Genomic DNA, 121896 nt, shown 5'->3' on the forward strand with positions numbered 1-121896 from the left:
CCAATAAACAGATTGTTTACGTACTACTGGGTCAAGCTGAATGAAAGCATTTCTTTATTCCGATTCCAAACTCTTCCAAATGGAAGTCAGTTGTATTTACATTGCTGGAGACTCCGTCACTCATAAAACAGTTTAGCCATTGTACTATTTTGCAAAAGTAATAAAGAACTCAGAAGAAAAAATTAGAATACCATCTCATTCTCTTGAACCCAAAAAAATATTTTTAAAACTCAGTGATTCACCACTGACAAAAGGAGAACCTAGTGGTGTAAATGTAGCAGTTATGGAATAAAAACATTTGTTTTCCACACATTGTGAGTCAGTTAATTGATGGAGTGGTTATTGCTAGGTACAGTACTTTCTGTCCAATAGATAAGAAGGCGGAGTGAGGAAGAAAAGGCACCAACTAACCTTGCTGAAATCCTGCTGCAGTACTTTCTTTTTTATTCCAGCAGGCCAGTCAATTGGCAGCAAATGTGTGATTCAATTGTTGAAACGGAGACACAGTTCTACAGCTGGGCCTTTATTGCAGCACCTCCCCACTGAGAGCTGGTGTGTGGTGAGTGTTCTGGCGCACTATGGCTGGGGCTGCACATTGGTGGTGGTGCAGGGGAGTCCCCATTACCTGTAAAGCGCTTTGAGTGGAGTGTCCAGAAAAGCGCTATATAAGTGTAAGCAATTATTATTATTATTATTATTATTATTATTATTATTATTATTATTATTATTATTATTATTATTATTATTATTATTATTACTACTACTATGAAAGAGGAGCTCCAGGACACAACATCAGGATGTGAGCCAACAGCCCTTCCATCTAGAGCTGCACTCTTACACTCCTGTCCAACAGCCTACTGAAACCAAGTCACCTCTAGCTGCTCAATCACCCTATACCTCCGCAGGCCCTGCTGAGGAGGAGGTAGACGAAGCAAGGCCGAGACCACCCAGAGAGAGCTCAGCCTGGCTATGGGCCAGGGCGTACAGGGGATGGTCAGGGTACAGAGCAGAGATGTTTGACACGGGGGACACATCTCTCCTTCAGCTTCCCCTTGTGATTCTATGCGATTAGCATGGTGCATTTGGATGCAGTTGGTTTATAGGAGATGGCAATAACCTCCTCTCTGCATGTTAAATTAAAGAGCTGTCAGATGAACAACAGTATCGCATGAATGCAATTATGTAAGTAAGTATGGTCTACGCACCTCCTTTAGAAGTAAGAAAATCAATTCCATGTGTCCAAAGACACAGTATAAGGTTTTTTTTTACAATCCATTTTTATCCTGGTTTCAGAGGCTTATGTAGGGCAGTGACAATCAGAAACTAGGTAAAAATGATACAAAGATAAAACATTTGGTTCTTAGAATGTACAGTATAAGCCACCCACTTTTGCAATCACTGGGAGGTTTTCCTTCACATTTAGCTAAATTTTGGCAATGAATTCGAAGTATCCTGATGACAAAAATGTGGAACTTTTATACGAATGAATGTCCCAATACAATCCTGACAAGCAAAAGGTGTCATGGGACCTCAAAATCCGTCGACATGTGGACTTAAAATGTCCAGGGTTTGTATTTCGTGGAGAATCTTCAGCCACAAATCGGCCATTGCCTCCACCTTCTGAACTCCGGCGGCATGTCGTTAACCGTGTGTTAAGGTGAGGGTGACGTGTCCCACAATCTCTGGGTCTAATGGGGTGTGACCTGCAGAGCTCCGGACACTGAGGAGGTCTGTGCCCCTGCTCCAGCACGCCGTATTCCGACTCGCTCTGGGTGTCCAGGGATCTCGGGCCTGACTGAAAGCAGCAAACCTGGGATTCACAAACAATTAGCGGCTCCAGCCTTAAACAAACTTCATTCCAGATAGAGAGGAGTGACCTCCCATGGTGTTACCGGCTCTATTCATCACTGCCACCTTTTCAAAGAGACAGAGATATGGCAGCTCGAGATCATTAACCAGGAATGGCTGCTTTGCATTAATGACCCAACGAAACACTAGGTGAGGCTAAGCAGGTTTATAAGGCAGACATTCTTCTGCAAGCAGAACCCCTTCCCTCAGGAGTCTCACGTCATTCGTCATGGTATGAACAGGCAGCCCGAGTGTAATAATTGGAAAAGAATTCTGAGACGACTGAGGCTGAAATGCTGACAGTGCATACACAGAGGGAATTCGCTTTCTGATGCGTGACATTCTGCCATCCAGTACCACAGACAAGACAAAGCAGAGTTTTAGAAATGAGTGCCTTGGTCTGAAAGATATGAGCACAAGGCGATGGGCGAAATGGGTATAATTTATACACCAGTTACTTGGTTTTGGTCATGTGTATTATCTCTGTATAGATAAGCTCGTGGAAAGATTTCTTGGCAGTGAGACCGAGGTGGATATTTTGGTCATGCAGTTGCCTTCTTCAGTTGTCATTTTAGGCTGGTGTTGCATTGATTTGATTCCCCCACAACACTTCCTGGTGTTTTACTTCACGTGCAGGGCTCCTGTTTGAATAAGACGTTTGCCTTGTAAGTGCTGCAATAATTTGTTCAGAAATAACAGCTGCTACACTGCAGTGGGGTAGCCAGGGCTTTAGATTTATAACTGAAGATAATTGGTTCAAATTCTACATGGAGCCATGCTGTAGTATCTTTGAGGAAGCAGTATCCTTCTACATTCTGAGTGCTCCAGGAAAACAGCCCTCTGTATAAAGGGGTTTGGGCGGCCCAGTGGTTTGCATTGCTGGGGCTCTGTGTTCAATTCCAGCACAGGTGCCGTTTGTGTGAACTCCCTGCATTTGTGTTTTTTTCTGGGTGCTCTGGTTTCCTCCTACAGTTCAAAAGACATGGCGGTGGGTTGTAAAGGAACAGGTAGTGGTTTATTCTATGCTAAAAAGAAAAGAGATGCACTGTTTCGGCTGTGGAGCTTTCTTCAGGTGAAGGAGGCACACCTGAAGGCTTCTCAGCCAAAACATTCTCTTTTCTTTTCCTTTCGGCATGGAATAAGCCTTTACTTGTTTCTTTGCAGTCTACTCATGCTGATGCAGCCACCTACTTGATAATGGTGGGTTAATTGGCCCTGGTGTGATGGACTGGTGTCCCGTCTGGGGTGTATCCTGCCTTGTGCCTGTTGCTTGCTGGGATAGACTCTGGCTCCTCTACAAGCCCATACCTGATAAAGCTGTTAGATGGGCGTGTAAGTGGATGCATATTCATGTTGCTTTAGCAACCAAAGAAATTTGTAATAACTGCTAAATCATACATCGAATCAGGGCAGAGAGAACTGAAGTGAGCAAGAGGAAAATGCAGACAGTACAAACAACTCCTTCAGGTATTTCTTGCTGTTATTTCCGATGGGGAAAGATGTAGAAGATGAAGCACATTTTTTTTTCAAAACATCCAGCACCAAAAAAGACTTTTCTTCACTCAAGATCCATAGCTTTCCTGACTCGATAATGCTGTATTGTAGGAAGCAATGCCCTGTAGGCCCTTTGAGGAACCTTTTCACTGTTTGTGCTCCTCTGCGCACCTGCTTACCCCAGTGTGTTTATCAGCAGCTCCGCGGCCTTTGCCCTCAGAGCAGGCTGAGGCTCTGCAGCTCGCTGGCCCTGCTGAGGCCCCCGAGCTGCCAGGCTCTGGGCAGCAGGCCTGAGCCCCTTTCTTACATGCTAACAGGGCCCCCAGCAGCCCCACCAAGCGCAGAGTTCTCTCGTCAACTCTCACTTACACAATTTAATCAGAAGTGATATAACACCGTGAAAGGTGCCTTTGTTTTGATGTACTTAAGTGTTTTATACATGAGACTAACAATCCTAGTGCATGTTATGAGAACATGTATTTTGCAAAGAAAAAGATCCAATCGTTGTCGTTTCACCTCTGTCTCTCCTGCACACTTCTGAATTTCATCTTTCCATTTTCTACGAGCTCTCTCTTTTCTTGTGCCTTGAGATCCTGTGAAGAACTTTTTTCTTTCAATGTTTTAATCATGCTTCTGTGTCCAACCAACTGCCTTTAAACATCTTCTTTAGTCCATTAATACCACAAATTAATGTCCATTCCTTTTTATTAGTGCTGGCCTGTTATTCCAACTATACACCTGGGCAGGTTGCTTTTCATTGTTTAAAAGTTTCTGAATGGTTCTTGCATTCAGATTCCTGGGTTCATTAGCTACACTGCTGAATAATGAGTGAGTTCACTTTACACGCCTCCATAAATCATGCAATGTTAGAGATTAGTACAGTTGCCTATACAATGTAGCAGCCAATACGTCAGGATACTAATTTATGCACGCTTAGGTAGTAGGTTTTTCATAATGTTAATAAAAGTACACAGCATAGAATCAGAATATCTGATGCAAACTCAATTTGCAAGTAAAAGCACCATTTGCTTTTCAGAAGGGTGCCCATTCCTGCACTGAATGTTTTTTCATTGAGCCTTGCTCCTTAATGCCACCCTGTGTTCACAGAATGAGTTTCAGAGGCATCATCAGATGAGTCGCCAGAACCCAGATGAGTTGAAACAGACATCCGATCCTCCTCTTTTCTCCTGTTTCCCTGGGTACTGTTGAATGAAACCTCGCTGTGCTCGGCAAGCTCAGTGAATTCAGCTTGTACTGAGCAGCTGCAGTGCCTGGAACCACAGGTCCTGTGCTTCTGGTGTTAATGAGTTAACGAAACCTTATTTGTAGATAACTGGTCAAATGGTCCATTTTGAAGAGGTGTGAATCGGTGGCTAACTGAAAGATCTGTGCATTAGCCTGCAGGATCAGAACTGCCCTGAGCCCTGAAATTTTTTGCTGTAGCCACAAGAGAAAGTGTTGGTTACTTTGTGATACAGTTCACCATAATCGCCCACTACAGCTAAATAATTCCGGACCACATTCAGTACTTTCACACTTACACTTTGGCGTATAAGCCAAAGGCTAAGGCTGGTACAACATTCTTCTCTTCTAACATTCCGAGGTCCCAGCAGTGGAAAAAGAAACAAAGGAGCGAAGGGAAAAAAAGCAGAGCATCTGGGCTGAGCTCCACACTGTGGATTCTGACCTTGAAAAGAATGAATTTGAGTGTTGCCATATCATCTGGAAAAAAAACGTCAAAGAGTTTCTTTAAAAAAAAAAGAGAAAAAAGAAAAATCAATATTCCAGAGTCCATTATTAGCCTGCCTTTTGTGCCTTTTATCAAGCCCATGTGAAACAAACAATTGACCCCAGGAAAAGTTAATATCTAACTTCTTTATCGCATTTTTACAGCCAAGGGGTTGTACCCTAATCAATATATGATCCACAAATATTTCAGTGCTCAGTGTTCTGGCCAGAGAGCAACTGCAGGAGCATGACATTCTCCCTGCATTTCTGTGGGTATGAGCCATACTTTTTTGAAAAGTCCTTGGCATATTCCAAAAAGAGAGGCTGGAAATTTACTGTCCGGCAGAAATTCCATTTGGAGTTTCAGGGAGGAATGATATTCTGCAATAGTTAAACATGTTATGTAAATGCTGGGTTCGGTTTTAAACAAATTTCAAGAACCACAGACCACGTTCCGTTAAGAACTGTATTTTAAGATACCTGAATGTTAATGGTTACTAAATATGCCAATATAATCAAGTGAACACTTAACAGAAAGACATTTTTCATTTCTGTCACTGGCGTTATTTTATTTAGCTCCTTGTGACCTGTGAACTTGCCTCCGAACCCTTGAGCTGTAAGACGGGGATATGAAATGAGCTTCCCTTATTAAATTCCAAAGTAAAGCCATCAGAAAAGAATATGCTGACATTGTCTTTACAAATTTTAAATTACTTATAAAATCATCTTGTAAAACTGCACATGATAACAAAGAAAATAAGAAAGTTTACAAACGAGAGGAGGTCCCTCTAGCCAGTCTGGTACTCAGGAGTTGAATGATCTAAAGATCTCTTCCACCTGTCTCTCGAAAGAAGTCAGGGTATCAGCTGCAACAGCATGGCTGGGCAGCGTGTTCCACACTCCCACCACTCTCTGGGTAAATAGTACTACTGCCTGAGACTGCAGGGTCTTTGTACAGTGTACATCCCAGGAAACAGAAGAATCCACTGGCCTCCATCAGCAAACCACATACAGTGTATTTATGTTCAAAAACATTCCACATCTAGGAAAAATTTCCTAAGGCCTCCATGTGAAAACTGCAATCATGTTATTGACGCTGTGATAAGAGTATGGATTATGTGCCTCGTGGGTTATTGAATCCAACGGGGTTGGGAGGGTTGTGACCTGACTGGCAGACTCATTTCCGGTGTGTCACTCTGTTTGCCTTTTATCATGTTCTCTGGTATGGTAATTAAATTAGGAACATGCAGCCTTTATTCCTGTCTGTCTGTGGAGAAAGCACTGCAGGACCAAGTGCTTAGAAAAGTTGCAGGTAGTGCAGAATTCTCAGATGCTCACCGAGTTTTTAAGTACACAAACTGACACTTTGGAAAGCAAATTGCCTTCTTCGCTGCTAAATGAAATCTTTTTATGATAATATTAGGTCATAACGTTACAGAAGGCTGCTTACTCCAAGTGACTGACAGACGGGTCATTTTGGAATTCAAATCATTCAGCTTTCAAGTCCTGTAACGTGTGAACTGGAGAAGCGTTGTTCTAAGCTTCCCCAAGCTGCTCTTTACAGAGAAACCAGCCGTCAAGTGAGGTATTTTTGCATGTTCTGCATTAAGGTGCATGTTCAATAAGAAATACTACAGTATAAAGAAGTTTTTATAGAAAAATAAACTTCTTTATAAACTTCACTGAATACATTTCGTTGAACAAAATGTGTAACAAGCATTCATACTCTATAATCTAACGGTACAGTATCAGTCTGTACTGTCACATGTGTGATACTACAGGTATATGCACATGTAGCAAAGCTGAAATCTCTGAATTAAAAACAGGAGGACTATTTTACTGCCAAGCAAAGGTTGAGCTCAGAGAGGTTTATAGAATTATTAAATAAGCAATTATGATAACCAGCAGTTTTAAAGATAATAAGAAGATAAGATTCTGCAATAATGACTGTATCTTTCAATAAACTATTTTTTTTCCAATTTTAACTAGAAGGTAGGTCAACTCCAGCAAAAAAAAAAATCAATAAGGTGTTTAACAGAGAGATTTGCGTGCGCTCCTGACAGATGTGCTTGGCGTACAGGTTTCATTTCCACCCTTGGGCTTGTTTGTGCAATGCATACACGAACTGTAAAACGAACGGCAACAGTTTGTAATGACCCTGCTTAGCAAGTGGCATTTTTATCAAACCTCATAAACCTTGAATGACTATATATTGATAAAGCCTGTTTAAAGTGTCATCTGAATGATAACATTTGCACTGTAAATTTGGCCTGCAGGCTCCAGTCTGATGTTCAGAACTGCAATCATGGTATTGGAGCCGTGATAAGGAAACTGGATTATGTGCCGCTTGGGTTATTGAATCCAACCAGATTCTGACTTGCAGACTAATTTTAAGTCCCGAAGCTCTCTCTATGAAGCCCTGGAACAGTTTAGAAATACAACCAGAGAGTCAAAATAAACATGTGGCAGGAGTTCGTAGAGAACAAATCATTGTCTTTGTATAGAGCTCCACGGCTCCATGGCCGAAACGTTGTGTTCTCTTTCTTCTTTTTTTCCAGCATGGAATAAACCTATTAATTGTCTTTGTATGTTTTAGATGTGGCATCACTTTCTTGATAGGAATTAAGTTTCCGACGAGCCCCAAGTCCGAAGTGGTATGAGCTACATGGCACATTCAGGTCCGGTACCCAGTGTAAGGCATTAATAGCTGGTATGTCCATTAGCTTAAACGCAGGCCTGCTCATAGCATGACACAGACAGTAAATCAAGTTCACATGGATGGGTTTTCATTTAAAATGTAAAGCAAATCAGTGAAGTTATTTGGCGTGGCAGATGTGGGTGTTTGCATCTGCACACTTTCCAGTGGAGAGGTGCATTTGGACTAATATCTGGAGAGAAAGGGGGCAAGTGCAGAACTCGAATCTCACTTTGAAGCTGGATGTCATGAATGGCTCTACCCCCATGTAGAGACAAGACCTATTCTACAGAATGAAACACTGATGTTGTTGGTGTAGCTGATATGCGAAGTGAAGCACCCTGCAGCTCACTGCTGGCACTGCCGCTCAGCAGGTGTGAGCCTGGCCAGTACCTGGAGGGGAGACCTCCTGGGGAAACACCAAGGTTGCTTCTGGTAGAGGTGTTAGTGAGACCAGCAGGGGGCGCTCACCCTGCGGTCTGTGTGGGTCCTAATGTGCCAGTATAGTGACAGGGACACCATACTGTAAAAAAGTCCATTGCTCTGATAAGTAAAGTAAAACCAAGGTTCTGACTCTCTGTGGGCATTACAAATTCCAGGGTGTTTCAAAATGAGGAGGGGTGTTAGCCGAGTGTCCTGACCAAATTTCCCCCTGGCCTTTACCAATCATGGCCTCCTAATAACTAATAATCTCTGAACTGGCTTCGTCACTCCTCTCCACTGAGAGCTGATGTGTGGTGAGCGTTCTGGCGCACTATGGCTGCCGTCGCATCATCCAGGTGGGGCTGCACACTGGTGGTGGTGGAGGGGATCCCCATTACCTGTAAAGCGCTTTGAGTGGAGTGTCCAGAAAAGCGCTATATAAGTGTAAGCAATTATTAATTATTATTAGATGCCATCAGCTTAATCATGTAAAGTGAGATTATGATCAACAACTTGACACCAACACCTAAAGATGGTGTGAATAGCTTCACCTACTCCATTGTGCGACCAGAAAAATTCTGTTGTTCCTTTATTCAGATCTCATTGAGCTTTTCATTGGTTTCCATAACGTTTTTATGCTTTACCATCACCAAAGGGAACACAGAGTCAGGACTTATCCCAACCTTTCACCAACACTGGGGGTTGTCATCCTTGCAAATGCTTTATATTCCTACTTGTGTAGCCGATGTCCTTATCCAGAGAGATTTACTACAGTGTTCACAAGGTTTTATGTTAAGCAGTGGCACCAAGGAAACAACAGACAACAGTTACAAACAAGTACAATAAAAGTAATTAGGTAAAATTGCAATAAAGGCAAGTACAAGAACGCTGGAACAACAGCATACAGTGCAATTAGTCAACTGTGATGGACTGGCATCCCGTCTGGGGTGTATCCTGCCTGTTTCTTCCTGGGACAGGCTCGGACTCCCCTGCGAGCCTAAATTGGGTAAAGCAGTTGGAAAATTAAGGATGTACAATTAGTCTGGATACAAAGCAGTAAGGTAGACACCACTGCCATGTGCTTTTCCGGTGAATGGGAATTGCGTTACTCAGCGAAGTGTTAAAAACTCCTCGGTGCAACAGGAGTGTCTGAGCCGCAGCTGAGGACTGAGAGGTCACGGGTGAGGGAGTGTCAGGAGGAGGCCAGGGGCCAGTGGGCAGGTCACTGCGCTCCTGCGGTCCGGCCGACGCTGTGGGTCCGTCGTGATGCCCACTCATGCTCGTGGCCACAGCCGCCGCAGCGTTCAAGCGGTCCCTCTGGTGGTCTCTACTCGTCCGACGATTTTGTCGTTGGGACGCCACACAGGGCTGTTGGGTCCGGCCAGCTGGTTGTGCTGCGAGGGGGGCAGGGATGGAGGCTGGATGGACAGTGACCGCCCTCGTGTCCTCATGTTGGGATGATCTTGCACTTCTGCTTTCTCTTTCACTGATTAAAGCCAGTGGAACCGTTTGCCTTGTATGTGGCAGTAACAAGTCTCCCAGGGTCAAACGACTGTCGATGTCCCTTCCCGCGCCACTGAAGTGACTTTGAATTCCCTCTGGCAGGTAACTGTATCTTTGGTATCCTGGGTTGGGTCGTGGGTCAGAAATAGCACTTGTGTATGAAATGCGCGCAGGGGAAGAATTACACTGTGGTGTCATCTGATAAAGGCCATGACACACACTGCAGGCACCTGACAGCTGAAGTTTAACACAGCGCAGGGTTTTCCATGCAGTTAGCAACAGCAAACTAAGTGTTTCCCATTTTGTATTGAGTAAGAAGCAGCTGCTTAAGTTGAAAAATCATTTACATGTTGTAGTCAATGTGGGTTAGCAATTGAAAAGGCAAACAGTGGTGGGATACAATATATAGCTAAAAGTGCAGAATTTAAGTCAAGGGATATTTGTGAAAATTGTATGATGGGTTAGTCAGGCCTCATTTTGAATAGTCAACTTACTCAATGGTTAGGGTCAGGGTGGAGTGTGGGCACTGTGGCTCAGGATCTGCGCCTGTGGCTGGAAGGTTGCTGGTTCGTATCCCGCGGCCGGCAGAGGAATCCTACTCTGTTGGGCCCCTGAGCAAGGCCCTCAACCCCAACTACTCCAGGGGCGCCGTATAAATGGCTGACCCTGCGCTCTGACCCCCAGCTTCTCTCCCTGTCTGTGTGTCTCATGGAGAGCAAACTGGGGTATGTGAAAAGACAAATTCCTAACGCAAGAAATTGTATATGGCCAATAAAGTGATTTGCTTCTGTTTTGAGTAGCAAGTCAAGCCAAATACGCAAATCGTCAAATTTTGCTGTATACCTCATACAAAAACCCCCAGACTCTTATGGTGACTCAAGGTAAAAACAGTGAATTCAAGTAAATAAAAGTAGTTAAGATGTCTGTATAGGCTCACTAACTACCTTCCCTAAGCTAGTGCTTGATGCATTATCCAGAAAATAGAGCATTTACACAATATTTTTTATTTTCCGGGGCCGACTGCGTAAAGCTGCGAGTCGACAGTATTGTGGACAATTTTGCTTGAGCCATTAGACAGAAGCTATTGCTGTGGTCACTAAGAGCAGACGGAAGGAAGCCCAAGCCCACAGGAGTCCGAGGGCAGGGAGGAAGACTAATCCACGCTGCCGGCCGGCTCGCTCTGATGTGGCACTTCGAGGGCCACTGCCGCCCCTCTCACCCCCCTGTTGTCTTGGTCCACTGCGGCTGTGCAGGAGCTGAACGGATCCTCTCTTCCCGCCGTCTTTCTGGAGCGAGTACGGAGGAAACCTGGAGAACCTGTCATCTTTCCCTGTGAGCAACCAGCCAGGGGATGCCTCAGAGAACATTGCTTTCACGATTGTTTTAATTGTTTATCATTCTCCACGTGTCCTTTGGAGCTGATCCAGCATTGTCAGACAACTCAATATTGACTACCTGGAAGTATGCGTCTGTGTATGCATCCTTATTGACAGCCTGGCTCCAGATTATTTTACAGAATGAAAAGGGAATGTGCAGAGCTAGAGGGGCAGGTGTTTGACAGAAGAGTGGAACTGTGTTCGTGTGCAAGTCTGTAGTGCTGTTGTCACATCCTTGAGCTAGGCGCTTCACTCAGATCATCCCAGTAAATTCCCTTTTGTACACCTGGGTCTCCAGACCATCACCAAAAATGAAAACTTCTCAATTAGCATCATCAACGAAGCAAGAAGCCTCAAATGCAGAATCCTGCATAAAATGAAATTTTAAAAACATTTACATTTACTGAGATGTTTTGCAAGTATAATGAAGAATCATTTTTAGTGTAAACCTGTAATTTGGGTTAAAGGAGTTTCTGTGGAAGTACTATCAGACCCTGGTACTGTAAAGGTAGAAAGCAGGTCTTTCTGAACTCAAACTGGATGAAACCGTGCCGTTTTGCTTAAAGCTACATTTTGCTTAAAAACCTGCAAGTAATTTTCTTTTACCTTTAAATATGCATGTTCTCCTGTAATAGAACCCAAACACAGAGCTATCCTTTACTGCCAAAGAGCCTACATGGGGTTCCACTAGGAAGAGAAATGGTTGCAATTAATAATTCAGAATAGTCTGTTCCATTTAAAGGTGGTAATAAATTGCAATTATAATACAATTCTGAGTTTGGTACTTATTTTAATTCATTTATAGTACAATGTGTGCAATGTTTAAAATAAATATTATTTACCTGCTTAAGGTAATCACATTTATCTTGGGTTTCCCAGTCAGCTTTATAAAAAGTTGCAGATTTAGAGTTTGTACTGTGTATGAAAAATAATTGTATTTATCCTGGAAATGGAGTGTAATCATTTCAAGAGATCTTTTCTGTCTTCAAGACACTATATACAATCCAGCTGTTCACAGCGATCACATCTAGGCAGTGAATAAATATGCTGTAGTGTACGGCTATTACATTCTTATTTCAGATATGGCATATTTCTCTCCTAATTTTCATTGGAATATTCTGTATAAACATTTCAAAAGAATCATCATCAGAGAAGGTACTGTTAAAAAAACAACAATGAATAATTTCCTCGTAATACCCACAGTTAAAAGCATTCAAATATTTATTTATCCACCCTGGGACGTGGATGGGTTTGAACTGAGTGAGATAGGAAAGGTCTGAGGTGGTATTTAAAGGTTCCCTTAATATTTTCAGAGATGTAGTACTCTAGTTAATAAAAAATAGGAATGCATTCATTCGGAATCATACAGCAGAGACTCTCTACTCTGGTTATTACCTTCTGCGTGAAATGCGCTTTTCTTTTCTCACTGGAGCCAGTAGGAAGGAGGCAGCTGAAACTTTGTCCCGATCAATACTAATAAAACAATCTCCGTATCAGGACAATGCAAAATGAAGTGCAGGAGAAAAGAGTGCCAAGTTAGTACTTTACTGAGGGGCGGCTCAACTTTCAGGCAAACTCAGCACAGTTCTCTCTTCTCCAGAGGAGCCTGTTATTTGCCGACAGCTGCTATAAAGCGGTGCACTTCAGAGCACTTGTATTGGTTGGCTACAATGTTCCCCGACCAACACATAGGGGTCTTAAAACATGCAAATTCAACAACTCCGGCCGGAAGGAGACCTGGTACCAGGTGGCAGTCTGGAGTCTTCCATCACACCACGTCTGAAACCCTCTTTGACCGAACCCAATACTGAAAATTCATCATGTACATCATTGGATTTTTTAAAAACCTTTTGCTTGCCGCTCTCTAGATTCTGACAAAAGAGCACCCTGAAGCTGATTTATGGGGGGCTACAATGTACTTCTCTGTGGTCTGCAAGAGGTTGTTGCTCAAGCCAGACACCCACGCGCCAGTTTCTGGAAGCGGCACAGGTCTGCAGAAATGCCACACTACCACCTTGTGGAGCTGGGAAATCTGCACACCTGCCCCGTGTCCCCCCGGCCCTCTGTTTAAAGTTCAACATAAATCATTAAATGCACTTTCTTATCAAATAATTCTCTGTTGGCTATTTCCAGTCATTTTAGTCGTTTGAAAAAGCAATTCAGCATACCATTACCATCACACTACAGTATCTCTGTACAGAACTGGAGTGATCTACAGTGTTACACAGATGTGACTACAATAATCCAAGAAGCAATAATTCTGTAATTCAAATCCATTTGATTGTTTTCTTTCTTTTGCCCTCTTGTGGCGTAACAGACCCGAGAACAACGGAATTTAAGTGCATACATCATCCCAGTAACTTCGTTTTAAAATAATGAAGCAAATTCTATCAAAGGTATTTGATTTAAGATTCTAATTAATGTTTCAAACACCTCCCTGAATACAAATTTCACAAAATGGAGCACTATTTAGTGTTGTAACATTAATATTTATAAATTCAGTAGTAAAGGCAGGGTAATCCCCAGGAGTGCATGACTATAGTATGCATGATGTCAGTCACACTTGGCAAAGTCTTAATGTGAAGCCGGCAGTCGTGTCCCCTGGACTGATCTTTAATCAAGATGTCTGAAAAGGCTTTTTTCGGCTGAGGAGGCTGTTTGTTTATGCAAAGGCGACTAATTACCCAGGTGAATAGAACAAGTGGTATTGAGGAGAGTTTTGCCTACGTTAATTAGTCTGTTAAACAAAAGTGTTCAAACATGGATTACTTGAGTACAGAGCACTTTGAAACATTACAGTATGCCAAGATGACTCTAAACTATTTGAAATGGTCCGTGAGATATGCAATACTCTTCATTTGTATCGGATGTATTTGTCCCATTACATAATCGAACAGGAAGAACTGATCAAATTTGACACTTTGTAAAGAAAAAAATGCTCCTCCAAAATGATCTTATATATGAAATATTTTCAAGGAGTTTTAAATACTTGTCCCATGATGATTGCTGCATTAATACATTTTTAACCGAAGTCCAACCACGTATCGCCACAGCTTACACTCCCAAACTATCTGACAACAAACCCAACGCACGTCGGTGCGGAACTTTCCTGAAAGAAAACGTTAAAGAAAACCGTTGCTTCTGTAGCTGGGCGAGGCAGAATAGTAAACTTGACCCTCACCCGCTCTCGGGAGCAGGGAGGGGAGACACATGGTGATCTCCGCGGCTCAAAGCCACTGTCCTGGGGTCCTGCGGTGACCCAGCCCCCAGAGCTCCATCCATCTCAGTCACAGCAGACTGCCACCATCCAAGGGCTTCTGCACAGCGGGGCTCCCGAGCAGTTAATTGACTATTGAAATCTAGAGCTACACTGGTGTAACGACCTGAGCTGCACAGAAAACAAACACAGGCAGCCTCACGGGGCTTTAAGAAGATAGTGTTGTCTCCAGCACCAAATGATGGCAGCCTGCCATCTCGCATGATGAACGACGGCCCTACTCCGCAGCCTGCTGCAAGACAGAAACAAGGCTTTGCTCGATCGCATTGTCACGTCAAAAGGCACGCTTTTGGGGAGCACATTTCTACAAGACACCATTCCTTGAGCTGTTCATTAAAAGCTGGGAACAGCTCTCAAATTTTGCATCCGATAACTCTGGGAGAAAACGGAGAGGGGTGGGCAATAAGGATTGAGATAAGATCAGATCACGTTATTAGCCATATACCATTTCTTGTATTAGGAATGTCTTTTCGCATATCCCTGCGTGCTCTCCATGAGACACACAGACAGGGAGAGAAGCTTGGGGTCAGAGCTCAGCACCCCGTGAGCAGTTGGGGTTAAGGGCCTTGCTCAGGGGCCCAGTGGAGTAGGATTCCTCTGCCGGCCGCGGGACACGAACCGGCAACCTTCCAGCCACAGGTCTAGATCCTGAGCCACAGAGCCACCGCTCTGCCCCAATTCGGGATTAACTGTCCCGAAAAAGAGGGTTTTTGCATATTCCCATGGCTGCGGTTCTTAATCTGGGGGAAAACCCCGAAAAGCCAAGATTATAAATGCTGGGGTTGATAAATCTCAGCCAGAACGTAGTTCATTATGAAAGATGAGACGATTCACAAATAGATTTTTTCAGTACTTCTTCAGCCACTTTTCACACAGGTGAACCCGCATCACTCTGTAGGTGATTGCAGGTACGTATGACCCAGCTGATTTAGTCACGCTTGTGTCAGCAGGATGAAGGACGAAGCTCCTGCTGTTACCTGTGTGGATAAAGACACATTCTCCTCACTAGGATGCACGAGACCACAGGGGTAAGAACATGAAACCTAAGACAATCTGACTCTTTTTATCCAGACGTGAGGACAACCTGCAGGATGTACGGTGCAGAACTGCAAACAGAGTGAAACACAAAGGCAGAAATGAGGCAACATGATGTTTATTCCCAAAGCTTTAAGTTCATAAGACCGATTCGTATCAACAAGGTGTTTCTCGATCACTCAGTAACACAAAGTGAAATAGACAGCTTTCATGTTACACGTTCTCTCACGTTACAAACGTTCCTGCCCCCCCTCCCCCCCAAACAAAAATAACAAAAGCTGTTAAAACCTTCCAGTTACAAGACCGCAAAAAAGCGTTTTCGGAAAACAAAACAACCTAATAGTTGCAACAAAATAAAAATACATTACTACCAGTAAAGTACATTAGTGCATCTAGCTTAAACGTTAAGAGAACACTTTGAAATAAAAAAAAATATCTGCAAGTGAAAGCAAAAGCGGATTTTTAAAAACTAAATCTATTTGCACTGAAAGCCTCTGACACCATGCTTTTTTTCTAACAAGACCGCAGAACTATGCTGCACTTCTTAAAAACAAGCGAAACGGCTGGCTCATAAGTGACAGAGTAAAACTCCTCTCTGATGTGTTTCTACTGAGTATCCTGATCCGAAAGACACTTTCGATTGGTTACCTCTCCGTGACACATTCTCGTATTCAATGCAATACGATGGATCTACTCAAGTCCTTTCTTACGTAGCGAGATCACACCAGGCTTAAATACATCACACCTGTAGACAAGCCCCAAAACAAGTCTTTAAAAACTTTAAAATGCCTGGATTTTTAGTGTTTTAAATGCATACTTTTTTCTGAACTATTGCATGAACCACACTTTTTGTTAAAGAATCTGAGAGCTTAGCGCCCACAGTCAAAACAGCTACATTTAACTAAGCCCTTACTTCCAGAAAGCAGCAATACCTACAGTCTTAATGAGAGCAGCAATGCGAAAGGAAAAGCTTTCCAGGGGTAAGTCTTAGCATTTTCAGACGACCCGCTGTACTTGACAGCCCCCTTAGAATGAAATGTTTTTTCATTCAGAGATCAGCAGCCAGTTAGGATAAGCATCCACACGTGTAGATGGACACATGGAGGAAACCGAGCAGAACGATCCTCCAATGTTTTAAAGCGAAGCACACATGTAGCTTCTCACATTACAGCCTAGGACTGCAAAGAACAGCAAGTTATCACAGCTGCTTGCAAGAAGCGGTGCTCTACTTCATAGCAAATATTTTACATTTGTACCAATGTAAAAGTCACATTGTACAAAAATTGTAAATTTAAGACTTTTTTTTTACAGTTAATTGCCTACATTTTTGGCAGCACAAAAATGCTTAAATACAAACTGTGCTCTAGATCGGCCTGCTATAAAAACATGAAAAGCGCACTGAGTACTTAGGTCAACAATGTATAACATGTTCAGAAAATATGCTGCTTTCAGAAGAGGCCGTCACATCTGTACCTTATCTCTGTTTAACGTACTTAAAGTACTTTTACATGACCGAAGCCCTTAAAGATCAATTAATTCCATGCTTGCTTGGAAAGAGAACACTCCAATCCCTTGCTCTGTATAAACTGCCTTACACTTTTATATCAAAGGAAAGATCATCCTTTCAAGTGCATGTTTCACATTTGTACTTTAATATCGGACTGCACACAAGAGTCAGCACCTTCTGCCATCATGCCAGCTTCCTGACTGCCAGTGGCACTGTGACATTGTTATCCCAACCATGATGTTGCATGTTCAGGCTCAGCGATGCTACACTGGGGTTGCAAACCCAGCACATTACTTGAGATACATGAAACTGTCTTCGTTAAGCAAAGCCAGGACCTTTGGAAAACCTCTTGGTGCTCGTTCTCAGACGCATATCTCCGGAAACACCAGTTCGGAAAGTGAGACACTCTCTGTGCCACTTAGTCTAATTTCAGATCTGGGATCTAGAGACACTCATGCAACATCCAGTGGAGGAAACATAAGAAATACAAAGCTTTCTCGACAGAAAGTCAGATAACATATTTATTAATGTTATTTTGAGTATTAAAGAAACATGGCAGTTAAACACAGCCAGAACCGGCACCATCCCCTTTAAAAAACGAAACATTGAACCTTCAATGTAACTTGCATACATGAAAGGGGCACAGATTTTTACAACATTTTGGCCTTTTATTATTTTTCCTGCTGCTATCCTACAAATTCACCCTTTACACGGTTCACAAAGCAAAAAGCCCTTCAGGTGGTCAAGTTCAGATGGATCGGGTTAGAAGTGAAGTTTCTTCAAACATGCTATGAGCTGAAGGACTGAGCTGACCGTGTTCTTACTGTCTGCTCAGACATGGTATGCAGCATTGCTTTGAGAACCAGCTGGGAATTCTGGAGGGGAAATGCAGGTACTGAGAGGTGCTGCAGGCTCAAAGCAGCAGCATGGGTCTGAGCTCAGTTCTCTCAGTGTCAAGAGTGCTTTTCCACAATGTGTGGGAGCAAATAGCAGGAGGTTCCAGGGCATCAGACTAAATTTGCTCTAGAAAAGAAAACAGGAAAACTAGGTGGGGGTGGCTGGTAAGACTGTAAGCATGGTTAAAGTCTGTGCAACATGCCCTTAAGTTAGTTGTTCTGTAAAGTTACCATCCTGACAGAATATCTACAGTGACAGACACTGGGCGAGTGAATCCTGCCACAGGGAAAGCAATTGCCTACAGCTAAATGTGTACATTGCAAAAAGATGATAAAGCAGACGCATTTTACAAAACATTCTGTACATCCGTCCATTAAATCAAACCACCGCAATTAACCAATTCCCCCACCAATCGAGAAGAGAACAGTCACGAACTCCACCTTCACTTGCTCAACAGCCCCCTCTCCTGGGCACCACGGGATGTCCAGCTTAGTCTTGTACAGAGCACTCACACTTTCACAAGGGGTCAGAGCCAAGCGTCTCGCTCAACCCCCTCAACCCCCTGTAAAAACCCCGGGACGACGCTACAGTCACGAGGAGAAAGGTCACTTGACAAGGGAAGCCCCACGTGCACTTGGTTAAAAGCTCCGGAGCAACTGAAAAGAGCAAGCAAGCCGTCGGGAGGGGATACACGGCGCACAGGGGCTGCTGGGATTGAAGAAGGCTCTCCGCTCTTGTTCCGGGACTCTTTTCACGCTCCGACCTTGTTGACAGACTGAACACTGGATTGGTCTTTGAATGAAACTGAACGAAAACACACACACGCACAAGAAAGAGAGCGGGCGAGCAGGCAGGCGGGCGGGCGGGCAGGCGGGCGGCCGGCCGGGGGTCTAGTACAGGAGGATGCGCCGCTCGATGGCCTTGCGGCAGATGGGGCACTCGCTCATCCGGTCTCCGCACAGCTGGCACGTGCCGTGGCCACACATGAAGATCATGTTCTTCAGGCGGTCCAAGCACACCGGGCACATTGTCTGGGAAGAGCAGACACACCCACCCCTTCAGACAGTCTCTCGGCAAACCACTTCCTGTCACTTAAGTGCACAGATCCTCTCTGTCTTAACGGGTACTTCAGCTGCAGGCCAGATCCTGGAACGGTGCTAGGGAACTCTAGCTATGTGTCTCCGCTCCGCTGCAAGCCGCCCAAGATCAATACATTCAAAACTGCTTGTACCAATGACTGTAACAGATGGCAAATGATAAGGCTCCCTTCCCTCAGGCAGTTTAGAGGTATACAAACTGTGCAATACTGTAGTACAGTATGTGAGACTACTGTTACAATATTCTATATCATGGGAGTGCAAAACAGGACCCGAAAACTGAAACTGACAAAGTGATTCATGGATGTTTTGTATTATATACATGAAGGAAAGCAGTTATGAGTGGACTGCATTTGCGAAAGGGAAATTAATTCAATGCCGAGTTCGAAACACTGCTTGCCTTCTGAATGGAGTGACTCAGCTCTGTCCTTTCTTCTGAGAAGGGACAGGATACGTACTGATGTGAATTTGTGATTGGCTCCGACGGGCGTCGGGCTGCGTGTTCCTGTGTCCTAGGGAGGAGTGTGGCGTGGGGGGGTCCCGGGAAAGACGGGGGCAGAGTGGCGCCGGCCCCTGAGCTGATGAAAAGCACATGCCTGCAGGTCGTCAGCGGCCACATCCAGGCACTTGAGCTCCTACCTGCTCCTTGATGTCCTGCAGCTGCTGCTGAAGCTTCTGCACGTCTGCGTTGACATTTGTGTTGTCCTTGTCCCTCTGCAGAGCGGGGATGTTTCCACTGGCTACAACGGGCAGAAAAACACATTACAGTCGGGCCAGCGAGATGGAGACCCCTGAAAACCCTGCAAAGTGTCCGTTATCAGTGGTATTTCAAACAACTCTCCGTTTCGCTACACTCTTCTCCATTCCTGTATCAAGAGAGGCTGCTGCCTGCAGTAACTTTGACACCATCTTAAAACATCTTAATGATAAACATTAAAAAGCAATTAAACAGCTAATATTTTGTTCCAGACAGGCAGTGCTGACCACATCTGACAGCTGTCACAGTTCAGGATTACAATGTGACAGGTATTTAAACCATATTGGAATTCCCTCAGCAGATTATGAGATTTCTGCAGTGAAGATGAAAACAGATGGTACTCAGAGTACTAGCTAACAGAACTGAGTAACATGGTGTAAGCTAGGACATACTGTATACTGTACAAATCTAGAGGGGGGAAATCACAGAGTGTCAATGTGTTTGAGGTCCACGGGATTGTAACTTTATTAATCATGTTTGACAAGACATGTCAGTTTGGTTCTCTGAGTAATGCCATGTTACTGGTAGTAACATCCAACATGTCTGGTCAAAAACATCCTTACTAAAAAACCTCTGGACGTCTAATCTCACGTAAGGAGCGATCTAAGATGCAACTTCCACAATTCTAGGACACGTTTTTGTAAAGCACAAATATAACATTGTCAGTCTTCATTGGATTCAAGTATAAAATGTGAAGGATTAGTTTATTTCCCAAGCAAACTTTATCACCTTGTAATGTACCAGTTTATCACTGATCCACTTGTGCAACTCATTGTCATCTGCTGCTTCCGTCTCTTCCTTTCCAGAGAAACTCTTGTGCACTTTAACACTCTAAAAGAAACCTGACTCCCATTTTTCTGTAACTTTCTATACTTTGGAAAATATCCAGGACAAGCTATGTTTTCTATCCAGATCTAAGTCATTCAATGAATGAAGCCCTGCATAAAATCTGCATTTACAAAAAAGTTGTTTTTACAAACCAAAAATTCCTTATTAATTTCTCATAAGTGAAATCTCTCCAGAGAAAACAAGCAGTGTCAACACGCAATCCACAAAACGTAAAAGCCCTGGCAAGTCGGAACTGTTGTTACCTTCCAAAAACCCCAGTGCCTTCAGAACCTTTTGTATCTTAGGGGGTTGAAACTGCATTCTGAGGTGGATGAAATCTAGCAGGGAGTAGACACTGTTTTTAACACTGCTAACATTAGGATAAACACGGTTATACAGTGACTCCAGACTGCCTGGAGCTTAGTTTGATTTTGGTATGCCTGTTCATCACAGAAATGTGTCCCAACGTACTATGTAAGAATCTTCAAACTGTGCATCACCCCCTGGTGACTCATAGTACCTCACCAGGCCCACTGAGCCAGAAATGAAAAGCATGTGGGAGAGCCTGGACCAGAACCTTCTCTGCACAGAAAGCCTCAGTCGTCAAACATGACATAAAGGAGATAACCTTTCACAGCTCACATTCCAAAGGCATCTGTTGGTTTATGAGTGCTGGTAGCTTATTTCCTACCCATGCATGTTTAAAGCTGTGTTTCCAAGAGATCTGGTCTAATTAAGCCATGGGCTACAGAACCTACACTAAATCTTCATTGGAAATGGTATTCCCGAACCGCCAAGTTCAGTGAAGTGAATCCGCAAGTTTCCCTTTTAAAAGGAAAAAAAAACAACTAAAATGGCCAAAAAATGCAAAAATGATCTAACTCAAGAAAAACTGTCAAATGGTGACCTTTCAAAAAAACATCCCAAAAATAAAGAGAGATGAATGAACACATTTGCCCCAGTGTATCTTGACATTGTTTTCTATATTCTTTGAAGAATAAAGAAAGTCAGCTGCCCTGCAAAAAAATAATTAAATGAAGCAAAAGTTAAGTCAAAAACTTACCTTTCAATCCAGATTAAATGTCTGGAGTAAACTAGAGAAGTGAACTGAGGCCGTAAGGGACTCATTATATTGCAGATTAAAGATTACATGCTAATCACCTTTCTTACAAATCACTACTGTAAAAAACAAAGGGTCATATTAGTCAGTCAGACCTGCCACTGCAAGGCTGCTTTTAGAAGCGTGACACCAAAGCACGTTTCCGGCTGGGAACAACACCCGCGTCAACACCACTTCACCCCCCGCGAGAACAACGCCACAGGTGGAGAAAAACCAAAGTCAAAACCGAGAGCAAACAAAACATGGCAAAGCAAACAAGGAATGAAAAGGGAACGTGTGGAAGATTCACTCACTAAGATCTTCAGCAGAATCCTCCATACCTTTCCCGCCACAGCACATAATGAAAGGCGTTCGGCGCTCCACCACGGCCCGGCACTGCACACACTTCTTCATCAGGCTGGCGCAGTCTGGGGGCACAAGAGCACAGGCACGCCGCGTCAGCGCTCGCGGCCTCAGGGCATGGACTCCATAGCCCACCCGCTTTCTAGCCGCATCCCCCAATTCAGGGTGGCGGGGGAGCCCTGTCTCGGCGAGCTCCAGGCACAAGCAGGGGTACACCCTGGACAGGACCGCCAGTCCATCGCAGGAGACACGCAGGGGGGGACACACACTCACACTCCCAGCGCGTCTCTGGACTGGTGGGAGGAAACCCATTCAAACACAGGGGAACATGCAGACTCCACACAGACAGCACCCCGGGTCCAGATTTCAACCCAGGGCCCCAGCGCTGCGAGCCAGCAGTGCTGGCCACCACGCCACTGTGCCGCCTGCCTTTCTATTCCAAAGGCGGAATTCATCTGAACACTTGTGCACAAGACTGTTCCTGAAGAACAGAACCTGATACACATGTGAGTGAGGTGAGCCCTGAAATAACTGTGAAAAGTGATCCTGAAACAGAACCAACAAATCATTTATTTGGAACCCGCAGTGCCACAGCACGCTAAGACAAGAGCCTGGAGCTGTGAAAAACCCATCGCTGTCATTAATTGTTGTAAACTATAAGCAGCTGAGATTATGACTAGAAAAAAGGGAACGTAAGGGAAATAGTCATCTCTAAAACCTGCAATTGGACCGGAGTGTGCAATTTATATAATATCAAAAACGAAAGCTAGAAAGAGAGAATTATAAAATCCTTTGTGCTGATAAAATTCATGTTTTATCAGTGGCATCCAGCCATCTTTCAATGTTCTAGTAAAAAGTTTTTTTCTCTGCGTCTCATAATATTCAGTGAACAAGCACATCTGGTCACATTTTGAGATCATGCCGCCTAGAGCATATTGTTCTGAATGTGGGCATGGTGGCACAGGATTACAATCATACCGAGCATAATCCATGATCAGTCAAATAACTTTATAGTTTCAAGTTAAAGCATTGCTTTAAAACCAAGAGATGCGGCTCCTGATTTCCACCTGCTTGATCACCAGCCCAGCAGATGTAAACCTGATTTTCTATTGAGGTGAGGATTCTCATTGGAGGTAGTGACACCGTTCCGGCTTTTACAGACACAGAAAATGTGCTACACAAAGAGGGGATTTCACGAAAGGCAAAGGTGGGGGGAATGAAGCACAAAAAAAAAAGGAAGGAAAGGGACACTGAACAACAGAAATGGGCAACGAGAGGCCCCCGAGCCACTCAGCCAGTAAAGGCTCCTGCAGTGCAGGTTGCAGAGGTGTGCAGACATCGCTCCCGGAGAGAGAGTCCCCTCGCGCTGCCGCACAGCCTGGCTCAGAACCAACGGGACCACATGAGCCGCAGCCAGCTGGGAGCAGCAGAATTCAAGACAGGTTACACATCTAGTCAGGGGTGGCTTGCACAAGTTAAGACCAGAGGATGCCACCCGCTATTTCTCTGAAGTAGCCAGGATTATCCGTTTCAACATCATGGCCGGGTAGCTCAGCCACATGCCTCCACAACCCTTTGTGTCAAGAAGTGCCTCCTGTTCTTGGTTTTACTTCCAAACAGTACCCACTTTGTGTGTCACGGCCTGTTCTGAAGAGGTCTACAGGGAGGATGCAGTTGGTGCCCTTGAGGATTCTGCACTCTTTTGTTACCTCTGTCTTCTCTATTCAGGACTAAAAGGTTCAGTTGTTTCAGCCTGTCAGTGTAGGACTGTCCCTTACTCCCTTAATGTATCCTGTCGCTTTCCTGTGGACGGATTCCAAAACAGCAATATCGATACCTCAATACGAGGTGACCACAATATTAGTCATTCAGAATATTAGTTCACAATATTCTAAATGAGGCCTTTTAGCACATTGCCCAATATGAACATAATATCGCTTGATTTAAATCATGATCTAGAGAGGATGTAAGTTATGTCAACATGAACTTTCTGTTGGCATAAGTAGTCTCTTCAAGCTATTTCCCATTATTCCTGTCAGCCTGCCACCCAAAAACACCTCCTGTGCCCCGGAAATTGCCTGTCAGTGTGGTGCGGGGTCAGTGGTTGGTCCAATCAGCCCTAAACCCCCTGAAACCCATGGTAGTGCCAGGAGTGCCAAGGAGAGAGACACAGACCCTCTCTAAGGCACCACGCAGCACAGGGGTCCTACCGACCTGCTGAACCGATTGCCAATTAGCGATTCCAAACTGGTTGGGTATAAAATGAGAATCAAACAAGTTTTTAAATGAAAAGTGGCTGACACAACCACTTCCCTTTACGATCTGAGTACAATAACAGGTAAAAAAAAAAGACCAGAGCTTCCACTGACTCAAAGCTAATATTTGTAATTTAATTATGAAGGCTTGTTGAGAATCTCAGTTATTTAAAACAGACTAATTTGTTCAGCTAAGACATAACCTTCATCCTCCCATCTCTAATGTGCCTGTGGATTTTTATTAGAGACTTCAACTGACCGTAAAATGACTATCAGTTTCTCTTAGTGATTTAGGTATGCATGCGCGGATAATAAACTGTCCTAAAGACTGCAATTAATTTGGGGAAATGATGAGAATACAGCCACCTCTCTCACCGATGCAAAAGCTCATGAATTCCAGAGCCGGTACTGCGCAGAGCACATGGGAGATCATACACAATGGGAAGAACACAAAGCAGAAAACTGCACAAGCAGCAGGTGCCCTAACCGTCAAGAATTTTATGTTTCATTGGTATCCGGCATGAAAGCGACTCATACATTGACTTTGGTAAAACATCATCTTAATTTCCTCTATTAAAACTTTTTCTGCACGAACGCAAGTTGCAAGACTCCCTTATCTGTAAAAGAACATTGCGAGTAAAGCCCAGAGGTGACAGCTCACAGTTTTACCTCATCGCTGACCGCCCCAGTCACAGGCTCACTGTGCTGCGAGGGTTAATCGTGCCTCCAGAAGGAGAGAGACTCGTTATTCACTTACTCTCACAGGCACACATGTGGCCACAAGGCTGGAAGAGCACAGCTGCCTTCTTGTCCGAGCATACCACACATTCTTCGATCTGTGGGAAGAAAATTGCCAAGGCAAGACCGTTTTAATAATATGCAGGGGAATTTCCACACACGTACATGACCTTGGGCGGAGAAAATTCTCCTGCGGCTCTAAAACCATCTCATTATTTGAACTGATGCTCCGATATTTATGAGCGACAGTCGGTCGCGAAAAGATGATTGAAGCATAATAACTTAATTAGGCTCAAATACCCATCGAGTGCACAAAACAACCTTAGTCATCAACTGAAAAAAAAAAACACCTTAGATTTTAAGCGAAATTTAAAGTGAATCATAAATCTTAAATTCACCCAAGATCCAAGGAAGTGCACTGACAAAAATCTCAACTACCGTCTGCAGGGCAAGACTCTGCTGGCTGACGCACATTCCTTGCAGACCAGGTTGTGCTTGGATGAACCGCTGTTTGTCCTGTGACGGGGTGAAATGGGAACAGCGGCAGCAGCTGCCCAGAAAGAGGCTAGCGGCGCCCGGGGCTCGGTTACCTTGGTTCTGGACTGGACCTGATCCTTGCAGATGAGACACTTCTTGACCCGCGGGGAGCAGAGCGAGCAGGTGGCGATGTGCCCGCAGGGCCCGAACAGGGTGTCCCTCTTCATGTCGGAGCAGACCATGCACTCCTCCAGGGTCTCCGAGCTGTTGCTGATGAGGGAGGGACTGCGGGAGCCCACCTGCCCGCTGCAGAGAGACAGAAGCATGCTCAGGCAAGGGCCCGCCCTCGCCAGCCGAGAGCAGCGGGCACCTCACACAGCCTGCAGAGGCACACGGCCTCACTGCTTGCACCCGGTGCAAGGCAAACCAGCCACAATCACAGATCGTGAGACAATGCGGGAGAGGTGGAGTGGAGTCAAAAAAAAAAATAGACCAGCTAAGTCCGACACAATCGCTGATCTTTCCTTTTGGACTGCACTCCACCGGTCCTGCACTGTTTCAAAAGGTTCTGAAAAGAGAAGTCAAGTCTGGCGTCATTTGCTAATGGAAAAAGATTCCTCACTTGATATATTTTCCCCTTTAATGTAATTCTTAACACTCAACTGCTGCCAACTTCCTCCGCAGACACAGTTAACGCAAAAGCCGCAGAAATTATTCTGCTCATCTATTACCGTGAACAGCCAGAGGCTCCTTCAGAACAGACCCTGAAATCAACAGCTGCTCAAGGCGGCTGTCGCGTTCAGGCGCAGCTGCGAGACTTCCACTGCGGCGGTGAACGCACCTGGTCTTCTCCTTGTGGCACTTGGCCAGGGCCTTGCAGAGGCTGGGGTCGGGGCAGAGGTCGAGGGGAGACTGGCCCTTCTTGTTCCGGACGGTGAGGTCCGCGCCGTTGGCGGCCAGGAAGCAGGCGATGGAGGCGGCACTCTTCTTCTCGGCGCCCTGAGTTCCCAGTCCCATGATCAGCTGCAGGAAAGGGAACGGTACAGCACGTGACAGACTGCCAGACCCCCAGCGCCCGCCGGACTTCAGGGGGTCTCAGCGGGATAAAAGCGTGTAGCAGAGTGTGCGCGCACATGCACAAGACTGGAGGCCCATGCTAAAAGCTGTGCTTGCACGCAAGCAGCCCGTCACGACAGTTCATGTGTTCGATGCCCTTTGTTCCCACAAGTGAGAGATCTGCTTTGAAGCACCACCCAGAACGTACCACGCTGGAAAATATTGAATTATAACAGCCTGTTTGCTCCGACATCAGCTCTGCAAAGGCTTTGGCAGGGGTCTTTTGAGACCTCCTCACAACATATGTGTTTTCATTCATTTAGTCCTCTTCGAAGCAGAAGCAGGAAAAGAGTGCTCGCTCCCAAGCGAAAAAACTTTGGAAATCCATTCTACACAAAGGACGAGTGATTAAGCTTTACATATTTTTCATGGTTTTGTTTTTGCAATGAAGAGAATATTGCTTGCGTCTTGTGTTTGTTCAGCTTTGACGGGACCGAATGAGGGAGGAAAAGACAGCCCACCTTCAAGTCATTGCAGACAAAGGCTGAACGGTCACTGAAACAATTTTACATTTATGGATGTTAGCACTGTGTGCCAAATTTCAAAACTGCTTCCGTTCTTAACCTCCTGCGTCAACCCTCAGCTCAGAGGTCAGAGGTTAAATCATAGCGACCTCCCCTGACATCTGAAGGGATCAGCAGGACTCTGCCTCAGCTGAACAGACAGAAACAAGTTTACAACATTCGCTCCAGGGCATTGAACTGTCTGTATGGTGCGTTCCTGGAGGTGGCACGACCCGTCTGTGCTGGCTAAATAATGAATCAGAGGCTTCAGTGCTGTGCAGAGCACTGCACATCTTTACACAAACAAGCACGAACAGCACTAAAACAACATCATAAAATCCACCACAATTCTCACACAAAGGAGCAGAAGACAAATATTTTTAAAAAAATTCTGTTGTAAACTTAAAATCCGATTTAAATCGCCTAACTCCATTTTAATTTAATTTAGATAAATACTGACCCAGATTTTTGGCCATATAGGTTTCAGAGTGCTCCCCTGTTTTGTAAGCAGACAATAATAATAATAATAATAATAATAATAATAATAATAATAATAAATAATTGCTTACACTTATATAGCACTTCTCTGGACACTCCACACAAAGCGCTTCACAAGTAATGGGGATGTTTACAGTGTAGTGTCCCCGTCACTATACTGGGGCATTCGGACCCACACAGACTGCAGGGTGAGTGCCCCCTGCTGGCCCCACTAACACCTCTTCCAGCAGAACCCTTAGTTTTTCCCAGGAGTCTCCCATCCAGGTACTGACCAGGCTCACACCTGCTGAGCTTCAGTGGGCTGCCAGTTGTGAGATGCAGGGTGATATGGCTGCTAGTAATGCACGATACACTTCCAAAGCTTTTAAAAGGAGACACCAACATTTGTTTTTTGCACAACGGGAAGCTAAAGGCTTGATCCGCACCCACCCAGTTTCCCCTACACCTGCCCTGGTCATCGCCTGAGCCTGGGCTAGCTCCAGTCTCAAAGCAGAGACGAGAATCTGCTGAATACAGACACAATGAAGGACTGAAACACTACGCTGCAGACATGCTTATGGAAACTATACCACCTTGAGTCTGGCACAGTCCACTGTTTCACACTCTCAATAGTGCTGACGTTTCAAATGGCTCAGGTCTCGCTCTCCTGGTTTTCTACCGTCAGCAGAGCCTCCGAAGCAAATTGCTTGCTTGTATTTCACTAAAAGGCATTAAGATATGGGGCATGTTCTAAAATATGAGTGACAGACTGCAAAGCAGACAAAAACTGCTCTCCCCCGAAAAAGGACATTTTGAAAGAAATCCACGCGAGTCAGTTGTCACTGCAGTCACGTCTGAAGTCACAGGGCCATTAAAATGAAGTTTTTTGCCGCTATCTACCTGGTATTTAACTTTTTGTGTGATAACAGCTGACGCAAGTCATAGTCTTCAGTATCCCTAAATTTGCTTTGCAGTGCAGTTTGAGAGAAATGGATTTACTCGGTTTCTCCTCAGGCAAGGCATATCCATGTTAAGTAATTTCCTGACTTCCCACAGAAAATATTTTTATGTTGGTAAGGATGGGACAATCATGCAGTACAGTTAATTTGTGCCTGGTGGCCACATTTGTTTTGGATAGCTCCTATGGGATATCTCGGCTAACCACGATTAGATTTGTCCGGGTCTTGGACAGAAATCTAACAGTAAGATTGATGAAAGCGTTTATTGGTACAGATGACCACTAGGTGCCACTCTTTTGCTCTGGCATTATGTGTGGAGAGAGGTGACAAAGGCTTTGTAATCTGGATATGAAGGTGACAATTTGTTTTTTCTAAGAACTGGGATGCAAAGCTATTTTTGCTCAATCACGTGTGAACAAATCTGTCCTCCCTACCACGGATGACATTCAAAAATGAAGAGACCTTCTCTCTCACTTTGCTGTTGCTGATGTGCAAAGATGGAATTCCCACAGCGGCATCTTTCACAAAGCGCTGCTCAACTCGTGCGCTGACCACGTTTCACCAGCAGACCTCGTGCGCAAAGGAAAGGCCCAAGGGAGGAGAGGACGCCGGGGCTCTCTGCACGGACTGGCACATCGGCGCGAGAGCGAAGCCGGTGCTTACCGTGTTCTTGGAGGGCTCCCAGGGGCTGTCCACCTTGCCCACGTCCTGCATGTCCTGCAGCTGCCGCAGCTGGGACAGGGTGTGGTGCCGCAGGGCCTCATGGAGGGGCGTGTCCCCGTCCTTGTCCTGCACGTCCAGCTTGGCTTCGGCACGGACCAGCAGCTGCAGGGCGGCAGCAGGGGCGCGGTTATCGACATTGGGAGGCAAAGCCGGACAGAGGGCAGCGCGTTTCTCTCCCGCGCACAACTCTCGAAACCTTTCGCGATACCCAGAGAGAAAATTCCCATAGTGCAAGTTGGACGCCACTCCAGCCTTGCAGTGCTCCATGGGAATGAAGACAAGCGCAGTTGTCCACAGTCACTGGTCATCACTTAAACAGCAAAAGGCCTCAGCTCCGACTGCAATCTGTTTATTAGCTTTAATAAGGCAAACACAAAGCTCCTCCAGGAGACAAACATCTTGGCATTGATATTCAGGATCAGGGGCTATTTAGCTCTGCGCTCTTCAGGCCTTTAGGACATGCTTTGATAACTTCATAAAACAACAAAATATCAATAAACAGGACAGGACTAAAGAGCACTCAAGTATTCTAAAGAAGTCTCATTACATAGTGATGCACAATGAAAGCACAGCAGTTTTAAGTTTTACATCAGTAGCTCACTCAGCACATGCACATGTTAATTGCAATTCAAATTGTGAAAAGGTAGATTTATGGAGTAATTTCCCCTGGGCCAACAAAACACTGAGCCCACACAAGGTACTCAGTGGTGGGTTTTGAGCTAAAAGTGCTGAAATCAGTTGACTAAGAATCTGTATGAACAGTCATACAAAAAGAAGATTATATTTAAAAGAAGAACAGCAAAGTGAATAAGATATTCTGCCTCAACAATCAGCAGACTATTCCTCCGAAACCAGCTCTGTGAGAGACAGGAGATCCATCTGGATAACTGTTCTCATACTGCAGAATGTACAGCACAAGAAACTCCAGAAAGAGATGACCCGTGCTTCATCAGAATGACTGTCGCCTGCCACAAAAGTGATCAGCATGGCTGGAGGCTGTTCAGAGTAACACACTGACAGCTGAGAGAGAAAATCAATCGCCATCTCCCATGGACAGAACACATCAGAGGGAGTGACAGGTATTCATTTGTTTTCGAACTGCTTACTCCTGGGCAGCGTCGTGGTGTAACAGGCAGAGCAGGGCAGACCTGACTTCCCCTTTCCCCTGAAACAGCCTGCAGCTCCTCCTATGGGATTCCCAGGAGCTCACAGGCCGCCGAGTTCCTCACCCTGTTGTAAAGAGCAAGGCAAGCAGCCCTGCACAGACACCTCATTTCAGCCGTTTTTCCCCCACAACCTCGTTCCCTCAGTCACTGCCCAGAGCGCGTGACCTTAGGTGAGGATGGGGACACACAGGGGCCTGAAATACAAGAGCTCTGGTCCTGCTCAACCACCACAGTGTGGCACACTGTCTGCTTTACTGTAGCCGCTGCACTGCAATCTGCAGGTCAATCCCACGATCCCCTCCACCCTTGTCCTGAACAAGACCCCGAGGTACTGAACCCCCTCCACCTGGGGCAGCTGTCCCCTCACCTGGAGAGAGCCAGCCACAGTGGAGTATTGTAGTCACTGATAATGCCCTTTTGCCTTGGACAGGCTTGACTGAAGAGTGTGGGGATGTTGTGCTCAGTGTGCTCGCTTTGAATAAGCTGCTTGCAACCAGGTCAGCAGCATTCAAGAGCTGGGTGCTGCTATACAATCGGAGTGTGGCAGAACATCCCACAGCATTCTGTACACAGGCTGATCAGGTCTGTGCATCACCACTGCCAGGATTATGCTAACGCCAAGTGATGCCATACCTAAAAATGACAGGACTACTAATTACCAAGCAAGTGAGACAAGCTGAATGGCCTCCTCTTGTTTATAATCTTTCTTACGAAATGAGAGGGGTAATAGCTACTGAGAGGACGGACAATTTTAATGCTGCACCAAACCCATGAAATGGGGAGAGAGAGCACATAGTATAACTGGTATATTAGATTTTTTAGATGGTAAAAGGCAGGCATTAGGCATGCAGGGAAATGAATGCATTGGATTAAGAATTGGTTAGTGAATTCAAGGTTAGAATTAGGATAATCAAACCTTTGTTATGAGGAACTCCTAGCTAAAGTCAAAAATGTTTGTGTCGTCATAAGATTTTTGGGCATTTAATTTAAACTGTGTTAGTTATGCATTATTATTTTTGCTCTTTAAAGGCCCGATGAAATTCAAGGAAAAAAACCTCAAGCTGTCAGTTAAGGATCTCCAATAAAGCACAGAATAATAAAGAAAATGTATGTTTTACAATTGATGCATTTTTAGGTAAACCATAGCTACAGCAGTTTGACAGTTACTTTAGAAAAAAGAAAATAATTTCTAAAGAAAATGGACAACAAAGGAAACAAAGAAGCCCGAGTCAGATCTGATATAAGTGTTTGGCTGTGTTGCTGAAGACAGACAGCTGTTTGGTGCACAGGCATTTCATGCAACTGCCAAGCTGAGTTTAGCTTTATTAACGTCATGTCAGCATCAGATACAGGATTCTCACAATGTTGTATCAGTTTTCTGTGGATCAAGAGCAAACTAGAGCTCAAACAGACATGGAACATTAAATACAATCAACTTGACAACCTCATCAGCGGCAGGAAAAGGCTCTTGAAAGCATGAGGAAGGCTCCACAGATAGGTCGTGTTTTTTCCCTTCTTTATACTTTTCAGCATGGAATCAGCTGCACCTGCTCCTTTGCAACTCACACACTGACACAGCCCCACATTCTAACTCGGATCTCTAACTAGAAGCTTGTCTTCTCTATGGAAACAGAGCTGTCAGGTGCAAAACAACTATTTTAATTCTGAAATGCACCTCAAAGCATTCGTACAAACTTGCTATTTTGCCAAAAGTCTTACCTCAAATATACTATCCGTTTTCTGCACAAGTGGTTTGCAGTTCTCATAAAGGAAGTTTTTCTAGGACAGTGTTTCCAGTAAAATGAAAATCAAGCTACTGCATTGTGGACTGCTTTATTCTCTCAGTCCCTTATCTGCTTACTTATACACAGAGGAGATGCATCACAAAATCGTCACTCCTTGTGATGGAAAGCATCTACATAAGTAAAGATAAGCAATGTAAGTTAAAGAGAACAAGAATATTCCAGATGTACCCATTATCTAATCTGTTTTTTGTTTCTGGAGTGATTTGATTGACAGTTCGAGTTTGGGAGAGACAACCAGATCCTTGGAACATTCCTGTGATTAAGCAGGCTTCCCCCTGACAAAGGAATGGGAAAAGCCTTCTCTTGCCATGCGTTACTCACATGTTGTTCTCAGACCACGGTGCTGCTCCTAAACTGGGTGTAACTGGAATTAGACATTCGCTATGAGACAAAATTATTCCTCCCCACACACTAGATCTACAACATAATTCATCCAAACTTTAAACTGCACTGACTTCCTTCCTATGTTCTAAATGGATTCAACTGATACAGGAGAATTACACTCCAGTCTGCAGCACAGATGTTCAAGCTGAAAGGCTATTCCCGCTCGGTCACAGTGCTAGGATCATTACCACAGCTGCTAATTGAGCACAAAATCTTAATGGCCCTTTTGGTTTCGGTTCTTAATGTGATTACGTTTCAATTAGTTAGGCCTGTACTTTTCCCTCTTCGTTCTTTTAAAATTATTCCACAGTTGAGAAAAGGGGGGACGAATCCAGATCCAAACATTTTAAACCAAACCACAGTTCTGGGAGGGACGGACTAGTATAGGGGGGGGTCAGCCTTGGGGCTCGTAATTGAGAGATTGTGGGTTTGAGCCCCTGCTGCAGAAAGTGCTGTTATACCTTGATGGAGATGCTTCACTCCACTTGCTGTAGTCCACCCAGCTGTAAAAGCGAGGACCAGAATTTCTGGGGGTGCTCCCCGTGACAGACCTATGTCTAAGAAGAAGAATTATAATAATAATTATAATAATAATAATTGCCTGCACTTATATAGCGCTTTTCTGGACACTCCACTCAGAGCTCTTTACAGGTCATGGGGATCCCCTCCACCACCACCAGTGTGCAGCCCCACCTGGGTGATGCACCAGTCCGCTCCCCACACACCAGCTCTCAGTGGGGAGGAGAGCAGAGCGATGAAGCCAGTTCAGAGAGGGGGATTATTAGGAGGTCATGATTGGTAAGGGCCAATGGGAAATCTGGCCAGGACGCCGTGCGCTTTAATCATGTGCGCTCTAGTCCGCTTATCAGCAGTCCAAGACCCAGGAGGAGCTCTGTGCTGATGGGCCCCTGTGGCCCTGGCCTGGGCTCGCTCTCCTTCTAGAGCGGTGCCCCAAAGCCTCTGAGCCTCCCTGCAGCAGGTCGACAGGAGCGAGCTGCTCCGACTCGTCTGCCTTCATCTGCTGGTCTAGGTCTCAAAGACACACAGTGCCAATATCCAAAGTAAATAAAGAAGCACAATACTGCAAGATGACAGATGAGAAAGTGAGAATATTCGCATCTGCTGCTCGCATCAGAACTTCAGTCTCTTGTTACCTCACCGGTACAGACAGACAGCTATGAATCTAGTTCTTAGAATGGCTTTGGCAGCTTAAGTGATCATTTTATTTTAGCCTTTAATTGAATCATTTTTAAAAAGTGATACAAATCCTAGAATGCATATTTTTATTAGGCCGGTGTTGAAGTAAGTATCAGTAAGGGGTTCTCATGCTAAGAAATTGGATTTGCCTATTTCATTCATCACTGTTTGGTGAGATTAGCCCTGTAAATCTGCATAAATTTATACCAGCGACTTCTTCCCTATCTCCAGGACTAGAATATCAAACTGTACAAATGTACTTACTGTATATCATATCTATACCACTTGTAAATGATTACAAATACTGTCAGGTCAGTGGTGGTCGGCTGAGATAAAGTAGAAGGATTATTCAAAAATATGCTTCTCCAACGCTGGGAATGTAACTTTGCAAGGTTACGTTGTTTGTACTGGAAAATGCTTGAATGTCTGGCATATTAACAGGCTGCTGAGCTGTGTTTTAAGCTGTATTTGTTTTGATCCAGCGGAAAGAAAGCTCTATTAAAAATCCTTACATCAAACTGGTTGACCATGAAGCCCGATACCCACCTCCTGAAACTGACTTCTGATCTTTTTTGGTACTGAACTTATCAAAGCAGAGAGTCCTGTAGCTGCAGCAGGAGTTTTCAGAGACAGACGGGTGTCCCTGTGACTGATCTAGCAGTCTCAGCTGCCAGGAATTAAAAGGAACTTGAACCAAGTATACAGAAAACAGCCCATTAGCCCTCCTGACCAGGAACACACTGCAGTATCCTCACTCTCCCTGGGCTTAATTCCCAAACCATGAACCAAAGTGAAACACTCAAGGGACAACAAGGCACTTGTAAACATATGAAACGCTAATGTTCATAAAAACACATCTAGATTAAGTATCTGGATAATTCAATTCGTAGTGTGCACTAACAACCAATTCTTTCAGAATAGAACCCTTTGCAAGTGCAGTAATTACACTGAAACACCTAAAAGCCCGGGGAATATTACTTGTAATTCTCAGTTTACCCATACACACAACATGTAACAAGATTCATTTCAGCATAACTGTTCCAGCTTCTCTAGTTTCTAGCAATATCCTCACACTCAACCAGGTGTCATTTACAGAAAGGGTGTTCCATTTATATCCACAAGATGGTGCTGTTTTGGTAACTTGTTCATTTTTCTTTCACAGATAGCTTTTTCATTGGCACTGCATCAATTTTATCCAAGGCTAAATTCCCACTGCAGAACCAACTGCAAATTTAAATGAACTTTTCTGCCACTTTGATTTTGAGAAAGAGATGAATAGTTATGTCCGATAGGATCTTCAATGAAGAGGAAGCTACTTACCCTGACGATCTGGGTATGCTGGCGTTCCACTGCCAAGTGCAGAGCCGTCTGCTGGTTCACATTCTGAATGTCCAGATTGGCACTGCCCTGCAGGAGCAACACACACACACACATCAGGCATGGGTGTGCTCGCAGTACCTCGCAACGTCCCATGCAGTCCCCCCTTTTGTGAAATTAAAAACGATACACCTCCATGAGCAAAAGACGTCTAAGGGAGAGAGAAGATATGGGAAACGTCCGCAAAAGCTGGAGAGAAACAAACTGGTACACACAGACGTGGTGCGGTTGGCCAGAGCCCTCTCAAGCTGCTTGGGGTCCAGCAGCTTCCAAGCCTGTCCACAGATTTTCAATAGGATTCAAGTGGGGACTCTGGCCCATGCAAGGACATCACACTCTGTCATTCTTAAGCCACTGCAGTGCAGCTCTGGCCTTGAGCTTTGGATCACTGTCCTGTTGAAAGGGGTTTTGACAGTTTTAGGTCTGAAGCAGGTTTTCCTCTAGGACTTGCCAGTACTTTGCTCCATCTATATTCCCACCAAGTCTTACCAAGCCCCCCCAGTACCTGCTGGTGAGGAGCAGAGCTATAACATACTGTAGTGCTGCTGGACAGCAGGGATGGGGCTGACTGAGCGATGCACCACGACGGGTTTGTGTTAAATTGAAGACTATGCATTGAGACGAAGAAGTTCCAGTTTTGCCTTGTGTGACATTACAGTGAAAAACTCATATGGGTATACAAAAACCCATCAGATTAGGGAGGACTTAATTTTCTCTTCCCATCACCTTCACAGAAGAGATCGACTTCCACAGGCACGAGAAACGCCACTCGAAAACTACTGAAGCTAAATAATAAAACAAAACAACATGACGGCATGAAAACCATCATAATTAAGCTTTGTTTGAGTTTAAATTTTCACAATGTAAAGGACCGAGCACAACCAGGTTAACTTGATCAAAGATATTACACAGGTTTGAAAAACTCACTTCTCCTGCACTAATGCCAGAAACCAATGTATTCTTTCAGAATGATTCAAGAACCGAGATTTTTTTTATTGAGTACTTTGCCACGGTTTTTCCTTTCTTATTGCTATCAAAAGGCACATCTGGAGCAGAGATGTACCATTTCCATACTTCTAAGCTTTACCAAAGATTCACCAAAATCACACCCATAGCAAAAAAAAAGAATATTTTCTGCAATGGAAATGTTGAGGGTGCCTATCAAATAATGACCATGTACAAGGTTTCCTTGCAACTGACCATGATACAGAAGCAGACCAGGAAAACCATCAGCTCCCCTTACACAAAAGCCTTTTGGACTATATGAGTATGTGTGCAATGGAACTACGAAATAAAAATTTAATTTACTTCTCATTTCAACAGCAGATGTGCTGAAAAACTGAACATATTAATCAGTGTTGTAATTAAGTGCATATGAGCCAGCCCCTGTGGTCCTGGTCAGACCCTAAAGAAGACCCAGCTGAGTGCCGCAACACCTCTCCCTTCTTCACACTGCTAGACTGCCTCAGCCCCCACCAACCCCACAAATTACGGCTTTTATGATACCGCCTGCATTCAAAATAAGCACATTCATATTTAATTACAAGAACAACTCTGCTGAGGAGCTCAGGTGGGAAAGAGACAGAGAAGACTCCTGGGTTATGTTTCCTTGCATTTATATAGCACTTTTCATCCCTGAAGGTAACGTGTTTTGCATATACAGGAGGCGACCCACTTCATTCCCCACACCCACATGGGTGACACATGGCAGCCAGTAGCAGCCAGTATCTTTTAGAAGCCTCCTTAAACAGCAGAGCAGGTGAAGAATCACTTCACCAGCTCAGTTAAGGGGAAACCTTGGGCTAGTGCAGATATTACAGAGTGGAATTTAGCCAGGACACAGGGGTTAACACTAACAGCACTGATCCTTCAAACAGGACTACGGGCTCTTCAATGGCCAAGGAGCAAGAACATTGATTCAAACACGGTTAGATGCCGCATGACACTGATGGCATCACCGACCTCCTAGATTCTGGTAAAAGCAGACGTATAGCCTATTTGAAACTCAAGAGCACAATCCCACAGTTCTGTGGAAATAGTTCATAGCAATTTCTCTTCTTAAAAAAATCATCGGAATACTCAGGCACGCAGATGCAGTGCTATTTGAGTCTCTAGATTAACAACCCTTGCCAGGTCTCTCCGGTGAAGCAATTCAGAATTGAAGAGGTGTAAGAGGAATGCAGGTAGCTTACTGTAGGAACACTGTCTTCCCGTACAGCTGGTAGAAATCAGTGATGGGGCTAGTTAAAGACACTTTCCATGCCTTTTGCAAACCTGTCTTTTAGACAGGAAGGAAGGAAGAGGACATGAGCTTTCCCCCACAATGCAGCTGAATTTCAAATTAGGGGCTCAACACCTCAGGCAGCACAGTGGCTCTGTAGTCAACACTGCTGCTTCACAGCACTGGAGCCCTGGGTTCGGTTCCTGGGGTGCTGTCTGTGTGGAGTTTGTATGTTCTCCCCAAGTTCATGGGGGTTCCTCTGGGTGCTCTAGTTTCCTCACACAGTCTAAAAACACTGGTACTGTAGGTTAATAGGCTTCTGGGAAAACTGACCCTAGTGTGAGTGTGTGTGCTTGTGTGCCCTGCAATTGACTGGGTTCCTGTCCAGACGCGTCCTGCTTGCTGGGACAGGCTTTATCTTCTCGCAACCCTGTACTGGATAAAGCACTTAGAAAATGGGTGGATGGGTGTGATACCTTTCCCCAGATGACCAGGGAGAGTGACAGGCCTCTAGCGCTGGGACCGAGGTCTTACCTGGTGCACCAGGAGCTCTGCCACCTCCACGTGATTGTTGAGGGCAGCTAAGTGCAGGGCAGTGTAGCCATCGTCCTTCTTCTCATCCACAATCCAGGGCCTCGGCAGCTTCGAGAGCAGGACTCGCATGGCACTGCGGGGACACAACAGCATTGTGAGAACTGACTGGCACTGCAGGAAGATACCAGCATTGTGAGAGATCACCCTGGCACCGCAGGGACACAACAACACTGTGTGAGAACAGTCTGCCACCACAGGGACACGACAACACTGCGTGAGAACAGCCTGGCACCACAGGGACACGACAACACTGCGTGAGAACAGCCTGGCACCGCAGGGACACGACAACACTGCGTGAGAACAGCCTGGCACCGCAGGGACACGACAACACTGCGTGAGAACAGCCTGGCACCGCAGGGACACAACAACACTGCGTGAGAACAGCCTGGCACTGCAGGGACACCCAGCACTGTAAGAGAACAGCCTGGCACATCAGGGACACACCAGCACAGCGTGACAACAGCCTGGCACTGCAGAGACACACCAGCACTGCGTGACAACAGCCTGGCACTGCAGAGACACACCAGCACTGCGTGACAACAGCCTGGCACTGCAGAGACACACCAGCACTGCGTGACAACAGCCTGGCACTGCAGAGACACCCAGCACTGCGTGAGAACAGCCTGGCACTGCAGAGACACACCAGCACTGCGTGACAACAGCCTGGCACTGCAGAGACACCCAGCACTGCGTGAGAACAGCCTGGCACTGCAGAGACACACCAGCACTGCGTGACAACAGCCTGGCACTGCAGAGACACACCAGCACTGCGTGACAACAGCCTGGCACTGCAGAGACACCCAGCACTGCGTGACAACAGCCTGGCACTGCAGAGACACCCAGCACTGCGTGACAACAGCCTGGCACTGCAGAGACACCCAGCACTGCGTGACAACAGTCTGGCACTGCAGAGACACCCAGCACTGCCTGGGACGCAAACAGATGCTAGACAGGGGCATGCATTGGTACATCAGAATGCAGTACAGGCAGGAAAGTAAAAATCAAAAGAACTAATCGCCATGACACAGGTAAACTTCATTAAGGAAGAGCAGCAAATTCCCAGAAACCAGAGAACAAGTTAAAAAAAATGGTCATGTGAACACCACACAAAAACACAAGAACAACATTCTCAGTAGTCAATTTGAATGGAAGATTTTTTTTTCCCCGAGTTGGTGTTTCTCTCCACCCAGCAAGTCTCCAAATGCTTAAGTTTAATTAAAACAATAAATCTCCCCTAGGTGATCTATTAAGCTGGCATGCATGCATAAAAAAAAAACTTATTATGCTAGTTTTCTGCATGAGAAGGACTACAAAATATCTTAAAAATCATATGGATTGCAGACAGTGTATAAAACAACCGATGCCGTTCTTTTCCTATGAGAGTGACACAATCCAGTTTTCTGAGGCGCGGTGCTCCGGAGACCTCCCTGCTGTGCAGGTTTGGTTCCGCGGCCAGGCGCGGAGCTCTGCTGAGCGTCGGGGAGACCGGTACCTCGAGAAGGGGCCCACACCCGGCCACAGGCCCACCTCGCACTCCCAGCCATGTGGCACCGACACCCACCCCGCGCAGCCCCGAGACAACAAAAACTTCCTCACTTTCTAAAATATATTTTTTTTGTCTGAGATTCGAATTGATCTCAAGCCCTCTTGTTGCTGTACTGGTCTCTATACCGTATGACCACATGATGTCTAGGTGGTGCTAAGAGGATCGCTGCAGAATTCATTTCGCACAGAAAGTGCATGAGAGCGCACTCAAGGGATCGCTCTCAGGAGACCCTATCGATCCCAGCAAACTGGACTGAACCCACATGTCATCCCACGAGCAGGGAGAACAGGTCACACATGGCCGTTGAGTTGCAGCTGTGACTGAGATGAGACTAAACTTCACTTAACAGGCAGCAGAGAGCAGAGAAGCGCAGAAGCATGGGCTTGCAGATTAAAGACAACACACAAAATCCAAGGACAGCTTTCAAAGTGGCTGACCCCTACTCAGAATCCGCTCCATTATTACAGACAAATGCTTCACACAAAAGAATTTATTTAAATAACAAGTAGCTCTCTAATTTCTGTTATGGCAAAAGTAGAGATGAAGCAGTGCTGCGTACATTATGGAAAGCAAACTCCGCCTCCCACGAAAGGACTACTTTGTTTAGATTTGAAAAAATCAGCACGTTTTCTGTGGATGGAACTACGAATGCTGACAAAAAACCAACACCTTCTGTGCTGTTACCAGCAGTCGGTAATATAATGCTTCTGCTAAAAAAACAACAGATTCAAGATTCAAGCTGGCATTGGAAGTCAGGCATAGCTTTGGAGATTGAGGATGGGGGACTTGGAGAACTCCTCACTGACTCGGTGAGCATGAAGACGTATTATATACTGTATATGGACACCAATGTTTCCACCTTGTAAGCCTGCTCTCTCAAACTCTTAGTCGCTAAGCAGGGCTGGGACTGGCCAGTACTGGGATGGGAGATCACTGGGTTGCAGCTGCACGTACTGTTTGTGGACCAACAGGTGGCACTCCTCCCTCTGAACCAGACTCTGCGATCCAGCTCCCCCAGTACGGCGACTGAGGACAATGTGCTGCTCGATGTTGTGTCTTTCAGATGAGACACAAAGCAATGTTCAAAGGAGTGGGGGATGTTTACCCCTGTGACTCGGGTAAATCCCACTCCTGGATGACAGATTCCAGCCTCCCTTAAGTTCCTCCTGCAAGGAATTGTGAAGCAGTCTACTGTGTAGTGGGTCTGCTGGTACACAGCTCTTTTCACACCCTTTGGAATGAAGAACGCTACATAAATGCAATTATTTTGACAATCACATGTGTACCCTGAAATATAGTAGCATTTGCATACCACCAGTGCAGAACAATAATTGTCTGGCATTAGGTTAGAGGACTCGAGCTCTAGGACCTTTTAATGCTCAGCATTACATTTCTCTGTCCTCTTGTCCCTAAAAAACATCTCCTGGCATCTGCTGGTTCACATCCCAACCTCGGAGAACACACGCCGTCCCCCTTCTCAGATCCTCCCCCCCCGAACTCCACACCAGACTCCTCTCTGCCTCTCACTGGGGATAACCTATCTAAATAATTTTTTTAAATTAAATAGATATGGATTGATAGTCTCTATACATACACAGCGAATGGCTGAACATAAATATTAATGCAGATTACCGATGGTGCTGCAATGCAGTTTGCCGCTTGCCAGAAAAGCAAAAAGGAGAACCTTCTCTCTATTATTTAAAAATAAATTCTATCAGGCTTGAATCAAATCGGTCCATTATGGAGGGGCCCCTGTAAGCATTTTCGGGTATTAAATTATTGACTTGCGCCAGGCGTCAGCAGAATGACACCAGGGTTCCTGGCGCAGTAAGCGGGGTGTTTCACCTTGCGAGAACGCTCCAACACAGGAGGCACAGCCCCATTTAACCGGCTCATCCAGTGATGCACTGGGCTCCCGCGGGAATCCAGCGCAAGCCGAGGCTCCGGCCGGACGTCGGGGAGAAGGCGGAGCCCCCAGTCCCTCGCTCCGGCCGGACGGGCCTGCTGGGCAGCAGCAGCGCTCGGGCTCCGGACTGCGGCGGCAGCAGGCAGGCCTGACGAGAGGCAAGGCCGCCCGCCCCCCTCGGCGACCACCGCACGTCCAAAACGAGCCAAACTCGCGGGAACTTCCCTGGGTCCGTCTGGGCCTGCTGTCTGCTTTTTTCTCCTTCCTAAGCAGTTTTACTTTTAAACTCTGGCATTCGCAGCCAGCTGTCTCTTACGCTGTGTGCAAGAGGAAGCCCACATGGAGTTCGACGTAAATGAACAAAAACGGGTTCTGCCACCCAGCCCTTCCTTTCTCCTGTGGTGATCTGTTTCACTTTGATTAAGTTTTTTTTAATTAAACCACCACAGTACAATAACTACACATAAGAACTCAACTCTCAACTCTTTACAAGTTGTAAATATCTAAGCAAATCTGTTCAAGACCCACTTCTTCAATTACACTTAACAGAGACAATCGGTACCGAGAGGACAAAACCACCACTTTGCACATTTCATTGTGTTTTCAGTTTGACCCTATTTCTCCTCAGCCCAACGGCTTAGTGCACTGGCCAACAAGTCGTTTCTTATGAACCGTGCGTGAGGTACTGGAGTCCGGTTTTCATGGCACATTTCATCAAAATCCAGCAGCACGGCGTAAAGTTCCAAAACGGCACGCTGCCCATACAGAATTCATCACTCCTGCAGGTGGGCCTGCAGCCTCATGCGAGAGACAATGCTCACGTTCATGAACGTTGCCCTCATCTCACGGCACCGTGGGCGAAAAACGCGTAGCTCCGCTTTCAAAGACCCCTCTGGCTGGCGAGCTCAGCCAAGACTGCAGATCTGAGCTCCTCTACCCCTAAAATATCTCAAGACACCCTGAAGAGCAAACCACTTAGCATCCCCTTCAGAAGGGGGACACGGGCACTCCTTACAGACCAGATCAGTCCTTCCCTCCTCTCCCTGGCGTCTGTAACGAAATGAGTCCGCAGGCGAGGAGGATGAGCTCTGCAGCAGCAACCCCAATGGCTTGACTCTTGAGAGTTGGCCTGCGGGCTAGCAAGATGACAGCTATTGCTTCCCTCCACAGTGCGGCCGCACGAAATGAAAGATCGGGGGCGCGACAGTCTGGTCTCCAGGAGTGAAAGGAATGGCCTGGCGAGTCTGGGCCGCTACACCAGCCATGCCCAGTATCGCCCCCCAGCTGGTGGGGGCAGACACGCAGGAGGGCGGCGGCACAGCCCGCTGCCAGCTGTTTGACAAGGGAAACAGGAAGAAACGCAAGGGGAACTGCAGCATCTACACACGGCCACGCCGTGTAACTCAACGCTTATTAAAAGCAATGCTGCCAGCATCAAGTGCGGCCAGCACGCTGAGGGAAATCAGACACTCGTTCAGGCAGACAAGCTATCCTGAGGGAAAATGGCTCTTGTCCAGAGACCAGCAGAAAAGGACCACATTCTTACAAAGGCTTCAACCCTTACGTTTCTTTTTAACGCAGATAAGACCTGAAACATGGCTCAGGTACAGCTTACACACATCAATCAGAAGTAGGTAATCATGAGAACGTGCCGGACCCAAGAATCGGCTTAAAGCTTTCATTCAACTTGCACTTTAATACTGAAAACTAAAAAAGTGACGGATATGGATGTGCCTTTTCCATAAGAAAAAATGACAGACAGATTCAGGTCAACACAGTTGGTATTGTAACACTGCACATTTAACAAATACTTTTACATAACATTCATGTAGAACTTATACCTTTGTGTAGTGGGAGTGTCTTTAAGAAGCTCAAAGCCTGACAAAAACATTTTTGTTTGAAGTTTTCAATATGCTGGCCGAGAGGCAACAGTGAAAAACTGAGATGGTTTGCCCATTGGATCTTAAGAATTACAACAGTAATAATTAAAACTGCACAGAGCAGCTTGAGCTGAGTTTACTAAAATGGTTTTCCCAGCATTTCAAACCACCAGTGACTTGGATCATCATTAATGTTGAGCCCTGAGGATAAAAAAAATGATTGTCTGAAATGATTTCAAAAAAGAGAAGACTCCGTGTTTCTTTTCCAGTCGATTTAACTCGGCTCAAAGCAGATGTGGATGCATGTCTACCGCAGAGCTCATGCTCTCTGGGCTCCTCGGGTCTGCTGTGTCCTCCGAACACAGTTCACTGCTACACCGCTTCGGAAATCCCATCTTTAACTGAGGAAGGATTAACATGACAACATGCACCGAGGCCGCCTGTGCAGAAACCCGACAAGGAGATGGGACAGGAGCTCCTCCTGCATGATCATTGCACCAGCCTGCGCTGCCAGGTGAACGTGACGAAAAGAGAAGAAACGAAACTGTCCAATAAGAGCCTTTTCCTGACGCGGTGCGGCCCGAGAAAGCTCTGTCCACAGTGACCTTCGCTGCCTTTCCCTAGTTAGAATTGTGTGCATTTGTGAAGACGAATTTACATAAACTGGAAGCTAGACTGCCACACTTACATGACACTTCATTACCTGCATAAGTGCAGACCTTTATTTACATCTTTGCCAACTGCTACAGAAGCCAAGGGGAAGAGAACACACTTTCACACAGACAGGCTGCATTTTTCATCTTCCGGAAAAGCAGATATTATACTTCACTTCAATTAACCTTAATTTATTTTGCATTATGAAGACTCCCTTTTAATACCAATCAATTAATACAATGGCAGAGAGAGAGAAGGACCCAATGGCACAACATTATTTATATCCCATTACTTCTAGGTGACCTAATTCTTTTCTCTTTCCTTCAGCCATTTTTTTCCAAGAGTAAGAAGAAAGGTTTTCTACAGAAATTAGCCGTGCTAAACTAAAGAACAAGAAGGGAATCTTTGTGGTCTGAAAAATCCTTTAGAAGATGCACTTTTACATAAAACAATGCAAAATAATATACTAAAATATCACAGATATATCACTCAGTCACCACTATCTCAACCACCAGTTTACAATGTTTGACTTTACAGTATTATATAAAGAAAACATAAAGCTATTCTGAACTGTTTCTGTGATGATGTATGAAAAGTCTACCATGAGGCTCGATAGCCACCAGCTGCCAGGGCACATTAAGCAATTATTTTATTTAAGTAGCAAAAGTTTTGGTTAAAGACTGCAGACAGCTTGCACCCTGCACCTCAAGCTGTTGATTTGAACAGAAATATTATAGCTTACTCTGCAATAAGCCCCATAAATCTGCTTAAAAAAAACATTCTCTGTGTGCAAGAAAATGTACACAACGTGAACTTTACTGGGATTTTGAAATGAAAGGTTGGTATTTACTGATGCTTGACTTGTTCAGAACGAGAGAAAACTGTTTTGATGTGAAACCTGCTTATTCTGTGACCATACACAGCACTGCCAAAATCTGAACAGGGTTTCTTCACTGCAGTGCGCTCCTTGCCTCAACAAGGTTGCTTATCTGATTCTGTGTAAATAGTGAAGTCTTATTTAGACTTGAGCTAACCAAGACAGACTACACACACACTGCAGGAGTCAGTCATCTTGACTGATAAACATGCCTTCCCTTATAGATTAATTTACAGCGACTACAGCCTTCTGCTGTGCTCAGGAGAGAAGATGGCAGGTCAGGTTTTATGAAGCACACTACTGAATCAAGAGGTCTTAATGAAAGATGAGCTAAAGGATGCCGAGAACCTCGTTTTAAATCATGGACACAATTTATTTGGCCCTGCCTTCCTGCTGAACGGCTTACACAGTAGAACTGATTATAGGGTGCTTTATTAAGCGTCCCATAAAAGCTGCACAAACTTTAAAAATTGTAGTCTGATGTAAATCTCTGTAAGTACCCTTCACCATAAAATCTCACGCTTTATATATTTTATTTGTAAATTCCCAAGCAGCAGAAGGACACTACCATATAAGGAACAGGCTATTTGACCAAGCCTGCTGCTTATGCTGACTAACGGTTAGTGTTTGGTGTCTTATTAGCCTGACAAACTTATCAGAGGCTCAGAACCACAGTCCCTTAAAGCAAAAGTGTTAAGAAGGGTTTCTTATTGCACACAAGCATGCATTTGTGTGCGGCAGACTCTGAACCAATACAATGGCAGTCATCTGACATGTGTCTGACCTCCACATCTAGGCTGGTTACACACACAGTCTTCCCCCGACCACCAAGGTCCATTTCGGACTTCTCCGATAACACAGCTGGCGCCCCTCTCAGACCCGACTCACTTCCACATGTCAAGTGTCAAGGGCTCGTCAGCATGAGGCAGCCTCTGAAGTACACCTCGTTTCATTATTTCTTAAATGCAGCAAAACTAGGAATGTGATCCCACCGCTACACATTGCTGCACAAAAACCCTTCACAGGCTCTTGACTAATTGCTGAATCTGTGCAGGCTAGGCTAGTCCCTCAGGTTAGACACATCCTGATGCCTTTTCCGTTTTAAATAAGCCTTTTAAACTCCTCTCCAAGCGGAACATGCTAAAAAGATTATTCATGTAACATTACTCATGATACATTTAGTTTACTTGGACAGAACATGTTTATGGCCCGTTTACTGTTTTTCATCTGTGTTTTTGTTCTCAGCGATGTGGTTTTGTTTGGTATGTGTTGTATGTTGCGCTGCTTGCTAATTAAATTGCCCCCACTGGGGATGAATCAAGTATTTTGACTTGAATTCTGATTGTTGCAAACAAATCTATTAACGCTTGGCCTTATAATAAATGTTAAATCCATTTTAATCATGAATGTGACAATCCTAAACTTTGTTCCAGCCAGAAACATATATATATTTTTTACAGTTGCAGACTAAGTATTTAACCCTCAAAGAAAATGGGTAGGATAGCACTGTGCACGTTTTTGTTATGGGAAATGAATTCCAAAATAAAATTAGTAACTTGAAATGGATCTTCATTACTTTACCAATATGAATGATAAAATAAAAAAGGGAAAATAAAAATCCATTTAAAACATCTGCTCTTTGTTGCCTCCATAATCAATAAAATATGCTGTGGGTTGTAAATCACATTTATCTACAGCATTTAGTATTACTACTGCACTAAAGAAAAGTGCTGAGCTTCGGAGTTTGAAGGGGGCATCAAAATTGAATTCAACTCCTTCCACGTTTCGCAGTTCCTGCGATCAGCCACTGCCGAGCCCAGACTATGAGCCACCCCTGCTATACGTAGACTCGCCATTTTCCAAGACCCCCTGCAGCCAGGCTGGGCAGCCCCAGACAACCGGACCGCCAAAGAGCCCCCTCTCACCTGCCTACAGGAGCATCAGTCAGGAGTCCCTGCGCCCCCCTCTCACCTGCCCACAGGACCACAGACACACTGAACCAGCAGGAGCGCGGATGAAACCTCACAGCACGTGGTCGGGGCCGAACGGGGAAACCGCTGATAACCGGAGCCATTCGACGCTCCTCGGCCCCCCGTGAGGCAGCAGGCGGCGAGAGCAGCCGAGCTCTCCGATCACAGCCATGCGGCCCTCTTTGGAAACCACAGCCGCCTGGAGGAAGAGCAGGGATCGAGCCAGTAAGCTCTGCACGGATACCCTGGGAGCAGCCAGGCAAGTCTGGAGGCTAGAGTCGGAATGCCCGAGGGGAGAAGACATTATTCACAATTCTGGTACCAATCCGCAGTAATTCCTTGCATTTGCACAGCGCTTTACACATCAGAGGGAGCCTCAATCAAGCAGCAGCCAACGGCCAGCAGCCCCAGTACACAAGCTATCAGGTCGAGCCGTGAGAAACAGCTACACCAGATGAACCTCAGTAGGGCAGATTATACCAGCAAGGGCGAGAATTTAGCTGCCCCACTGGGGTTAGCACACTTACTTTTAATCACAACGACGTGGATCCTCGGTTTAGTGCTCAAACTAAAGGCAATACCTCCCGCAGCACAGTGTCCCCAGTCCCTTTAGTGGGACAATGGTTATGAGGTCCAGAGGGAAGGTCCACCAACACCACTTACAGGCACCTACAGGTCCACCAACACCACTTACAGCAGCACCACACTTTTACCCAGAGGTCTCACATCCCACTAGTGACCTCTTCACCTTCTGAGAGCTGATGGGTTCTGGTTCCAAGGTGGTAACACTGTGTTACGTCTTTCAGCAGGCCTTCCTGTGTGCCACTGCTGAAGACAACCTCAAGCTTTCCGTCCAATATTTTATAACACGACGAATTACTGAAGTGAAACTAGAAAACATCTTTAACGCCAGAGACCGCTACAAAAGAACAAAAGAACTTGAAATGAAGAGGAAGTGAAGGTAAGGAAAGACAACTGCAATTCATTATGAGGAGGAAGATCTAAAGACAGATCTATAGACAAAAAGCACTCCAAAATTTCCATCTGATTTTATGTCAACTTGTAAGAAGACAGGTGTTTAGACTTCTAATCTTGTCTAGATTCTGCACCCTGAGCTAAAGATAAAGATAACTGCAAAATCTCTGCTGATCTTATAATGAATTAAAGCACTTATCATCCTTGTTATCATTGTCCTGGCACCGTTCATCTGAATTAAATTCTACTCTTGGGCAAATATGCCACCACTACACAACAGCAAACAAGCATCATTCTTTTAAAGAATGAAGAAGTGAAGACAAACGCATATACAGGAATCCCGCTAGCACGCCACTGAGACATAAATCATTTTTAATTTGTGCAGGCACTGAAAGCAGCATTTTATCTTTGAAGTCTTGACACTCAATCCTAAAATCAACATTTAATAAATGATTAAAAAGGCCTTTCCTTCAGAGCTCTTTATCTAGGTAAATACAAACGCAAGCTCTGAGGCAGGAGTACACATATCAAACCAAGTGTCTCCCATGCTGCTTCTGTTGCACCAAAATTTCTTCAGCCGACGCCTTTGTACATAATACATTAACATAACAACCGCGGCTGTGTCCTGAGCACGCTCTCGGCGGTGTTGAGAGATGGCTGGAAGGCGCTGACTGGAACCCTCTCCTCGTGGAAAGAGAGAGTGAAAGAGCCACGCTGCACAGCGGCAATGCATCAGCGGCTGCCTGGAGACACCAGGCCCGGCCACGCTCAATCACGTTCCCACCACCCGCCGCGCAGGGGCCCGACTCTGGATGTGACAGCCTTCGAAAAATAAGAATTAAAAAACCCTCCCAGGCAGGAACCTCCAGTCTGGTCAACGGAAGACGTAAGTCATGCCTTCTGACACGCACAGCGAGAACGGAAAGGCTTGCTTTTGTGCTGAGCCAAGGATTTGCAGCAACACACCACAGAAGTGGCATTTCATTCACGAGTCTGGGTTTTATGATCTCTCCTTGATCGTACGTCCGAAGGCTTTAAATTCCCGAGGACCACAAAAAGTGCACCTGTTGGAAAAAGCTCTTTTATACTCTGTGAGGAGGGGTGTGAGAGGGGCATTGAACCAGCCTCTTTATCCAAGTCAAATGTCAGAAGTGAAAATGCTTAAATTTAAATTACTTACAGAAGAAGGGAAGAAACATTTCACTGGTTCTTTTGCAAACACAACCCAGTGTTTATCTGTGCATCTCCTGGGATGCCCAGTATACTGGCACAGCATGACATCAGGAATATTCAATTTAAATATACCTGAGGAGCAGGAAAGTAAACATGTTTTTTTTTAGAAAATTACAGTGCTTCCACTGACACTAGACGGAAGGTGGTAACAATAGCAATAATGCTTTGCATTTTTATTGTGTTTCTGGCATCCCAAAGGACCCCTTCACAGATGCTACACTCTACAGATAGCAGGGAACCCACTTCATCCATCACTGAGAAGTGTGGCACCTAACTGGGCGAGACACAGCAGCCCTTCTCCACCAGCAACCTCACGACACAGCCCACCAGAGCCAGTGTGCCCCCAAAAACTGGAGTTGAGCCAGAACCCTGGGGCTACCGCCTACTACCAGCGCCATGGGACCTTTACTGACCAAGTACGTAAGACTTCTGGTGCAATGTCTCATGGGAAGGAGGGTATCACCTACAGCTCGTGCCCTCGCCGCTCCACCCCGCCGGTTCATCCTGCGACACGAACCCGGGTCTCCGGCGTAACGCAACAGGGAACCAGCAGCATGAGCTAAAGGAGACCTCCCCCAGAGCCCAGGCGGCTGAGGTCCCCGCTACGCGCAGGGAGGGCAATGACGTCACCGCGCCCAAACTAGCTCCGCTACAATGTCAGTCACCCTACTGTGGCATTCGTTTGGAAATTAGAGGGAAGAGCGCCACCTACTGATCGACCAACACAGCTTGCGGTTGCAATGGGATTTCCCTGGAGGTATCTCACCCAAAAACTGACCAGACTCAGCCTTTCGTAGCTTCTACGATCTCAAGAGATCAGGCTCCGTTTAGATTCTGACTGAGGGGAGCTCAGTCACAAGCCCACAGATGGTGCCTTTGCACCACTGGCTGCTCAGCCAAGGTGACAACACTGCTCTTTGCACTGGTGTTCAGCTGAAGCTCAGTTACACTGAAGGAGCCGCTCTGACAAAAGCGTCATCTTCACCAAAACCGCCCGACACAACCATGCTGGGTGAAAGTATTTTACACGAGTGCAACTGAAAGACAACAAAACATCTGAGCCTCATTGCATTTCCTCATTTTAATCGCAGTGATTTCAGAAAAAATCCCACTTCACCGTAGCAGGCTGCACTCAAACGACTCTCTCTCTTCCGGTAAAAGAAAACAAAAGTTCCCGACAAATATGGAGAAGGAAAAAAAAAAAAGCACTTTCTTCAATTTATTCCATCTTTGCGAGTCTGTATTTCTCAGTTTTATATCTTCTGAATGACATGACTATTAACGGATACCGCCTGCACCAGCTCGGCCTGGCAGACACAAGGACTTGGGGACCCGCCCGACTCTGGATCACAGCTCGGCCAGAACGGGAATCTACGCCGTTAGCAGGGAAAGGCTTGTGGAAGCGGAGCATTCCTTTGCAACCGCGGAGACGCAGCGTGGGAGCAGCAAACTTGGGGAACCAGGAGATGAACATCCTGACGGGGTTCTGAGCTGCAGTACTTTTCCACTAAAAGGCATATAAGAGACCTTTAAAGCGTCAAAGCAATATACCGGTCCCTTCAGAATTACAGCATATGATATCATTAGGATTGTTTCATTAAAGTTCTACACAGCCTCCCTTGAAGGCATTTATAACTGCAGATGTCTCAAGAGCAGTATGCTTCGTTCCTGACAGAACCGAGATGGGTAGATATTACTACTGAGTAGCTCATATCTTTATTGACCTTCTACTGAGGTCCCCGTCGCCCACAGACATTCCCAAGAGCCCGGTCCGTGATCACAAAGCTGTCACGGACCGGGCAGTATGAGGCTTTTCGATACCGGGGGGGGAATGGGGGTGGAGGAATTCTGGAAAACCTCAACTTGCAGAGTAACGGATTCTGCAAATCCTCATGGTTTTTACTCGTCTTCGACCGAACTGCACAGCAGCTAAAAAGCTCTGTAGAAAACGACTCTGTAGAAAAAACATCTAAACAAGAAGTAGAACAGATGAAGGAAGGCTGCGCTGTAGAAGAGACGTTCTGCACCTTGACCGTGGAGACAAAGCTAAACTACGTGTCAGAACTGGGGTGTCCAACTCATTTGCTGTGGAGGGCCAGATCTTAAATGTACTGCAAGAGTGTCATACATAACACAAGCTGCTATCACAATACTAGACAACCATCACACAGTATCATTTATTTGAAGTGTTCTGCGTTCTGGGCTCGATTTTACAACATACCACCCTTCAAGGTGCAATTAGCAGTCACGGCCTCTTCACTAGATGTCGGTTTAGGAAAACTGACTCATTACCCCGATTATGGGATGTTATTTATCACTATTAACTGACACTAAATAGTGGTGTTTGTTGTACACTATGTAAAACACGCTGTTCTGTTGAAAAGAATATTTGTCAGGACAATATATTGTTCAACAAGTGGCAAAAATGCACACCTATATGTAATGTATACACACCCACCCACTACAATCAGTTTGACACTGATTAATCCACTGATTGTAGGACACCTGTGCTTCTAGCACATTACATTTTACTATTAGACTGACCTCTTATAAAAATGAAAACAACACGCCTTTGCAGATCTTTGTCAAAAATGGGACTCCTAGAAATACTGATGAATTTCAATCTTCTGGGCGAGAAGCAGCGCTGCGTCTGTGGAGCTCTAGTTGGGAAGAACTCGATGGAGCCGGCAGCAGCAGAACTGTGAAAGCCTTCATGTGCCCATTCTGTGCTTCACTTGGGGCCTGTTTGAACAGGGTTAACAACCTCATTTGCTGAACTCAAGATGGTTGCAAAACAAAACCAACAATAACACGCCTCCTTGTTTATGCCTAAATAAATCTGCAGCCAATAACATTAAAATGGCCATTTTTCACTGTGTGCAGGGCATTTCGCAATTAAAAAAAGCTGTTTGAAACTTTCACAAAATCATCCACTAGCACCATGCTTATTGTAACAGGCAGTTATTAATGATCTTTGTTGTGCATTCATGCACAATTAAAACTTTTCGAAAGTGCTAATAAACTCGGGTATTAACGCTTATTGGAAACATCCAACGTGATATTTTTTAGTCACCAAGGCATGAAGAAAGACCAAGTACAACAGAAACAGATGTGACGGGTCAGTGATTCATTAGGAAACGGAGGATCACAGATACCACTGCTTTATTATTCCTACCCAACAGCATCTACAAGTCTCTAAAGCAGGCCTTTTAATTTAATTAAACTTCTAAGAATAGCAATTGCTGCCTACTGCAACTGCAAAGAGGAAAAGAGCATGCTTCCTTTAAACGCTTCTAAATAAGTAAGACTACCTTCAGATCGTCAGTATATTTGCAGAAGAAATACATATATAGCCGATGTATTCCTTATAATTGTGGGCATATGAGGTAAATGAATGTTACGCAACAATGAAACACACTTTGCTACACAGAAATGTTTTAATTTGTAGACATTTTATCAATCGATTATCTGCCTCGTTTAACGTATCGAATTAACCATTAATCACGAGGAACTGTAATGCCGAAACGTTTTTGCTACTTCCACTCAGATCCAGAATCTAGGGAGGGCGGTGCTGCTCTGTGAAGAGTGCAGGCCTGCACAGTCCGCTGAAAGCCCCCTCCCTCCAACCCAGAGCTGTTCGGGAACATGCGCCTGTCTGGGCACCTCGGAGAGGAAGCATCGCTGCCACAACCGAGGACACCTGCGGCAGCGTACTGCTCCATCAGGGAATAAACAAATTACCCCCTATATATAAACATGGCTGCCTGACAGAGATAACACATTACCCTTCTAGGTTAGCTAGACATCATCCCAGTGATTTTCAGGACTGCACAAACACAAGTACTTGGGTATATGTACAATCATACTGTATGGCAGAGAACTCCCATACAAGCGGTCAGTAACCTTCCACACCTATTAACTTAGTTCAGACAGACGGTGCCAATACTTCTCTGCAGCTCCATACGCCAGCAGCACTCCGCTCTGAACGTAATTAACTTGCAATTCTTGCTGTTACCGTCCAAGACGACTTGGTACGCAACTCAAGGTGTTACTGAGACCTAAGCAAACAACGTGTATTCGATGAAGAAAATCAGATTGCGCAAATGAAAGACAAGGAAGCTATTAAACGTGTCCACCAACGTAAGTGCATGTACACGTGTTCAAAACGCATGTGAAGACTTCTATTCACTCACAGGAAGGCTGCAGCAGAATAGGGAAGATCAATGTCAGCCGATACGCACAAGGTCGTTGACCTCTGTCCTAAAGAGTGGCGTTCAGATGCCCCCCGGTGAAGCGGTGCCCAGGAGCACTGAGCAGAGACCCCATTCCGCCCCTGCTTGACTGACACCTGCTGGCCGGGGCAGGAATACGCACTGCCGGCCCTCTCACGGTCCAGCGGGGGAACACCTTCTCCATCGCGGTGCCCAGCCAGCACCCGGCCTCCCTCCCGCCGGGGAGACCCCTGGCTCCGGACCCCCACGGGCTAGATTCCCTCTCGCCTGCGCCGCACCAGCGCCCCCGCCTGGGCGAGATGGCCTCGGGGCAGCAGCACACAGACGTGGGGAGGCTAGAACTGCTCCACAATACAACGGCAGCAGCAGGGGCTCAACCAGCCGCTTCACGGCAGGCCTGAGACTTGATTTAACCACAAAGCAGCCACCACGCTTCTTCTTCACCAGCAGCCAACGTGCTGAGCTGCGCAACAGCCCTCAGAGCTGAAACCACCTCACGCCCGTGTTCGGACGGCAACATGGTCTCGGAGCTGAAAGAGATGATCAATTATAAATGAACGGGTCAAAAACATTCGATGATTCCCGCATTGAGAAATCAGAGCTTTTCAGGACTTCCCGGTTCTGAAGGCCCAGTACCTTAAAAATGTTTATGCATCTGCGGTTATGAATCTAACAAGCAAAAAAAACCCACAAAGTTGGACAGTTCTGCGTTCAGTTTTGGCTGGTATCTGAAAAAGCACGAGATCAGAGAACAAGCTTGTGTGCTTGAGACAGTGAATAAACATTGTGTATATTCACAAGAGATGTATGGAGTGAGACAGTACTGCACACAATCTAAAGTGCACTGTATATCTTTATACAGTTGCAATTCTGGTCATTTTATTGGCCAAATAAGATGGAAGGTCAAATTTTAAGCAGACTCATTAGGCTGGAATCCATTAGATACTTGGCAAATAGTCAATTCTTGTAATAGCCAAGAAGATAATGTAATTGAATAGCAATACATTTTAGTGACACCACCACCACTACAATAATTGAATTGCATTTCTAAATCCATTCAGATTTTTTAAAAAACAATGAGCACATGCTTTCTTTTTTTTAAAGAGCCAATTACATTTTATGCCTTTATTTTGATGAGGGTTCAAAGCGGCGCAGCTCCACATTCCAGTGTTTTTCGAATCAGAAGCGAGGTGGCTGATGACCTTATAAGCACACGTTTCCTATATCGCGTTATCAGTCGTAACAAACACAGCTGAGAAAAAGGAGGGCCGCCTTTTGAAAAGTCCAATTTTGTTCTTGAGCTTCACCAGACCTCCAAGATGTCACTCGTGACCACCTACTGCTGTAAACGGGGATAGGAATGTGCCCAGGTCAAAAACTGAGGTAACTTGAATTTTGGAAAGACAGAGGGAGGAACAAGTTTACATCCCTAAGTCTGAAGTATCCTGCAAGGAATGTAAACACTCAAGCTGCAGCACGGAACAATATATCGAGTGCAAAGGAAAACAAAAACTCTACATGTCAGACTTTATGAAAATTGCTCAATTTATACACGGGGGGCTGGCTCTTGCTGACTCCATGCGTCACTTTTGGCAGGGAGGACACAATTTATGCTTTCTTCCTGTGCAAAAAGTGACATCGCAAAGGAAGAACGACAATCCCTGCTCCTCTCGGGTGGCGTCTGGGGGTAATAAAGGCGACATTCTGCACGGGGAGAGTGAAGGAGAGGGACTGAAGGAAGAGCTCAGCTGAGAAAGGGTAGAGCAGTGCGCTCGGGGAGGAGGAAGGGAATCCCCTCAGCGCATGTGTGCTCCGTGCTGGCATTCCCTGCGCTTTGCAGCTATGAGGTAATGGAGTGGAGCAAGAAAACAAGACATGACACAGGCTCCTTCCGCCACGCAGCTCCCCTGTAGCTGTCCCCAGCAGCATCAACACTTGTGGAACGCGCAAGACTGAGGCAAACCTTTGCCCGTTAATGTCTACAACACCCTCTTTCTGGCCAAAGACCGTGTTAGGAAAAACTTGCACAATGCCTAATTTCCCTACCGGCTTGGACCCTGGAAGATCTTACTGTCAGAAGATTCCCTGTATGCAATTTGTTCAGAAGAACGCTGAAAGGACTGGGGGGGGGGGGGGGAAGGTGAAAGCACTCCCGCTGCTTCTTTGCAAACCCAAAGATAGCTGCTAAACAGTATTTGTGGCTTCACTTTGAGCCAATTTGTAATTTCACATCTCCGCACGGTTTTGATTCTGAAGCTGACAAACCAGCTTGTAGGCACTGGACCTCTACTGAATGACAAGGCGGCGTCACAGTAATTCGAGTAGGGGGCTGCGTCAGCATGCGTGGGCTGCAGAGGAGCAAGTTGGGGTTTGCTCCCTGCTGAAAAGAGAAGGAAGGAAACACGCTGTTTCGGCCGTGGAGCCTTCTTTGCTCACACCCGAAGAAGGCTCCACAGCTCCACCGCTGAAACGTCGTGTTTCCTTTCTTCTCTTTTCAGCAGGGAGCAAACCCCGACTTGTTCCTTGTCACAGCAAGCCCAGGGCCTTGGAGAACAGAGGGGTAAGAAGAGGGGCCTTCAGAAAGAACAAGGTACCGCAAGGCAAGCACCTCTGCAGAAGGGTTGAGCATCCAACTGCAGGAGCACAGGACACTGCGTGAAATGTGTACCAGGAGCAAAGAGAGGCTGACCTGGATGGGAGCACTTTTAAACATTTTATGGGGGGGGGGGGGGAGGAGAAGCCAGCAGATGACCCAATGTTGGCATTAGTGAATTCCCTGTCTTACCCTTACATATTCATCACATTTTCAGAAATGTGGGAAAGTAACCCGACCTCTGAGGGGGACAAAACTACTTGACCCAGGGGCCCCATGTGCCCCTCTGACCACACACTGGCCCCAGCGCAGGATCCTGTCAGCTGTCAGGAGAGATCGGGCACTTGTCTTTCTGCAGGCCCCCATGACAGCCTGCTGTGGAATTCCTGCAGCCCAGCCAAGTGACCTCAGGTCAGACCACGGCTTTTACTCCTCGCATTCCTTTTCAATACCCAAGCAAGCCAGCCAATCCTATATTTTGAATATTGGAAGCAGAACACCTACTCAGTGGGGGGGAAAAAAGGTTAAAAGCAAATGCCACTTCAATACAATCACTACAATACATAAAGGAAAAACTCAATTTTATGGTAAGTGCTTTTACCAGCATTTTCCAAATACACAATGATTTACCATGTTCTCTCTGTTTTTACTGTACTGTTTTTTTAAAGGTAAATGTATATGAATCTAAGCGTAACTGACTTTCATGGCCTCAATCAAAACCTAAAGCACAAGAGTTGCTTCCAACACTACAGGAAGAACAAACTTCATTAGCCTTGGGATTTTCTAAATACCGAAGCGCAGTCATTTCAATGAATAATGCTCATATTGGATGCACCTATAATGCTCCTCTCAGTTCAGCTTATAGCACATGGTCATTGGAGAAGAACTCACTCTCATTTTTGTTCTTCTGAATTCCTTAAGTTTTTCTGAATGAAAAAAAACATTGCTTTTTTATGACAAGTTTAAAGACAGATCTGCGCATATTAAGTTTCTGATACAAGATTGAAAGGTGTTTCAGGTCTTCAGGTGTTGTTTTAACAATGCAGGTCTCCTGCATACAAAACACAGCTTAATTCTTATTCGTCCAACAGGTCTTCTGAAAGACAAACGAGCAGCTCCAGCAGTGGAACAGAACCCGCAGTCACAGCAATCGCTGGCATGACAAAGTAGTAAATACTGATGTCAGTCAATTACTTGAATTTGTACGGCTCAGCTGTCGAGAGCAGCCAGACTCCGCGTGGAGTGAAGAAACCTGTGGAATGCAGCAATCTTCCCATTTCATTTCCCAAACACCTCATCCCTCACTGCTTAGCACGACAGCTTTCAGCCTTCTCCACTGTTCCCGCAGCAAGAGCTGCACGAGCGAGCAAACAAAACGTTAATCTCAATCACAAACGCAAAATGTTGGCCTTTGTAAGGGAAAATGAGGAAACGGTTACTGCCCTCGAACCTTCTCTTCCTAGGAAATAAAAAAAAATCTTAGATCAATGTGAGTCTTCGCACAAAGGCACTGTACTGGCTCCATACAGTACTCCTGCATCACTTATCCCTGCTGGGGCTTCCTGGTCGCCCAGGCTCTCATCCAGAACTCCACATTTAGAAAGTCACGCCAACGTTTCTGCTGTCTGTCTTCAGACTCTCTCGGGCCAACGCACGTGTCCTCACACCAGCCCTTGGAAACCGTGTCAAACTGACTTCACCATTATAAAACACTGCCACCAGGACTTGAAGGCCTACATTAACAGCAATCAGCGCAATTCAAGGGGAGAGACGTACAAGCAGGGTGGTGCGTGCATCGGCCTTCTGCCTTCCCCCCGTCATTCGTTCACTGCGAGTATCGGAGTTCTGAGCTTTTGAGAGTCATAAAAACAGATGTCTGATTCCTTACAGTCATTAAACATACTCATGCTGCAATTCCGTCTGCACCATTAAAACTGACTGTAAAGCTCAATCTCATCTACCACCCACATCACAGTAGGACAAGGCCCAATTCCAGGAGGAGGTTTGCAGTCCAAAACCCAACCTGCAATCTGCAGCCAGGCTTCACTCTCAACACCAAAGAGCCCAAATGTGGAGAAAGTGGCCAGTTACTCATGCTGCCTAATTCTATTAAGCTTGTTTGGAAAAGGCTTCCCTCACTCCCCTCAGCTCATGGAAGAAAGCCTCAGTGACAGATCAGACGCGAAGAGAGCCTCTCTCCGTTCCCAGGCCAAGGCAAACCGAGAACAGTGGAGTATTTTTCAAGAGCATGTCGAAAAGTTAACGCTAAACCAACAATGTGTATTTACGTCTCTGTCGGACGTCACCGTAGGGAACCTAGACTCTCTGCAAGCTGAACAGAAAAAGAAGACAAATGAGGCATACCGCCATGCGTTTCAGATGTGGAAATTCACAGCTCTAGCAACTCGCAACAAACTGCACTTCTGCGGAGACCTAAGAATCGGTACGGCATTCTCGCCTGCTGCTCCTGTCTGCCCCCGGGGCTGGATGAGCGGATTGCGCCACTTGGGCTGTGCCCACAGCCCCTCTCTGGGGACCCTGCAGCACAAACTGAGGCACCGGCGGCACCGGACACCTAGGAATTGAACCAGCAAGGTCCACATCCGGAAGACATGCGTCACTAAAAGCGCCCAAACTGCTCTCTTCAAATTCTGAGTGCCTGCCTATCGGGGCAAACTCTTCGCACAGAGACGACGACTCAAGGACACCTCAAACTGCAGCCCCAGCTTCTACTCTCCTGTGGGCATCACCTGAGCCACTCAGTGGTACAGCCGATGCATAATTCAACTGATCAGGTTAATATGCATAAGTTCTGACAGCTCATTGGCCTTGCAGTCTCTCATGAATAATTAACTCAGTATTTGTATGTCAGCTGGCAAGCTACCATTTGTATTTGCATACAGAAAGAGCTCCTTCAATAATGCATTCTTCGCACCTTGAAAGAAATGGGGGAACACAGGGATCAGAAAGTCAACGTTTTTAAAAGTTTTAAAGGGCTTTTTAAAAAATTACAGAAAATTAAGATTTTGAATTAGACATGTGAAAAGACGGCCGCAAAACATAACCCAGAGAGGAGCAAGTCAGTTTGTGGTCTGAGACAATGTCTGCTCACTCACTGTATTGTACTGTGGGGTACTTATACGTACAAGATACAAGCCAATTAGGCTTCTCACCCAGGTTATAGCGAGAATCTAAAATCCACTGGAACCTTAGATGCCCTTGAAAACTCGGGAGAGCTGAAGGAAGCCGCTGCGGAGACCTGAATGACAGTACAGTGCGTTTACTGGCTTCTGCTGCGCTTGACAAAAGCTGAGGCATGGAGCTTTGACAGGACTGAACAGCGCACAATCCCTGTGGAAGCTCCTTCTGTGGACTTTCTGCTCTAATCGAGAGCCGACTGCCACTTCACAGCTCCCTCCCAGATCTAAATCTCACGTCAACCCAACGCTGTTGAAGCTGAAAGCGAACTTCTCATCTGCATGAGGTTTTTCTACCCCACTGCGGACCTCCCTATACATACTGGGTTAATAGAAAACACGAGGTTGCGCACAATCCAATTTGTTCACACTGCCTGAAGGCGGCTCCGCATGGAGGTACACGAGTCCTCCTCTCCCACCACGCGGCCGGCGAGCCGCTCCGCGAAGCGAGGGCACCGCGGACTCCCGCCTAAAGAGCGTGCAGCGCCACCTCCAGCACGTTCAGGGAAGTGCTGCAAGCCTGTGCACCACTTCATCACGAGAAACGAGAGGTCACTGTTTAGAGGTGAAATCTCCATTTCTGGCTTTTCCTTGTATTCCCTGAAGCAGCAATGATACCGAGAAAGAAAAGTCACAGGCTGGTCATTCATGGGGTCTAACTGAAGAACAGACCAGACAGTCCAAAAATGCCCGTGGACCTAAAACCAAAAAAAGCACCATGTCCGCCATTTCACTGGCTGTCTTTGTGGGGCACGCTTTCCTGACAGAAATGGGATATAATTGCACTGGGGAAGGTAGAAAGAACAGCAGCCAGGTTAATCCAAGGAACAAATTACTCGAGATCAGAACGCTGATTAAAACAATCCGCTCTGGAGGTGAGAGACACAAGGGGCTGGAACAGGAGGAACACACCGCAATTCCATCTAATCCCCAAAGAAACCGATAAGGTGTTTCAAAGGAGACAAGCCCGACAGTGAGACTTGGACTAACAGAAGCCAAAGCAGGATGGAGAACAGGAGAATTCAGAGACAGATGGCTTCACTTCCAATCCTGGAGGCTCACATTTGTATCTTTTCAGTGGTCCCTGTAGCAGTACTTCTATTAGCTTGCAACTTGCCAGAAGTAAAACATTTTTAAATCGGCATAAGACAGAATTAAAGGGTCCAGGAAATACAGTAAAACATGAATATACTGGTGGAAAAGAAAAGCTTGATTTTCAGACTATTCTGCAAAAATCTACTTAAAACACCAGTGGCAGAGCAGGAGGAAATGCGCCGACAATTGTTTGTGTTTTTTCACGCTGTGACTTCACCTTGTGTATATTGCTCACTGCGGAGGAAAAAAAAACAGTTCTGTACTACATTCTTCATAGTATGCTGACGGCCCCAATTCACCTTTCCAGAGCTGAACTGGTCAGCTGTCTCGTTTTTCAAACGAAACGTGCAAAGACAGACATATCAATCAATTCCTTTAACCCTTCTGAGCTTGAAAATGCTGTGAAAAGCAAAACTGTCCAGTGTATAACCTAAGTGTCGATCTGCGGAAACACAGAGTGCAAATCATTTTGGCACAGAGGAATATGAAAGGCCTACTCTGTGGGACCATCCAGTTCTTTAAACTTTCCGATAAAGTTACACGGTAGAAGAAGCTTCGGGATCCTTAACTTTCCTTACCTTCCCAAAAACAACACAACCCAGGGGAACCAAGGCCATTCTGGACTGACAAGACATTCGGACATGCTTGTACATCCTGGCTTGGGGACACCCCTCGGATAAGATCACTTTATTGGCCACATGCAATTTCTTGTATTAGGAAATGTCTTCTCACATACCCCAGTTGCTCTCCATGAGACACACAGACAGGGAGAGAGAACCTGGGGGTCAGAGCGCAGGGTCAGCCATTTATATGGCACCCCTGGAGCAGCTGGGGTGAAGGGCCTTACTCGGGGGCCCAACGGAGTAGGATTCCTCTGCCGGCCGCGGGATTCGAACCGGCAACCTACAGCCACAGGCGCAGATCCTGAGCCACAGAGCCACTGCACCGCCCACTCAGTTGACCCCACTCTGCTCCTGCGCAGGCGGTGAGAGGCTGGGGCTCTAGCGCGCCGGACTGTGCCGGTTCTCCTCGCACGCAAGCCCTGCAGCACCAGAAGGGAGGCGACGAGCCATTCCTCTCTCTGAGGCCGCAGCGTGGTGTGCTAAACAAGTCTTGCGCTATGCATGGCGATTCAAAAACTGTATGGAAAACAACTGTCAGCTTGTAAATGTATATTTACAAGGCAAATCAACAACAATAAAATCCAAAGTAAGGTTGTGAAAAAAAAAGTTGTTAATATTATGTACAGGATACATTTTTCATTACCAGGAATTGAACAACCTCCAGTGCCTGCTTTTCTTCTTTGGTCAGTCCATTGTTAAATGGAAAAAAAATTATAGCCTTCACAGCAAAGGCTAATATAACCCAAAAACAAAATGGAAAGATATAAGCCGTGGTAACTTTATGCCTTTTAATATAAAGCACTTAGGAGTGCTGAGCACAAGCTGATATTGCCTAGAAAATGAGGACAAATGCATCGACGACCACTTGGAGCACATGCACAAGTGTGCAGAATATTTTCAGCAGGCAAAGCCCATGTGCTGGATCCCCCGTCTCAAAACAACAGAATCGCACAGCAGGTTAAACGATGCGCTCCGTTAGAAGTCAAGCTGGAGGTCAAGGGCACACGGAGGCTGCAATGACCACACTCCGAAATACGGAGATTTGTAGCACGCGTCCGCTTTGCTGTCCAGGACTTCGGCTAAGGATCCAGCACGTGGACAGAAGCCCGGGACGACACCTGCCTCTTCTCCAGGTGCAGACGAGCAGATTGAACCTCCTCCGCACGTTAAGCGGGCGCTCTGGAGAATGATACACTCCAGCATTCTTCATTCCAGTCAAGGAGAGGTCAAATTAATTTCACATTTTAAACTCTGCGCGTCTAGTTCTGCACGGCAACAGAGGATGTCATGGGAGGAGGGCTCCAGTTTTGGCTTCTGAAGGCCTGTCATTTGGTAAGAGGGCTGTGAGTGGTAGTGCCACTGCACATCTTTGTGAACACGTGGTGGAAAGGAGTTGCTCTCAACGCAGTATGCTAGAATTTGTGGATATTGGAATTGGTTAATTCATAAAGAAACTCCAGAGATTCATTTAAAAGCACGTGTTCTTACATGCTCTAGAGGAAGCAAACAATCTAGCACATTTAGAATGGCTGAGGAACCTATGAATGAACCAGGAATATTTTTTGCAAGCATGGCGTATAAAGACCTGAGGCCTGAGCGCTCGTCTGCCCCCATGGGCTTACTGGGAAAGGAAGCTGCCACACATCTTGCTCACTCAAGGGCAGCAGGACGCCACTCCTCTTGCACTCTCCAGATTTCAGAGGGACGTGACACCACTTCTGTAACTGACACAGCATCAGGCCTGTTACATAAACTTGTACTTAAAATGCCATTTAGACCAAGAAATTAGCATTAAGAAAAAACTGTGGACTTAATTACTCTTAAAATTCTTCCTATTTATGCCGTTTCTGTGCCAGATTAAAAGTGTGAAACCTATAAACCTAGAACATAAATATTAAGTAAATTACTTTTACCAAAACTGATGATAGGAAACTGAGGACAGTAAATCAAGCCCCAAGTTAGAGGCTCTCGGCCGGTGAACAACCTGGGACAGGCCTGTGAGATGTGCTTCAACAAGATCCAAAACGTAAGTCAAAGTATTCTAACCTGATGCTAAAGCAGTATGCCAGTTGACCGTTGTAATACCAATTAAACTCATACAAATCTAACATTGTAACCTGGAACAATAAGATACAATTTTTGTAAACGGGTTAAGAAACCTTCTTGAAAATGAAGCTCCAGTGACGCTTTTTGCCTGTGCAGAGATGTAATCATTCTGTGCAGTCAAGTTCGTCCTCAAAGGACACGGGGATTTCAAAGCCGACTTCAGTGTTGGCCCTGAGGAGTCGGATGACTATCACAGGGTTATTAGCCAAAGCATGGGCGAGGCCGAGAGCTTGACTGATGGGAACTCAACAAACTGCAATCAAACAGAAGGTAAAACCCGCATCCGCCAGGGGCAGGTGAAACATGTCTTCACGAACTGGGGAGCGCAGGAACACAAGCGTTGCTCTTGAGGGTAAAACACACTAAAAGAAGGACACACCAAGCTAACGAAGGAAAGGAGGCCGGCCTAGCCTGTTTGATAGTCAGTGTTAACTGATCCAAGGACCCACTCCAGCCATTTCTTGAAGGAAAGCATCGATAACACCTTGTTCCACATTCCCACAACCCTCAGTGTGAACAAGTGCCTCCTGTTCCCGGTTAATAAAAGCACTTCCACATTTTCCACCTGTGCCCGCGAGTTCGAGGTCCACTGTTCATTCCACTACAGCGTTGCCGTTGTGAAAGCCTTCGAGTCCTGTGAACGGTGGAGCCGGTCTCCTCGCAGGCTTCTCGGTCGGTGCAAGACTGCAAAGGTTCGGTTGCTTCAGCCACTCAGTGTGTTATTTTACTGCCAAATACAAGTCCTTCGCTTTATGTACTGTGTAAATGTCACTTGACCTGAAATTCCAAACTCATTTGATAGTTTCCCTATAGTTATTCTTGTAAAACAATAAGACCCATCTAGCCACATTGTTTTTCCAAAGCTGGTAAGTGAAACTGTCAGGACATCATCTCCAGTGACCTGCGGCGGACCGGTTTTTATTTTTTCTCCCCATGGAGAATCTAATGAAACAGCATGGAAATATTGCTTTAAAAGACACCACAATCTCCTCCGGCAACATAATTATACCAGGAGAGAGTATTGCCACTCGCGCCGCAAAGTGTTTAGCTGAGGACACAACTGTGATTACTGCTTCACAGCCTCATCAAGTCACTGAAGGACGTTCTTAGCAGAACCGCGTTATTTACTTTGAATTTTTTTTATTTCCTAATCAAATATACATTTCAATTTCCATGCTTCAGAAAGCCGGTGCATTCCACGAGGTGCCAGGCGGAAGATTAATGAAGGCGCTGGGAAATGGGGGGGGGGGGCGAGGCATCCCCCCTGGGAAATTCAGGATGACAATTCCTGCGTTTTTGGCCCACGGAAATAAAGGGCAGACAAATACGAGACCGGAAGATCAGCTTTTGTAAAAAGGTGGCAAGGGGGGGCCCAGCCGGAGGAGGAGGGAGCCTCTAGCCCCCCGACAGAAACTCCTGACCTGCAGGCAGCTCGCCCGGAGGAGGGCCGATGCCCATTTATTATTATTCATGGCACTTTTCGGCGATCAAGAAATCAGGTTACAGTCTTCTATCGCAGTACGGGGATATTTACTGCTCTCTAGCCCCCTACAGACTTTGCTCCAGCACTGGCGGTTTCTCTCTCTCCCTCTCTCCCCACTCCGCAGTGTTTCTAAGTATAGTGTCAGCTGCGTCGGACTCTACCATATGCAGTGCAGCTCAGTTTAAAGAACTGGGAGAGGTGGGGAGGGGGGGGGAGCCAGGAAATATAAGTGGAAACATGAGAGACCACTTTATTTGGCTGTGCTAAAAATAGCTGGGCGAATGGCGAGAGGAGGCCGGGGCTCACTGCAGGACGAGCAATCAATAGGCGGAGAGCAGGATGGAGGCTCCCCCACACTCCCGAATCGCCAATTGACAGCTGGAAGCCTATTTTTTGCTATGGTTGACTAAATATGGTCAGGGAGCAGAGAGACACCGGAGAGGCTGCTCTGCCGGCGAGCGCGTGTTTCAGATGCTTAGCTGCCTATAAAGCTCTAACAGTTTTGCTTGTGCCCTCTGAGTGTGAAATGCCAGCCAGCCTCCCTCCCTCCCTCCGCAGCGTGTATGGGACCCCCCCACCCCTGACCTCCGCCCCCAGCAGACGTGACCCCTGCAGAGACTAGGAAGCTGCTGCCTCCTCACAGATGTTCGACTGCGCTGCTGCTGCTGCGTCCCCAAACCGGACTTTTCTTTTTTCTTTCTCAAAAGAGCAGAAAGGCGAAACGGAGCAGGATGAGGAGGAGGAAAAAAAAGAGCCAACTAAAATGACTGCATTTGGCTGAAGAGACGATGCAGTGCAACGCTGAACAAAAAAAAAAAAGGGAAAACTTATGGAACAAGCATAAAACGAAGAGTCCCAGGACCTGCCTCCCTTATTGGTCTACTTTGCAACTTTTTCTTCTCTCCTTCTCTCCTGGCAAGTTTGCGAACGCAGGAAACTTTTCGACCCCCAGCGCATAGCCGAATTTACAAAGAGACGCCAGACAGGATCTCTCCAGCTTTACCGTGTTAGGCCACGTGAGAAACAACAACAACAACAACAACAACAAAAAGCACTGCCTTGCTCTTCCACTTGAACATCGATTTCAGCTCGGCGTCCTTAACAAAAAGCTACTCCCCCAAAACACACAAAAGACGGTGCAGGTTTCCGTCTGTTTATTTTTTCTAAAAAGGATAGAAAACGCCAGGGTCTCAATGGCATGTTTGTGGGAGGACAGCAATGGTCTGCCTTTAGATCGTTTTCTAGGAGTCCTTTACAGAAACTGTATTTTTACCCCCCCCACCAAGGTAAGGCAGAAGCGTGCTTTTCCCCAGCTCCCCACCCCCCCCACCCCCTCTCGCTGCTCAGAGAAGCTGAATCAGCGAGTAGAGTGTGCACTCTGGATGTGATGGCTGCTGCAGATGTAGCTCTCTGTAGGTCATTAGCTCGGTCTCAACTGGAAAGGCTGCAAGATACTAACAGGACAGGTAATATACACTCTTCTGCTTGGGAGGGCCTGCGATTGCCTCGGCTTTTCTTTCTGGAAGCGACTGGTTATTAACTGCATGACTTGCTTGTGTGTATCGTGCGGGGAGGAACGCGCACCCTCCTGCAGCAGCCGACAAGTTACGGTGATCCCTTTTCTCTAGCCGAGGAGGAGAAAAGAGAAACCCGGGGGGTGGTGTTAAAAATGAATTAGAAAGTTACTATAGCCACTCTGAGTAGCCTTTTGTTTCATCCCCGGGGCTGATCAGGCTTGTACTGCGGCAATGAATTGTTTAGCTCATTAGCTGTTGATGTTAAGTCGCTGTCTAATGATAGGCTCATTAACTTTTAAGTTGTCGAATTGTGGAGCGCATTTATTGCCTGTAGTAGAACTGCGATCCTCCAGAGCTCTGTGCGTTGTCTTGGATTACATACGTGGTTATCAGGGTAAACCTACCCATAAGCTTGTGTTTTTTACGGGGTTTTTTTTTTTTTAAGTTGCGCGCCAGTGTAAAGTTTGGACAGAAAAGCCCGACCACTGTTCCAATTCTAGCTGCTCAGAACATGCTATTGGTTTGAGTCCAGATCTAGATGCTGGTGTTTGGGATTCTGTGCCAGGACAAGAGGACAGGACATTAAGGGGAAAAAGCTGAAAAGAACAGCAGCAGTGATGTGGGAATGGGGGAGAGGGGGTGGAGAGCAGCGCTGAGCTGAGTGATCATTCGGGATATGTGTCATATTTAACCCAAACCGCTCAGGCTAGTAACCCAGTTGTGTCTCCACAGTCTGCATGCTGTAATCGTAATGCTGCATTGCTGTTTCTCCCGGTGCTGCTGTGTAATTCTCCAGCTATCCTCTGATTTGTTCTTGATCAGCTGCACCAGCTTTTTATCATGAGCTGCAGGAATTTTACTCTCGCCGCTCTCCCCCTTTCAGCAGCAGACTGTGAAATTTCCTAAACGGGATGTCATACTTTGGACTAATAAAAGACACCCCCCCCCACCACCACCTTCTCACACAACTTAAACATTGTCATTTTTTTTGCCATTTCAAAAACAGATGACCACCCCCAATACAACCCACATCATCATTCATTGTTTCCCCCCTCTCTTCTCACATCGAGTGAGATTTCACACTCGCTGATCGTCAGCTAGGATCTCCACTGCCACCGGGAGCAGGGTGCAGGGAGCAGGGTGCAGGAAACACCCCCCTCCCCCCCCCCCCTTCAGTGTTTCCCCAACACCCATCACAGGTCAGTTTGCAGCCTCTGGGCCAGTGTTGACTTGTGGAATGTGAGGAGAGGGTAAAAATTCATTAGCAACCTGCTGAACATTTCACATTTCTATGCAAATGGGTATTGATCTGTTGCGCCTGGAATAGACTGGTGGCCTAGGAATAAACAGTGGCAGGTGAGTGGCCGGAGAGGGAGGGAGGGCAGGGGGGGGAACCAGCACACCATTCCAGAAGTGCTGAATGGGCATTAGCTCTCACATGTGACCTCTGGCCTGCCTATAGCCTAAATCCTGCTCACAATAGCTTCCTGTTCTAGTTGGATCACCCCTTCTCAAACATCAGCACCGCTCTGACATCCTGCCGGAGAGCTGGTTAAAACCACAGGCTGTGTATCAGATCACAGGCGCAGAGGGAGCGAGAGGGAGAGGGAGAGGGAGAGACGGAAGGGAGGAATGAAGAGAGAGCAAGCCGGGGAGAGGAAGAGGACGGAGGAGGAAATGAAAAGTGAGATCGGGCGCTGCGCAGACGGAGCCGCTCAGCTTGTGGAAGAGCCCCCCTTTATTCCCAGGACACCGCAATCAAGTTTGCGAAGGACAAGGCTGAGAGGAAGGAGCAGGGAGCGAGCCGGCGAACAGGCCGGTCGCAAGAGCAAGAGGGGAGAAACACCGGGGCTCTCTCTTCTTCTCATCAACCCCCTCCCCGTGATGGACTCCGTAGACAAGGACAAGCCAGCCCACCGTTACAAATCCCAGCCTTTCTTCATCTCAGATCATTTCTTTCAGCTCTTTGGAGGACAGATGGGGTCACTGGCTCAGGCTGCACGGTATGGACTGTCACAGATTTAATGTGCACAAGAGACACGGGACATTTAGCCCAGGTGGGTGGGAACGAAAGAACCTTCAAGACTTCTCTTTATTCTGTGTTGGTATGAAGGTGGATTAATTTAGGGAATGTTCAACATCACCTCATGGTAATGTCTCTCATGCTGTTCTTTTTTTAAAGGTTCCTGAAGTCTGGTAGAGAACTGTAATGCAGTGTAGTGTAAACCAGTGTTTATCTGACGGTTTTTCTCAAGCAAAACAAGAGTATACAGCCACTGACAGGATGAGAGTAGCATATAATCAGTACTTTGACTCAGGCTGTCATTTATCCGCCTATCCGGAGTACATACTTCTTTATGTACCCATATGGACATATGAAAGCTATGGAATGTAAAGAAGTATGTATTTTTGATCAGGCACTGAGCGACGAAGCCAGAAGTTTGGATTTCAGGATTTGGGGAATTATCGTCACTGTCAGGAGTGTAACTAGTCGTAACAGTAAGTTCTGTAATTCCTCTGAAGCGGTGTAGTCGAAAAACACACCTGGCTGATAAGAAATGTTGTAAAACGAGCGGCGCACAGCCTTGGGTGTTAACGGTGCAGTCGGTGCTTTTTTAACGTTCTGTCCATTGTTTTACATTGAATCGGACGTCTTCGTAGTAAGTTAGTTAGAAGATCGCACAGTGCACCGGCCCCTGGCCTTGTGGGGGTGTAGGGAGTACGATCAGGATACTGCTGCAGTACAAGAGCCAGGGAAACTAGAGGCTGGAAAATCCGCTCTTGACGGAACAGTAAAACGCCCAACTGCCCTTACTAGGCAACTGAAAACCCTCCTCGTGCTGGGCCACCGACCCTGAAACTGAAATCAATTTACCAGCTCCGAACAAGTGCTTTTCGCATTGCTGGGGGAAAGGAGCCCTTCCAAACAGGCCCTCTTCACTATCTGCCGCTGCACTGCAATGTGCTGGTTTGTTGAACTCAGGCCAACAGTAACTTAACAGCTAGTTTTGTATAAATTGTAGCATGCCGGAGCCGGTCAAAAGATTAACGCCATAATCCTTCCAAAGGTCCACCACTTTTGGCAAAAACAAATGAGAACCCGTTTTACCGAGGGGGGAAAAAAGGAACGACCACAAAATCGACATTTGTACTAATTGCGCAGATCTAATTTGAGGTCTGCGAATCCTCATGCAATCGGATCTCAGAGCTGTAGGACAGCGCCATGAAAAGGGAATGCTAATCTACAGTTCTATACCATATCCCTGCTGTTTTAACCCCTTTCACTCTCTGCTCGCTCTCCTGATCCCACCCTATTGTTCATGTTTGCTACGCTTGCCAAATGCTTTGCTGAAGTGCAGTCAGATTAGCGCATGGAAAAGTGACAATGCAGAGATTTCTGGACCAGGCCTGCCAGTCAGCTGCTTTCCATTGTCGACAGCTTCATAAAAATAAAGGACAGTGATGATGGATTGCTGCCTGCATCCACCGCTCCTCCTCTGGAGCACCGTGCAAAGAACAGGGCAGTTAACTGAACGGAACAATGGAGGTAAATTCCCAAACAGGGATTGTCTGACCTTGGGCTGGTCACTTCAGCTTTATGTGCCTTGATCAGTCCCTGCCCCCCTGCTTCATGGCTACACTGACCCTTTCCCCAGGTGTGCACAAAAATACTGTCCTGACTCTCTAAGAAAAAGGAGGAAAAAAATGTCCTCAGATACACAAGCTGTTGAACTTGGTTTTAACTGCTTAGTGAAAAGAAAAGCGGCCTTTTCTGTCAGGGTGTATTAGTGTAAGCAGCATCACAAAGCCTCAAGCGGAGTTATATTACTTCACATCTCAGCCAGGGCAAGTTGCTGGACGTGGCCCCGGAAGGAGTCTAAACCGGCATCACGCTTCTGAGTTCTTTCAAAAGGCACATGCAGGCAAAACCCAAGCTACCATTAGTGTAATAAATATTACACTATTATTTCTTGAGGCAAAATATACTTTCAACATTCCAAAAAGTTACATATAAAAAAACATGTCCAAGTAAACTTTGGCTAGGAAGAAGGTAACCTGACTGATTAGATACGTTTTAACTAAGCAGCATGGGTCTAGTCCTAACCCATACTGTTGAAATCATATTTTTACCAAGATGGTTCAGAACCATATGCAAGTCAGTTAAACTAAACGTGAAACACGTTGTGTCAATGACTGCAGTGCACTTAACGGCAAAGCACGGAGTGCTACAGTGTTCCTAAGAATATCTAGATGAAGTAGCCCTGGTAAAAAAAAAGCCAAGATCATTCAAGCTGCTACACAGCCTGGCTGAGCAGGCCGAGTCCAAAAAAAGAAATGACAGGGCACATTTTCCCAGCTAAAGGAGCCATCATCAGAGGAGGACAAGTGTCCATCACTGCTCTGCAGTAAACCATCACCCTTCGCAGGCCTGCCCGGATCTCTGAAATAGCAAATCCATCACTGGGATCAGCTGTTCCCTCTGTTTTCTCTCCCTGTTTTTTTTTAAATCTGACAGCACTCCGAGTCTGACCCCTGAGCATGTGCTGACACTGATGTAACTCGGGCATTTCCAAGCGGCTGACTGACACACAGAACAGATGCTGACATTATCAAATACGGCGCTGATTCTTTCCATTGCCTTCTCTTGCCCTGATATGGCCAGCGCGTGAAAGGGAGAAGCCATCCAAAAACGCACTTGAGCAGCTGGACGTGCCCACGAGCCCCAGTATGGAGGGGCAATAAATAGAGCTGGGCTTACAGCCCCCGGCCGCACCTGCTGCGGCCTCCCTCTCCCCTGCCCCTCCCGGGACAGGCCCTGCACACGAGCACGGCCATCGCCCTCCTGAGAGCGGCCCACATCGGGGCTCAGCCCCCACCCCGAAATGCGGCCAGCGTCTCCACGCGCAAAGAGCACAGTAACGTGCTGAGGGCCTTCTCCAACGCTCATGAAACGGCCTTCACCCATATCCCACAATGCATTTATATCGGGATGTCAGGGTCAAAGCGGAACGTCCTTTTAGCGTGGTTACTTGGCACCGAAGTTTCCCCGACAGGGAAAACACGAACAGCTTTAGGTTGATCTGAAAAGCCCGGACAGGACTGAAAAGCAGCGGTGCAGGTGTCCTCGTTTAACCCGTATAAAACCAAGCCAAACCCGGGAATGAGAGATACCAACGATAAGGACCATCATGCAAATGAGTGAAGGAGTCGCCACTGCATGAGCTGCCCTCACTGAAGCCCCCTGTCCGGGGCGCCCCCTCTACCCCGCCGCCCAGAGACCACAACTCTCGGGGCTCTGGCTGTGTGAGCCAGAGACACAGCCGTGTCGGGGACTATCAATCAGGGGCTGGAATTGCTGCACGGTTTGAAGACATTTGGCTCAAGCGTGCGAGGCAGATTACTATTAACAATTTATCAAAGAGCATTACTCTTCTTTTAACAAAATCGTGACGAGGCTCTTTTTCCCCCCCTTTCGGGGGGAAAAACCCCTCTGGAAGAACGTGCATGTGCTTGGTCCTGTGTGCCTGCATACAATGCTGTCTAGGGACCAGTCCGAGCCAAGCTAGGGGAAGAGATCAAACCTGTCCAGAACAAGAGAGTTCTGGGGAAGGATGAAATGACGCCTCTCCAGAGCTTGCAGGGTACTCTCAGCATCGGCAGCGTTCACAGGCCCCACAGAGAAGGGTTCTTACACAGCACAGGAGCTCAAGGCCCACTGCCAATGCTTTGCTAAAGCTGGTAAAATGGAACCAAATCACCTTTTCAATGGATTTGGTCCCCTTCAACCAGCTGTAGCTATGCATTGATGACTACAGGACCAGTTTTTGTTTTTCATTTCTGCACAAAATTAATATGTTGCTCTCTCCATAGTAATACAAAATTGCATCTGTAATTCATCATCTTTTTAGCTAACTTTGCATATGTGCCTCTGAAACTGACAACATATCCGTCTCTAGAGCTAGGTAAGAACTTTCGACAGACCGCTTTAAAACAACATTTCTATATTTGATGGTTCCCGTGCCTGAATGCTATACTTGATCTACAGTGTTTGCTTGATTCAGTGTTCAGTGTTATATGGCTGCTTTACAAATAAATAAGAAAAACAATCAATGCTATTGTCATATTTCCTGCCAAGTGTTTTGTGGAAATGAATATTTTATGCTCTTTATTGGTTAAACAATATCTACAAATACACACTTAGCCCGCACTTGCTACTTCATGCAAACATTTTCTGCATTAAGTGAAAGTGTCTCTATGCATCGACATGTATCTGTACAACTTCAATGCACATTGAATGTAATATGTTGCAGTGGGATAAATATCATAAACCCACAACAAGTTTTCAACATCTAAAGACAGCAAAGTCATCCTGGGAAATGAGACCTGACTGCACTATGGCTGCAGCTGCAGAAGTCTGCAGAAATGACACACGTCTTTGACATTAATTCACACCTTCCACAGCTCGACTTTCTTTCAAACAGCCCCACAGACAGAAGCCAGATGCCCTTTTACCCCGTCCTTCAAGCGCAGATCACTGCCTCCTGCCATTAGCACGAGAGCAGAAACCTCATGTCTCTTGTACACCTCTCAGCTACTAGAGCCCCCCCCCAACCTAAACCCTTCTAAAACCTGACCAAAGAGGACAGCTGTGTCGAAGAAATGACCACATCTGGGAAAATGGAGCACTATCACCATGACTTGTGCCGTGATCACCCTCTAGAACAAAAAAGGAACACCACCTATCCACTCAGTGCCCAAACCCTTCCTGTAAGAACTGCAATCAATATACTTCGTATACGGTGAGCTTGTCCTTTAAATAATTGATTGCTTTTTCTGAAAGGTAGCAGACTGTCGCTCCTTTTCATGTCAACAGCGCACATCAAACATGTCTAAGGGCAACAGGGAAATGAGCAGCAGACATTTCTGCTTGCCTGCACTGCCATTTCGGCAAAAAACAGCGAAGGGGGAAATGAATAAGGCACACTCCAACCACATTACAGTATTTTTAGTTCCTCATCATTTGGACCATTAATTGCCCTTTTAATTAACAATTTTCTCAATCACAGCTCATAATATGTGAAATATCATTAAAGCACTAAGCATACTGTGTACGACTTCATTCAACATTACAACCACTCTTGCTAGGCAAGGCGATTAACTCGGGCAGCACAAGCTATGAAAATGGTTTGATTTTCTTAATTGTTGTGATGGTTATGACGCTGCGGGCGTTCCTGCCTCTTGTGCAAAAAGGGGAATTTCACCTGGGAGCCGGCAGGTTGATTAAAATACAGGTTAACAAACTGTGTGAAAAAGAAATTGCGGGCAAGCTGCTACAGCAAGGCCTGTCCCTGGCATTTCGAAGTCACGGGTAATTAGCCACACTGTTTACATTCCTCTCACTGCCGACTGTTTCAGGGGGAAAACCGTCCACTGAAACAGAATAAGGGAGCAGGCCGTCCTCTGGAAGAAAATCACAGGCAGGGCAAACAGAGAGTCCCCCTGAACACACAGGACTCCCTCTGCCTGCTTCAGCTGGGAGCTTTTCAGAGTCCACAGGTTCAGGGGAAGCCAAAGACATTTGAGGAAATGGGCTTCCCACAGCTCGACACACAAGCATCTGGCTGGAGGTCCGAAAGCTCAGCTCCTCTACCGCACAAGCATGCAGGCCCTGTTCATGAGGTACACATACATGTATGCTCATGCCAAGCTCGCTTCTGCTGACGATTCTGACCCACCCCTTCTACCAGGACTGCAAAGAAACGATCCAGCGACTAGCTCCTGCCCAGACTTCATGCTGTGACACGCCAGGACCCTGGTACCAGCCCTGTCCAGGAGACAGTGGGTCAGTCTGACAGATGGGCAACACCTGCAAGGTACTGATGGACCAGGCCAGTCATCTGATGAATTAAGAGAGGGCTGAAGAGTGAATTAAGAGAAAAGCTTAGTCTGAAATTATCTGTAAGTGACTTAATTGAGCAAATTGCCTGTTCTATAATCTGTAGAAACTGGCAATATAACAGTGACCTAGAATACCAGGAGGATTGGGGCTCTCTAGGTCCTGGGTTGGAGATCCCTGCTATACACGTTTCTCACACAGCAAATGGCTTTGAACACCTATGGCAACCAAACCAAAGTCCTACATCTTAATCAACAGGTACAAGGCAGTATACACCTCGGGTGGGACGCCAGTTCATCACAGGATACACACAGACACACTCACTCACACCAGGGCCAAATTTTCCCAGGAGCCAATTAACCTACCAGCATGTTTTTGGACTGAGGAAACCCACATGAACGCGGAGAGAACATGCAAACCCGCACAGACAGCACCCCGGGTCCAGCACTGAGCCCAGGGCCCCAGCGGTGCGAGGCAGTAATGCTGTCCACTGTGCGGCCTCTACTAAATATCTAGTAAAACGAATCTGGGAGATCAATGGCAGGATTCAAACACCAGAGTCTTGACATAAAAATAAAACCATATGAAAAGGGCAAACGGGCGGAGGCCATTCCGTTCATTACATTCGTTTAGGTCCTAGCAGCTAATTGATCTGAGGAACTTGTCCAAGAACGTATCTTGAACATTAACTGTAAACTCATGCCGTGGCAGCTTGTCCCAGACTCTCACTCCTGCTCCAGGCTTTAAATGTACTCCCATATAGTGTCCACTTGTGTACTCTGGTTTTGTGTTTCATGGTTTATTCTGATTCCAAAGTCCCTAGGATTCACTTTTTCAATCTCGGAGGATTCTGAATACGTGAAGCAGGTCACCTCAGTCCACTCTCTTCACGGTTAGTAAGGTTCAGTTCTTTAGACATGTCAGTGTTGGTCATTCGGGCCAGTCCGCAGCTGGAACTGGCTGCTCTTTTCTGGACCAACTCCAGAGCTGCAGTAATGGTTTTATACTGCGGTGACCACAACTGCGCACAACCTCCTCCTCAGGTATTACCAGTGCAGGCACAATTCTAACAACGCTTGATGTAATTTCTAAACCTTTAATTGGATACCCCACCATTCTTTACCTCTTTCACTCTGGTAGGTGATCTGACAAACTGAGTTACAAAGCAGATGTTATCAATGTCTACCATTTCAGCGTCAGCTATTTACATCCCTATTAATCCTTCCCAATCTCTGTGGACCATTACAACCTTCTATGATTATGTCTTCCTTTACACATTTCCCTTAACTTCCCTCTGTAATACTGCTTAATGCATCCGAAGAAGGCTCCGCAGTCGAAACGTTGTGTTTCCTTTCTTTTCTTTTCAGCGTGGAATAAACCTATTACTTGTTCCTTTGCAGCATACGCATGCTGACGCAGATACTCACCTGATACACTACTGCAGAATACGCCTGAATTCAGTGGTGTGTAACATCATTCTCCAGCCTTCTCAGCTGAACCCTTAAAGGTCTGAGACTTTTGATTCGTCTAGGTTAGGTTCTTGTGCCTGAATGCTATTGTATGTGTAAAGTGCTACTCCTACCCCTCTGTCTTTGTGGTGAAAGACTATAAATACTGTATTCTTCACCACAATGCTGTTAGCCCTGCTTCTGTCTCCAATGACATCACAATCTCATGTAGCTTCCGGGCTCCTAATACTCCTGGCATTTTAGCATGAGCACTTAACTATCTGACCCTCTGCTGGTTTAGCTTTCCTTTGCTGTCCTTTGACACTACTTCCTGCACATCTCCCTCGCAGGTGGTTTCTACTCCTTCCTTTCTAGACCTCCAGTAGAGCTTAAACTTGAGACCCTTCTGTACTCACAGGGAGACCTCTCTGTCTCTCTCTCTCAAACTCAGTGAATGATGAGAGCTGTGGTCCACAGTAAAACACTCATTACCCACAGCCCTGCGGGTTCGATAGATTAATCTGCTGCTCGTCTGTCTTGAAGGTTCTTTGTTTTCTAAATATGTTTGGTTTTCCCTCTCCACCAACCCTGCGAGCCCTTTAACACAAGTCACACGGCGAACAATAATTTAGCTCAGTGGTGCTGCCCACAGCTAGCCATAGATGTCTGAATTAGACATCACAAGTGATGCAAGCACTGTTCAAAAAGCAGCACTACTCACAGACCTGGGGCAAATATACCACAAGTGTCTTATAGTGTAGCGACATCGATTCACCACAGACCCCTATGAATTAAAGAGTGTTTAAGGTGGAGGCAGACGAAATGTAAATTAGATCTGACAACATGTCACAGAGATAGACCTGAAATATCAGAGTATATATGATAAACAGCTGACTTTATAGCATCTTATGGTGGCTATACTGAGTACTGTGCAAAAACTCCAAAAACCACTCTTCATTTATTCCGAAGGCATTTAAAACAACTCAGTCTTCCTAATAATCCACGAAGAGACGGTACATTAAAGACCTGGGATGGCTTAAGAAACAACAATAAAAATAAAAATGAATTTCAGCTCATTTTGTGGTGGTCCTAAGGGGACACTGAAATAAAATGCAGCATTTGAAAACTTCACAAGTCAGCCAAGAAATAAAAAAAAGCTGTGTAAGGATATATATCTAGGGCTTTAGGTGGCCACTGTACAGATCACTGGGGAAAATATGTTTTTATGAGACCGTAATAAATATCGATTATTGTGCTTTTACAATTTCAAACCCAGCAAATATTTCACAGAATTCACAGCAGCTGATCACGTTTTGACTTCTGGGTCTACAGAACTACTGAATAACAGATGGTTTTGCGACTGGGTCAGGCATTATTAATGGCTACACAAAGGCATGGGCAAGACTCAAAATAAAACAAAAAGAAGCCTTTTTTAATTTAAATAAGTCAAGCCCTGTGTGATTTCAGAACAGCTTTATTGCAACTCTTGCCAACTGCCCTGTAACACAATGGAGAGCGGAAAGGTGCATTTGGTGCAATTTATCAGCGACACGTGGGAAAATGGCAATTTCCTTGCTTCTTAGCTATGCTTTCTTAGCTAAAATAGCTAAAAAACAAAACTGCTGACCCCAATATTGTCGAAGTAGCAGTTGTATGATTGTGTCAGTGGCATAACCACTTCAACTCACAGGATCTGAATTTAACACTGAAACAAAACCCGCAAGTAAACCTATACAGAACACTGACAGAAGAAAACTTTGTTTAAAAAGACATTGATGATGACAAACTATGTATTTTGCTAACAGAGTTTTCTCTTTGACATGAATTCGACCAGGATGACGAACAACATTTGTATATTAATTTGTATAGAACCCGTTAGAACACAATAATGACAGAGCTAAGCTGCAGACTAACTGGAAGACAATTGCAATACAGGTTTACCGGATTTAGAATCAACCCAGCCTGCCATTGATCGAGTGCCCTCAATTCAATAAAAGGCACCGTACTGCACACTTCCACCAGTACAGTCCAACTTGTCTGAGACATCACTGGGCTGCGTCCTTGCATCAGCCAGTGCAAACTTCACACAGAACAAACCGACCAAACCTCTGCTTTGGTCCCACAATCGCAAGCAATTCATCACTGCGCACACTCCCAGCAAAGCCATAAATAGCTCTTATCAAGGACGACGAGACCACCTGACTGTTCACCCCATTTCTCAGTCTGTAATAACTAATAGCGATGCCGTGAGCAATGACAAAGAACACAAGGGAGACGGCCCAAAGTTAGCAAGCAGTTCACTCGTGAAGCTGCGCAAAATACACCAGCTTAAAAGGCATTAAGACAGAAAAATTAAAGATTCACAAATAACCTAAAACATGATTCCAAGTTGATTTCAGGCACACGAAGCATGACTGTGGCCAAACACTATTACATCAGCACGAAAAATAACGTATTCAAATTCACATACCAACCCAAAAATAATGCAATAAAAGAATGTACAGTATCTGTAACATGCAGCTCTGATTTGAACTTAAGATGGCCAGTTCACTGATAGTCTCAGAGACCCAGCTCCTGTCTTTATTTAAATGATGAAGCAGTTAAACAAATGAACCACACCAGGCAACAGGTTTCCAATGCTTAAAGGTTTGTACACCGAAAATCACATCCTAATAATAATCACTTACGGAAATTCATCAATCAAGAAAGACCAAGTCGGCCATAAACACAGGATGTTTTACAAAATTACAGCATTAATTAGTTTGGATTCTCTGGGAGCAACACGGGCAGCTAATTCCAGGCAGGGGGTGCCACCTGCAGACCCGGCTCGCGGCCACATGATGACCCCACACCTACACGAGGAAGCCGGGAGTGCCGCCGAGGTCGTTGGAGGTGTTTTGTTGGAAAGCAACACTTTCACCAACGCTCTTCCGGAGAAAACACATCTGTTGCGTTGGTGAGCAGGGTTTATAAATACTAACAGAATATCCCTCTCTCAAACAGCCGTGGGCTGCAGCTGTGCTCCAGCAAACAGTCCAAGCGATAATTCGACACACAAACTTAGAAATACTTTTTGTTGGCGCGCGCCCTCCGAGTCAGCCTTTGATCAACAAACAATCTCCCTGAAACTTCCCAGCTACCGCAGCCAAACGTAAACCAGTACATGGGAACTTGTACAATCATACTTGTGACCAATCGCGAAACGACTAAACAGCAACACACACGCAGGAGGACGGCTGGCAAGCGGGCGGCGCTGCCGGAGCTCGCCCGGGGGAGAGAGCCGCTGTCTTACCTGGGGTTCCCGCGCAGAGAGGCGTGGTGGAGGGCGTTGAAGCCGCTGTTGTTCGTGATGGTGACATCAGCCCCAGCCTCCAAGAGCACGGACAGCATGTCGTCTCGCTTCTTGCTGATGGCGTCGTGGAGAGGGGTGTCTCCTTCCGAGTCCTGTCCGTACACGTGACGGCGTTAAACAGCCCTTCACCGCCTCTCCCAATACCCCCCCCCCTCCCCTCTACGGACCCCGCACTGCCCTTTCTCCCTACAGCAACGTGGCTGGAGTGGGGCAACAGTCTGGGTGAGCTCCCCTACTGGCTCCACTAACACCTCTACCAGCAGCAGCCTCAGCTTTCCCAGGAGTCTCCCCTGCAGGTACTGGCCAGGCTCACACCTGCTGAGCTCCAGTGGGCTGCCAGTGGTGAGCTGCAGGTGACATGGCAGCTGGCTGATCCTATGTGCCTAGGATCTGTATCACTTGCCATTTTTTGCAAAAATATATTAATAAAGCACAATATCCTTCTGAACTCCATAAGTGGTGAAACTAATAACAGGTAATGACAATTAAATGAATTGCAGCATTTAAGCTTGAAATGCAAGTGGCTCCATCTAAAATGTAATATTTCCCAACTTATTCAGCTCATCCATAAGCAAAATGCTTCAGTCAGCAGCTTAAGGCACAGCACATCTATTCAGTTGGCACTATAAGTTTTCTCTCATTCTGCACTAAACTGAGAATCTGCTGTACAGAAACTTGTAGAAGATTAGAACACTTGTTTGATATTTCTAAGCAAAAATGACAAGCAACGCGTGTTACTGGACCAGTAACGACAACTCGATTCATTTCGCACACTGGTTAGCTGGGCAGCTGCCCAGATGGACAAAGTTGTTTTGAGAGAGAGTAACAATCACAGGAGGGAGAAAGGAAGAGGGGGCAGAAAAACTGTTACGGCTGGCTGTTAAAAGAGAATATCTAAAGCAAGCCCACCAAGAGCTGCAGAAAGGAGATAGGAGGGACAGCCTAGAGAAATGAACAATCTTCAAATGCTAACTCTAATAAGTTATAATATCCGGGAGTACTGAACAAAACCATGGTTTTATAAAAAAAAAAGAAGCAAGGCCTAGTCTGTACATTAGTGTCCACATTAATAATAAATCTATCAGGCAACAGGGAAACAAGACATTGAAACTCTCTCCCTTTCAGTCAATAAAATGTGCTCAGACCCTGACTGGATTCCAGAAATACCACGTCAAAAGTAAACGGACACAAACCAACTCGACATCCTGACAAGCTTCTCCAAACAATCACATATCTCTGCTCTACCCTCACTTCTTAATTCTTCTCCTCAAGTCTTGACTGTCTTTCACAAGTAAAGAGCTTGCTAATTTGTTAACTATGAGCCCAGCGCCAGAGTACACAGCTGGGGTAGGACCTGCTCGCGGACGGACAGCACATCTTGACAGCTCTTTAAAAGGGAGCAGAACAAGCAGGAGAAGGAGGCAGTAACCAGAAACCGCAAGCTGTCGCAGTGGTTTACAAGAAAAAAGGGCTCTTCTTAAGAACCAGGCAGAGCACAGGTTTCCCAAACAACATTGCTATAAACCGTACGAAACCGCACATCTGTATTTCGTCAAGCAAAGTTAGAAGAAAGTAATGCAGCTGGTTTCAATCCAGAAGAGCTGTTTGAAGCAGAGCTACAGCGGACTGGAGAGCGATGGGACAGTTTCTAATCCGCAACACGGAAAATCAAAGGTGTCCTTTCTAAGACGCTCTGCACCAAGCCACAAAAGGAAAGGCAGAACGAGAGAAATAAGGCAGTTATAAAAGACTTTTCTGTCTATAATGATGTCTAAAATGATCTATATCCTTACAATCACAGGCACATTCTGTATATGTTATAGATGCATATTATATACAACTATTTAGCAATTTATTCATGGGGGGGGGGGATTACAAACCACCTATGAACTGGAAATGAACCAATTTTTCTATTTTTAACTGCTCGGTGCAGAGAGGTACGCAAGCTGTACAAGATGTATTATTATTAACAAGATGTTTTTATAATCGTTTTCACACTGTCAGAGAGCTGCTCATTCCTGGCAAGGGGCAGAGCAATCCCGAGAATACCTCGGGAGCACAGGGAGTACGGCAGGATGACACCTGGGAAAGAAAGCCAGACCTCCCAGGAGAGAGACCAATTAACCTAGCCAGCGTGAGGCGGCAGATAAACCTAATCACCCGGCACACACACAAGTGAGCTCAACGAGAACATGCATGCTCCACACAGAGGGAGCTCCTCTCCAGTGTCAGATTCAGGACCCAAGAGCTCCGAGGCATTCATTGTAAAAATCGGAAAATAAGAATGAACGACGCTGTGAAAACCTGGGAAAGTCTCCCAGAAAAGAAAGAGACTTGGAATTGACAGCCTTTACTGTACCTGAAGACTGGGATGGCAGCCGAAGTCCAGCAAAGTCTTTACCACCTGCAGGTGCCCTTTATTGACCGCAATGTGCAAGGGGGTCTGTCGGCGCTTGTTTCGAGCATTCAGGTCCGCTCCCCCTCTGTGCAGAACCTCGATGACCGATCCTTCGTCTCCAAAAGAAGCGTGGTGCACAGCCCTGTCTCCGTCTTTGTCCTACAACATGGACACCACTGGTGAACTCCCACTGGCCGGGCTAAACAGCCTCCTCGTCCAGACGTGCAGCACAGGAACAAGCTCGGCACCGCTTATAACATTTCACTAGAGATTTCCGCGTCCACAACAAGGTCAGCAGCAAAAGGTCTTTTGGGTAAAAGTAACATCACTTTTCAGCAGAGGTCTTCATCAGTGGCTCTCTACCACTCTCAGGACAGCGCTAATGGAAAAGCTTGCATTTTATGGTAAGCCCTACAAGAGAGCTCTACAGCTTGGCTTTAATCATGAAACGTAAAAAACAAAACAACCCTGATTGGTTGCCCTGGTGGGCAACTCATTCATTAGAAACAAAGTTCGAAAAGAAAAACGCAAGTTATGCGTCACCTGCATCATAGAATCTGCAACACTGATTCTCTTCAGTGAATCTGTGCGTTGCATAAAGAAAAGGCTTTGAACAAACATAAAAGTAGAATATTCAGTGAGGAGAAAACATCAGACTTGCTTTCATCAGGTGCAGTCTGTGTATTTTATTTCTAGCAATGATCAGAAGCTGTTAATGCTGCAGTGCTTACCTTACCTACACACAAACTGGCATCTTTTATCACTTCTAAGTTGTGTGCATCTAAATCACTTTTAGAGGGAAAAAAAACATCATAACATACTCCTGGTTAAAAGTTTAGTAAATCAAGACTACTATTGAGATTTTTAACAGTCATAGTGCAGATCTCTCATATCTCAGTGGCTTACTTTTAACCAGAGATTCTGCATTACAACTCTAAAACAAATGGGAGAAATGTATAAAATGATCTCCTTCTACTGCCTCACAAAACCTGACTTTTAAGGGAGGCAGTTCCTATAGAACAGCCTATATCCTCATCAGCCATCAACAAGAACTGTCAATAGCAACAGATTTAAAGGTGGTCCAATAGCTTTTTCCCCATGCACAGACACTACACAAGAGCATTACGCCAGAAATACTTAACACTAAACACAGATCTCCTAAAATAAGTGATATGAAGCCATAAATGACATAAAACCTTGGTAATATGTAGTTAAACCTTAAGAAACTTAGTGGGTCAATGAATAATGATGCTCGTTCTCCCAGCAGTGTACTGTTTTTTAAAGTGAATATAAAAAGCTTTTCAGAGCACAGTTGACATGATGCATATTAACAGCCTGTTTCTTTTATGATGCTTTTCACTAAGGTTATGCCATGCATATAAAAATACTTCATTCATGTTAAATTTGTTTCTTTAGTAGAAGCCAACTTAGCTCCACTGCTTTGGAACTTGATCAGTTTTAATTGAACCGATATTTAACAACACTATTATTCTATTACACTGTAGATTACGCATGAGGATGAAAGCCAGCAGTAGATTAGCATATGAATTTCCCGTTTTACAGCATTTTACTTCAACACAGTCGGAGATTAAAATGCTGTGAGGGTACCATGGTTCTCAGGTAGCATGTAAAGAGATGAACATACCTCTGCTTCCAAGTCCACATTATGTTTGAGAAGCAATTTCAGCACATCCACGTGTCCATTCTGACTGGCTGCCTGCATAGCTGTGTGCCCAGCACACTGTCCATTCACCTAAAAAATATTACCAGCAGCAGACAGTGCAAGTTAGAGCTGAACTCCATGTGAAGCACACAACACATGAATATTGATGCACCTCTCAGGATTTATGGTGCGTCGCATTGCCAGTGTTTCTTGAACAAGGAACCATGTCACTTTGCAATTTTTCTTCTGGAAAGCGTGAGGCAGTCTGTCAGGCCGCTGAAAAACTGACAAGGGCCATAAACCCGTGTGAGAGACTAGGCTTCAGGCTATGGTGACCACCATGCCATAAAAAACAGAGCACTGCAAGAAGATAAACAAAAGTACCAATACAGCCGAGGCTTGTGTCTAGGAACTAGGAAAGCTCAGCTGATCCTCCATGACTCTCACCCTCTTCAATCCCATTTCTGACTACTGCCTTCAGGGAGGCAGTTCAGAATGACTGTGGCCAAGAAAAACATCTACAAGACTACTAGTGTTCCCTGTGCAGTCAGCTTATTAATTGCAGCAAAGTGTCTGTTTCCCGTATGAAGCTGTTGGGGTATGATCAGATAACACCAGATCACTTTATTAGCCCTACACAATTTCTTGCATTAGGAACTTGTCTTTTCGCACACCCCAGCTTGCTCTCCATGAGACACACAGACAGGGAGAGAAGCTGGGGGTCAGAGCATTTATATGGCACCCCTGGAGCAGTTGGGGTGAGGGGCCTTGCTCAGGGGCCCAATGGAGTAGTATTCCCCTGCCGGCAGCAGGATTTGAACCTGCAACCGGCGCAGATCCAGACCCACAGTGCCACCGCTCCACACCGTAGTGTAAAATAGTCAAAGTGTGATGTGTGTAAATGCACTGTTGTATGGCTAGGACTGTATATTTTTAATGTGTATTATATGTAGAATGGTGATGCCAAACACAAATTGTCACCCTTTTAGACGAAGAATAAAGTGAAAAGAACACCAATCTATCTTGCTTTGTGCCGGTATTATTTTTCCCCAGTGTCCTGGTCGTTATGGCATGGGGGTGACTGCAGACTGGAAGAAGGGAAAGAACTACCATAAAAGGAAAAGCATGAGGATACATTCAATTTCTTTGTAAATATGTTTTCTCTAAGTAGCACCTGTGGGGAAAAGGAACAACGTTAACGTTTCCAATGACTATCAAACACAGCCCTGGAATCCAGACTTAAGAGAGAGGTTTGGCGAAGACCGGCAGTGGAAGAACATCAATCCTACAGTCCTAACATGTTGACAACCTCCTGCTTCCTTTCAATCACTGCCACACACATCTCTTTGTATGTGTGGATTTCCTCAAATTCGGCTTCACTGCTGCTACAATAGAGTTAATACCAATTCGCTATTGGTATGGCGCTCACAGAAAAGTTCATGAAGCACCTTTATTATTCCTGCACATAACCAAGTTCTGAATATACTGCTGCACACAATTAACAGGGGTTATTAGGCTGTAATAAGTTAACATTTATTAGTCTCCTGCCCCACACTTGAGCTGAAACCATTAAAAATGTCAGTGCAGGGAGCTTTCAATGGAAACAAACTGGGCTTTCAAAGTTGTTTAAACTCGAACTGTGCTTGCAGTGGCCACAAGGTATTATTCTGAACACTGAAGACGCGTTAAGTCAAAAGCTATTACTGAACTAAATTAGAAACTGCAAGTCACAGAGCTGGACAATTTTCTTCTGAGTGAAGAAAAGCACCATATTTGATGACTGTGAACTGAAATTAATCAAAAAATAACGTACAACAACCCCACACTCCATTTAATGAAACTGAAGATAGTATCGTCAAGATGATACCATCAATTCTTTCAGCAGCAGTGTTGTCACAACTAAGTCAGAGTAAAAGGCTTTTGAACTTTGATTTTCTAATCCTCACAAGTCATAAGGCTACCCAGTGTATTCCCTGCTGAAGAGAATGAGGTCCCAGTCTGAACACTTTCAGGATAGGGCGCATCTCGCAGTGGGAAAGATGCCTCCCACCATTCCTCCCCGTCGGTGGTGCAGGCAGCAGCCCAGCTGTACAGCCTGTCCATCTCCCTGCCAGCTGCCTTAGATAAGCACCCTAGTTAAAATGGTAACGTTAAAGACATTTTGCCTGGCTCAATCACAAAACATCACTTTATCAATTTACAGAACAGGAACCGGTTGCCGTGGCTGTCAAGCTTTTGGCTGCTGTGACTAACGGCTCATATTTTTAAGGCCCGGAAAACAATGTTGAAATTGAAAATGTCCACGTTACGATTTTCCCCCCCCATTTTCTTCCTGTATCCAAACGAATAGATACTTCTCAGTCATTAATAAATCTAAGCAAATCTGGCAGAAAATAAGCAGACGGCGCAAAAATAAGTAACAGCGAGAACAGATTTAACAAAGGGTTTTGTACACTTAACAAGCTGTGCAGCTGTCTGTTATTTTTTTTCATATGGTACTTCTCATACTTAAGCCAGGAACCCCAGGATAAAGGAGGGACATCAAACACACCGGGAGAAAGGGCTTTCACACAGGTGTGACTTGTGTTAGGGAAGCAAGTAACACCCCTGCATGCTCAGGGTCATGTATCAAAATGCTGGAGAGGCCTGGTTTCCATAATTATGATGATCATGGCTGCCCGGGGTGACCTCGGTGTCTGTGAAAGAGGGGTGATTGTTGGGGTGAGTTGGGCAGGAACTCCAGTGACCTAGAAAGCTCAACTGCGCGTTTCACAAGCAATGGTATCTAAGGTAAGGTCAACATGGAAAAGCACTACCAGAGAGGGGCATCAGTGGGATGAAGTGCATTTAGTACAAAGTGCCATGATCTATGATCCATAAACAGATTTATATTTTTGAGAAATATTCTACATTACTGTATTCTACACTCTTGAAAAAAGTTTGTTAACCTCGTAAAAAGTAAGCAAATGCAATTGTAATTGCATTTTGAAAAAAAACAACAGCCAATCAACTAGATTACTCTATTCAGGACAAATGCTGTTTATAAACTTCTGAAGTATTTTGGGAAATTTGAAGATTTCTCAGGAACCAGTTCTCATCAGGTACACGTATTTCAGTAGAGCAGCTAAGGATTCAGCTAAATCTTAGGTGTTATCTGGGACACTTTAATACACAAGTGATTTATTACAGTGTGTTATATTAATTGGTTCATATTTTGCAATATGACAAATAGAGCTAGTCTTGACATACAACTACACAGTGAATCACACCTGTGGATGTTTAAAAACAAAAGACATTTGCCATCTGTCCACAGGCAGTCACACACAAGAATAGACTTTCCTGCTTGTGTGGTAATTAACTTAACTTCACTGCTATATCAGAGCAGATCTGCTCTGTGGAACAGTCCTGAAAAAAGAATTGGAATCCACTGACAAAGACATCACTTCTGCTCGACAAATCACAAAACCGATACAAATGTGGATTGTGAAATTGATAACAAGGGCCAGGCCTGTGAGAAACTATGAGATGTTGGGGAAAATACCACACAACCTAACTTTTAACAACTGAAACTCGGCAGCAAAAAGAAAAATAACAGCGCGTGACATTAAAGTTTCAGGAAGTCAGCAGCAGATAGAATGTTAAGGGAATCCTAATGGCCACTTCTCCGAAGAAGCAACGTCCACATTTCCCAGTTAGATCAAGAGCACGCAGGCCCAGGCAGTGATATTTGTGGAATGGGACGCTTGGTGTGCGTGTGGCTGAGGAGATGTGCTGCAGAACACACTGGCAACCCCCTGCTGCAGCACCGAGTCCGGCAACAGCCACGCCTGTCCTCCAGGGGACAGGCCACCTCCCGGGCACGGCGCTGGGAACCGAAGGCTGTTCATGACGCCTCCACAATGAGAAGGGAAAGCAGCAGGAGGGCCGGAAAGCAAGGACCTTGCACACAGAAGAACAGATTCGTGCTCCCACGCTCGCGATGACCTCTCCCTCGTGTATTTACTCTTCTACACGCCACGGGAAGAAAACCTGACACGGGAGGGGAAAGTGAATTTCAAATACTCGCCGACAGATTTTAAAGGTGATGGCTTATGAGCTGTTTTGGCTTACGAAACGGCCCTTTGCCTCCTGAGGACTGCCTCACCAGTCTTCACAACGTTTCCTAGAAATGAGTAGGCCGGTGAAGAAACGTTCCCAAACTTGGCACTCAAAAGTACAGTAAACCCTGTGCACACGCACACAACCTCTAGGAGGTTATCATACTGCCTGCAGTACGGCATACACTTCCTTTAAAGGAAATCCCTAAATCCACGAGCACAGACAAAACAAAATCGTCACTGCTAGCCAATAGCTTAATTTGATAGATAAAAGACTGTGACACGCAGCCCAACTAGTAAAAGTGCTTGAACAGGCCAAGTCCTGATAAACACGTTTCACCCGTTCTGTTTTGGGCTACCAGCCGGCTGGGGCGATGATGGCGCAAGCTACACTGGGGCGATGATGGCGCAAGCTACACTGGGGCGATGATGGCGCAAGCTACACTGGGGCGATGATGGCGCAAGCTACACTGGGGCGATGATGGCGCAAGCTACAACGCATAATCAGATGCGCTCCTGATTATCAGGTGGCCGAGGCATCTCCAGCTTGCTACCTCTGCCCCCTTAGACTGGGCAGATGCCCGCGAGCCTGCAGTGCTGTTAGTAAGAGCCGCGCCCGCTCCTCCAGTCCATGCCAGCTCTGTGTTGTTCAGAGTGACCCACTGCAAGCAGCCCCACCACAGGCCTGTGGGAAGACCACATCCACAGCCCCTCACTACCCTGGACACCAGTGCAATAGCACAGTCCTGAGTACTCCGGCCAGAGACAAAAAAAACATTCACCTGCCCAACAGGAACCCTAACCTTAATGATAATCCTGAAGGCTACTACAATCGATGCTCTTCACAAAGTGTGGAAGTGATAACAGTCACTCACACACACAGCTGGACAAAGAGCTACTCCGCCACATTAAAAAATGATAACCCTTTAGTCGTCGCCAGAGACTTCAAGTCTTAAAACTGCAGATCACAAACCAGGCATCTGATTAAATATGTGAGAAAGCATTGTGTCTAAAATACTAGGTGCAACAAATGTCAGGTGTTCCTAAAGATTAATTAAACACTGATAAATTACTGATGCAACACTCTACTCTAGAAGTGGAAATTGATGCACCTCAATTTGGAGAGTTGGAGTGCTTTAAAAGTTTTCAATTTTTCTTTTGTTGGGCGACAGGTTTTGTTTTCTCTGGTGAATACTATGACATTATTTTCCGTTTTTGCACAGGTGCATTAGGGATCAAATAGGGTGTTTGAAACAATCTCAAGATGAGCAAGAGCAGTACATTCATCTTCAGTCAAGCCTGGATCAGATCACAGAATGCAAAGCCTCAGCCAGCTGCTCTCTGCCTGTACGGCTACTTGCCTGCATGGCCAAGTGCACCTCTGTGGTTTGGAGTCTGAATCCCGCAGTAGGGCTCTAAAGGTCACATTCTGTGCTACACTGCAATAACTGTGAACAAACAAACCCTTCAGGCATAAGGATGAAGCCCATGGTGCCATGAAATGAGGCATTTGTCATTTTTAATAACCTAATTGTTTCCAGAAGTTGAGAACTGCATATAAATAGCCCATTCTCAGATGCAGAGCAAACTCATTTCCCTGAAGTGTGTGACTCAGGCCCATAGCAAGTTGCAAATGGTTCAATAAAACCTCTCCCCCTCAGTCCATGCAGTATCCAGATACCAACATCTCGCAGCCAAAATAAAAGAGCTCGAGAAGTTATTGCTCCCATCAGCTACAGCAAACACTCCCTTTCGGCTTCTGAACGCGGGGCATAAATGGATTCAGGAGGTTGCCTTTTCTGTCTTTTCTACAACTTCTTCTATGCTACGTGATGCAAAACAAAAACAGCCGCGCTCTATCACTGCGCAGTTTTAGTTCTGGCCTCAGTCTGCTGTAACTCCGTGGCTCACCACTATTAATTAACTTCTGTGCTCTTCAACGAGGTCTCGTATCTTATAACATTCCCCAGTAAACAAAACCTAAAAACAGCTCAGTTCTTGCAGGTCGGTGTGGAGACCTGTCAGGCTTTACAAAATCCTGCCTGATTCATGGTATGTCAAGAAGAATCATCATTAAGAGGGGTAACAAGGGAACCTCTGGAGCTGGCCTTGGAGCTCACAGAACAGTGTCAGTAAAACAAGAGCCTTCAGCACAGGTGAGAAATGATGGATGTTCAGACCAAGGGCTCACCACATCAGATCAATATCCTCAAACAACGATTGCATCTCCGCCAAAACCACCCGCAGGGTCCCTCGCCCACGCAGTGCCTTTGCTCGTCCTCCACCTCCGCTCCAAGAAAACCAGCAGCATGTGCAGCCCGCCGTGAAGGGGGTGGGGGAGAAGCCGGGCGCTGGCGAAGGCGACGGGACAGCCCCGTTCCCGGAGGGTCTCCGACACGGCCCAGGCGGAGGACTCACGTCGACGTCGGGCCGCTTCAGGATGTCCTCCACCTTGGCGAGGTCCCCGTTGGCCGCTGCCTTGACCAGCTCTTCGTTAATGTCACCCGACTCCTGGGTCTCGAAGAGCTTCTTCAGGAGCTGGGACAGGCGCTCTGCAGGAAAGCACGTCCGCACATCGTCTTCACCAGCGTAGCGCCCTCCTGTCCTGGTACCCACAAGCCTAACACCACCCACTCCCCGACCGCTTCATCCAGCGCGGGGTCACAGGAGAGCCGGAGCCTATCCCAGCAAGCAACAGGAGCAAGGCAGGGCACACCCTGGACAGGACGCCAGTCCATCGCAGGGCACACACACACACTCACACCAGGGCTGACTTTCCCAGAAAACAATGAACTTACAGTACCAGATTAACCCCAGTCTTGGTACACAATGACCTGACTTGCTGAGGTCACTACGAATAATAGGGCTGGGGAAAACAGCAAACACATTTCAGAAGCGTCTACTCTGGGACTCGTAGCTTAGGGTGCATTTCAATCTCTTTGCGTTACTTACTGCATTTCTAAACATTTGTGCGAGAAAGTACAGAATTGACGTCTCTTCCTTGTTTTGCTTTGTCTTAAGCTGCATCCAGAGCTGGAAGCTACGTCCCCACCAGCGCTCAGCGGGCCCCGCCGACACTGCGGCCTCATTCGCCCCCGCGGGCCCCGCCACCGCGCCCAGCGCCGCCCAGCCCGTACCTCCGGAGGCGTTGGTGACGGCGGAGCCGGCAGGAGCCACCTTGGTGACGGCCGCGGGGTTGTAAGTCCAGGACGTCCCGCACACCTCCACCTTCAGGTCGCTGTCCGAGTAGATCTGCTGGACCCGGCCCACCTTCCCCAGCGTCTGCGGCACACAAAAAGAGCGAGCTGACCCGCCGCGCAGGGACCCTCGGCCCTGGGGAGGGGGCGACCGGCAGCGGCAGGAACGGCCGCGCTTGCAGATCGACCGTTTCTAAAAGTGCGCGACGTCGTTTGCCGGGGAGGTGCTCTGCGTACAACCCGGAGCCAGACCGATCCCGGCACTCCCTTCCACAGGAGCACAGCAGCTCCTCATTCAGGTCTGCCACAGCCCTTCAGAAAGGACCAACGGATAACAAGCCTCCCTCCTGTCACACCACAGATCTCAAATGCAAAAAGGGGGCATTAATGTGCAGTGCCCTCCACAACGTCAATATCCAAGCTGACATTCTGAGGGGGAATGTCTGGACCCAGGTTAATGCCTCTTATCACATGGAAAAAGGCCTGATTACTGAATTTCCAGTGGTCTGTTAAGTTTATCTAGCAGCTGCCAACATACAGAATAACTGGTCACTTTAAAGTGATCCTATGCATCTTATAAGAGGGAACAGATATCCATCCCAACCCCCACAAGCATAATTATGCTCTGGGCTGACAGGAGAATAGAAAAGTATTACAATAAAACCCAAATTTTACTGCATAACTAAAACATATGCTCAGTGCTAATTAATGGGTGAGTATTCATGAGTATCCTAGTGCCCTTACATTACAAAATATTCATGGTTTCTTTGAAAAGTATACAAGGGGCCGTATTTCTGTCTTGCATGCTGATAATACAGGTCCTTCAAGCATCTGAAGGATAACCAGTATATCTTCCCACTGAACATAAGAACTGTTTGTCCTCTAAGCAAAATCCAACAGGGCACTGAAAAGAACCATTCTAAATTCAATAAGGAAGAAAATGATCTTCCTGTTTGAAGCGTAGTCAGAGAATCCAAATGGCATGTCAGACCCAGAAAAAACTAGACTGCAACTCCTCAAATACTCAAACTGAAGGAGGACTGAGAACAGAAGAATAAGATGTTTTTTTGCAGGGCATTTCTTAAAGCATTCATATGAAGGCACCCTGCTGTTTTGCAAAAGTAAATTGATTCTAAAATATGCCTCCGACTCGAATCTAATTCAACAGTGCTATGAAACACTGTGTTGCAATGAACTACCAAACTGCTAGTATAGTAGCAAATGGAGCAAGACACGACATGGAGAAGGTTACCTTACAAGAGTTAAGACGGCTTTCACCTGTCTCTGCTGGGTTTTAAGACTGCTTATGAAGGAGCCCGCCTTCCATGTTTTTCGTTCTGCACATAAAAATGGGCCCTAAAGCACTTCGCCAAACAGAGAGCGGCTTCTGCCCTACAGGAGGCGCTCTCCTCTGCAGCAGAGAGACATAGACACAGACCCGGGGGCTCATCGCCCCCTCTGCAGCAGGACAGAGACCCGGGGGCTCATCGCCCCCTCCCCGTGCCCCCTCTGCGGCAGGACAGAGACCCCGGGGCTCATCGCCCCCTCCCCGTGCCCCCTCTGCAGCAGGACAGAGACCCGGGGGCTCATCGCCCCCTCCCCGTGCCCCCTCTGCAGCAGGACAGAGACCCCGGGGCTCATCGCCCCCTCCCCGTGCCCCCTCTGCAGCAGGACAGAGACCCCAGGGCTCATCGCCCCCTCCCCGTGCCCCCTCTGCAGCAGGACAGAGACCCGGGGGCTCATCGCCCCCTCCCCGTGCCCCCTCTGCGGCAGGACAGAGACCCCGGGGCTCATCGCTCACCGGCAGCATGGCCTCCGCCCACTCCCCGTGCCCCCTCTGCAGCAGCTTGATGCGGTCGATGTCGTAGCAGATCTGCACCAGGTCGCCCACCATGAACTGGGAGGACCCCCCCTCCGCGCCGGCGGCTGCGTCTCCGCTGCGGACCACGTTGGCCTTGGTCAGGACCGCGGGGTTGAACGTCCACCTGCGACACACGGGGGGAAGAAGAGGGGGAAGGTCAGCACGAGCGTCTCCAATGAGACCCCGTCACTATACTGGGGCATTAGGACCTACACAGACCGCAGGGTGAGCGCCCTCTGCTGGCCGCACTAACACCTCTTCCAGCAGCAGCCTCAGCTTTCCCAGGAGTCTCCCCTCCAGGTACTGACCAGGCTCACACCTGCTGAGCTCCAGTGGGCTGCCAGCAGTGAGCCGCAGGGGGACATGGCTGCTGGCTAAGCTAATTCGAGCTCTTTAAGTCAGAAGTCTTAAACTAATTTAAGTCATAAGCAGAGAAAATATGTAATACATTCAAAGAATGAATGCTACAGCACATAGAAGGTTAAAATGTAGTTATGCAGTAATACAAATGAATACTGTACACCCATGTTTGCTAGATAAGGGCGATACAGCTTGCCTGATTCGTGTGTGTCTGAAGTCTTGACTGGCTTTGGAATGAGGCGAGAGCACAATGGAGTTAGACTGAGCACATCAACGTATGGCACGCTGTTTAAAGCACAGCATATCATCTTTGCTACAAATGTAGATAAGGCCATGAAGAGTCAGAGTATTTTTGGAAAACCCCACAGTGCCATTCACAGCACATCTGAAAATAAAGCAATTCAGGAATTCAAAATCCCTGTTGGCAAATCCATGTGGCTTCTAAATGATTTCTATGGAGTACAGTGAAACTTAATATTGAAAAAATCCACGATTCTCTGAGGGACCAAACTACTTGTTGGTTTTGTTGACTTTTTTGTTGAGATTTTGTTCTGTAAATCTGGGAATGGGAGATGTTCCAGAAGAATGTGTGTGCGACACACGTCATGAAGATGCAAATACTGTATTACGTGACAAGCATCGGCACAAACAACAAGTATTAGGAGTATGTTTTGCTATCCAATGCTGGAGCAAACTGCACACCTAAACACTGTGGGCAGAAGCTCCTGGTTTGGATTTGAAACACATTGCAGAAACTGGTCCAGGCATCTAGTGCTTACTGATGCAGCAAAGGCAACTGATATTCCTCTGTGTCTGCGAGTTATTAGGTCAGCATTTTTGCTTCTTTACCTTCTGAGACAGAAATGATTGTGGGATGAATTAAATGCTGGTTACATGACGTGCAACATGATTTTTTCACCATTTGTGTGTCTAAAACAACCATCAGTCCGAGTACAGATGTTTGATCTATGAGTAGAACTCGGGTTTCATTTTAGGTCAACGGCAGAAATTGCTGAAATTGAAATCCAAATGCACAGAAGCTGTATCCATATTCAAGAGGTTCTCAAGTTACACAGCAGAAGCGGTAACTCAAAAATGCCTAAAATTAGAAACCAGTTTCTCATAAGAATGCATAAGGCACATGGAGGGGCACCATGTGCAAACCAGAAGGAGGAGCTACCAAATACAAACAGTCCTGCACACAAGATGTTTCTGTAGGTTTAAAGTTATCTATGCTTGATATTAAATGACAATTTCACGTAAGCTGTGCAGAGCAGACTGGTACTAGAAATGGAATGGAGACATGAATCCTAAGCCTACAGACACGTCTGAATTGCACAGTTATTCTTTGGCCTTTTCCTCTCACTGACCTTTATTTTAAAATTATTCATCTTATAATAAAATCTCTGAATTTGAACTTGATGAATCTTTTTCCTTATTGGGGGTTTTAGCCAATTATTAACTGTACATCGTTCTGTTTAAGTGTTTTAAATTTTAAATGTTAAGGGTGACAGTTTTATTTTCTTTTGTTTTTTTTTAAAAGGATGAGTGATGTTTGATTTACAAATGCCGTGCAGTGATTTCATTTATGATTTTTCCACATCCAGACTAAGACAAGGCCATTTTGTTTGCTTTGCTAAGTGTGAGGGGAGGCAGCCAGTAGCTGGAGACGAGGCTTCTCATCTGCCTGTGTGTCACCTGAGTGATTCTGCCCGCCCCTGCCCACAGTGTGCCCATCTGGGGTACACGGTCTCAAGCGCACACTCACGTCGCCTGTTGCTTGCTGTGACAAAGCGCGTTAAGGTGAGAACTTGTCCTGAATCATCATTCGTCATCATTCATTCATCACTATGAACTGGCTTCATTACTCTGCTCTCCTCCCCACTGAGAGCTGGTGTGTGGTGAGCGTTCTGGCGCACTATGGCTGCTGTCACATCATCAAGGTGGGGCTGCACACTGGTGGTGGTGGAGGGGATCCCCATTACCTGTAAAGCGCTTTGAGTGGAGTGTCCAGAAAAGCGCTATATAAGTGTAAGCAATTATTATTATTATTAAAATAGTCTCTATCCTTACAGTACTTTAAACCCAAAATGTGCAGATTAAGTGCATGTACAGCAACACATGCGTGTGTTGGTAAAATGAGACATTAAACCTGTAATAGGCTGGGTAAATTGGTAAATATAAGTGGCAAAATAATCGGGATTAATCAAATCAACTTAAGCATCCTTTACAAACAGAGGGTGACTAAGAAAGCTAAAAGCATCAGGGAGCGTGTCTCACCCCCTCCATTGTGAATTCACACTTCTCCCATCTGGGAGACGCCTCTGTGCCCCCAGGTGTAAAACCAACAGACTCAGGAAATCTTTCATCCTCACTGCAATCACACTCTTAAACAATGCAAAGTAACTACCTTGTCTCTTGTTTCTTTCTCCTGTAACACTGCTGTATTCTCTTCCCTTTTGCTCATGTGTATTGTCATTGTGTTGTGTTTGACTGTGCCGTAAAACAAATTTCCCCTAGGGGACAATAAAGCTTGAATTGAAGTCCAAACCCCCAGCAGCCAGGAAAACGTGTCGTTGTGAGTATAAGCCAGTCTGAGCCCCAGGACCTCCGTGGTTGTGCTCCACTGGCTCATCACTCCGAATCGCACTCATCCGCCACGCTGAGCCATGGCTCTTAGTTCAGCAGGATCAAGAAACTCCAGGGAACCGATAATAGATGTTCATGTGGTGTGAAAAGCTGTGTGCCGCTTTGTTTTATTCCGCTTTGGCTGGCAAACGTCCCGATTTGTACCCTTTGAGATGGCACCTCCGAGCCGTCGGCACCCTCTCCCTTTCACAGGCCGCTGTGGGCTTGGGGACACCGGTCAGGTCTGGACGATTTCATTCCAGGTGACTTTAGAGCGCAGGTGCTGTACGCAACATGACCCCCAGCTGCAGAAACCTCGCCCACAGCGGTGCCCGCCTCTGCCGAAGGCTCTCCAGCCCCGACAGCCGGAATCCGGCACGCAGGAGCCCCCACGCCACGCCTCCTCCCCTCCACGCGCGCGCGAGCCGACGGCCGCGGGGCAGGGGCGGGACGTGGCGCCCTCACCGGTTGCCGCTGGGGTACTGCACCACGATGTCGTGGTCCTCGTCGATGCCGCACACGGTGCCGGTGGTGGTGAGGGTCTCGAACATGCCGTCGGTCCAGCCGCCGTGGCCGTGCTGCAGGGACTGGACGATCTCCAGGTCCAGGTCGATGTTGACCAGGTCCCCGATCTGCAGGCCCCCCGGGTTCCGGTTGCCGTTCTGCTCTCCTGCGGGGGGGGAAGCAGAGCCGCGCGGCCGCGGCGGCAGAGCCATGAGGGCCTGGAGACCCGCCGGCACCCAGAGACACAGCCCGCCGCCCCGCGCCGCGGCCTGCACTGCGTCACGCTGACTGGCGCAAAGTTGGGGCAACACGACCTGCAGCGGACTGAACGTGAACCCCGCTGCCTAGTGGGGCCTCCCCGGGTCACGACAGATCTCACAGAACATTACTGCTCAAGTGAAAGACGCATTCTGGGGACACCGTGATCTCTCCAGTATTCATTAAAATCCTTAGCCTTTATTCTCATGCGGCACCGTCAGAAAACATTAAGGGCATAAATCTGAAGTGCTTCCCCATGCAAGCAGCACGTTTTAAAATAAATCAAGCAGCTGTTCCACCGCCCCATGACACAGCTCTCTCCTGCAGAGCTAGTATGGACAGATTCAGGCCCGATTACCACGGTCAGACTGCAGTATCAGAGGTGCTGTGCTGCAGTATACAGTGCGTTCAGCTACAGAGCCATGTTCTTCAATTGACAGAACCCACATCACTGCAACAACAGCCTGTCTAGTGACATGGATCAGTGTGGGATTTTACATTATCGCTCTTTCAAAAAGAAAAAACCTATGTCTTAGGAGAAGGAACTGTAGTGCAGTTCAAGCTAAAAGGCAAAACCAGTGTTCACTGCAGGGACTCAAGGAATGCATGCTGGCTAACACTGGCATCTAGTGGCAACATTAAACACAGCAGCCAAGACAGCACTGCGCATCCTTCGTTTCTGAAATTTTCCGCACCTTCCCTACCGGTGCATCTAATTAAAGGGCAGTCTGTGTTTCTTCACTTTGGCAGGCTACCAACAAAGCTTTAGCTAACTGCACATTAAAACAGCTCAGGTAAACTCATGCCAAGCAGGGGGAAGGTTTTAAGTGCTATTTAAAAATAAAACTGCCCGCCTCCCCTCCAAAAAACTGATTCATAGAATTTGAAAATCCACCTTTGCATCTCTTTTCGTGCTTTTAGTCTGTCTGTCTTGCTGGATAGACGGTTGGAAATCAGTTTTAGAAAAATTCTCCCCGCTTTCCCTGAAGCTCAGACAGCTCTGTCCCCACACGAGCAGAGCATGAGACACTCTTGCCAGAGCTTCTTTTCTGCAGGATATCTATCTAGACCACAGATATGAGGGAATTCAGTTTCTCATAACCTCTAGCAGATGAACCAACACTACAGATTAAAAAAATATCAATATAAAATGCCACTAAAATATTCACATTGCTTTTGTATAAAGCTTTACCACTCCAAACACACATATGAGGGGAGACATGGCAGCTACTATGAGTGAGAAATTACTTCACTGGTTGAATTAATTCATTCTTGTAGCCAGTACACCCCCAGTCTTATGTACAGTGCCACTGGACCTTAAAACCCAAACAGGCAGGACCTCAAGTTCCCATCTGATCCAAACAATGCCAGAAATCCAGGTGCAGGTGAAAGGGTAGCACCTACTGGTCCACTAATGCCACTTATAGCAGCAACACATTTCACAGAGGCCTCCCAATACAACCCAGTACTGACCAGGCCCAACATTAATTTGCATTGGAGATCAGACGAGATCAGAATCCAAGGTGTTAATGCAGCTGCTAAAGAAACACTTTGATGTAGCAATACTTCAACAATTCTACACATGAAGTGCAGCTGTTATTTGTTTTAGCACGTGGTAGGCAAGTCTTTATGCTTTGTTGTTCGAACCGACAGTCTAATTTTATACCAGATCTGTGAGAGAACAGAATGAAGAGTGAATTTCCTGAACAAGGTGCAACGTCGACTATACCAATCAACGCCTGTAATAAATACTGACAAGATGGAGCAGAAGCCTCTAACTTTTCCAAAACGGAAAAGAGCTCACACACAATGACACTGGTTCCTCGACTGAGTTTCGGTGTTACTGTCAGCACCGTTGACATGGTCTTGAGACTAGGAATAGGCCGTTCATTCCAAAGGCTGTTTTGGTGGCACGTCAATAACAAGGTTACTTACCCAAGACGGGGCAGTGGTCTCGATAAAAGGAACCCCCCTTGGCATCCTGCACACACTTCAAGTCAGACTAGAGGGGCGAGAATTCACAGTGACGGAGTGAGATTACGCAGGCGGACTAAATGTGTACTCTGCTCCCTAAAACCCATCTATTACTCCTACCGCCAAGACCCAGATAAGACTGGAACATATGAAATTACTCATTAGCAATTAAAGTCTCCTTAATACTGTTTCTGAGAGCACTCCTAACACTGTCGGGTGTTTTTCTTTCCCTTTTTTAATTAGATGAAATGGCAGTCGTTTGAAAATGATAGGCAGACTTTTCATCCTCTGTTGCCTGTGCAGTGTAAATCCCTCTTCAATCAAGCCTGCAGAACAAGTGCAGTTAATTAGAATTAATTGCGCCTCATGTAAAGTAATGAGGAGTCTTCCTTAACGCAAGACAATTCATAAAGAGCCCAGTCCGGGGTTGTTAAATCTATTTAACACAGCTTATTGCTCCAGTTGCATGAAGTCAGCAAAAACAAAGCCAAATGCTATAAAGGCCGAAAGCACAAGGCAATTTAACCGCAGCTTTTCATTAGGACTCCTAATTTTTAACATCATTGGAAAAAAAAACCCACGATCTGGGCTCCGTAACTGCTGTGGTTCGGTCTTTCGAATGCAAGCCAGCGGCCATAGCACTTTCACTCAGCTAGCGCATGGCTGGCTGGCAGGCTTGATTCCCCTTCAACACCCCCTCCCCCCGAGAACGACCAGGACAATCTGTTACTGAACGGAACAAAAACTTTACGACTCGGGTTCAAAAGATGCAGCCTGCCGCTCGGCCAATGAGCTGGCGAGCTCCTGTCCTGCGGCCGCCGCGGGCCCCCCACGCCCCCCCTCCCTTTGTTCCCTCTGAGGCTTTGCTCTGGGGGCAGGGGGCTTCCTTTATCACGGACACGCAGCGCGGTCCGCCCTCCCAGCTGCTCGGCGCACACAGGGAATGCACAAAGGCCCGGGACACCCCCTCCCCTCCCCGCCCCGCTCACCATTCCCTCAAAGCCCACTCGGTACAGGTTCTTGGCTCCGTTGTCCCACAGGACGTAGGCGGCGCTGTGCGGGCTGGCGGCGCTCCAGTCCTGGATCTCCGTCACCTGCACGGGAAGAGGAGCGAGGGCAGGGGGTCAGAAATGGCGCCGCAGGGCTCCAGCCGAGCGCTCGGGAGCCCGCTCGCTGCCGCGAGGCCGCTCAGAAACTCCCCCCAGCCCCCTCCGAGTTCGGATCGGTGCCCAGGCCACCTTACAGCCCTCGAACCCGAGTAGCCGCGGCCCTCCGGGACGACTGCTTTAAGGCCACGATGCCTGGGTGCACGATGGTGAAAGAGGGCGCATCCAGCATTTATTACAAGTGGTGACTACTTCTAGATCGTAGGAATAAAAATCACAAGATGACACTGTTCTACAGTCCCACTGCATTTCTGATATTGCTGGTATATTTCTACGCGCTCGCCAAGAGAAAAGCTCATTAAGAATACAGTAAAACCTTATTTTAATGGAGTACCGGTGGGACACCGCGTCTGTTATTGCTAAATGTCTGTTAAATTTCACTTTTTTTAGCCCAAAAATTAATATATTTACTACATACATATGTGCTTGCTGGATCTATTGACTAATTTTGTAACAATTGTAAGCAACACAGGGAATTAAAATTATTCCTGTCTTTATCATAAATATACAAGCACTTTATTTGATGTGCTGTCCGTGTACCACATAAATTCACTAAAGCACATGAAACTCAGACTCATCGTAAGCAACTGCCCCACTTCAACAGGGCACCACCGGCATTCCTGACTGCTCAGCTTGCGTAGTATTTCATTTGACCTCGTTATTTGTGCATTATTTCCTCTTTACTGCAGGGAAAGTCTGGTGTTTCTGATTTTACAGACAAAATTCCCCTTTTGGTCGTTAAATGGAGAGTTTACTATAACAGCAGAATGTAATGTCTAATGCTGACAGACGCTCACACTGGAACTTGCTATTGTGTGGTTTCCTGTAACAAGGCAAGAGGACAATGAGATCGACGGAACTTCACAAGAACTTGGAAAACACCGGGGCTCAATTCACCCCACCAGCCTAGCACGATAGTTACAGTGCAAGCCAATCAAAGAAAAATTTCACAAGTTTTTGTGACTGACTGATTTGTTCCACCCAGTATGTTTCGATTCTCAGTGGTCTCAGTAGGATAAATGTTTTCCTTGGAATGGAGCAGCTTCCTGTCTTTCTATGAATGTCCCCACAATATCGCTTTACCACGTTGCTATCATGTTGCTTTGACTGGAGGAGTGAAACTCTAGAATACTCCCCAGGAATAACACAAATACAGCTCATTTCAGCCTTGCAGCCATTCCTTCCACTACATCTCCAAGTTCGCCCAAAGCCGCTTATCCACATGGTACACGTTGTCTCAACTTGCCCACAACATTCCAAGAGTTTCCCCGTCCTGAAGCCATGCCGCACTATTCTTCCTCGACTCAAAACAGAGGCTGCACTTTTTTTTTTTAACTCTTCTGCTACTCCTCCTAAATTTTCATCATCTCGGAGTCTTCCCGACTACCATGCATCAACAGGCCTCGGTCACGGATATCGGGATGGCTCATGCTTGCCAAGTGCAGAAAGGACCAAAGTCGGACCGGGTCCGCTGCAGGGCCAGACCCAGAGGAACCCCTGGACTGGCCGCTGGACATCATCCCAGTGTGCTGTGACGCACCTCTTTCTTTCTTATTAATAGCCTTAACAGCAGCAATTCAGCGTTCTTGGGAGCAATAAATCAAAGACTTTGAAATCAAAGAATCAATGGGAAACATAACCAGAACAAGCCCTATAATCTGTAATGATCATCAGTTTAAAAAGCACAAGAGGATAAACATGTGTTTGTTGTTACCGTAAATGGAGCTTGGCATTTCTGCGTGCTCCTGTCATCTGCTTTCATTTGTCCAAGTCACTGGCTGGAAACAGTAATGGGCTGTTAACGCAGACATGCTGTTAGGCTCTATTAGCAGTGCAGCACAGAACAATGCACCAAAACCCACGATACACTGCTATTTTAGAAGACGGCAATTCAGCAGATCTTTCTACCAGCTGCACGCTTCCGACTGTTTTTGCGATACTCCTATGTAGATGCTGGTGACTGTTTTTGAGAGAAGAAGAAAGCAGTTTTTTTGGACAAAAATAAAAACTCAGAACAAGCTCCCCACTTGGGACTCCCCAAGTAAAAAGCACTCCCCACTGACAAAATGGCACAAAGTTTTACTTCAGCTTGAGACAAGCAGAGCTGTGAGCTGTACGTTTCCCCCAAAGGGTAGGAACTCATTCCTTTCTCATCTTTAAATCTCACACAACCTGACAACACTGAAAGCCGAGATGCAAACAGGATGAGCAGAAAAGGATCAAACTCCTACTACAGAGGCACAGGGGAACTTGCCCGTCCACTCCACTGAAGGGACAACCCCCTAACGCAAAACCGAGGCAGCACTACCGCAGAGAAAGAAAGCCGATGTCAGACCACACACCAGGGCCTCTTTTCCCAGAAGCCCACTGACCTACCAGTGTGTTTTTGGACTGTGTGGGAAAACCTGAGCACCCGGAAGAAACCCACGGACACACCAGGGAGAACGTGCAAACTCCACACAGACAGCACCCCAGGAACCGAACCAGGCGCTGTGAGGCACACCATGACAGAAACTGAGAACTTGTTGTAGAAGTAAATTGATATATAACAATTGTTTTTCAGTGCACCAGAGATAATTGAGTAAAAGGCTGATTACTCAGACTTCAGGCTCCCATGGAAGCAGCATGACTATATGACCACATCCTGTTCTTTCTTCAAGGGAAGGATGATTCAAGACCGCCGGAGCCAGAAGAGGAAGAGGTCTGCCTTGTAAACAGCTGGGGGCGCAGGCTGGACCCCCACAGAGGTGGCGGAGGTCACGAGAGGGAGAAAGCGTGGGAAAAGGGGATTCTTCCAAAACAGAACAGAAAACCGCTGGGTAAGCAGAAGCTGGCTGGATAGAAGCCATGTGCCTACAACGCACAAAATAATGAGCTAAATCTGGACCATCAGTTTATAACTGTTATAACATTTTAAATAACAAATGCATCCTGATAATAGCTACAGTATGCACTTTCAGGTTGCGAATATTTAAAAGCTTTCATTTCTGATCTGTTATTATAGCATAAAACGTCCATCAAACTCCAAGTCTCCACCATGCACTGAGGCTACAGGGAAATACTGTTTCCAAACGAACACTGGACTATGCATTACGTTTCTATATCATTACCAAACTGTAAAAACCCACACTAATTCTGCACACTACACATGGTGCCATTGTTAACATTAAACACCTGTTCTGAATTACTTTTTGTAATTGTACTATATACTATAAAGTATATATATAAAATATACTTATTTTATACGTTTTACTTGTAACGTATCAAATGTTTCATGGAGATCAACTCTGACATTTGTTCTGTATTAGTTTTCTAAATGTCTGCATAACTTAAGAAACTGTAAAAAAATGAGTGAATACTTTTCCTATCCATATTTATGGGTGAATATAAAACTTGACAGCCACTGACAATTGTTAACTATCTTAAGTATCTTATGTTATCTAAGTTACATATAATTATGACCACTCCGTGTTTGTATGTTAACTCTCTTTAAAATCCACAACATAAAGAAATAAAGCTTTACGAAAGGAAAGCTTATCAATGCTTAAAACAAATGAGAAAAGATCCATGAGACCATGACAGCTAGTTAGTCATGGTTAATGAAATGCCTCTATTATCTTTAAAGATATGCTAACTTGTTAGCCAGCCCCTGGTGTGAAGATTAAAAGCTAAACACCTTGTAAGAAAAAAAACAAGCATTTTTGTCCTGTTCACTTCGAGGGAGTATTGCAAAACCAACCACCTCACAGCGATGAGAGAAGGCATGTTCTGACTGAAACCAGAATACGGACCCGTCAAGTGCTGCTGACCGAGTGAGTTACCGCTTGCTGTCGAGATACAGATCGTCAACTGAACGGGACAATCAGACCAGAGCGACTCATGATGCATCAGGTGCCAGAGACGCGCTCTTGCTGGGCCTGTATTGACGACTCCCATTGCCTGGTGAATGGAACCCGTATGCCGGTGATCCCCCGAGCTCGTGTACTGGCGCGGCTCTACCGCGGGCCCCGTTCCGGACGAGCCCTGCGTACCTTTCCCCGCCTGCCGTTGCCTCCGTCCTGGTCCTCCCACTGCCAGTCCACGCCCCTGACCACGCGGCCGCCGGCGAAGATCCCCCGGGCCGTGATCTTCTTCGACTTGCGCCGGGACTCCAGCAGGACCCTGCCAGCAGAAAGAAAGAGCTCCACACTTAGCACTACTGTCCTACTGGCACCCGAGATGTCGATCTGAGAAGAGGGAACTGGAGAATTTTTTTTTTTTTTAAACCGTGGCCGCGACCTTCTAAAGTTAATGAAAACAAATCACTTTATAATGTACAATCCCCCCCCCCCAACAGACCTAAAGCCTTGACGTATACTGTTCTAAAACTCTGACAGAGCTTTAACGCCAAACACCAACCAAAGGACTAACACAACAGAGATCAGGTGTCTGCTTCTCCATCTGGGATTAAATCTCTCTGCCTTCTTCGCAATACGTCTATACATTTATTTTTTCAGAGATGTGAGGGTAATATTGGGCACGAGGAGAAAACTCTTGGCATATGCAGTCTACTTGGATCCCATGGTCCACAACAAAACGAGGGATCCTTCTTCACAACCGGGTACGAGCACAGCAGACAGGGGGTGTGGCCTGTATTAAGAGTCGAGCGATGTCAGCTCCGTGGTGGGTGAAAGAAGGAAAAATGGATTTCCTCTTTAAGTGAAAGCTATTTAAAAAGTAACGAAAAATAAAGTCGCGAGCATTAGAAAGTAAAATACAATAGTCACTCAAGGTGCAAGACAGACTCATGGACAAATCTTGTGTGTTTATCCTATGAACAAAACCTCAAATCTGAGCACTTATAAAGGGTCTTTCCAGAGCGAGCTGGGAAGTTTCCGAATTGTGAAGGCCTCACACAAAATTAAACCTGTTTACCTCTAACGGGCAGCATCAGCTCCTGGAAAGAGAACCATTCATTTCCACCGAGATAACACACCGGATAAGTCCTCTTGATTTTATGTGCTCTATAAAAGATTTACATGGAGTTTCAGGGCTTTATGAAATTATTTATTAAAGGAATCATCACAGAGGCAGTAAAGTAAGATATATGAGTGTTTAAGCAACTGAAATCTAAAATGTAAATGAGCACTACTGAAACATAATTAGAATTGCCAGATGCTATCCAGATTTACAGTGTATGAAGAATATCAAGCTTTAAAACATTTACTATTCTATGAATAATAGAAAGGTTAATTAGCATGTAAGTATAAATGTTAGCCTAACTACAGATAATAGGGCTACTCAAAAACCCAAGAAACAGATTTTTACATGCTTTATCATTTTGTTCAAAATCTGAATTTCTATTTTACAGGCTATTCTGTGATGGGGAAAAAAGCAAAAGCAAGCACACATACTCGGATCTTTGAACAACTGAAAATCTGAAGTAAATCTAAGGCAAACTAGGCTCCCATCCCTCTCATTGGATATTATTTTACTATTTTATTTGCTACGTTATACTGCTGACCAAGCAGTTTTTGAACACTTTACCCAAACAGATTTGCCATCCAGGCTTACTGGCTCCGTCTCTTTATAATCATTATAACAAGGCTTATAAACTTTTTAAATGACCAAGAAACGTTTCTGAATGAATGACTCAACAATCGGCAGACGTGTAGGAGCAGGAGTGCTTGATTGCATTTCTAAATCCCTTTTGGCATTTTTACTGCAAACCCAACAGCTCGCTGTAATTAAACTGTGCTGCGTCAGGACCTACAGTGGAGTTGTGACCGGAAGTGCAGCATCTTGTCACTGCGATTCCTTTTAAACTGTCGCACATCGGCCTCTGCTGCTCGGAACAGCAGATCCACAGACTGGCACCAGCCCAGGGACTCTTGCAGTGCGCACACGAAATCAAGGATTTTCCAAAATCCTTAAAAAATATAAATATAACAGCTGATCTCCCTGGTTAAAGTTTTGATTTTACTTCCTACTCTATCCTACATATAACCAGCATTCCTTAGGTTTAATACATTTTTTTTAAAGCAATCAGGCTCCCTTCAAGGTGAAGTTTCATAGTAAACGATCATAGTAAATCCTACTCTATCCTACATATAACCAGCATTCCTTAGGTTTAATACATTTTTTGATTTTTGCAATCAGGCTCCCTTCAAGGTGAAGTTTCATAGTAAACGATCATAGTTAATCAAAATCATTGGCTGTTTTTTGGCTTGTCTCCCACACAAAGCACAAATGTTGAGTCTACAGAATGACAATCTGTCTCTCCACAGAAACGTGGGGTAAAGAGACCTCTACTCTTGGTAGTCAAGACTTAAATATTATAGAACACTTAAGCATTATGGCATTGGGCATGCTTTCCAGATCTAATATTGCTTAGGTTAAGCAAAAGGTAAAGTCTGGTTCTTGTTGTTTTATGTAGCGTTAGGTGCTAAAGTTAATCATTCAATACATGTTTGCAGCAGTCAGCATAAAGAGGTTTGTCAGGTTTTACACAGTTTATTTTGGCTCACAAACCTGCATGCAGTGAGGTGGTCAAACAATAAAAAAAAAATCAGTGAACAGTGATCTGGTTTTAAAGCTCTGTATAAAAAACACAACCTGTGTCTCACGCAACTCCACACGTTTTCCTAGTACGGCCCGGTTCACCTGACTTTCTCTGTACTGAAGTGCTCAGCTTTGATGGAATCCCAGTCTGTGTCCTTTCAATTCACATAGACACCTCAGGTCTTAGTTAAAGGTCACAATCTAACCACAAACCTCATAATACAAACGGCCTGGACTGAGGACTAAACACAAGCGTTTATGACACCAATGAAGTTGAGAAAAACTGCTCCGTTTTAAAAACAATGTATAATAATCATCTATTAATGTTTGTACCCATCTACTTCAACAGCCTTATCTTTGGTGACCTGAAAGTGAAATATGTTTTTCTCTAATGTTCGTGGAGTGCTAACTGATCACATAAAAAGCAGTTAATTCACAAAGCACTGAGTTTACAACAGATGTAAGGGCATTCCTTTGAACCCTTGGAGAGTAATAATACAGGGTGAGTCATTGTGAAATATTCCTTTAGGCCAGACAATCTTGAATGTTCCTTATTTCTGGCATGCAAATGTGTCCTCTGGAAGACGAATCTGAGGCACAATTTCACATTGAAATCTCACATACTCCGAGATATGACCATGGTCAGATTGCGATAGTGTTTCTACCTGCCCAGGCTTCCTTGAAGGCACAATAACCTACGATCTACACACGAAAGAAACTTCAAGAGGGGTCCTCCAGGAGTTTACAAGCTTCCACCAGTTACACGATGAGCGTGGGTTTGTCATTCAAGGAAATACAACACTACAATGTACACACTAAAATAAATTCCCCATCCATCACCTGGAACCAAAATGTGCCTTTGGACAAAAAGAATGCTAGAATTCAGTTTCTCTTTTAGGAACGCTGAGAGCCCATATTATCTTGTCGTCCTACTGTACAATATTCCCAGAGCTTTGCCCACCCTTGTCTCAGATGTGCAGGAGTGCAGGACAAAAACGTTCTTCCCAACAATCTACAACTGTCAAAACCTGACCCCCTCCCCACCACAGGAGATTCTAGGATGGAGAATGAGAGAGCAGCTTGACGGATGAAGCTCACTACAAAGAGTGGGCGCTTCACGCTGTCCTCTAACAAATAAGACTTATACAATCGGCACTCAGGGAGACCAGGCAGGCACTGGAATCCAAGCGCAGGCCGGTGCACAGCGAGCCTAGGCAGCAGAGGCAGCACTGGAGCTACACGGAATGATGGGAGAGGGATATCCTAGGACAGAATCCAGAGGGAGTTTCCAAAGCAGTGGAGTTCTGGACAGCGAGACGGGCAAGATTCACAACCCGACAGAAGCAACGAGCCAGGGAGGATCTGGGGACCTGGTAGACTAAGCAAGGGGTCGGCACACAGCAAGCTGACAAGGCACAAGCAAGCACAGCACAGCGACCCCGATGCAAACAGGAATCTCAGCGGAGAACCCAATGACAGAGCGCTGGATCGGGGGCTGCATCAGATCGACTGCATCTACCTTCAATTCTTTGAACTTTTTTTTAAATAAAAAATATTTTTCACCGATGCAAGATTAAGCTCACAAATGGCATCTAAAATTAAACAACATAAAAAAATTAAATCAGCCCATATACCAAGTGGTTTTGTGTTAAATAATGGGGAGTATTGTGTTTCAAAAGTTACGAACCACTGAATAAAAACCTTGGAATTATATCAGCATAAGCTACAAACAATGGTTAAGATTCTCCTTCACACCAACTGAAATAAACTTCCTGAAAACTGCAACTAGGTTTCTACAGGACCTATGAATATGGAACCAGTGCTGTTACAAATCATTCTTGAGAATTACTCAAATCATCTGTCTTCTCTGATCCTTTCATAAGCTAGAGAAAACTGTCCAATTCTAATTCAGTTGTGGTACTACTAGTACAAACTCCAGATTGATAAATAAAATTAAGAATTGAAACTTTTTTTAAATGACTGCAAGTTACAGCAGCTCTTCTTCTCCCATCAGTTCTGGTATTCATACGCATGTGAGAGGGATATATGCGTGTTGAGAAGGCAGAACTGCATTTAAAAGACCACAGTAAAACGCTGGTGATAGTTTTCCCAGAATTAAAAAAAACGAGGCCTCTGGACATGACACTGCTGCAAATAATCCGATCAGAGAAAGCATTCCTCAAAATCAGTGTCTGAAGTATTGTCAATAGTTCAACCTGATGAACCAAAGACGAGCTGTGGGCTGAACCAACCAGGCTGGGCCATAATAACACACCACCAGCAGACTGTGGTCAAGGGAAGTCTCAGATAAAGACGCAAGATGAAGCCATATCTTTATTCAGAGGAAGATTAAGTCCAGACCTGTCCATTCATATCCAGTGATTTCTAAACAGCTCTTAAAATGGGGTTTTGTTTATGTGTTCTTTCACATATTAGCAGGAAAGCCAGATCCCCCCCCCAAGTCTGATGTTTTGTCTGCATTGATATTTGCTGGAAGCACACTGGCTGCTCGAGAGCAGCAGACCGACAGAGGCAGAGAGCGTCTGTCAAAAGAGCAGCCTCCAGCTCGCTGCCTTCGACACACACGCAGTAAAGCACAAGCACCGCACAGCACAATGGGCGAGAGGGAATGAGGCGACAATGGTCTATTTTTAAAAGACAATCAACGAGGAGCAGCGGGAAGGACCAGCGCCAGCTGTCGAAGGGTGAAAAGTCAGCGAAACAATGAGCAAGCCGGCTGACCTCTCACTCCCTGGCGTGGTGATTCTGTAGAAGCGGTGGCGCAGATGATGCTTGTCTCCATGGTAACAGGTGGTGCACAGGTCGTAGTTGGTACACTCCGCACACTTCCAGCGGATGCCGATGATGGGCTGCTGGCGGCAGGTGTCACACATGGTCCCGTCGTGTTTGATACCTTCAGCAGAGACAGACGGAGAGAAGGAGAAGGAGCAAATGAGCCACAAGCCTCAGAAGCACTCGTCTGAATCTTCAGCAGATATTTCCAAACCATCTCCTCCCAAAACTTTCAAAGAACATGGAAAAGTGCACGCGAAAAGAGCCAAATACAAAACAAGAGAAAGACCGCACACACTGTACAGAGATCATTTAAGTAAAATAAAAAAAACAGTGATAACTGCAGCATCACCCTGGTTACACTGCACGTGGGAAGATAGAAAAAGAAATCTGACAAACTACTCTCTATCACCCAAAATACATTTTCTCTATTACACTTCTGAAAACAAAGCCTTCATCAGGATGGAATTGCCAAAATGTTGACAGGCGTTAAAGAAAATGTATCTTGGAGTCGAGATTCAAGCGTCGGGTTTCTCCTGCCGTTTTCCCAGGTGCAATGTAACCAGGCTCTGCATGCACACTGAAGTACTTTTATCACCATTTTTACAAAAATTCACACCGTGCTGATTAATGAAATGTCTTAAATGTAATTGTGGAATTTAAAAAAAGCACAGTTGAGTTCTTAATATGAAGAAAATAACATTTTCCATTGAAATCAAACCATTAGCATCTGCAACACATCTTGAGAAATGAACAAGCGCTTCTGAACAATCCTCAAGACTCTCTTTACTCACTCACAGACAGCTATGTGGGACTCGCTAAACGGGTTTAAATTTCACTTTAAGGCTCACAAGGCAGGAGGAGGACAAAGGAAAAAAAAAACAGAGGAAGGACGTCCTGATGTGGGTGAATTCCAGGTGGCACCCACTGTCCTTTCTTGACAACAACGCAATCGGAGGCAGTTCTTTTGCACAATACCAGGAGACAGAAGCATTGGAGGACACAGAAAGGATGCTCTGCGAATCTGGGCTCCCCTACAGTGGGAGACAGGGGTCTGCAGGTACAGCACAGTACTTCTCAACACAGGAGGGTTCATCAGCACCCAACACAAGTACTGTACCAAAGCCGCTGCGATTATATAATAACTCTGCTCTTTCATCCGCGCTACTGCACAGAGGAGAGTAATGTGATCTTTGTGATCTTGTAGCTAATCACCAAACGTGGCCTTCTGGCATAAGATTCATTGCAATGAACAAACTCTGCTGGCGTTATCTTCAAACACAGAACGGGCAAAGCTAATAGGAATCCCACACGCCTACAAACGCGGTCGCCGCCTTCCAGAAAGGGCTCTGAAACGTGCGCGACGTACAGCCTAGAGAGGGACGTGTTGAGGACGGGGGGCTTTATGTGGCCTTTCCTGTCCTGCAGGTCAGCACGGCCTGGCCTGCCCCAGCCCTGGCACTGGCGCCTGTGTCTGCTGGCTCGGGCCCAGGGCTCCAGGCCAGCCCCCCGGCTCCCAGTCTTGCCTGGCGTGCCGGACCTTCCCAGCACCGTCTCCCAAGGCAAGGCCGGCCCTCCCGGCTCCACGGAGGTTCAAGGACAGAGATCAGAAGACAACACCGGCAGCACCTCCCGACTCCGACTTCCACTGTGAGCAACACAACATGAAACGGCCCACTCGGCAGCTTCTCTAGCTTTAAAGTTTGCTTCAGGCAAAACATCAGAAGAATGATAAGATTTTGCTTTCAAACTACAGTACAACAACACACATTGTAAAAAATGAAGTACAGCAAACTTTGCCCAGCAAAGCCATGAGGAAAACTAACGTAGACATTACAAGTTGTAGTGAAAAGATTTTTAAACGAGCAGACAAGCAGTTTCGCAGTCTCCCGATTGGATTGGGGCAGCATGTTGCCGGGCCAAAACTCTGTGAGCAGTGACAGGGCTCCAATACCCACCAGCGCCTGGGCTTCAGCGGAGCACAAGATCAATTTATTGGCCATATTCAATTTCTTATATTAGGAATGTGTCTTTTCGGTTAAGGGCCTTGCTCAGGGGCCCAGCGGAGTAGGATTCCTCTGCGGGCCACAGGATTCAAACTGACAACCTTCCAGCCACAGGCACAGATCCTCAGCCACAGAGCCACCGCTCCGCCCCAGGGACTGAACCAGCAGATCCCTGACGAAGAGCTGGACTGTACTCAAGGAATGAGCCCTAAAATACCCTGGAGTTATGCTACCTGGTGCCCTAGTGGAGAACCTCAAACTCCAGTGTAAAATTCATAGGGAGCCCTTGAGAGAGGATAAGTATAAGCCGGCACAGAGCCCCTTCGGTGTGCACGCAAGCCACAGGTTCTGAAAACACTCCGATCTGATGAAATAAAGGCACTACTCAATTTTACAGCATCAGGGAGAGTGGGAGAGCAGGATTTTAACCAAGCAATGTCACACAAGGGGAAGACAGTTACCCTTGCAATGCTGCTGATCTGTGCTGCTTCTGACACTGTGTTATCATCTGTAAGGCCAAAGCTTCTAACATCCATCACTGCTTGATTTCATCACTGTCTACCACAACTGAAGTGCTTAACTGATATTGGGAGCGTATAAGCGTAATCTTAGTCTTCCATCACACAAGACACCAGTGCAGTACAGAAGTAGTAGCTGATTTGATGTACACTGACAGTGGGCAACACAGCAGTGAAGCCCTTGTATACAGCGCCTTGCAAAAGTGGTCTGACCCTTCCAATAACGTCTCATTATGTGAAATTATAAAACAACGCACATACATTTTTTAATTTTTTAATATTTGAGTCAATCTGAATTCTCAATCTGTAGACTACCTTGTGTAAGATAAGTTACAGTTAATGCCAACAAAAACTAAATAAAAAAAATAGGAAAAAATCTGAAATAGGTATTCAGAACTGTGAACTGTGTATTTGGTGAAAGCATCTTTGGCAGAAATTACAACCAAATATCTTCTTGAACACATCTACCAGCTTTTCACAGCAGCCCTGCGCAATTTTTCATTGTTCTCTGAACGTAATTTAGGTTTACCACAGCTTTTCCATTTTACTTCCACCTTAATAATTTACTTCTTTTTTTGCTTTAAATGCACTTTTTAGATTAAAGCAATAAAATGTTCAAGGATATAAATACTTTTGCAAGGCAACGTAAAGACAGGGAGGCACTGTGGAACAGTTTGCCAGTGCTCAGAGCTCCAGTCTCGTAAACACAAGGTGGGCCAGGTGAGACACTGCTGTGACCTGACCAGCATTGCTCCAGTATAAGTCCCTGCTGTATAAATGAGTGCAAAAGTAAGTCACTTTAAATAAGAGTGCCAGTCGCATTTGTAGAGGCCCCAGCGTGGAACCTTGTGGAACGCTCTGAGTAAGTGCAACATCATCACATTTAAAACAGAGAGGAATTTCAAATTGTCTCCAGGGAGCTAAAGAGGGGCCAAACCAACAAAGGATTTCTGCTTTTCAGTGATCTCTAGATAATCTTCCATGTGACCAAGCAGGATGCTGTGCTTGACAGTAGCAACACTGGCGCTATTCAGAAGGAGAAGATTAAGTGACCCAATCAGAAGCCTCATTAAGCAACCTAACAGGTGCTTAGGTTTCACTGCTGTGATCTGTCTAAACTGTGAGTGAAATGATTAAGAGCATATTTGATGCAAGATGTTATATGTTTATAAACAGCTTCCACCAAGGTGCGACTTTTGTTTTGAATGTTAAACTCTCAAATAGTAATCTGTTTTGCCAGGCAAAGCAACCACTTTTAAATCAGAGTTTTAGGAAGAATTGTATCTAGACTTGCTATTTCCATCTCAACAACAAACCTGTCATTTTAAGGTTTTGCACTTGAAATTACACATGCAGGAAACTCTAATCATTTTATGTCTTGAAAAGAATGGGGATTAGAATGGGGATAGGTAAAAGGACATTTTCAAAAAAAAGTTTCAATGACAATGCCTTCAGGCTGTCAAATCACTAAAAATAACTCATAAAAGCATTCTGGTTTGCGGGTGTTTTCAAAACTGCTGGGCCAGGCTCTCCTTTGGAACTAAAGTGGTACCCGGGAAGATTGGCTGTCTGTTCTAACCAGACAGATAACAAGCATGTGGCTACTCGACTCCAGATGCAGCTGGAAGAGAAAAACAATCTATTTGCAATACACAATATAGCTATTTTTACGTGCCTGGAGTTTCCCTGCAAAACGCTCCAGAACCATGTGGCTGAGCCTTGCTGCTGCAGGAGGTGTAGCTCACTTGCGAGTCTCTCGTGCTGCAATCAGCAGTTTCCCTTCCAACGCGTCGCCCAGCGTCACCCCCGCCGAGACGCCTACTGGGGTGTGTGACCCCATCCCCGCCGCAGAAGCACGCCGACTTTTAACACCGTCTCCCTCGGCAACAGTGGCCAACAAAGACAGCAGGCGTGCCTGCCTCCACACGGGCAGCTGTTACACAGTGAATGAGGAGGCACGGATTAGGAGTAAAAGAGAAAGCCTGCAGTCCAACAAAGCATGACATCTTTCAAACGGGGGGTTCAATAATACTACACAAAAAAACCGTTAGAAAGGATCATTATATAAAAAAGTGCAGCGGGCCTTCTTACCACAGTACTTAAGCAGTGAAACGTTTAGAAAACGTTTCTTTTTTAGCTCCTATACAAAAGACTAAAGGAAAACAAGCTCAATTATTTTACTTTCATGTTACAGGCTCCTAACCACAAGTATGGGAAACATTACAAATGAAAACAGAGTTTCATCTAAATTAATGCCCCAACTCTTAAAAGAAATGTTCGCTCTGAATATTATTTACAGAATGTACTGGCTCTCCAAAGAGTATGTTAGGACACAAGACGTTTACAAGCAAATTCAGCCGAGGGGTTCCCCCCCGAATACTGCCTTCGAGGTCTCCCCCGAGCCACTGAAAAATGTTCAGCCCAAAACCATCCTGCCAGCCCGCCTGGGATTTCTTCACGTTTCAATATTTACTTCTTCCATTCAGATCTAAAACTGGCACAGCCCCTCATCCCGTAAGATTCAATTACCGACCAGAGCCAGGATGGCACAAATATATCTATTTTAAATTTAAAGTTTTTTTTTCCTAATGTGCATAATATTTTAGTTCTTTAAATACCAGCCTGAGGTAGGTCTATAATTCATCATTAGCAGCATGCAAAACCCACTACATTTCCATTCCACTTGCAGGCTGAATTGTCACCAACCCCCAGCTCAGCTGGAGTATTTCACTGCTTCACTAGTCCTACAATTCAATAAGACGCATGTGTTCACAGCCCTTTGGCCTGAAGCACAGTCAAAGGCTCTTTTATACCATCTCAAACGTGCCTGCTTTTAAGAACCCCTAAATCTAGGTTACAGCTTGTTTATATCATAAGTGCTTTATAGCCTGGAACTTAAGTCTTCATTACAGCCCAACCAAAAGATGGATGTTACTCCAGTCTCCTGCATCCATGAGAGACGGGGTGAGTGTTTGTGATTTAAGATCCTGAAATGTTAAAAAGAAATAAGACAATACAGGCAGAACAGAACTCTCAGCTATGGTGACCACGTAACAGCAACCAGGACAACTCTAAAAACAGCTCTTAGTCCACCCAGCATCATGAGTGGTACAAAAGCATATACAGTGCCTTGCGAAAGTATTCGGCCCCCTTGAACTTTTCAACCTTTTGCCACATTTCAGGCTTCAAACATAAAGATATAATTTTTTTATTTTATGTGAAGAATCACCAACAAGTGGGACACAATTGTGAAGTGGAACGAAATCTATTGGATTTTTGAAACTTTTTTAACTAATAAAAAAATGAAAAGTGGGGCGTGCAAAATTATTCGGCCCCTTTACTTTCAGTGCAGCAAACTCACTCCAGAAGTTCAGCGAGGATCTCTGAATGATCCAATGTTGTCCTAAATGACTGATGGTGATAAATAGAATCCACCTGTGTGTAATCAAGTCTCTGTATAAATGCACCTGCTCTGTGATAGTCTCAAGGATCTGTTGAAAGCGCAGAGAGCATCATGAAGACCAAGGAACACACCAGGCAGGTCCGTAAAACTGTTGTGGAGAAGTTTAAAGCCGGATTTGGATACAAAAAGATTTCCCAAGCTTCAAACATCCCAAGGAGCACTGTGCAAGCGATCATCTTGAAATGGAAGGAGTATCAGACCACTGCAAATCTACCAAGACCTGGCCGTCCCTCTAAACTTTCAGCTCAGACAAGGAGAAGACTGATCAGAGATGCAGCCAAGAGGCCCATGATCACTCTGGATGAACTGCAGAGAACTACAGCTGAGGTGGGAGAGTCTGTCCATAGGACAACAATCAGTCTTACACTGCACAAATCTGGCCTTTATGGAAGAGTGGCAAGAAGAAAGCCATTCCTCAAAGATATCCATAAAAAGTCTCGTCTAAAGTTTGCCACAAGCCACCTGGGAGACACCCCAAACATGTGGAAGAAGGTGCTCTGGTCAGATGAAACCAAAATCGAACTTTTTGGCCACAATTCCAAACGATATGTTTGGCGTAAAAGCAACACAGCTCATCACCCTCAACACACCATCCCCACTGTCAAACATGGTGGTGGCAGCATCATGGTTTGGGCCTGCTTTTCTTCAGCAGGGACAGGGAAGATGGTTAAAATTGAGGGGAAGATGGATGCAGCCAAATACAGGACCATTCTGGATGAAAACCTGTTGGAGTCTGCAAAAGACCTGAAACTGGGACGGAGATTTATCTTCCAACAAGACAATGATCCCAAACATACAGCAAAATCTACAAAGGAATGGTTCACAAATAAACGTATCCAGGTGTTTGAATGGCCAAGTCAAAGTCCAGACCTGAATCCAATCGAGAATCTGTGGAAAGAGCTGAAAACTGCTGTTCACAAACGCTCTCCATCCAACCTCACTGAGCTCGAGCTGTTTTGCAAGGAAGAATGGGCAAGAATTTCAGTCTCTCGATGTGCAAAACTGATAGAGACATACCCCAAGCGACTTGCAGCTGTAATCGCAGCAAAAGGTGGCTCTACAAAGTATTAACGCAAGGGGGCCGAATAATTTTGCACGCCCCACTTTTCATTTTTTTATTAGTTAAAAAAGTTTCAAAAATCCAATAGATTTCGTTCCACTTCACAATTGTGTCCCACTTGTTGGTGATTCTTCACATAAAATAAAAAATTTATATCTTTATGTTTGAAGCCTGAAATGTGGCAAAAGGTTGAAAAGTTCAAGGGGGCCGAATACTTTCGCAAGGCACTGTACATAAATACACAGGGCAGCTATTAATTCTTGCAGTCACCTTTGAAAAGGTACCCACTTCCTAGAATTCTGTTTTGTGCACATACCTTTGACCATGCCTGTATATCCTGTGAATGTCAAGTTAAGGAGTGTTTCTTTTCCGAGGTCAGTGCACGACAAATGTACAGTAATGCACTCACATAACATTTTGTGTAACTGTACTGTAACACATTTACAGAAGCCAGTCACCTGCTCCTATCAGGTAGCTTTACATCCTTCAGGAAATAAGGAAGTTATTAGGGTGTCTCTTTTAAAGTAAGACCTAAACAGTCCTCAGGCTCAGCATACAATCAGAAACAATGAACGCACACACTAAACTACAATCTGGGCGCTCAACTTGCAGGAATACAACACAAGGTCTTGAAGGGAACTTTAAATTCCCTGAGAGGACTTCAAGATCAACACTGAAACACAGACCAGACCTGCGGACAACTGGAAATTCAGAGGAAATGCGTTCAAGACTGAAAAGGGGAGGCTTTACTTTAAACAAAAGGGTGCAGGAGTCAGGAACCCTTCTAAACCACTCGACAGCGCTGCTCAAGATGACCTCCCCACACCCTTCAAGAAACGGCTGGATGAGATCCCTGGATCAATCAGCAACCAGAACAGCTATAACGACCCAAAAGTCTTCCCTCCCTCCTCTATCGTGTTCTCAGGCTCACAGTAGGAAGAGCAAGCAGGGATCTGGAGGAGAGAGGCTCACTTCCAGCAGACTGTAATAATAATTAACTGCTTACACTTATTTAGCACTTTTCTGGACACTTTACAGGTCATGGGGATCCCCTCCCCCACCAGTGTGCAGCCCCACCTGGATGATGCACCAGTACGCCCCCCACACACCAGCTCTCAGTGGGGAGGAGAGCAGAGGGATGAAGCCAGTTCAGAGAGGGGGGTTATTACTGGTAAAGGCCAGGGGGAAAGGAGGGTCAGGCCAGGGTGATATGGCTGCTGGCTAAGACTTGAATATGTACACAGATACAAAAAGCTGGAACACAGGTGCACATTCGGATGTTTTTCTGAAATACAGACATAAAACAATGAATTGAAACCACTTCAGGACACTCGGGGCTGTGAACCCGATGTCAAACACTGCTACGCCCTGTACTAACCTATCTAGATGAGCCTGAGGAGTGACACAGCCCTGTTTTCTCCTCCATCTACCATGCCTTTCTTTATGGAACAGGGTCTGCACTGAGAAGCTCGCACGCATTCCAAACTGACCCTCCTTCCCCCGGAGCGTCTCGGGGCGCAACGCAAACCGGGGCGCAGAGCTGGGCGAGGAGCCGCCGTCTGGGCCGGCCCAACACCTGCCAAGGCTCTGCCGTGAGGCGCGCCCCGCCGTTTCACTCCCCCAGGGCCTCAGAGCACCACATCACCCCAACGACCCCTGGGGCACCCCAACTCTGGCCCACCACTGCAGGGAGCGCGCTGGCGCTCCTCGAACCTTCACATCACAGCCCTCTTCCCAGGAGGCGCTGACCACCCTCGCTGTGCTGGGAGTGGACCGCAAACCACTCCTCCTCGTTTCCTCGGGACGAGCAGGTAAACGTCTCCGGAGAACATCAGACTGCTCCCAGAAAGGAGGCTCGTTCAGACCTCTGGTTCACCGAGTGTTTCCAACAGTTAACAGACTCAGCATTTAAGCCCCTATAAAAGTGCCCAGGGGACTTTTTAACCACCTCACCTACAGTGTGTTTCGCGTCAGAATAAAAAAAAACTGGCGGGCCTACCAGACAGAAACAGATCAAGAGGGAGGCAGGCTTGCAGGAGTTAACACGCAAGAGATAACGAGGACAAACCTCACACTTTTAGTGAGGAGCCATTCAATTTAAATTTCTCAAAGCTGGCTTAGCTCCGAGAAAATAAACACCCGTTACACTTCCAGCTGAAGACCCTGTGTTACAGCCCCAGGGGACTGGATGAGCAAAGCCTATCCTGCTGCAGAGGCTCTGGGAGACAAAACAACGCAGCTGGCTTGGTCCTCAGCGGTGGGTGAAGCCGCACCATGTCCCCAGCTGAAATGGGGCAGGTGATTAAGCGATGCTGTTTCTTAGAAATGACAGCGAATTACAGCTGGCTGTCCTAGACGCAGCTACCTCAGCGTCACTGTGTGACAGACGGTGCTTGAGGAAAGCTCTAAGCATCATCAAAGACCCCACACACCCCAGCTACAGATTGCATGACCCTCTATCATCTGGAAAACGGTACCGGAGCATTCGGGCCCGGACTATTAAACTCCCAGCCTCTCACCTCAGATCTGAACCTCACAGTGCCTTCTTTCTTACCAAAAACTCAAACACACATTGAAGTCTACCTCTACCTCACGTCAAGAAGCTCACTCCCCATCATTTTCTATCCTTTATTTCATTCTGTTGACGAATGATTTTTGCACATCTGATATTGTTTTGCACATTACCTTTTGCTGTTTGGCACACTGCCTGTGGTCTCCGTCTTTCTTTTATTATAAAATTGTATTGTTGTTTTGTTTGTACTACTTATCGTCTGAGACCTAGCTAAATAGCATTTCGTTATACCATATACCCGTGTGTGAGAATCATGCCAGGAGACTTTGAGCTTGAACAAGAAGGCCCTCTCTAGCTGCTGTGACCGAGTGTCGGGCCGCTTCAAGCGCTTCAGCCGGCTCCGGAGCTGGCCGGAGGAATCACGGAGACGCGACGCCACGGCCTGGACCGCACGTCCTGTTTGTCTCTCCTCAGCCACACATCCTTGTGAACAATGGGAAAGGGGGAAGAGAGCTGTCGCCGCTGGCGGATTTCCCCCCAGTATGTACACTAGCTGCTCCTATGCCCTGTAGCACAGTGGCGGAAACGCTGCGCAGAAGAGAGCGCCGAGGATGGGGTAGCACTATAAAAAGCCAGTGGAAACAGGAGCCTGCCAGGTCCCAACCCCAGTCCTGAGGGGCTCCGTACCTGCTGGTTTCCATGCCCACGGAGCTGGTAATCACCCCGGCTCTTCGCTGCCTTTGACAGAGCCCCCACCCGAACCATGAGACCTCTGGTCTCCAAAACACCCTGCCCCTCGCCCGCTCCATCCGCCCCACACAACGCAGCGCCGCGCAGCCGTCTCCTCGAGCCCCAGAGCCCAGCTCGGTCTCGGCAGCCCCGCACACGCAGGCCAGGGCGTCAGGGGGACCCCAGCGGGGACCGGCGGTGAACCCCACTCAGCCCAGCTTTCCGCTCCGGGACAGATCTTTCCCACGAGGGGGCAAACAGACAGAAGAGATAGAAGCCCAGCACCAGACTGGGACGTCAGCTGGAACACAAACTTAGGGAGCACTGGGGGGGGGGGTGCCCCAGGACCAGAGTTGGGGTCCACAGCTGGAGGACCTCAACCCAAGGCGAGTGGTGCCAGACAGGTGTCAAGCTCCACCGCCCGACTGCCTAGTGTCTCTGGGTCCTTACTCCAACACCCAGCCAAACACTAATGCATGACTGCCAGTTCGAAACCAAGAATCTTTTCTTTCAATGAAGGTCTTTTGATGATCGGGTACCCCCCATCCCCCAAAAAACACTCGCGTTCCTCCCCACAGACCCGGAGCCCACTGGGAGAGGGGGGGGTCCCCGCACACCTCCGCAGCGAGCCCCCAGAAGCCCCGGGGAGGGTCACCCCCGGGCCGCCCGCCGCGTACCTGTGGGGGCGCTGTCGAAGATCCGGACGTCGTAGGCCCCGGAGCAGCGGTAGTTGGCGGCCGTGCCGTTGTCCCAGACGACCACCACCTCCTCGGGGCTCTCGAAGCTGCGGACGGTGCCGACGTGCCCCTCGCCGCCGTCCTGTTTGCCCCACTTCCAGTCGGGCCCGCGGAACACCCGGGCGCCCACGCCTTCCATCATCACCCTGTTGTTCCTGCCGGTGGTCATTTGGCGGCGGCCTCTGGCAAACCACACGGACGGCGGCGGCTATTCAGTGCGGCTGCCCCGCTCCCCGCATCGACCTCGGCGGGAGTCGCCCGGGCAGGGGGGTCGTGCCGGTCACCGGGATCGGCCCGACGGCAGTGCGCCCGGGGGGGGGGTCAGCGCTCCTCCTAGAGCTGGGGTCCTGACGGGAGGAAGCGGCCGGGCCGGCGCTGACACACGGAGTGGGCTCGGCGGTCCGGCAGCACGGCGCCGAGACAACAAAGGGCCCGGCCGGTCGGGTTTCGTCTAGACCAGCGCTGTTGTTTTCTTTTTTTTAAAAAAAAAGTGCAACTTAGAAGCAGAGCAGGGATCAGCCGGGGAGGGGGGAAAGCAGCCGCCCCCGTTGCAATAATTGCTTGCAAATCGCTGCTGTTGTTGTTAAACCCCCTGCACCCTCCCGGGCAGGAGACGGAGACACGGAGAGAGAGAGAGAGCCCTTTCCGTCGAAAGTTTAGAAACTTATCCTCTTCCTGCGGACGGGGGGTCTCCTCTTGCAGGACAGGCTGATCCAAAAGTTAAAAACGAGTCGGCAGACAAAAAACACACACACAACCAAACGAAAGGCGATCAACAGATGGGTCCAACTTTTGCGGCGCTTCTCTCTCGCCCCCTCGCTTTCTTACCACGACCTCTTCTTCTGCATTAAAAAAAAAAATAATAATAATAACGGGCTTATCGAAACGGAGACGGCTTTTCGAGCTCCGGAAAGCGCGCACACACGCAGGGAGAGAGGGGAAAAAAGTGAACGTCGTTTTTGAGAAGGATGGTGAAGCTACTGGAATATTTCTAAAGTTGCGTCTCTTTTCAGCCGTCTCCACCTTCCACCATTCATCGGAAATCCCCTTTTTGTCTCCTTTTTTTTTCTTCTTCCAGGGAAAATCCTGCGCTCTTTGTACGCGTTGTGTTTCTACTCCAGCTCCCAGCCCGGTGGGGGATCTTTGTGTCTACGGCGCTTCCCACACAATCCCTGCCCTCTTCACTCACTCGCTCCCGGTTGTCCACAGAGCACCCTGCACGCTTGCACCACGCTCCCGATGCGGGCGATCTCGTCTCCCGAAGCTCAGTTGTCGGTTTTTTTTTTTTTTTTTTTTTAAAGCTGGCTGGTTGCAACAACTCAGAGCAGACGCGTCGCCATTATTGTCAATCAGAGCGCAGCCTAGCGGGGGAGGAGGAGGAGGAGGAGGAGGAGGAGGCCGAGCGGCGCGGCGCAGCGCAGCGTGTGACGTCGAGGCGCGCAGGCGGGGCTGCGTGACACGCCGGCAGGCCCAGCCAGTCGATGACAGAAAACGCGAGCGGGGAGCTGCTGTTCTCTTGGTTTCTCATGCGCGAGTACCGTAATTAAATTTGCTCTGCAAGACGTCATTCTTGCCTTTTTTTTCCTGTTTGCGGGCTGCGTATCATATATCACTTCTTAGACTCACATCTCCTTTCTTCATCTTCTTGCTATTGGTTTCAGTTTGAGTGATATCGAGTATTGCAAAAGTTACATGTTTTTATTTTGACACCTGATACCTGAAGAAGGCTCCACGGCCGAAACGTTGTGTTCTCTTTCTTCTTTTTTTCAGCATGGAATAAACCTATTACTTGTTTTTATTTTGCTGTCTGAGCCTAGACTACTTTTTCATATAGGTGTATATTTAAAACATACACAATCTACTCCAAATTGCTAAAGCTACCAAAAGGCTGATAATAGGAAAATAATTGTTTCATAAGTATTCCACCCTTTTTAACCAGAAACCCTCAATCAATTCAGGCACAAAAGAACAGTTTGGAAGGACACACAATTAATGTGATTCTCTCTCTGTGTAATCAGAGCCTTTTAACCTGATTCCAGAGGGAATGCAGCTGTAAGATCCCTCAGCTAGCTATCGAATTTCAAGCCACAGCTAACACAGTGAAGTGAGAAACTGACCGAGGCCGAGGAGCTTCAGACACAAGCTGGGGATACAGGAGCAGAGGGACACAGATCAGGAGGAGGTGACCTGTCCCCCGAGCACAGTGTCCATCATTCAGAAGTGGAATGAGCACCATACCACCCTACACCACCTGCACCAGGCCACCCCTCCAGACTGGCAAGGGATGTCACTGTGAAACTGAAAGACCTGCAAAGTTTTACATCTGAGTTAAGAGACGCTGTCCATACACCCACCATATATGTGTCAGTATATCTGAAATAACACTGGCCTGTTGGGTGAGTGGACAGGAATAAAAGTCTCATTTTAGACCTCATCTGACATATATTTGATTTTAGACCTCATCTGACATACATTCCAGACTTGTGGAGGAAGGATTTATGATCAGACAAAACAAAAACCTTTGACGTTTTGACCTGCATACAAACCATCACGTATGGCACAAACCAGTACAGCCCTGCTGTCAAGCGCCTCGGTGGTGCCAGCTTGTTACTGGGCTGCTCCTCCTCCGCAGGGAGACCCGGGTTCGTGCCCAGGCAGTGAGGGACGAACCGGCAGGGCAGGAGCAGCAAGGGTGGAAACCCCCAGAACCGTCACACAAAGTTCAGGCAATCTTTGAAGACACCCTGCTTAGGTCCCACTGGGATCTAAAACTGGGCTGAAAACTCCTGTTTCAGAGCAGCAACGTCACAGTCCTGACTTGAATCCAATGGAACATCTGTGGTAACTTGGTGATGTTGCCAAGAATAATGGGCACATTTACGCCATCCAGCTGTGCCAAACCGGTGAAGACCTGGCCATCCGTGTTTGC

The 121896-nt window shown here is 46.2% G+C and overlaps 1 protein-coding gene and 1 long non-coding RNA gene across 3 annotated transcripts; one reads left to right on the plus strand and one right to left on the minus strand.

The window, feature by feature from the left end:
* Nucleotides 1-15481: 15481 nt before the first annotated feature.
* On the minus strand, nt 15482-120354 carry mib1 (MIB E3 ubiquitin protein ligase 1). Of its 2 annotated transcripts, none has more exons than XM_088642041.1 (21): nt 118908-120354; nt 107892-108063; nt 102641-102770; nt 98433-98537; nt 97405-97471; nt 95173-95377; nt 91660-91843; nt 89799-89943; nt 89080-89213; nt 82547-82654; nt 80863-81060; nt 78444-78595; nt 37860-37992; nt 35048-35134; nt 29116-29277; nt 26239-26420; nt 25511-25703; nt 24940-25018; nt 21906-21992; nt 19520-19620; nt 15482-18814 (listed from the first exon to the last, which is right to left on the minus strand). In XM_088642041.1, exons 1-21 carry the CDS (start codon nt 119134-119136, stop codon nt 18674-18676), a joined length of 2994 nt encoding a protein of 997 aa, XP_088498167.1. In that variant the 5' UTR covers nt 119137-120354; the 3' UTR covers nt 15482-18673. The 2 variants fall into 2 exon arrangements, with proteins under 2 accessions (XP_088498167.1, XP_088498166.1); XM_088642040.1 differs by having other exon boundaries at nt 21879-21992.
* Nucleotides 64766-71917, plus strand: LOC148655502 (uncharacterized). Its single transcript, XR_015940689.1, has 2 exons — nt 64766-65575; nt 67303-71917. It is a non-coding gene; the product is annotated as an uncharacterized LOC148655502 (long non-coding RNA).
* Nucleotides 120355-121896: the final 1542 nt, after the last annotated feature.

Source organism: Lepisosteus platostomus, chromosome 8, assembly GCF_059453375.1.
Source record: "Lepisosteus platostomus isolate fLepPlt1 chromosome 8, fLepPlt1.hap1, whole genome shotgun sequence".
In the NCBI taxonomy this organism is placed as follows: Eukaryota; Metazoa; Chordata; class Actinopteri; order Semionotiformes; family Lepisosteidae; genus Lepisosteus; species Lepisosteus platostomus.

Coding starts and splice junctions, on each gene's coding strand:
- mib1 (XM_088642040.1), bottom strand. CDS start 119,136: ATGACCACCGGCAGGAACAACAGGGTGATGATGGAAGGCGTGGGCGCC. Junction 78,596..80,862: donor GCTGCCATCCCAGTCTTCAG/GTACAGTAAAGG, acceptor GTGTACGGACAG/GACTCGGAAGGAGACACCCC. Junction 26,421..29,115: donor GGGAGCCCTCCAAGAACACG/GTAAGCACCGGC, acceptor CCTTTCCTGCAG/CTGATCATGGGACTGGGAAC.